Source organism: Myotis nattereri (genome assembly GCF_964212035.1).
Source record: "Myotis nattereri genome assembly, chromosome: 2".
Classification (NCBI taxonomy): Eukaryota; Metazoa; Chordata; class Mammalia; order Chiroptera; family Vespertilionidae; genus Myotis; species Myotis nattereri.
In genome coordinates, this window is record NC_138076.1 from 126,620,339 (window position 1) to 126,764,517 (window position 144,179).

The window sequence follows — 144,179 nt, forward strand, 5'->3', positions numbered from 1 at the left end:
CTGAGCATAAAAAAAGTTCACATACATGGAAAACTAGCTTTACCAGTACACTGGTAAGGGTAATGATTTATAAGACATGTCGCATTTCCAAAAACACTCAGGAGCTCTTAACATGAATGAAATGATTCAAAATCATCTTTCTTCCCAGGTCAGTAGAAAATTATTGTAGCCCTAGCCAGGTGGCTCAGTTGGTTGGAGTGTCATCCTCTAGTCTACACCAAAAGATTACGGGTTTGATCCTTGGTCATGGTCCATATGGGAAGAAACCAATCGATGTTTCTCACATTGATGTTTCTCTCTCTCTCCCCCCCCTCCCCCGCTCTCTAAAAATCAATTTAAAAAACATATCCTCAGGTGAGGATTAAAAAGAAAGCAAACAATGGCAGCCAGCCGTGTAATTCAGATCAGTCAGGACGCAGAGCTTGAGAAAAAGAGCTGATGGTAACCTGCAGGACTCTTAGATACATAAAGCTTCATGTAATCATACACAGCCTGACAGAGCAATAGAAGAGAGGAAAAGGGGGGGGGGGGCCGTTTACAGATCACTTACTCTTTGCCAGGCAACTAAGCTTTAAATGCACATTGTGCACTGTCTCACTTAGTCAGCTGCAGACATATGCAGGGTGGGGCAAAAGTGGATTTAAGTTGTGAGTATTCGAAACACAGAATTTATCCTTGTATTATTTAGTCATTATTGTATTATGTTCCATATGATCAACTGTAAACCTACTATTGCCCCACCCTGTATATAATGTTCAGATGGTAATTTGATCTAAATATTACTGAATAAAGCAGAAATATTCCTGATGTTGCTCTTACCAGCTGCACCCTGTGGGCAGCCATTCCCTAGGTCTGCCAGTTGTGCAGTAAGTTGCTAATGATCCCCGATTTCCCCTCCTCCCACCCCCACTCAGAATTCCGTTAGCCACTGCTTAAACCATGCTCCATAGCCCGCTGAGGAGGCCTTGAGATTATTTGAAGAGGTCTACCAAATGCCTCAAATTTCATAGACAGAGTAGTGAATAGGGTTTCGTTTTCATTTGTTTCTACCTCTTTCCAAAAAGCATTTGAAGTGCCTAAATTTTCCAGTAGGGTGTGTGTGCTATGAGGGAGAACCTTAGGAACTCCATACAAAGGTCAATAGACAGAAAAGCAAGGTAAGACAGTGAGGAAAGTAGAAAAAGCAAGTCTCCCTCTGTGTAAAGGAGTGGGAGAGAAAGATTTAGGACAATTGGACATGGGAGTGGAGCTCTTTAAGATACTTTAGTGATTAAAATAGGCGGCAGTGTGAAAGGTGAGCACTTGGCTTTGTGGTAGGTTTGTCTGTGAATCTTTCCCAACATCAGGAAGCCTCCTCCTGTGCAAGGACACCTTCAGACCAGGCTTCCTTCCAGAATGTGGAGCCCAGTTGAGTCTATATTCATTATCCCTGCCATGCTTAGCTACGGCGAAAATGTCCACCTTGGTTATGCTGACATCCCTTTTTGTTCTGTCCCCTTTCATTTTTCCATCCCCTTGTCATCATCAACTTTCCGGAGAGTCCCAGACAGGGGCCCACACTCCACCTTTATCTCCACGTGGCAAACACTGGCAGGAGCCACGGGTCTGCTTTCTCCGCGCCCTCATCTTGGCCAAGGTCCCTATCCCTATTGTTTCCCCAGTCCTGTCACTTTGCCTTGTTTTGGTCAGATGAGTGTGTTCAATTTGTGAAAATTCATAGAGCACTTATTATTTTGTGTTTTTCTGTCCTTATGTTATTTGTTAGATTTTTAATGTTTTAAAGTTATTTAAAAAACAGAACGTTGATTTCCCTCAGGACAAACCGTACTCACATTTTATAGATGATGATATGGGGCCATGGAAAGTTCAAGCAATTTTGTCCATGGTCAGGGAGCTGGTACAGGACATTGGGTTATGTCTAGGAGTCACACCAGCAGCCTGTGCTCTTGACATCTATGGCTTACTTCCTCTGAGGAGAGCTGGTTCAGTCATGGAATACTCTAATTCTATTCTTGGCTTCTCTTTGCTGCCACTTTAATATCCAGAACATGATTTTCAGAGACACATTTACGTTGTTTCTTTGATGTGCTGTGGCAGATTAAAGATGGCCATCAATTCTTTGCAACTCCTCCTATTGAGATGTGGATGGCATTCCCCTCCCCATGAATTTGAGTTGGTCTCAATGATTTGCTTAATTGGTGGGATGCAGTGGAAATGAAATGATGACCTGTGACATATGAGGTGAACTACAAGAAGACTTGTAGCATCTGCCTTGGCTTCTTTGAATACCAACTCTTAGAACCCAATTGCCATGCTGTGAGGAAGCCCAAGGTCCCCCATGGAAAGGCCCACCAGGAAAGGAAGTAAGGATGCTGAGCTCCCAGCCTGCAGCCAGCACCAACTTGCCATGTGAGTGAACCATCTTGCCAGTGGGCCCTCCAGCCTCAATTGAGCAGAGATGAGCTGCCCCACTAAACATTGCCAGAATTGCAGATCTCATGAGCAAAACAAAAGATGGTTATTGTTTTAAGCCATTAAAAGTTGGCAGGGTGTGTTGTGTAGCAGTAGGTAACTGGAACACCTGCCAACTTTGCCTAACAAATAAAAATTAAAATAAAATATAAAGTCAAAGTCAAAAAAATTTTATCTTTTAAAATATTAGTGCTATTACAGAAAATTTCCTCTAGAGAAAAACTCAACTCTTAATTCAAGCCATCCCTGAAAATCATCCCAGAAATCATTTTTGCATAGCTCTGTTTTTTGTTTTGTTTTTTTTCATTATTCTCACTAAAGCAAATATCAAAGACCACCTACATGAGTACAGATTTACTGACTAAATTGGAATCTTTAAAGAAAAAAAACACATTTGCTATTAGAATGTCAACAAAGTGCCATCAAGATAATTGCAGAAACTAAATTAATGTAAAATCTGATTTATATGACATAGTGAGTCACTGGAAATTAGGTGTATAAACTGCACAGTCTAAAGTTTGTTCCTCACATTAGCTAAAGGGCAGAAGACTAAAATCTAATAACATTTTTATTTGACACTGCCCACTCACTCAAGACATTTGCTTGGCAAATAGTTTCCCAACCACACAGCACAATTACATAGGGTATGTTCCACCAGACCTGACCAGCCAAGTGGGAGAGGGATTGCTTACCAGGGTTGTGTGCTACCAAAAAAGGGAAGTCACAGGGCCTTCGCTCCCATTTCTCCTGAGCCCTTCCCAATTTGTACTCCCTGAGCTCAGTATTCCTTCACTGCAAGATGAGTGAGGAGGGGAAGAAATACCCTTGAATGCATGGCTGGCCATGAAAGGGCTGGTGGTGAAATACCTATTAGAGAGTTGATGGGTTTATGAAAACGTAAGATGGCAACAAATATAATTGATTGGAAAAAAGAGGATTGTCGTTCAAAAGGAGGTTTGGTGTCAAGTAATTTGTCTGATATGTAGATGAATGCTTAAGATAATGAGTTAGAAAGAGAGGTGTTTTTCAGAAAGGGTCACAGCATCTATTCTGTTAGACCAGGGGTACCACTCAACAATGCAACTCTGGTGTGGAAGCAGCCACAAACAAATGGGTATGGCTTTGTGCCAATAAAACTTTATTTATAGACATTGAAAACAATTTCATATAACTCTCATGTGTCACAAAATATTCTTTTGATTTGTTTGTAATTATTTAAAAATGTAAAACTTATGCTTAGCTCACAGGCTGTGCTTAATCAGGCTACAGGCTGGATTGGTCCACAAGCCACAGTGACTGATTGAGGAAAGAGGAAGTGGCTTGCTTTCCACTTTCTACTTACTAAACTTACTTATTTTGGGAATTTTTTAGAATAAGTATACATGCTTTTTATAATAGAAAAGTTAAATAGGGTCAAAGGAGAAAACACACAAAAAGTCTCTATACTGGGCTGTGTTAGGTTTCAGTGGGAAAGTGATAGCCCTTGGGGCTCATGTTCAAATAATTCAAGAACTCATTCATTCACATTTGTCCACTCAGACTTTGGGTTGAAGGTCCAATTTGCTCACTCTGAAAATAAGAGATTTTTTAAATCAACCTAAATTGTAAACAGTTTAAGGCAAATGATGTTGCTAATTATAAATTATTTTCATCTGATTATTAAAGTACATCCATTAGAATATCTGCTTGTGTTATCTCTTATGTAGACTGACTCTAGACCAGTGGTTCTCAACTTTGGCTGCACACTAGAATCACCTGTGAATCTTTTTAAAATCCTGATTTCTGGGCCTCATCCTCCGGAAATTCTGTTTCTTTGTTATGGGGTACGGCTACAACATTAGTAACAAAGAAACAGAATTTTCGGAGGATGAGGCCCAGAAATCAGGATTTTAAAAAGATTCCCAGGTGATTCTAATGTGCAGCCAAGGTTGAGAACCACTGCTCAGACTGAGTCTAGATAAGATGCTTGAAAGCAATATATTTCTTTTTTTATTAAATCTTCAGATTATTACAGTTGTTCCTCTTTTTTCCCCCTATAACTCCCCTCCACCCTGTTCCCACCCCACCTTCTGCCCTTACACCCCCCCCGTCCTCATCCATAGGTGTATGATTTTTTTCCAGTCTCTTCCCGCACCCCCCACATGCCTGTCCTCCCCGGAATTGTCAGTCCATTCCCTTTCTATGCCCGTGATTCTATTCTATTCACCAGTTTACTCTGTTCATCAGATTTTTTATTCACTTGATTTTTAGATTCACTTGTCGATAGATATGTATTTGTTGTTCATAATTTTTATCTTTACCTTTTTTTTCTTCCTCCTCTTCTTAAAGGATACCTTTCAGCATTTCATATAATACTGGTTTGGTGGTGATGAACTCCTTTAGCTTTTTCTTATCTGTGAAGCTCTTCATCTGACCTTCAATTCTAAATGCTAGCTTTACTGGATAAAGTAATCTTGGTTGTAGGTTCTTGCTATTCATCACTTTGAATATTTCTTGCCACTCCCTTCTGGCCTGCATAGTTTCTGTTGAGAAATCAGCTGACAGTTGTATGGGTACTCCCTTGTAGGTAACCAACTTTTTCTCTTGCTGCTTTTAAGATTCTCTCTTTGTCTTTTGCCCTTGGCATTTTAATTATGATGTGTCTTGGTGTGGTCCTCTTTGGATTCCTTTTGTTTGGGGTTCTCAGCACTTCCTGGACTTGTAAGTCTATTTCTTTCACCAAGTAGGGGAAGTTTTCTGTCATTATTTCTTCAAATAGATTTTCAATATCTTCCTCTCTCTCTTCTTCTGGCACCCCTATAATTTGGATGTTGGTACCCTTGAATTTGTCCCAGAAGCTCCTTACACTATCTTCATATTTTTGGATTCTTTTTTCTTTTTGTTTTTCCAGTTGGGTGTTTTTTCCTTTTTCATATTTCAGATCTTTGATTTGATTCTTGCTATCCTATAGTATGCTGTTGGATCTCTGTATAATATTCTTTATTTCAGTCAGTGTATGCTTAATTTCTAGTTGGTCCTTTTTCATATCCTCCAGGGTCTCACTAAATTTATTGGTGGTTTCTAGAAAATTCTTGATAAACCTTATAACCATGGTTTTGAACTCTACATCCAATAGTTTGCTTTCATCCATTTCTGTCATTTGTGATCTGTTTCTTTGTCTCTGCATTTTTTATGCTTCCCTGTGTTGATAGAGTGGCTTTCTGTGCTAGGTGTCCTATAGGGCCCAGTGGCTCAGCCTCCCCAATTACCTGAGGTGGACACTCTTGGTGCACCCCTTTGTGGGCTTTGTGCACAGTCTTGTTGTAGTTAAGTCTTGATTGTTGTAGGTATCACTGGGAGGAATTGACCTCCAGGCCAGTTGGCTGTGAGAATCAGCTGTGTCTACAGTGGGAGAACTTCTGTGCTGGAGACACCCTTCTGGGGCAAGACTTGCTTCAGTGGGGCTTTGGTGCTCACTGAGTTCGCCCCCTGAGTGTGTCCCTTATGGATCTGAGGAGTTGTAATCTGGATGGTCCCACTCTGACAACTGGGTACACTGACTCTTGGATCTCTAAGGAGGTCCTAATTTAGCCTCTGCCTGAGGCTACCCAGCAGGAGCTATGGAGAGATCTGCAGATTCCTTTTCTTTGTTTGGGGTTTGGAGGGGCCCAGATGAGGCCCAGCTGTGAAGCAATGCAAGCTGCTGTGGGGCCTTGGGCCTTCTTTTGGAAGTTCTGGGTCTCTCTGACACAGCTGCAGTTTGTTAGGTAATTTTAGATTGCAAAGGGCCAGGCCATTCATATGCCAAAGCCTCTGTGCACAGCTTGGGTAGGGTGGGGTGGGGGTCTCAGGGAATCAACAGGGTGGAGCAAACAGCTATGGCTGATCCTCAGCCCTGCCCTAAGAGGCCCCGTGTCTCAGTGACCCGTAGTAATCACTGCAAGCACCTCTGAGAAAAAGCTGCCCTCGAGTTCTGCCCAATGCTAGACAATCCAATTTCTCCCTGTATGAGTCTGGGTCCCCAGAGACTCACCCGGAACTGGAGTTCAGAGCAGTTGGGAGCTTGTGACTCCCTCCTGATTGAAAAAGACAACCACGTCCTCAGTTGCCAGTCCTTTCTGCGTGCGCCTCTGTACCTCTGCACTTTACTTCCGCAGCTCCTCTGAGTCTCAGTGTGCTTTTCTCTTTCCTTCTAGTTGTAGAATTTCCACTCAGCCAGCCTTCCTGTGGTTCTGGATGATGTACATTTTGTCTTTTAGTTGTATTTTTTGAAGTGGTTGTGTGAGGCAGCAATTTCAGGTGTTTACCTATGCCGCCATTTTGGTTTCTCCCCATATTTCTTTTTAAATGCTGTGTTACTCAAACTAATTCAGAATACTCTCTTTTCCCATTTTACCTATAATTTGTTACACTAGTACCTATCTTAGGCTAATATACACTAAGGTTATTTATTTTCTTCTTTTTGTCCATCTTTATTCTCTGTAAATTTCCTGAAGGGGTGGTACTTAGGCTCTTATAGATCATAGATAGCTTTCATTCATTCAACAAATATTTACTTATTATGAAGTCTTGGGCTTGAGCCTTTAACAATGTTACAATAGCAACTAGACCAGTGGTTCTCAACCTTCCTAATGCCACAACCCTTTAATACAGTTCCTCATGTTGTGGTGACCCCCAATTTCATTGTTACAAATTGAACATAATTAAAGCATAGTGATTAATCACAAAAATAATATGTAATTATATGTGTGTTTTCCAATGGTCTTAGGCGACCTCTGTGAAAGGGTCGTTCAACCCCTAAAGGGGTCGCGACCCACAGGTTGAGAACCGCTGAACTAGACCCTAAATAGGAAATAAGTGATGCACACAAATCGGGTAATTTACAGAGAAGGCATAAAGAAACTCCTTACAAAGGTGGAGAAAAAACAGGAGGTAGTGCAGGGCTACTTCAGGCTGGTAATGGAAGGCCAGGTACCAGCCCTGGACCTGAAGAGGAGGGGCTTGGTCACCAGAGCCCGGGACAGGAGGCCACAAGGAGGGGCTGCCTGACCAGACCAGAGCAGGGATGCAGCCTGCTCACAGTGATCCAGAGAGGAAGAAACTGGGGGAATGAATACCCTACCCTCACTCCCTCTCTCCCTCTCCTTGCCATTGTTCCCCAGGGGAGGGTCAAGCTGGAGGCCCTGGATGCAGCCCCTGTAGGTTGGGCTCCCAGAGAAGGTAGAGGAGATTCTGAGGGGCAGGTGGCAGTTAGTCAGCCCTACTGTCCTCCCTCAGCATGGCTGGGAAATGGTGAGGCAGATTGCAGATTCAGTTTCTCACAGGTCTTTGTATTTGTGCAGATTCAAATACTCTTGGGTCCAGCTGTTTAAACAGATGGCTAGATCCACCAAGTAGACAATTACAGATTACTTTTTATAAGTGCACATAAAGTAGATAAAATCTCGGCAATGATTTAGTTGGAGGACAAAGAATGGGATTGGTACTCCCATGCATAGCCTTTGAGGCTGATTCACTCTTGTTAACCATACCTCTTTTAAAAAATCTCAGTTCAGAGAGGAAAACCAAGATGGTGGTGTAGACAAATACCTGTACTCACTGCCTCCCACAACCACATCAAAATTATAACTAAAATACAGAACAACCAGAACCGTTGGAAAGCTAGCTGAATGGAAATATTACAGCTAGAGAAGTAAAGAAGAAAGCATACTGAGACTGGCAGGAGGTGTGGAGATGTGGAACAGCACCCATGTGTGCTGCTCTTTTAATCTAGAGGAAGATTGCCTCTGCAGAGGCTGCCTGGAGGAGCAAGGGGTCCCAGCCCAACACCAGACACCCAGCCCATGGTTCCAGAGCTGGGGAAAGAATGGGCAGTAAGAACTATGGGCTGTAAAAACCAGTGTGAATTGGGGCTGAGCAACACAGGCTGCTGGAGACCCAGCTGCTCCTCTTAAAAGGCCAGCATCACAAACTGAACTTACAAGCTCCCACTTCCTCTGAACTCTAGTGCCAAGCGAGGCACTGGGGGACCCAGACAGATAACGGGGAGAAACTGGACTGTCTGGCATTGGGGCAGGAACTCAGGGGTGGCTTTCTTCCAGATGGAGGTGCTCACAGCGGTCATTGTTCCCCTGCTGGGACCTCCCAGGTGCAGGGCTGACTGGCAGCCATTTTTGTTTGCTCTGCCCTGGTGATTCCCTGAGACCCCCCCCCCCCACCCGATTTACAACCCCACCCAAGCTGTGGGCAAAGGCTTTTGCATATGAATGACCTGTCCTTTCTCAAGCTAAACACTTATCGAACAAGCTGCAGCTGGGTCAGGGAGCCCCAAACCTATCAATAAAAGTCCCAAGACCCAGGACCAGACTGCCTTGCTTCACAGCTGGGCCTTGTCTGGGCACTTTCAAACCCAATACAAAGAGGAAGAATCTGCAGATCTCTCTGTACCTCCTGCTGGGTGGCCCCAGACAGTCGCTGACTTTGCACCTCCCTGGAGACCCAAGAGTCAGTGTACCCAGTGGTCAGTGTGAGACCATACCAGATTACAACTCTTTATATCCGTAAGTGACACGCTCAAGGGGCAGACTCAGTGAGCACAAAGGCCCCACTGAAGCAAGTTCTGCTCCATAAGGGTGTCTCCTGCACAGCAGCTCTCCCACTGTAGTTGCAGCTGGTCCCTACAGCCAGTTGGCCTGGAGGTCAGTTCCTCCCAGTGACACCAACAGCAATCAAGTCTCAACTACAAGATTATGCACACAGCCCACACGGTTGCACCTAGGTGTCCAACTCAGGTGATTGGGGAGGCTGAGCCACTGGGCCCTATAGGACACCTGCTACACAAAGCCACTCTATCAACTCAGGGAGATTTAGCAGCTACCCAATACATAGAAACAAACACAGGGAAGCAGCCAAAATGTGGAGACAAAGAAATGTCACAAATGAAAGAAATGGAGGAAAGTAAACAGATATAGAGTTCAAAACCACAGTTATAAGGTTACTCAAGAATCTCCTAGAAACCTCCAAGGGACTTAGTGAGACTTTCAAGAATCTTAGTGAGAATGCCAAGATTGAAAAGGACCAGTCAAAAATTAAGCATACACTGACTTAAATAAAGAATAGTATACAGGGATTCAATAGTAGACTCTAGAGGATCCTGAGAAGCAAATCAATGATTTGAAATATGAGAAAGCAAAAAACATCCAACCAGAAGAGCAAAAAGAAAAAAGAATAAAAAAAAATATGAAGATAGTGTAAGGAGCCTCTGGGACAACTTCAAGTGTACCAACAGCTGAATTATGGGGATGCCAGAAGAAGAGAGAAAGAAAGATATTGAAAATCTATTTGAAGAATAATGATGGAAAACTTCCCTTACCTGGTGAAAGAAATAGACTTACAAGTACAGGAAGCACAGAGAACCCCAAACAAGAGGAATCCAAAGAGGACCACATGGAGACACATCATAATTAAAATGCCAAGGGCAAAAGACAAAGAGAGAATCTTAAAGTCAGCAAGATAAAAGCAGTTAGTTACCTACAAGGGAGTGCCCATACAACTGTCAGCTGATTTCTCAACAGAAACTATGCAGGCCAGAAGGGAGTGGCAAGAAATATTCAAAGTGATGAATAGCAAGAACCTACAACCAAGATTACTCTACCCAGCAAAGCTAGCATTTAGAATTGAAGGTCAGATAAAGAGCTTCACAGATAAGAAAAAGCTAAAGGAGTTCATCACCACCAAAGAAGAAAAAGGTAAAGATAAAAAATATGAAAAACAAAGTGGCAACAAATACATATCTATCAACAATTGAATCGAAAAAATCAAACGAAAGAAAATCTGATGAACAGAATAAACTGGTGAATGGAATAGAATGAGGGGCATGGAAATGGAACAGACTAAGGATTCTCAGAGGGAAGGGGATGTGGGGGGTGGGGTGGAAAGAGATTAGACAAAGATCTTATATGCATGTATGCATTACCTATGGACACAGACAATAAGGTGGTGAGGGCCTGGGGCGGGGTGAGAACCAGATGGAGGGGAGGTATGGGGGAAAAAAGAGGGACATCTGTAATCTCAACAATAAAGATTAATTTTAAAAAATCTCAGTTCACTTTTTATAAAATGAACATGATAATATGTGCTTCTCAGGACATGTAATGCTTCCACTAGTCAAAATCTATACATTCCTTGAGATTTGTCATGAGATGAGAAGTATTATGATGTGTATCATATGGATTGATAATTAGACATAAATCTCTTAAATTAGATTTGAGATAAAAGTGCCCATAAGTTTGGATTGTTCATTCTGTGGCAAATTGTGGACTATCAGGTTTTAGAGGTTCGTATTGGCGGTAAATCACTTGCATTGAAAGTCCATACGGGTTTTTCTCTGACCTTTTTGCATTTTAAAGGTCTCAGATGTGCTGACCAGGGTAATAATTGGGACAGTTCTACTAAGAATGACCACTTGAATCAACTATCTAAACATCCTTTGTTATTGTGCTCTGTGTACAACAAGTGAAACCCAGTATAAATGACAAAACATACATTGAACATGTAAAGACTCCATCATGACACACTGATCAAGTTTCTTAAGGTTTAGACAGTACATCAGTAACCATGAAGAGTAACTGCAGCTCTCACAGGCTCATGGGATGCAAATCAGTTCAACCATTTTTGAAAAACTGGCCATTTCCACAAAAGCCCTGTAGCTACCTACATCATGAATAGCATTTTACTCTTGGGTGTACACACATGTGTTAGTAAAAGAAGCTAGACACAAAATAATAGCTGTATGAAGTTCAGGGACAATAAAATTAATTGGTGATAATAAAAGTAAAAGAAAAAAATGATTACCCCTGTGCCAGAGTGGGTACTGATTTGGGAGAATAACAATGAAATCTGGGGTATCTTAAAATTCTCTACATTTTAATATGGTATACTATATAACTATATAAAAATTATTCAGTTTAAAGAAATATTTTTTGTAGTGTGTTGAGTAGTATAGCCAAGCCGAGGCAAATCCTATATAATAAAAGGGTAGTATGCAAATTGACTTAACAGCAGAACGATTGGGAATGACTGGTCACTAGACACACACTGACCACCAGGGGGCAGGCGCTCAGTGAAGGAGCTGCCCCCTGGTGGTCAGTGCGCTCCCACAGGGGGAGCTCTGCTCAGCCACAAGCCAGGCTGATGGCTGCCAGCACAGCGGTGGTGGCGGGAGCCTCTCCCACCTCCTCAGCAGCACTAAGGATGTCCGACTGCAGCTTAAGCCTGCTCCCCACTGGCAAGTGGACATCCCCCGAGGGCTCCCAGGCTGCCAGAGAGATGTCTGACTGCCAGCTTAGGCCTGTTCCCCTGGGGAGCGGGCCTAAGCCATCAGGTGGACATCTCCCAAGGGGTCCCAGACTGCGAGAGGGCACAGGCCAGGCTGAAGGATCCCCCCCACCCCCCGCCGAGTGCACAAATTTTTGTGCACTGGGCCTCTAGTCCTATATAATAAAAGCCTAATATGCAAATTATCTGTTCGACCAGAGTTCTGCTGGGAGTTCAACCACTCGATCAGTTGCTATGATGGGCACTGACCACCAGGGGGCAGATGCTCCAACTGATAAGTTAGCTTGCTGCGGGCGCTGATGGGCTGGACTGGAAAATGAGGTGTGAGATGAGTGCCATCAGGAAGCTCCCAGGGTTTGTCCTGAACCCCGGGTGGATGTGGGAGCCAGGAGGGATGGGGTGGTGTGGGAGGCTGCTGCATGTGGTCGGAGAGCTGTGGACTGCACAGCCTGTGGCATTCTCAGTGTGCAATTTATAATCTTCAGAGCTGCTTCTTTTTATTTGTTAAGTTTCACTAACTACTCGAGGAGAGTGGATTGCGCCATTACAGGGGGTCAGGCCTGGCGCGCCTGCCCGAGGCCAAGGCCTCCCGGGGACACAGCAGAGAGGGGGGCAGGGCTGAGTCGGAGAAACTGAGTCCAAAACTTAAAAGGAAGTGGGAGGCAGCAAGGGGCAGAGGGTGATAGCTGCTCAGGGGCCTAGATAAGCTGCTGGGTGGGGTCAGCTGAGGAGCCTGGTGCCTCTCCCACAGGACAGGCTCCACGTCCCTCCTTCTTCCTCCCCATAACCTGTCACCCCAGCTCTCCTCCGAGGCCCCACCTGGGCTCACCCCACACAGCTCTGCACCACCACATGGCCCACGCAGCCCCGCCCCGCCCTGCACAACCTTTGAGGAGCTCTACCCCCAGAGGAGAAAGGGAGAAACTGCAGACAGGAGGTCATAGGAGGAGGGGGCAGAGCGGGGCCCACCAAGTTAGATGGAGGGGAGGGAGGGAGAGACCCCACAGGACTGGGGACAGAGATGGGCAGGGAAGGAGGGCCATGCAGAAGTGTCACCCTTGGTTGAAGTAGAAATCCTGACCCTGTTTTACAGACCCGAGCAGAGTATATGTGTGTGTGGAGGGGGGGTGGGGGACAAAAGAGGGTGTGAGGGGACTGGATGGTTGGACAGCAGCAACGTTTGATTCATGGCTATTTATTTTTATTTTTGTTAATATATTTTTATTGATTTCAGAGAGGAAGACAGAGGGAGAGAGAGATAGAAACATCAATGATGAGAGTGAATCAACCTGCTGCCTCCCTCATGCCCCTTACTGGGGATTGAGCCCACAACCCAGGAATGCACCCTTGACCAGAATCGAACCCAAGACCCTTCAGTCCACAGGCTGTGGCTCTATCCACTGAGCCAAACCATCTAGGGCAGTGGTCGGCAAACTGCGGCTCGTGAGCCACATGTGGCTCTTTGGCCCCTTGAGTGTGGCTCTTCCACAAAATACCGACTTTTGCGCATGGGCCACGAAGTTTCAATCGCACTGTACATGCATGCCTGCATGTGGTATTTTGTGGAAGAGCCACGCTCAAGGGGCCAAAGAGCCTCATGTGGCTCACAAGCCAGTTTGCCAACCACTGATCTAGGGTGACCCATGGCCTATTTAAAACTGCTGCAGTAGGCTGAGCAGGGGTCTTACCACAATGGTGTTACCTGATAATGAGAGTGTCTCTCCTTATGTTGGGGTAATCGGAACTGCAGAGAAGTAAAGACACACCCATGGAGCCTGCAAAGGGTTTCCATGCACACAATGCAATTTATTTCATGTGGCAGCTGAAGAGGGTGAGCAGAGCTTTGGAAGGACATGAGGTCTCCAAGACCAGGGGCTGGAGGGAAAGTGCATGCCGAGCATTCCACACCGTGAGTTACAATCTATATATATAAAAGCCTAATATGCTAAGTGTCCAACTGAGTGGTTGACCAACAGGTCACTATGACGTGCACTGACCACCAGGAACAGATGCTTCATTCGGTAGGTTATCTTGCTGCTAGGGTCTGGCCAATTGGGACTGGCTGAGACGGGGGCCAGACATGCCCTGGAGCCCTCCTGCGGTCCCTCCCCGGCCACCAGCCCCGAATGGCCCTGATTGCTGGCCAGGCAGAGGGACCCCTCCCATGCATGAATTTCGTGCACTGGGCCTCTAGTGTAGCAATGAAAATACCAGGAAAACACACAATGAAACGTTTACTGCAGAGCATACAAAGATACAGTCTTTCTGGAGAGGTTATCAATGTGCAGAAAAAACCGTAGGAATAAGCACACCTTAGCCCTGTATCCTATAGAAATGATTTAAGAACACATGTACACGTTTATCCATAAAGGTGTTCATTTCAGTGCCCTTTTAATGTAGAGCATTTGGAAACAATCCAGGGTTGAGTTTTAAAAATTGGTAGTTATGTTCTGTGGTAACACGCAGCTATTTAAAAAGCAGGGCGGGAAAAGGCACTGTTTCAATTAAATGTGTGTTTCCACCGAGGAAAACTGTTAGTTGACTCAAAAAGTGGCTTTAGTGGTGATGAAAACATTTGGAATATTGTATATTAAAGCAAATTGGTAAATACTAGTAGGTACCTTATGACACATTGTTTACATACCAGGAAGAAAAATACTATACTAGGTCTTACATTCCTTCCTTGAATCTATTTATTCCCATATTCTGTAGGTTAGCCTTAGATTTAGGGGCTGTGTGTCTGATTCAGACTCAGCAAATGAAGTCTTGTCTGTGGCCTGAAACTGCGGTTTTCCTTTTTGGCAGTTGCTGGTAAAAGGAACCCTGGCCTCTGAGTCTGCTGATGTAAGTAAGGAGGCTGGGTGCTAACCCCTAAGCCACTGAGGGGAAAGCTCTTGGATAAAGTTGAAGACTGAAAACATTCCCACATCAAAATCCTACTCTGTGTTTAGTAATTTATTGTCTTTTCGGAGTTGTCTCTAAGAAATCCACTTGGAGAATTCAGACTTTCTGAATTTTACTATCTCCTATGGAAATAACACTACAAGCTAATTAATTGCCATGGGATAGCATTATTCAGATTAGTAACTGTAACTTCCAAAGATGATATAAAGTTTTGATTTTTGGGGGGGCAAGAAAGAGATCCTCCAAAATCTATTTGTCTTTTGTGGTGTTTTTATTTGGCCAAAGGAAAAATTAAATCAGTCACCTCTTGTAGTTCCCCTATTTTGAACATGCATAAAGAGATTTTGTACTCATTTATAAAAGCATTTTTACTCAAGTTAGCCAAAAATTTTTGTAAGGGGGAAATATCTTCATTGGGAAAAGGAAGAATCACTTTATTTGCTTTATATTCAGCCATTTTTTAAAACTTCTCAGAGCCTCAATTTTTCTCTATAAAATGGAAATAATAATGCCACAACATCTTAGGGGTATTAGAAGAATTAGTGCCTTGACTTGGGGCACGTGCTCAATAAGTTGTAACTCTGTGTATGTATAGGTGTATATACACATGCATAATAACTCACATAAATAAATATACCCCTACATACAGTTTCTCATCTCATCATATTTGGCAAAACTAGACACCATAGTCCAGTGATGGTGAACTTATGACAAGCGTGTCAGAGGTGACACGCGAACTCATTTTTTTGGTTGATTTTTCTTTGTTAAATGGCATTTAAATATATAAAATAAATATCAAAAATATAAGTCTTTGTTTTACTATGCTTGCAAATATGAAAAAATTTCTATATGTGACACAGCACCAGAGTTAAGTTAGGGTTTTTCAAAATGCTGACATGCCGAGCTCAAAAGGTTCACCATCACTGCCATAGTCTTTGCCTGAAGCCCCCCAAAAAGCTTTAGTGACTCATGTTTTATTCTCCAGCACACCAACCCAGGGTTTCAGCAGAATTATGAATATCCTATATAATAAAAGCCTAATATGCTAAGTGTCCAGTCATCTGGTCGTCCATTCAATCAAAGCGTAATATGCTAATGATATGCTAAGGCTGCTTAACCTCTCGTTATGATGTGCACTGACCACCAGGGGGCAGACAGTCTACCGGTCGACCAGTTGCTATGATGTGCACTGACCACCAGGAGGCAGACACTTCAACTGGTAGGTTAGCTTGCTGCTGGGGTCCAGCCAATCAGGACTGAGTGAGATGGGCCAGACATGCCCTGGAGCCCTCCCATGTCCCTCCCCGACCCTGATCGTGCACCAGTGGGGTCCCTCAGCCTGGCCTGCGCCTTCTCACAATCTGGGACCTGTCGGGGGATGTTGGAGAGCCGGTTTCAGCCTGATCCCGCAGGCCAAGGGACCCCACTGGTGCACGAATTCATGCATGGGTCCTCTAGTTTTGTAATAAAAGTAAACATGAAAACAGCAGCTTTAACTCTTTCAAAAAAACTCTCCTTTTTATTCAAGAGGATTCTTGTGTTGCCCTGCCCTTATACCTCATTCATTCATTCCACAAATATTTACTGAACACCAGTCACAACGTGTTCACACAGCTAGGTGCTGGGGACGCAGTGAACAAAACAAGAAGAGCCCCGCATTCATGGAGGTTGTTGTCTGCTGGGGGTGCCCTCACGGTGTCACTTCTGCTGCTTCCGTGTTTTCTAAGCAATCCCCAGCCCCCATTCTCCTGCTGCTTTATGAGCTAGTCCTGGGGAGCAGCCACCTGCCTCAGTGGGCACAGCTGTGCTGTGAGCAGTGGGCTTTCCTCCTCCTACACTCAGGCCCTCCACCGCCCCAGCCTGGCTGGCCTTCTGAATGGGTCAGTGGTTACACACATAGCCCACACCCGCTGGAACCCCCTCTCCAGGAACTCTATTGAAACAAATTAATTGTTACACAAATCTTGGTTAAAGACTTGAAAAATACCCCATCAACAAACAGCAGGTCATCGGAGGTTTGTCCTGGGATTCACCAGCCTCCTTCACAGCTTGGATGTGAAGGGATGAGGAGGGAAATGTGTCGCTGCTGTTGGCAGGGAGCAGAGCCGGTTTCAGGGAAGGGTGAGGGATTCCAGCCCAGAATCTCTTCAGATTCTTGAAACAGCAAGGATTATGCAAAGATAAAAAGCAGAAGTAAACACTAAAACTGTGAACAAAGAAGGAACACAAAGAGGGGAAATCCTCCTATGGAAACAAGCTTTCCTCCAGAGGAGAAAAACAAGAACCTGCTCAGAACCCTGTAGTTGGAGTAATAAATGGAGGCGGGAGTCTGCACGGTGCCTCCTTGGTCTGTTTCTCCCCGAAACTCTGTTTTTAAATGGAAATTCATGTTTGGCAGCTCAGGGATTGACGTAGCAGGCGCCGGCTCCATTGTGGAGTGGGGACACAAACAGCAAATGGGAAAACGATGCCGGCAGTGGGTTGAGCAGAAGGGGAGAGGGTGCAGGAAAGAGAAAAAAAACAGGCCAGTTCTGTGAAGCCTGGTGCAAAGGTAGAAGCAGCTCGACTTGAGAAGTTAGTGCCCCTGGGTTAGGCACGTTCGATAAAGTGATGTTTGTGAGCCTGGGCTCTGTGCTGGGCTCTGGACATGGAGGAGGTGGAGTGGAGGGAGGTCCGCATCCCCTGCCAGGCTGACCCTCAGCTCTGCAGCCTCAACCCAGGTCTTCCCACCTCCCTGGCTACTGTCCCCCTATTGTTTTGGAACCTCCTTCCTGTTGTGGTTTTGTTTTTATTTTTACTTTCAGTCATGGCTAAAATCTTGATTGCTGTTGTGGAATGCCACCTTTTTCCCCCTTTTGATCCGTGGAAGCCGCTTTGGGCCACAATGCCCTTATGATCCAGAGAACCAGTCTCAGGCGACATGACTGATTCTACCTTTCCTCTCCAGCTCCCCTTTTCCCCCATAGATTCTGATGGGTTTTATGTCTAAGCTCTGAATGATGCTTTCTGTCGCCAAATATTCTTTTTTGAAGTCCTCCCAAGATCTCTACTCCCTCCCCAAGACAGACACAAAGACCTTCTCCCTCCAAACCAGACTTGGTGTAAACCAAAATGCAAGCCAGGAAGGAGGCTCAGGGGGCTGCTGATGGCTCTCGGGAGTTTAACTCTTCTCATTCTGAAGCCACATTCTATTTGAAAGACAAAGACATGTGTCCGATAGAGCATCACAGGAAGGTCCATGCATTTGATTCAGAGAACCCTCAGTGCAGAAGCCACAGAAGGATCATAAGTAAGCATGATCGTGAAAACTTTAAAAGTATACAACATTATGTCTGTGTCTGTGATTTTCATCATTCATTTATGCAGCTGATAGTTAGTGGACACCTACTATGTGACAAGGACTCAGTGCTGGGAATACACTCAGCAGAAAGAAAGCAATTTTAAAAATTCTTGCTCTTACAGAGCTTATATTCTAGTTCCCTGAATATCGACTGGGGAGACAGTCAATAAACCTAACAAGTAAGTATGTTATGTGGCATGTTAGAAAACTGTAAGTGCTAAGAAAAATATAGCAACGGTGAGAGCAGGAGTTTGGGGCTGGGGGGAGTGGTGGCGATGCAGTTTTACTTAGGAAAGCTGCGGAAAGTCTCGCTCAAAGATGGCTTTTGATTCAGGATGTGAAGGGAGGGGTGAGCATTCAGTCTGAGAGAACAGCAAGTGCCAAGCCCTAAGAAAGCATGCCTGGTATGGGTTCTAGGAAAAGTGGAGACAGAGATGCCAGCTTGGCTAGAACACACAGGGTCAAGTCCTAGGTGAGGTCTGACTGTGGGTTTTGGCCTTTCTCTGAGTGAGATGGGCGCTGTTAAAGGGTTCTGAGCAGGAGGGACAAGACAGTTTTACAGGGTGAATGACAGATTAACTTTGGGGTTTTTAAGGGCTGGGAACCTAACAGCATGTTTGCCTGCTGTTGGAAACAACACATGGAGGAGAAAAGGCGATGCTGCAGGAAAGGGGAGCTTGCTGGTGCGATGCCCTTGAGTAGGAAAGGGATTGGGATATGGAGCAGGATGAGAGGGACCGGCCCCAGGGTCACAGAAGTGCATCCAGAGCAACCACAGGGAAAGCTCTGTGGCTGGGAGTATACATTAGGAGTAGCCATGCTGATGAGGGGAGCTCGGGGAAGTTCTCCTCAGACTGCTTGCTTTCATTTTCCAGAGAAGTAGAGAGCAAGATCATGAGCCAAGAGTGAGGGTGGAGAGGAGGAGGTGTTGGAGGTTTGAGGACAGAGGATATGAACTATAACCTGCTAAGAGGAAGGGAGAGTTAGTGGACCAGGGAGATGCTGTAGGATGCCCAGATCATGATCCTGGTGTCTTACTGAGAGTCTAAAATGAGACTACTGCATGGCTGTTTTCGCCTAGCCATGTTGAGCTGCATGGGTGCAGACATGGAGTTACGTGGAGAGTCCGATTAACTGAGGCAGAGGCTTTGCTGGGTGAATATTATGAAGGGAAGGAGAGGCAAAGGAATTGGGGAATAAGTGAGTGAATGATGATAAGCTGTTTAAGAAGAAGTTAAGTGAAGCTCTGTCACGGTGGCTCAGTGGTTGAGCGTTGACCTATGAACAGGGAGGTCAGGGTTCGATTCCCAGTCAGGGTGTATGCCTGGGTTGTGAACTTGAGGCAGCCGATCAATGATTCTCTCTCATCATTGATGTTTCTATCTATCTCTCTCTCCCTCTCCCTTCCTCTCTGAAATCAACAAAGATATATTTAAAAAAAGAAGTGAGGATGTGGAGAATATTGATAACAGTGAAAAGATGGTAGAATCAATGCATCGTAGATCCCCTTAGATTGGGAGTATACTAAAGGGAGTGAGCTGGGTAAACACGCTGTGTTTGGAAAGATTGAAATGGATGGTGGAGGCAGGGACATGCTCTGGTGTATGACTGGGGGCGGCGGGAGCTGAAGTCGGGTGGAGGACAAGATATTTGATGGGCAAGTGGTCAAGGAACACTGGGGCAGTGTTCCTATAAATCACCGAGGACTTATAGTTGAGTGATGTTGGCAAAGGTCACCAAGTCAGGGGCTAAAATCCTGGAGGAATGGGAGGAAGGTGACAGTTTAGGCGGTTTTATTGACAACTACAGCAAAGAGGGGCAGCCGGGTGATGTCTGCTAGCACCTCTGAAAGGGGGGCAAGTGTAGAGAGAAAGGAAGGCCAGTGACACGGGGAGGGGGGGGGGCCCAGGAGGCCAACTGTGGAGGCCAGCAGGGTTGGGGCACAACAGGAGTGGGAGAGCACACTGCAGGGAGCAGTGTCCTCAGGGAGACCAGGTTTCAGAAAGTGGAGAAACAGTTGAAAGTTTGGGGATAGAGAGGACACCGCCGAGACAGACCCTGGCTTGGAGGACAGAGTGGGAGGGTTTGGGCATTGGGCTGTCAGCACTGTGTTGGTAGCAGCCCAGTGACGATGCTTACCCGCCTGCATCCCTGCAGGTCCCAACTTCAGTGACTGTCCTTGGACGGGTAAAGGGCGTGACAGGCCGGGCCAGAGGCCGAGAATACACGTGCTGGGAGGGAGGGTAATTCTGTGGAAGAGGGTCTTGCCAGTTGCGACTATATATACAATGAATAGTTAGGAGAAAAGTAAATGAAAATGTGTCAGAGTCCTCATAGTAGTTGTACCAGGGTAGTGGAATCCTGGACAGTTTTTTTTTTCTCTTTTTCCCTATTTTCCCCTTGAATTCCACCCAAGGACCTCACCTTAAACGTAGTTTAAAAATTCGACCACCTCTTGCTTGTAATTTAAATAAAACAGCCTCTTTTACAGGCTTCGTCTTATTTGTCTAGAGCAGTGGTCGGCAAACCGCAGCTCGCGAGCCACATGCGGCTCTTTGGCCCCTTGAGTGTGGCTCTTCCACAAAATACCACGTGCGGCGCACACGTACAGTGCGATTGAAACTTCGTGGCCCATGCGCAGAAGTCGGTTTTCGGCCTGGGCGAGTCTATTTTGAAGAAGTGGCGTTAGAAGAAGTGGGAGGTGGACATATAGAGAGGATGAACGAAAGGAGATAGACGAAACAAGTATACAAGACGAGTGTGGATGGGAGAGTTGGAAGGGGTCGACCTCAGAGAATGTACCTTAATCAGACTGAGGACGTTTTTAGCAAGGGCCAACTTAGGAGTACCCTAATTAAGTTAATAACAATGTACCTACCTATATAGTTTAAGTTTAAAAAATTTGGCTCTCAAAAGAAATTTCAAGCGTTGTACTGTTGATATTTGGCTCTGTTGACTAATGAGTTTGCTGACCACTGGTCTAGAGTCACAAAGGAAAAAACACATTAAAAGCAGCGATGACCACAAATAATATCCCTGCTGATGAGATTTCCCTGGGTCCTCGATGTGTTTTCACAGGATGTCCCAGGTAGAGCAAATGCCTTTCTGTCCTTGAATACAGCTAAGTGCAGTACTTCCTGCCTCGGCTGCATTGCCTTTCGTTGCCCAGATCCAAACCTCTCGGGTCCTTCCAGGAAATGTGTTTCTAAACATTTCCAAAGCCTGCATAGAGGGTTCTCTTGAGCCCAGATACACAGGTTTGCAATTAGTAACTAAAGGGTTGTTCTGTATGTTTTTGCTCTGAAACCTTAAGGGCTGTTAGAAGTGAAATTACTCTCAATCTCCAGTTTGATTATCAAGTTACTTTATTGTTATTAGATGAAGAATCAGGTATTCATCCCCTTAACTGTCATCCACCCTTATCCCCAGCAGCACTTCTTTCTAATTAAACCTCCTGGTCCTGCAAACCAAGATGATTGCACAAACGTATGTAGAAACTTGCCAATCTGTTATCTGCCTGAAGCTGTCTACACCATAGAATATTTTTTAAATTCACCATTACATCCTGATTTAAGGAAAGTATATTAATCTTCTTCTAGTTTATAGGTAGAACACTTCTATTTGAAGAGAAACACTGGAATTGAACAAAAATATGGGGAATACCCATAATCACAGTGTATTTCTGGAATGAATGAGCGAATGAATGAGTGAGTGAATGAGTATTTGATTAGTATCACAAAGACTCTTTTAACCTCCAGGCATGTTAATGGGTTGACTTGGATCTTGAGGGTGACATGCTGCAGGACAAGTAAGAACTCCTTGAAACTAACAACAGAAAACTGAGCTATGATCTTAAGTGTCTCTTACAGTGAATGCCTCCGTCAACTTGGGCAGTTGGCTTGGCCTCTCTGCTCCTCAGTTTTATCATGACAAATCAGAGGATTTGACTAAAATTATAGAATTATGTACAGTATCAAGGTAACAAAGGGATTTTCTAATTTCCCTCAAAAGAAACCCAGAGCTCTGACTCCCAGTTCATTTCCTTTTCCAGCTAACTGTTGAGCCTTTAAGCCACTTGCAAATTAAAATGTCAATGATTCCAACTTCATAGGTAGTCTCAGAATGGGGGTGACTCTGGAAGCAGATTTGCTCATGCCGTCCCCACTGCCGCCCACACCCAGGCCTACAGAGCCATCTCTGAGGAGTTCTGGATCAAAACTCCTACATCATAGTGATGGTTTCACAACTCCGTGAATGTACTAAAAATCATTGAATTGTACACTTAAAATGGGTGAATTGTATGGTATGTGAATTAGATCTCAATAAAGCTAGATCCGAATTCTTTTGTTTGCAAGAGGTAGAAACCAAGTCAAACTGACTCGAGCAAAAAGGGAGATTTAATAGTCCATGTGGCTGAAAAGCCCCACACGGATGTGGAGGTGTGGTTAGATCCCAGCCTCCAACAATAGCATTAAACCCTGGATGTCCTCTCCATCCCTCAGCTCTCTCTCCTCAGCAGGAACCTCACTCTCAGGAGGACGTTCTCCACAGGTGGCCCCTGGCCGTTCTCAGCTTACATTCTTACCAGTTTCGTAACTCTGGCAGAAGCACATCCAACAAACCTCCCAAGCCACTTCCCTGTGACTTGGTTTGGGTCACATGATCATCCAATAATGAAAACATTTATATGAACCAACGTTACTCTTACAACATCCCATTTTGTAGATGAAGAAATTAAGGCACAGAGAAGTTAAGTACCTTGCCCAGGATCACACAGTACTGAGTACAGGAGCTGGATTTGAAACTTGAGCAGTCTTCCCTAGGGTTTGTGATCTTAAATGCTATGTTGCCTCCTGTCACTGGAGCCAAGGGAAAGAAATACTGTGACTGTCCAGTCCTGGAGCAGATCCAGTATTTGCAGCTGCATTCTCTCCTGACACCCTGTATTGCAGACTTTTGAGGACTGATTACATATGTATGTGTATGTGGCTGGGTTAAATTGGCTAGGATCTTGGACTTGGGCCTTAAGTTGAACCAAAGGCAACGTCCATAAGAGGTAATTTCAGTTGGATAGGGAAAGGGGGGAGACATAATTTAAGAGGCCACCATATTTTGAGCAGTTTTAATTGTCAGATGATACCTCTACAGCGTATGTCTCTTCATCCTTTAGCTTTGGAGCTGCAGGTGTCTAGCTTCAATGTGAGCTCTGTTGAGCAGAAAAGAATAGCACTTATCAGTACACTTCAGAAGACACTCTCACATGAAAAACCTGTTCCCCTATGAGCTATGAACCATGACTGCCAAGAGTACCATTTAATAGTGATAATAGTATATATATATATATAACCATTCGACTGTCCAACCAGTAGCTATGACACACAATGACTACCAGGGGGCAGATACTCAATGCAGGAGCTGCCAAGCTGTGGTGACTTGGCAGCTGCGGTTCTCAGGTGATGCACCCGGAACCAGAGAGAAGGGAGCACAATTCCAGGGTGCATCACCTGAGAACCGCCCTCTTGCAATCTGGGACCCCTCAGAGGATGTCAGAGAGCCTGTTTTGGCCCAATCCCCACAGGCCAGGCTGAGGGACCCAACCGGTGCACGAATTTGTGCCCCAGGCCTCTAGTTGTTGAATAAGAAGAGCTAATGTTTATTAAGTGCACTGTACTAAGACTTCATATGTGTTACTCCATTCTGTCCTCCCAATCACATTATGAATGAGTAGGTGCTGATATTATCTCCAATATCAGACCAGGAGACTGAGGTACTGACCTAAGTGACTTATCCCAATCACAGAGATGGGACTGGTGGTGTTCAGGACATGCCATCCCAAAATATGGGACCTTGGCATATTGAATATTTTAAGCAGAAAGGGTTTGAGAAAACAGCAGAGGCAGAAAGGTCACTCCTACCTTCCCTCCCTTCTCTCCTGATCCCATAAGCCTCTTTCACCCAGAGGACAGGAGCATCCTAACCTCCAAAGACCAAGGGACACTGAGAAGAATCCAAATATATAGGCCTTGGTGTCCTCCAGTTTGCTCCCCTGAGCTCTCACCTTTTTATCTTACCACATTTTTCTGTCCACTCTTCATCAAACTTAGTATAAAGTGCTCAGTGCTTCACGGCTTTTGGGGTCTTCCCTTCCTTATGAAGGCTCTGTGTCATGTAAAACTTTGACTAAATAAGTGTGTGTCCTTTTCTCCCATTAATGTCTTTGTCAGGTAAACTTTATTCTCCCTTATAAGCCTCATTCAGACCAAGTCCATTTAACATTAAAGCCCATCTGCTTTTAACCTTTGAACCATACTGCCTATGCTCACAAGTAGAATTTATTATTCTCTAAGAGACTAAAAACGGAGAATCCGAAGAAACATTGACGGCAGCACAATATAAGTTTATTATATACCTGCGAAGAAAGGACCCCAGACGTGCCATTCGGATACCTCACTCATGCACACAGAGGTGGTTCTTTCGTGTCTCAGGTACCTCATCACTGACACTAGGAACAATGCTGCCGACATCCCATGGCCCCTTCGGTGCCTCAAGAAAGTTTCAGGGGCCAGATTTCTCTTACTTCCCTGGGTCTTGGATTCTTAACTTTGGAAGGCCAGTTATAATTGCTACTGTTGACCTGTCCTGAAGTATATATATATATATGCAAAATGAAAGATAGAATAGACAGGGATAACATGCCTGGAAAAATCAGCCACAGTGGTCTGTCTAGAAATATGTAAAACCACACCAGATTACTTTTGCTCTCATTCAGGCACACACTTTGAGCCAGGCTCTGAATTAATAGAATGGGATACCCAATACATAGAGCAGATGCAACAAGTGCAGAAATCATCTATATATATAAAAGCCAAGCGACCAGACAGCAAAACGACTGGAAGGACCAATTGCTATGATGCACACTGTGGCAGCCAACTGGCCTGATCCAGGTCCCGAATGGCCCCCCACAAACCTCCTGTGGCCCCTACCCCCCACCAGCCCAGCCCCCGATCGGCCCCCCACCACCCTGATTGGGGGTGGGGCTGGCCAGCCAACCTCCTGCGCCCCCCCCCACCAACCCCACCCCTGATCAGCCCCACTCAGGCAGGCCTGCCAGACCCCACCTGTGCACGAATTCGTGTACCAGGCCTCTAGTTACAATATAAGGCAACATGGAGAGTGTGTGAGCTCCAGAATCAAACGGCCTGGCCCAGGTCCAGTGCACCCACTTCCCTTTTCAAGTGCTTAACCATTCTGGGCTTCTGTTTGCTCATCTATAGGAGGTAATAATAGCGTGTCCACATGAAAGTCATTGTGAGAATTAATAAATAAAATAATATTTATAAAGTCCTTACACAATCCCTGTCCCATACGATGTGCTCAATAAGTAATCTTATTACCAGCTCTTCTAACTTACTATTGTTGTAAACAAAACGTTATTGGTGGCAAGAGGAAGGAGCGATTGCATCTAGTAATTGACCAAGACTTCTCTGAGGGGGAGCATTTGAGAGAGGAGGAGTCATTCCTTTATGTTTTTGTTCCTGCAAATATAAAGGTTATATTTTTGCAGGAGCATAACCTGCCAAAGCACAGAGATGAGGCAGGCGGTGGGGGGGGGGGGGGGGGGCAGGTGTTGGGAATGGTGAGCAACACAGAGTGGCTGAGGTCCAGAGGGTGAGAGAGCTGTGCAGGGAGGAGGGAGAGGCTGGCCACAGGCAGTGGGTGGACGGCCTCACCGTATTAATCTCCTGGTCCATACCTCAGTAAAGGAGAATCGCCCTATCCTTTGCTTTCTGCAATTATCATACTCATGATCCTAACCAATACCGCCTTGGAGGCAAGAATTCCCTTGCAGACTTAGGAGGCAGCAGGATTACTCTTGACGTCACCGGACTCACCCCTTTTATAAGCTTCGAATGCAGCACCCAAACCCTACTCTCCCCGCAGCCCCGCCGTGCTCATGCCTAGCCCCAGCCGCAGGGGCCTGAGCAGTTCAGGAGACAGTGCGATTGGGCTGTTTCTGTCACTGAGCAGCCTGGGCCCCAGGCCTGGGGGTCAAGGAGAGGAAGGAGAGCCAACCTTATTTTGCAGAGACACAAGAGGATGCCCGGAGAAACTGTGCTGAGAGGGTGACTTCAGCTGTTATCTGCTTGGATGTGGGATTGATTCACGCCCACGCAGAGGTTCTTGGAGCCCAGAATGCTACATAAGTGAAATGCCAGATGCATTTGGTCTCTGTAACACTTAATCCCACCTCCACCCCCGTCCAGCATCTTCAATACTTATAATGTACAGGACTAACTAAAGGGCAGGCCTTGAATGGTTTAAGAATTAAAAGTAAATGATTTTCTTCTGTTTTTGTGCCTCTAAATTGGGTGGGGAGCCTCCAGCCCATGGGCCGTATAAGGCCCGTGCAATCATTTGGTCTGGCCCTGCCAAGGCATTAGCGGGGAGTTAGTAAATGTTTAACCAAATATAGCAGGCTAATTATTTTTTAAAGCAAGGCTAATTTTTAAGTTGAAAATTTTGTATGGCCCTCGAATGATGTTAGAAATACCCAAATGGCCCTTGGCTGAAGAAAGGTTCCCCACCCCTATTCTAAATGGAGGTGGCCATATCCATGTCTCCATGAGAAATGGGCATAGCAGGGGAATTGGTACATGGCTGGAGTCATGTGTGATCTTGCCCTAAGTGAGGCCTCATTTCGGAAGTGTTTTAGGGAGAGTCTGGAAGGGTGGCTGGTTTGTCATCACACTGGCTATACTGGTTTTTCTTTGGTTAGCAAATGCCTGGCATTGCTAGGTAGCAGGACGTGGGTACAGATTGTTACATTGTCAGATCCAGAGCAAACAGAAAAGTATGTCACAGCATTCTCAGAGAGCAGACAGTGCCTCAAGCTTAGGCCTGGCTCAACCTGAATCCCAGTAAAATCAGCTTCAGCAGCACCAGTTGTAGGAATGACAGATAAATGTGCAGGTGTTTCTAAACATATACCATGTGGAATTGTTAAGCAATTACGGCATTTTCCCCCTCTTGATTCAGTTAGTGAATGTCTGTGCACATATCCAAACAGGTTGCTTCCAGGCTATGCACATTAGAATGGGAATTGGTCAGGCTTATCTTTATTTCTCAAGAAATACTGGGAATACCTTGCATGTGTATAAAGCACTCTTACTGGCTCCACCTCCTCTGACTGTGCTCAGAACCAAGAGAGGTACAATAAACATCATCCTGACACTGAAGTTGCGTGACTTGCACAGGTGACAAACTGGCTAAATCAGAAGGAGCAGCCAGCAGCAGTGTGTGGCCTCTCCTCCACGTCCTCACAGAATGTAGCCTGTGGATTGATTTTTCTAAAGCCCTGATTTTTCATCTTCCCAAGAGAACCGCAGTAGGTCATCTTTTTGTTTCTTTGTTATGTTGATCCAAGTACACACCTTCTTCTCTATAGATTTCTTTGTCCTGTAGGATGTGGGAAGCAAATTTTATGCAAAGCCGAGGACTTTTTAAACTTAATTTATGAGCAAAATATGAATTTCTGTGGAGCAGGAAATGGGGAAAACAAATACCTCATCTATGCTGATTCATCATATACACAAGCTAACCAAAATTCTGAAGAGGGCCGGGTTTTAGAAATTCAAATTATTTCTTTTTCACCTAAAATAAAACCCTCTTTCTCTTTAACCACAGGTCCAGTCCTTTCTCCAGACTCTTCTTCACAGGCCAGCTCTGGCTCCCCATCCTCGGTTCTTTGCCTCTCTCCCTCCCTCTCTCCCTCCTTCCCTCCCTCCCTCTCTCCCTCTCTCCCTCCCTCTCTCTCCCTCCTTCCCTCCCTCCCTCCCTCCCTCCCTCCCTCCCTCCCTCTCTCTTCTCCATCTGGACACTGCCCAGGTTTTTGTTAAGGTCACTAATGGGCTCCCTGCGAATCGATTCAGGGGCCATTTGTAGGACTCATTCCTCTCTTAGCAGAATTTACTGCACATCCTCACGACCTAAAGACAGTTACTTATCTAAGTTTTGTATTAGGTGAGGGTAGTGCTTTCCTCATAGGACTATAGGAGGTCTAACTGAATAGCCTGTGGGAGTGGTGCGCACAGCGTCTGCCCCGGGCTGAGCAGCAGTAAATGTCATCCGTCGCTTGAATGGCACACTCCTCCTTGGTTTCTGTGACCCTGTGTTTTCTTGTTTTCCTCCCACGCCCTTGGTCCCTTCTACTCTTCTATGGTATCATGAAATGTTGGAGTTTTTCATTCAACAAATATTTTGGCAAGTGCCTATTTCATGCCAGGAATTTTTCATGGCTCTACAGATAGAGCAGTGAACAAAATTAAGTTGCTGGCTTCTTGGAGTTACACTGGGGGTGGTAAACTATAAACTTGAATGTATAATATGCCAGATGATAATTGGTATGTAGTAAATACAAATATGGTATATAACATGTGGGTATAACACATACACATTATATACGATGAACCATATGTCAAGTGGACATATACCATACAGATGTTAACAAGCTTTAGAAGGCCGGGGAAGGGGGGTGGATGAAGGCTGCAGTTTAACGTAGGATGCCGAGGGAAGTCCTCACTGATTGGCTGGTGTTTATCAGAGCCCTGAGGAAGTGAGAGTGCAGCGCATTCCTGTAGAGTATCTATAAGAAACCATTCAGGCAAAGGGAACAGCAAGTCCTGAGACTCTGGGGGGACGGGGGCGGGGGGGGGGGGTACTTGGTGCATCTGGAGAACAGCAAGGTCAGAGCGCTGGAACAGAGTGTGCCCAGCGGGAGGGCAGAGTGGGAAGTGGGGGGCAGGGGGTAGCCTGGGGTCAAGAGAGGGGCAGAGCACATAGTGTGGCATTGTCCAAGCACCCTGAGGGCTTTGCTTTACTGTGAGTAAAATTAGAGGCCAGTGCAGGGTTTTAAGGAAAAGACCATGAGGGGACAAGTGCAGAAGCCAGCGTCCACATAGGAGGCTGTCTAAATGGTCCAGCACTTCTCTGGGTCTCTCCCAGGCCCTTCCTCTCACATCCTGCGTCTCCTGGACCACGAGGATTCAAATAGTATCTGTGTGCCTACAGCTCCCACACTGAGCTCTCCTGCTCCTATCTCTCTTCCGGCCTCCAGCCTTATGTATCCATTTATTTACTTCCATCTACACGTGCTGACCACTCAGTACATCCAAATGTGCCCAGACTCCTCCATGCCCCCGACCTCTCTTTAGTCCAGCCGTGGGCAAACTACGGCCTGCGGTCTGGATCCGGCCCGTTTGAAATGAATAAAACTATTGAAAAAAAAAGACCGTACCCTTTTATGTAATGATGTTTACTTTGAATTTATATTAGTTCACACAAACACTCCATCCCTGCTTTTGTTCCGGCCCTCCAGTCCAGTTTAAGAACCCATTGTGGCCCTCGAGTCAGAAAGTTTGCCCACCCCCGCTTTAGTCCCACACTCAGTAAATGGCACCTGACCAGCTGCTCAAGCGTCCTCCTCAAAGCCTCTCCCTTTGGGGCATCGCCTTCAGGGAACCGCCAGTCCTGTTGCTCTGTCCCACCCTCTCTCCCCGAGGGGCTCCTCACCCTGCGCCAGCGGCCACCACTTCTCCTAACTGGGACTTGGCGGCGCCTACTCTGCCCCTTTAGCTAACACTGGGCTGTCAAATGAATTTTCACAGAAGTGCAGGACTCCATGAGCAACAGTGAAAAATTTTTTCTGTAAGGATGGGCCTTTCTCACAGTGGAGCGGCCTTTTAAGTTCGTGAAGCGTTTGCATTCCTGAGAGCCCAGACCACACTGCACTTACTTGCTCAGGGACTCTCCTCTGGGATCCATGCTTTGCTCTGCGTGGCCAGGTTCTGTTGGTGGTCTCCTTCAGCCAGTCTCCCCGCAGCCTGGCCAACGCCTGACACACAGTAGGCCTCCAAAAATGTCGACTGGCTGCTTTGCTTGGATTCTGCCATAAATGTCAAGCTGTTTCACAAAACAAAATGTTTTCCAAGTGGAGATTGGAATCGACACTCATTAATTTGGTGATCCTTTTCGTTAAACAGCAGGAAGGTTCGGTAGCGATGTGAACAGTACCTCTTAAAAAACAAAAATAGGTTTTCAAGGGAGGTGGTGAACTACAGAGAGCAGGGAAGCTGAGGTGGTCCTTTGGCTGTTCCATCAGCCTTTTCATGGGCTTCATTTCTCTTGGTCCTGCCTCATAAACTGTGAGGACTTGACTTCATTTGCCTAATCCAGTAGCACAGGCTTCCTCTCAATCTAGCCCTAAGGCACCCTCCCTGAGGTCAAGGGGAGTCTGGGACAATGACAGTACAGAGTGTCTTTACAAACCTCAAATAAGTCTAGTTATGTTTGCCCCTCCCCTCAGCAAGGTTGCTTTCTGAGCCTGCAGACACTTCCTGTGGAGTTGGTTCATGTGGTACCAATGTTACCTGAAGGGGAACCTGGCCCTTGTGTGGGTAGCCTGTGGGTTCTTGTCTTCGTGCAGGAAAATTTCACAGCGCGAGTCCAGATGACTGTGAGGGAGTGCTTATTAAAGCTGGGGCTATGAAACAAGAAAGGGCTTAGCGCAGAGGAAGCAGCAGGAGAGCCGAGGCTGGGCTGCTCGAGCTCTCTGGGAAGTCAGAGAAAAGGGTCCTTGGGAACAGGTTCAGGGGACGAGCTGCCGCTGCCCATTGCTGCCTGGTTGCAAGTCACACGGGGTCCCTTAGGGTTTAGGAGGTGCATGTCTGTGGGGAAAAGTGGGGGAAGAAGAGGGGAAATGGAATGATGGGGGCTCCCCGGAGGGAGAGCACACACTAGGTCCTTTGTCTTGAAGCTTTATCTCTTTCTCAAAGGTAGGAATCTTAGGAGAGGTCGCAGGGCAGGGTTTCAGTAGAGTATTAACCAGTTTTCTAGGTGTGCTCCTCCCAGACCGTGGTCTTCACTGATTGGTCAGTGTCACGGCAAGGGGTCATCAGTCACTGCAGCTGCTTTTTCTGTTTTTCTGGGTCTGAAATACATGTTATTTCTAGGGAGGTGTCTTTCTGTATCTGCTGTAAGTTGCTTTGTCAGTTTGTTCAGCTATCTGCCTCAGTTTCCCTATTCCACTTGCCCTGGCTCATTGGACTGACTCACCAGTATGTTTTATAATTTCCATAGCAGTAGCCATGAAATAAAGAACAGGTTTCTAATTTCCATTGCTGTAGGCTGCACTCAAGTCTGGCCAAAGGTGGATTTTGTTTTTGCTTTTTGTTTTGAAAAGACTTATCTGAAGCTTAAAGACTTCAACTTCCTTTGTAAAGACACGGCTCCTTGTCTTCAGGAAATGTGTGTTTATACCGGGATACAAATGGGGTTTAAAATACTGAAGGAAGTAGATGTGATTTACTGAATACACCCTTGGCAATAAGAGAAGGCTATCTGAGATTAAAAAAAGAATAATTACCAGGTTTGTCAGCGTGCCGCTTTAGATTGCAGAACTGCACAAGGTTACAAGGTTATTGTGCCTGACTTTTTGGTGGTTCTCTTTTGAAAAACACTGCCTAATTGCGGACATGATGACATAAAAACAAAAGCAGCTCATTCCCTTCCCAGTTTCCATTCTACTGAGGGTGACCCCAGGGCAGGCTTGGATTTTCAAAGCCATCTGAAAGAAAATTGAGTATTTATTAAGGAAAAACAGCTTTGACTTTAGACTCTAACCTTGCGCATTAAATATAAGCAGAAGGACACACAAAGTCTGCCAATGAATGTTACTTGCTGTCTGTTGAAAACTAACATTATGCCACTGGGCTCCTGCAAAGGGTCAGAGTATATGCCCTTTGAGCTGTCTTCAGGGCAGTAACAATTGGTCACACTCTTACCTCATCACTCATGGAGCTCACTGTACCATATGGGACTTAAGGATGACCTTGTGTTCACTTTGAATCAATAGGTGTGGAGCATCAGGTCTCATTCGCCCTGAAGCCCAGCAGTGTTTAGCAGTGAGTTTATTTGTGGGTGAATAGTTAACAGACTATATCACATAAATATGAATGATTTCTTCTTTCAGTCAAATAAAACTGTTTATTAATGGGATCATGGAAATTGAGCACCAGTGCTCGGTTTGATAAACCATTTCCAGTTGGACTATAAGTTCTGTGAAACAAATGCAGGGTTTTAAGAAGCTTTCAGTTGTAACTTTTTTGTTTTTTAAAAAATATATTTTATTGATTTTTTACAGAGAGGAAGGGAGAGAGATAGAGAGCAAGAAACATCGATGAGAGAGAAACATTGATCAGCTGCCTCCTGCACACCCACTACTGGGGATGTGCCCGCAACCAAGGTACATACCCTTCACCGGAATCGAACCTGGGACCCTTCAGTCCGCAGGCCAACGCTCCATCCACCGAGCCAAACTGGTTAGGGCTCAGTTGTAAGTTTTAAGAACATTTAAAATAGCTTGATCTGTTTTAAACACACATTCCATACTTCCTTGGCTTGGTTCCTGACGTCAAGTAGTCTTGAGTTGAATCCGTAACAAGCTGATTCTTGTACCTTTTGGTGTCTCTCAGCATGAACATTTGGTGATGGGTATGTGGTCAGTAGATTTCCTATTCGGGTTAAGACATGCTAAAGCATACTGCATTGCATTTCCCTTTTTTGTTTTTGTTTTTTTGTGTTTGTTTGCTTTTCTGTAATCCTCACCAAAGGATATTTTTTCCACTGATTTTTAGAGTGGAAGGGAGGGAAGGAGAAAGAGAGAGGAGAGAGAGGGGGGAGAGAGAGAAAGAGAGAGAGAGAGAGAGAGAGAGAGAGAGAGAGAGAGAGAGAGAGATTGATATGAGAGAGACACATCGGTTGGTTGACTCCAGCACATACCCTGGCAGGGCTAGGGAAGAACCTGCAACCCAAGTATGTGCCCTTGACGGGAATTGAACGCTCAACCCTTTGGGTCCTAGCCAACACGCTACCATTGAGCCTCACCAGCCAGGGCCTGCATTGCATTTTCATTCAAATAATTGCTTTCAAAATAAAACCCAATAGATTATGGAATTTTTTTAATCACTGATAAATTAAGGTCAGACAGCCAGTATTTCACTTGATTTATAACCAAATCATGTCTTAATTCATGCTTTCTTAACAAAATGTCAATTATGTTGCCAAAATAGAAGCAGTAACAATCCAGATCTTGAATAGTAGGAAATAAACTCAGATACTAAGATTTTTATAAGCTATTGAATCTAATTTTGTATAATGCCATTATAAATACCAGTTTTGAACTTGATATAACTTGGTTCTGTTTATTTTCTTTGAAAGTGTAGGGAAATGGGAAGGGGCCGGTGTAGGGTATTACGCTCAGAATCAAAAGGGCAAGTTTCCTGAGCTGTCTCAGCCCCACTGTCCTAAGACCATGACAAGGACTCTGTGAGGTGTGTGTGTGTGTGTGTGTGTGTGTGTGTGTGTGAGAGAGAGAGAGAGAGAGAGAGAGAGAGAGAGAGAGAGAGCACACAGACTTGGATCTGGCCACCCAGCCAGTTTCCACAGTAACAGCAAAGTCTTTTCTCTCCTTTTCCTACCTCTTCCTCTGCCTCTGCCACTGCCTAGCAAGCCATTTTACACAATCCAGGTCTCAGTTTCTCATCTAAAAAAAGAAAGCTGGGCCACACACTCTTGAAGATTCTGCAAGTAGTACAGTTCTAGGCTTTATGTAAATACTTTTTAAAAGACGGTTCCTACTTGAAAAGAAAATATTGGTACCATACTTAGAAGTATGATTGAAATATAAATGAAAATATCTACAGACCATGAACTGTGCCTATTTTGTATGCTTAAAGTGAATTATTCTGAGAGCAAGCTAATTGAAAAATCTGGAAATCATCAACTGTTTTTTGCATCCACTGTAAAAGAGCAGTGAAATTCCATATACTGCAGCCTTGAAATGAGTGCAGGGAAGGGTGTAAATATTTATTGGAATGAGAGTGGAGCAGAGAGATCTGCTTTGTCTACTGGTGGGTGGTAACACATCTATGGATCATTGTTTTCACTAAGCATTTAATAGTCCCATCTGTTGAAAATGTACATTCAGAAGTACTTGGAAATTACGATAAGCTACCTAGAAGTTGGCAGGGAAGTAATGCTGGAAAGATCCCAAACTCTGCAGCCGAATGGGAAATCCAATATAAATCGATATGTAATTATAAAATCTCATCTTCGGCTACAGCTCTTTAAATATATTTATTTAGGCATGGTATAGACTTTTAACACCAGAATATGGGACTGTAGAGCCTTTGCTAATCTCAGGTTCAATTCTTTGGGGGTATTATGTATTTGATCTGAAAAATCCACTCCTCATTTGACCCAGCAACTGCAGAACATAGTCCTGCCCCCAGTGGCTATGGTGCTGTCCCCACCAACAACTCCATGCTCTCCCTAGCTCCCAAGTGGACTACATCTCATTTAAAAAATGAATCACTGAGTTTTGTAGATACTCTATACTGCTTTTTACTTCCTGTTACCTCTTCTCCACACCAGAAGTCCACTTGGTTAGTCCTACCCCAGGGTTTCATTCAGAGAAGCACCGTTGCCATGTGTTCTTATCTCTCCATAGGGTGTTTATTTTTCTTAACTGCACTTCCTTCTTTAAAACCTCAATTCACTGGTTTCCCTTTTCTCCCACGTCTTCCGTTCCTCTCCCTACACTCTCACTTTTGGCCCATTTATCACTGGGCCCTGCACACGTGTTTGCACATAGGACTGGCATCTTGAGAATTGCAGCTGCTCGGCAGGAGAAAAGACGGTCTTCTGCAGGAGCTGTTCAAGACAGTTAACCCCTCATTACCTCTCTAGTGGCCTCTTTTGATAAAATTATTTACATAACTCCATCTCTCTCTCTCTCTCTCTCTGATGAAAGTAGGAGTTTAAGAAATTGCCTAACCGAAATGAGCAGTTTTCAACAAAAGAAATCAGGGTTTTATTTTCCCAGGGATGGAGAGTTCTCCGTCAGCTTAGAGACCCCCTCTCTTTCACAGACAGCTGTTCCTCATGGCCTCACAGCACAGCTGCTTACATGTATTTGCCAAATTAATCATCACATAAATGTTGTTCTGGGCTGTCTTGTGCCCCCTCCTCCGACCTAACATGTGTTGAAGCCCTAGCCCCCAGTGCCTCAGAATATGACTGTTTTTGGAGATAGTGTCCCTCACAGGGTGATTAAGTTAAAATGAGGCCCTACGGTGGGCCCTACTCCAGTCTGACTGGTGTCCTCATAAGAAGAGGGAATTTGAACACTGAGATCCCAGGATTATGTGCGCAGAGGGGTGACCAGGCAGCAAGGCGGCTGCCGTCTGCACCCCGAGGAGAGGCCTCCGAGGAAGCAGCTCTGCTCTCACCTTGACCTTGAACTTCCAGCCTCCAGAATGGTGAGAAAATAAATTTATGTGATTTAAGCCAGCCAGTCTCTGGCATTTTGTTATGGTAGTCTTATAAACTCATATAAATGTTCATAGCAACAGACTGAGGGTTGCCAGAGGGGAGGAAGATTGGGGGGCTGGGTCAGAAAGGTGAAGGGATGAAGAAGCACAAACTGGTAGTCACAGATAGTTGTGGGGATGTAAAGTAAGCATAGAGAATAGAGTCAATGATATTGTAATAACTAAGGTGCCAGGTGGGTGCTGGAAATATCAGGGGGACCACTTTGTAAAGTATGTGATTGTCAAACCACTATGCTGTACACCTGAAACTAGTATAAAGTAATACTGAATGTAAACTGTAATAGAAAAAAAATACTTTTTAAATGTTCATAGCAGTGCCACATCTGTGTTATGCGATCACCGCAGGATCAAACAGGAAAGTCAAGATATAAGAGCTGGAAAACAGGAAAAACAACTTCAAGCAGGAGTTGCACGTACGTGAAAGTTGATCTGGGACATATGTGATCTGCAACGTGTTTAAAACCATCTTTTTCTCTCAAAGCCCAAGTTTGGGGGTTTGGCCTCCCTCTCCCTCAAAGTCAGGGAAGAAATGTCACCACAGGCTCCGAGCTACAGGTGGAAGCAACCCTGCAGCACCCAGAGGAGTTCTCTCCCTGCTGAGGCGCGGAGTGTCTGTGTGGTGACCCTGAGAGTAGCTAAGTTCCAGGCAGGCGAGGGTGAGATGAGCTTTGCCTCGGTTAACAACCACGTTTAGGTGGGTCAGAGGTGCTGTTTAGCACAGGAGCACGGTCGCTGTTCAGATAGACTGTGGTTTCAGCTTTATGGCGTTAACTTCAAAGAAGTCTTCAGAAGCACGTGCTTGCACCGTGACCGAGTCCCTCCATTTACTTGTTGGCCTCCACCTCAGTTCTAAGATGTTGACCTCCTTAAGCCACACTGACTTCTGACCTGATTCAGTACATTAAAGAAGAAAAAAATGTTTCAGGTACCCTGTTGCATGGCACCTTTAAAGTAAGTCCTTAGAAACCATCATTTCTGTTCCTTTTTATTTCCATTGGGTACGAACAATGTATAAACAATGTATACTTCATGCATTGCACAGTCCACTTGGAATTCTCAGTGACTCACCAGCAATAGGAAATATGACATAATTGTCAGTGATTAATTGCACCTGAATTTTTTTTTATTTTGGCATGAAATAGTTTTCTACTTTTTTCCAGGTGAACTCCCAATGTTTTCCTTCTCCCTTGATGTGTAGTGCTGCCTCTGTCACAGACTGTGCCTCCAAATACACATGGTCTGTTTCTGAGCTCTCTCTTCATTGGTCTACAACAGCGGTTCTCAACCTGTGGGTCGCGACCCCTTTGGGGATCGAACGAACCTTTCACAGGGGTCGCCTAAGATCATCGGAAAACACATATATAATTACATATTGTTTTTGTGATTAATCACTATGCTTTAATTATGTTCAATTTGTAACAATGAAAATACATCCTGCATATCAGATATTTACATTACGATTCATAACAGTAGCCAAATTACAGTTATGAAATAGCAACGAAAATAATTTTATGGTTGGGGGTCACCACAACATGAGGAACTGTATTAAAGGGTTGGGGCATGAGGAAGGTTGAGAACCACTGGTCTACAGACTTATTCTTAGTCGTGGTAACTGAATTACTGTTGCTTATAAAATGTGTTGATATCTGGTAAGGAGAATTCACCTTGCCTGCCCCAGCTTACCATATTGTTTTTCTTCAAAGTTAGGTTTTCTTCCACTGAACTTTAAAATAAGCTTGTCAAGTTTAGAAAAAGCCCTTTTAGATTGGGTTCTGTTTCATCTATCAACTGATTTGGGGCAAATTGACAACTGGTGGACACTGCATCTTTCACTCCCAGAGCATGGAATACTTCAATATTAGGTTTAGGCTTTCTTTCATAGAGCAATGAATTTTTTAAAATACCTCTAGTATACCTATATTCAAATGCCCACACATTTATGGAAGGATTTCCATTGCAAGAACTGTGCTGGGCAGTGATGAATTTTTAAAATGAGCAAATTAGTCCTCTGTTTCAAAAAGATCATACTCTAATAAGGATGTGGTAGATATATACATAATTTATATAATATAAGTTAGACTTATAAGTACTATGCTAAAATTATACATAATATGCTACTAGCGAAGGAAGATTAATTTTTACCTGAGAGGTCACTTGGGGGAAAGAGCTACATGCATAATATGAGTGTAATGTATTTATATAATATTCATCTCACATTCCTATAAAAAGATGTAGAAAAAGCTTGTTAGCCTTTGTGTTTTCATATTTTGGCAACTACATAAAAGTGGCCTTTGTTGTTTATGTTGACATCTAGTCAAAATAAGAAATATTGAGATATTTTGAATTTTTTATACAGTCTTTAAAATAATATTTAATAAAATCAAATTTAAACTTCCCTTCCTCCGCCCAGTATGCACAGTTTAGCATGTACTCGCACCGTGACCAAGTCCCTCCATTTACTTGTCGGCCTCCACCTCAGTTCTAAGATGTTGACCTCCTTAAAGCCACAGTGACTTTCTGACCTGATTCAGCACATTAAAGAAGAAAAAAATGTTTCAGGTACCCTGTTGCATGGGCACCTTTAAAGTAAGTCCTTAGAAACCATCATTTCTGTTCCTTTTTATTTCCATTGGGTGCAAACTGTCAGCTAGGAAAGTGAGTACTTCTAAATACTTGCAGGAAATTTGCTCATTGGCCACATGTGGCTAAGGCCTACTCTATTGGACAGTATAGCTTTAGACAATCAATTTGATATCAAAGTAAGGGAAATGTTTGCAGTATAGTAATATAAATAGGTATCTCTAGGCTGGGGTTTTATGAGTGATATATATTCTAATTGATCATCTATATTCTAATTGATTATATCGAAAACATTCTGATATTTTTTGATTAAGACAAATGCAATTCCATTTGTAAAAGATGGAAATAAGCCAGAATGGGAAAACCTCCCATTTCTAGAGTGTTGTCTAGAAAAAAGGTTTTGCAGTTATGGGTGTCAGGAGGTTATAGTGAAATATATGGACTTTCTGCTTCTTTGGGTAGAGCAGAAATTATAACTCGAGCTTTACAAGCTGTTCGGTCTCTTCTTAGATCTTTTATTTGTTTGTTTTTTCCTCTTATCACCTTCAAGAGTCCCTTTTCATAGTTGAAAGGAATGTTTGTTTTTTAACTCCAAATAACAACACCCTGCTAATATTCTGAAAAACCTACATGTTGCATGCATGGTGGCTTCTGGTTACCACTCACATGAGAGAAGATCTGGGACACGTGATCTGCAACATGTTTAAAACCTTCTTTTTCTCTCACATACTGTCTTTTTGTGAAAGACATCCCTTCAGTGGAATGGCAGAAATACTAACTAGGAGTGCATCAGGCACAGCTGATCTGGGAAGAAGCAATGAGAAATCATAGAACTGTAGAATACCTTTCAAAACTGTCAGCTAGGAAAGTGAGTACTTCTAAATACTTGTAGGAAATTTGACCTTCACTTCTAAAGTGAGATGAAAATTGATATCTCATTTTGTGAAACTTAAAGGGCAAAACTGAAAATCTAGGAAGTGATTTAAAAACGAAAGATTTACAAGGAGCCTTCAGCTAAAGGATAAAGTCATAATGGTATGACTTTTAATTTCGAAAGCTCTGTTTGTTTTCTTTCTTCAGGGAAAGAACAGGAAACAAGACCTTTATTGTGGGGTTATTGGGAATCCTGTACATTAAACTGTTTGGGAGAAGCAGAGAAAGGTCAAGCAGGAGTGGGGGCAAGTCAAGTTCCTGTGAGTTAAGTATTATGTGAGGAGACATGCAACAGTGGAGTTTCCAGATGCATTGAGTTTCTTTCCCATTAATATTCTCAGTAGTGCCAGCATAGGCCTTTGATTAAGAGACAGTTACTATTTAATGGGTGCAATTATGCCCATTCTGAATGGGCATAGAAAGGTTGCAGAAATTGTCCAAGGATATACACTTGGTAAATGAGCTTTTGCGTAAGATAAGCCTGGAATCAGACGCAAACTCCCCTGTTGTCATTTATTTGTTGGTCAAACCACTTATTCTATTCAGAGACCCTATTGCTACTCGGTAAAATGGGAAAATAATAGCACCTACTATCATAGAGACGGTGGCAGGAAGAGGTTCGGCATAACTCAGAGTTGATGTATTTAAGTTCTGGTGCAGATGCAGTAGGCTTAAATAAATAATAACTATTGTCATTTGCTGACTCTGTACAGAGTACTATAGAGGTGCTATAGGAAGACACAAAAGAAATGGAGAAAGATTTTTTTCTTACCCTTCTGTAGCAAAATATTTCAGAGCTTCTTTGATCTTTTTGCCCTGAACTTTCAAGGGATGGAGTGAGCAGGAAGTGTCAACATTTGTGATACTTCATACCAGGCATTTTGTTAGGGTCTGTGTTAATCAGCATTAGGTTTGGCTACATATACCAGAGAAATCTAACTTTGTAAAATGAATTAAAGTCATGGGAAATGAGCTCTGGTTAGCATTTTCATAGAGAACACTTGTTTTATTTGTTTTCCTCTTATAACCTCCAAGAGTCCCTTTTCATAGTTGAAAGGAATATTTGTTGTTTTTAACTCCAAATGACCAAACTCTGCGAATATTTTGTAAAACCTACATGTTGCATGCCTGGTGACTTCTGATCATTTCTGCAGATGTGTGTTAAATGCGTGCTCATACATGTGAGCGGGTGTGCCTGCCTGCTGGGTTTTCAGCAACAGATGACTGATGTTAATTGGAAAATAACTGTGCCGTGATTTATTTAGCCATTCTGTTGTTGACAATTGGTTTGTTTCCAGATGAGACTATTACCACCATGAACATCCTTGAATGGGGGTCCTGACTGACATGTGTCCTCCAGGTGTGTCCTGAGGAGTGGAGAGGCTGGGGCGTAGGGTATGCATAGCTTCGTGTTTATGAGATGATGCCAACTTGTGCTTCAAAGGGACTGTAACTGTTGATGTTCCCTCCTCCACGTGGGAGAGTTCCTGCTGCTGCAGATCGTTGCCAGCACTAAGTATTATAAAACTTTTTCATTTTTGTCAGGCTGGTAGGGTTATCCTGATTTCTTTTTTGTATAATATTAGTGCACAAACATTTCCCCATATGATTACAAATTCTTTCCAAATATAATTTGCGGCAATTATACTTTATTTTTTGTATGACTGTTTTCCACTTGGTATAATCCGCCCTTTAGTTTTCATAAACAATCCTTTAGATGCTTTCAGGCTTTTCAGGATGGGAAAACACCATAAGGGGCAATCTTTGTCTGTAAAACCTTTCCTGTATTTTATTATTTCTTTAGGATAGATTTCTAAAAGTGGAATCTTTTGGTCAAAGTGTACAAGCAGAAAGAAACTCTGTTACATGTGGGAGCAGGTGCCCTGAGGACTGAGGGAATTGAAGGTTCGTGTAAGAGGCGGAAGTTTGCCTTTCTCAGTAGTCAGGGCCCAGAGCTTCGCCAGAGGTTCCCACTTTCTCCGAGTTCTAGCACCAGAGTGCCTGATGATGCGGTGGAATATTGGTGTGCACCCTCTTCCTTAATTGGACACGTTCCAGGATAACAGCAGCCATTGACGTCTTACTGGAAAGAAGTTATCGCATGAAGACAAACTTTAGGTCTTACCTTGTTTTCTTGGCAGATATTTGAGTCCAGGCAGCTTCCCCCTCCCCCACCTGTAACAGTACAAGATCATTTATATTTATGGGAGTGATGTAAGCAGCAGATACTGTCAGAATTCAGAGAAGGGAGAGATGAGTGCCGACTGCAGTGGGCAAGGAAGGCTTCAACAAGCAGCACCCTCTCTTTCAATAGGACTGTGACGTGGACTGTTTTGGGACATCACAGCACATTTCTCTGGTAGTTTCATATTCCAACAGCCATTCTTATCTTGCAAGTAAATTGGGGATAAAATGCAAAGTGAATTCTCGGACAGTGTGTTTCTGAAGTGTAGCTAGCTCATCCTTCAGATTTAATATGTGCTGAATGAACAGGAATTTTCCTGGGCTGGCCATGCGTAGAACGGAGACAGCTAGAGTTCTCCAGAGAACCGCCTCAAGTGAAGTAGGAACCCTTAGCATCACAGCTCCAGTTAAAGACTTAACAGCAAGAACACTCCGTGCCTAGCGCACAGCCAGGCGTTTTCATCTCCCTTTGTTTTCCGTCATTGTTGTGGGCTTCTGGGAAACGGCAGCCAAGAGTCACGCACAGCCATCAGACAGGGAAACCCTTTCCTCGCAAATGGGAGGGTCAGGGGTCAGAAATAACAAAGCTCATGTTGTAATGTGTGTGTAACTAACATAAAACAAAGACTCGAACCAATATGGGAACCCACAACAGGAGGAAGCGCACAAATCCGTAGAGTTTTACAATTTACTGACAATGTAAATTTTTACTAAACAGCTCAGTATATCATGAGTCATTTTGAACCTGAACCAAATTTGTGAACTTTAACATACTCTTCCAACCAGATCCAACTTAATTGTCAGTCCTTTATTCAACAAAAACCTTAAAGGATCGCTGCTTTTCGTCAGGCGCTGTGCTCCACACTGGCGGACCAAGGCTGAGGGACTCTGCCCTTGACCCTCATTTCCTTCATAGTGTCCACTGTGGTCAGGTCCTGATGGAGGGCATCACATTAATGAGCACCACCTGCCGTCTCTCCTTTGCCCCTCAGTTTCCGCAGGTGGTCCCCTTCTCTGGGGCAACAAGGGGCCGGAACCTGGAAGAACTCTGTTCTGTGAACAACTTCAGAGAAAAAAATTCGTACACCACCCATTCCTACTTGCTGTGTTGTCCCCTCCCAAACAAAGTTTTTCCTGTGAAAATTACCACAATTGCACCTAAAATGTAAAATACATTTTATTTTTTAATGAGATTTATTCTCTTTTTTATTTATTTTTTTAAATCCCCACCCAAGGATTTTTTTTCTATTGATTTTTTAGAGAGAATGGAAGAGAGAGGGAGAGAGAGAGAAAAAAACATCGATGTGAGAAAGACACATTGATTGGTTGCCTCCTGCACATGCCCCAACCTGGGCCGGGGAGGAGCCTGCAATGGAGGTACATGCTCTTGACCAGAATCGAACCCAGGACCCTTCAGCCCGTAGGCTGATGCTCTATCCACTGAGCCAAAGTACCGAGGGCATAAAATACATTTTAAATTAAATTTTAATGTTGAGATTATTGTTGATTCACATGCAGTTGTAAGGAATAATACAGAGAGATCCTGTGTACCCTTTACCTAGTTTCCAGGGGTAACATCTTGCCAAACTATGGTAGGAATACCATATTAACATTGATACAATCCACAGTCATAATCAGGCTTCTCCCGTTTTGTTTGTAGTTGTGTGTGGTGAGGGGAGGGTAAGGCGGTTATGTTTAGTTCTCTGAAGTTTCACCACATGAGCAGGTCCTGTCCACCACCTGCCGCTGAGACAAAGAAGAGTTCCGTGGTGTTGCCCTTTGATAATAACTACATCCACCTCCCTCCTGCAGCCCCCTCGCCTCCCCACCTAGTTTCTAACCCCTGACAGCCACTAGTCTCTGCCATTGCTATAACTTTGTCACATAAAGGGAATCATACCTTGGGAGTATATAACCTTGGGAGATTGGCTTCTTCACACAGCGTAATTCCCTTTACACTTACCCAAGTTGTTGTATGTCAGTTTATTCCTTCTTACTGGTCAGTAGTATTCTACAGTGTGGATGTCCCACAGTTTAACTATTCACTCATTGAAAGACATCTGGGATATTTCCAGTTTGGGACTTTTTATAAGCAAAGCTGTATGAATATTTGTGTACAGGTTTTTGCATGAACATGTATCTCTTCTCTGGGATAAATGCCTGAGAGTGCAATTTCTGGGTCACATGGTATTTGCCAAATTGGTTCCCAGAAAGGCTGTACCATTTTACATCTTTGTCAGCAATGTATAAATTATCTACTTTCTCCGTATCCTTGCCAGCATTTAGTGCTATCACATTTTGTTTTACCATTCTGATAGGTATATAGTAATAGCTCTTTGTGGTTTTAATGTGCATTTCCCTAATGGCTAATGAGCATCTTTTCATGTGTTTATTTGCCATCTATGTTTGTCTTCAATGAAATGTCTGTTCAAGTTTTTTTGCCCATTTTTTAAGGTGGATTGTTTATTTTTTAATATTGAGTTGTGAGAGTTCTGTATGTTTTCTAGATGCTAACGCAACTAATTTGTTGGACATGTGTTTTTGCAAATATTTTCTCCCCAACTGTATTTTGTCTTTTCATACTTTTAACAGGTCTTTCATAAAGCAAAGGCTTTGCATTTTGATGAGTAAAACACATGTTTGTACTTTTTAATGTAGCCTCAAGTCTGCAGGGAAGGTAAATGTTAGAGACCAGTCTCCAGAGTATTGAAGGCTCCCTGTAGGATTCTCTTTAAGACTCATTGTTCTTGGGAAATCAGTTGCACAGAATTGTTGCATCTTGCTAAAAAGGAATTTTAGAAGGCACATTGACCCGCCTGCAGAGTATGAGTCTTTCCACTTTCCCGTTTTTTATCAAAATCTTACCAAGTGGAAGTTTTTGGCTTCTATGCCAGATGATTGCTGATGCTAAGTAAATAGTAGTCATTGTTTTCTTGTATAGAACATGGTATGTTAAAAATTAAATATAAATGTGAAGAGTAGTTACTTTAAAAAAAAGAAAAAAAAAGAGTAGTTACTTTGAGTTGGCTGTAAACCAGGGAGTTAAAATTAGAGATTCTGTTTGCATCAGGCCTGGAAACTTCTGATCCTCAACATACATACATACATACTAATACATACATACATACATACATACATACATCTGATCAGCATGCATTCACCGCAGGCTAGTTAACACATTTTTAAACTATGATTTATTTTTCTCTACGCTCTCTGTCCTTACATTCTCAAGGGGGGAAAACTTACTGTACTTTTTGTCTTATAGGTCTTTCCCCCAGGGGAAAACACTTTCCTGTACTATTAAACCAAAATGGAATATGAAAGGAAAAACATTTTTCTTTACTTTGTAAAAGGCTTACTTTTTCTCTATAACATGAGGCTTTCCTCCACGTCTATTTCCTTCTCCCTACTGTATTGGAATGGTAAATGTGAAACAGTTCAGGAGGTGAGCCCCTAAGGAGACACCTCCCTTTGCCCTACCACTGAGCCAGGGACAGAACTGTCTTTACCTAGGTAGCAACTTATTACAGTATTTTATTTTTTTTTTACTGTCTCCCTGTCTAGATGGCATGTCTCTGCAGACTGGACCATGTGTTAGTTGTCTACGCCCAGAACCAGGAACAGAGTCTATCACACCTACGGTGCTGAATAAATAATTGGGGACTGCACAAATTTCAGTAACTAGGCAGTATCTGAAAATTGGTAACACTCATCATTCATCAGATTTTTATCCTTATATATTATTCATTCCAACCCCTTGAAGGCAAAAGCTACCTTCTGCTTATATCTTACTCATTTTTTAAAACCCCAGTGCTTGGACAATAAGTAGACGTTTAATAACTGTTGGATTTACCCATTCATACAGCAAGTATGTATTGAATACAAACTATGCCAGGAACTGTCAGGAATATACACATTTGCCTAGCCCTAGAAGCATGGAACAGACTGATGAATCTCAGAGGGAAGGGGGGTGGGGGAAGGAGGTTATTAACTAAAGAACTTATTTGCATATATGCATAGCCTGGGAACACAGACAATAGTGTGGTGAAGGCCTGGGGGGGGGGGCGGTGCGTGGAGGGGGCCAATGGGGAAAAAAGGGGGATATCTGTAATACTTTCAACAACAAAGATACATTTTTAAAAAGTATATACTGTGAAAAATAAATCTCTCATTCCTTCCTTGTAGTTACCTAGTTCTCCTCTCCTGCTATCAGTTTCTTGTCTATCTCCCTAGTTTCTTGTTTATCCTTCTGGAAATATTCTATGCATATATAAGCACATACATATATGGTTTGTACATAAATGATGGCATACCATACAAATTATTCTGCATATTGCTTTTTTCACTTAACCATATATGCCAGAGATATTTCTATAGCTACACATAAAAAGCTGCCTCATTCCATTACAGTTACCTAATACTCCACTGGATGGGTGTGTCATAATTTACACCCAGTCTCCTTCTGAAAGACCTTAGGTTGTTCTCAGTCTTGACAATGGTCTTCTAACAAGTGACCCTTACCCATCTTCAGTCAGTGCTTCTCATGGCTATCACATAGATCTTACATTCCCGTCCTGACGTCATCTTTTCCCTGTTCAGAAAGCTATAGCTGCTTCCCAATACTGGCAGTCTTCGGGTTAAGTCGGACTCCATTTATTTATAAAAAGAAAAGTTCCGTCATTTCGACATATGTACATATGGTGCTTTATGTTTTTTATTATTTATTTACCATGAGTAAAGGTCAGGAATTGTTATCTTTCTTTTAATTTTTTTTTTCTGTTTCACTTCATTACTGCTGTGTATGTGCTTCATGTGAGTGACTAGGTGCTTATGTGGGTGGGTTCCGACTACAGCGAAAATTATTCTGCCGTAGGAACAGATCTCCGACGTAACCGTAACCCGAGGACCTACTGTGCCCACATACTAAGGCGGAACTTCATAGTTTTCAAAGTGGAGCCCTGCACCACACAGTCTCCACCTACTTTTCCCAGCGCATCCTTCTGTTCTTAAAGACACCCCCCTAAGCTGATAACGTGAGGTTTTCCAAATGTGCCTTTGTTTTTATGCTTCCGCCTGCACTCCCCTAGCCCCTCAGCCCTTTGAAGGGGGAGCTTATCTTTCCTTTCTCCTTGTCTGGTCCCTTTGCAATGTCTCCTCTCTGAGGCGGCTGCACTTCGAGTATTTCAACTCAGTCTCCCCCTAGTTCACCCTAGGTCAGTGGTCGGCAAACTGCGGCTCGCGAGCCACATGCGGCTCTTTGGCCCCTTGAGTGTGGCTCTTCCTAAGCCTTAGGAGTACCCTAATTAAGTTAATAACAGTGTACCTAGCTATATAGTTTAAGTTTAAAAAATTTGGCTCTCAAAAGAAATTTCAATCGTTGTACTGTTGATATTTGGCTCTGTTGACTCATGAGTTTGCCGACCACTGCCCTAGGTAACCAGACCCTGTGTTCTGAATGTTGGTTTAGGTAACATTTAATTGTTCACCGATCAGTCCTTTCTCTTCTAGACTCCAAATTTCTTTTTTTTAATATATTTTATTGAGAGGAAGGGAGAGGGACAGAGAGCCAGAAACATAAATTAGCTGCCTCCTGTACAACCCCAATGGGGATGTGCCCCCAACCACTGTACATGCCCTTGATCCAAATCGAACCTGGGACCCTTCAGTCCGCAGGCCGATGCTCTAACCACGGAGCCAAATCGGTTAGGGCTAGACTCCAAATTTCTTGAGGAGGGGGACTATTTATTCGAAATAGGGAATACTAAAATGAAAAGATATGTCTTGACTTTCAGGTGGCTAACATAAAGGTGAGCTAGACTTGCAAAATTAAAATACACAGCACCACAGATATTTCTTCAAGTGGAAGTGTGTTTTGTGCTCAGTGAGTTATAAGAAAAACAGGGGCTTTGAACACCTCTGGTCCCTGTCCCAGGGCCTGGCACATGGCAGATGCCCAATATGTGCACGTTGGATAATTAAACACCTGAAAGCAAGTATTTAAGGCAAGCGTCAACATCTTGTCAAAAATCCACCTTTTGTCATAATTATACGAATAAGTCAACAAATAGATGTCTCTCATCTTTTGAAGGAAAAGAGGGCAGTGTGGGAGGGGGCAGAGTCAAGTTTCAGCGAGGGCGGGAGCAGGGGAGTCACACCTGGGGAAGGCTCCGGGCGGCGGGCGGCCGCGCACGGGGGCGGGGAGGGGAGGGGGCGGAGCCTTCGCGCCCCGCCCCGCCCCCTCCCCCGCGGCGGCGGCGCAGGGCGGCTCGGCGGTGTCGCCTGTCGGCGGTCGGCCCAGCCCAGCAGCCTCCTCCTCCCGCTCGGCCGCCGCCCCCGGCGCCCGGAGCAGGGCCGGCAGCTCGCGGCGCGGCGGCCCCGGGAGACGGCAAAGTTCCCCGCGCCAGCGCCGAGATGCCGGGCAGCGACACGGCACTCACCGTGGACCGGACCTACTCCGACCCGGGCCGGCACCAGCGCTGCAAGAGTCGGGTGAGTGGCGCGCACTGAGTGTGTGGGGGCGCCGGGCCGATGGGCTCCGGCTGCCTCGTGGACGGACTCTCGTCCCCCACCCCCGCCCCCCGTTTCTCGGCCGCCCCTCTCCCTCCCCTGCTGCCCCGCGCCCGGGCTTCCCCGCCCCTGTCCGCGCTGAAGGGGCTGGGAAGGGGGCCGTCGGAGCCCGGCCTGCGGCTCGGAGACCCCATGTCCCCACCGCCCCGGTGGGACGCGGAGCCGAGCCCGGCCCGTCGACTCCCCGCCAGCCGCCGTCCTCGGTCCCCGCGCGCCTGTCCGGGACGCCGGGTCTCCCCGACGGCCGCGCTCCGCCCCGCCGCGCTCTCCACCAGGGAGCGCCCGCCGCGCGGGGCGGTGTGGAAGGGACTCTCGCTCCCGGCGGCCCCGCGTCCGCGCTGGGACGGGCTCCCCTCCCGCCTGACCCCCTCGGGGTTTCGGGCGCGGGGCAGGTGGCGGGAGCGCCAGGGGCTCTGCCCAGAGACAAGTCAGTCTTCCAGCCGCCTCTCGGAGTTTCTCGCTGAGCCGAGCAGCGCGCTCTCCATTGATTGCAGTGTAATTGGCTGTTGCTGAATTTGGCTGTGGGTGAAAATAGCTCTTCAGAGCGGGCAGCAGGGACGATTCTTGTAGCGCTTCAAATAAAGACGGAAGAGGAAGCCTTCTCCATACCCCTCCTCGGGGGTACCTTCGCCCCCCTGGGCTGCTGAACCGTCCAGGCTCTCCCTGCGCCCCGTTGCCCCCGACCTTGGCTCATTGAAATGCCATTTGCAACAGCACCTCCTCCCCCTTGGCATTCGTTCTGGCAGGAGCTACCTGGATTTGTTTTTTGCTCAGCTAATTGTACTCGCTCGTCCGAGACCTCAGCATTGGAGTGTCAGCTTCCCTGTGTAAAGTTCAGGGAGGAAGAGCCCTGCTCAGATTCTGGCCTGCCACCTCCCAGATAGAGACCAGCCGGCCAGTGGGATGGGAAAAGTAGCAACAGGGACAGAAGTGCGGCGCCGCCCCACGTGCAGGAGGATGTGGGTGTGCAATGGTAATTCAGAGAAGTAATCATTCGCCCCAGAAGTGAAGTGACAACTCCCTGGTCTACTCACTTGTTTTCCCTTTTTCCTGTGTCATCTGTTAATCAATTTAACCGAATGATTTATTTTTACAGATTAAATATATTTGGTGGAATAATAATACCTCCTGCATCAACTCCACTCTCCTCCCCCAAAAGAATTCTCTTACTTTTTGCACTTTCTTTAAATGTTTCATAACGATTTGTTACGAAGATAACCAGAAACTTCGTTTAGGAAGAAGCATTGACAAAGGCTATTTGTTTACCTTCACAAAAGGTTGTGGCACTTTAACAGAAAGTCCTATTGTATACACTTCGGAAGGCTGACAGCTGGCTAACACAGTCACACTATGAAGAAAGTTGACAGTCCTTATTTCTAATGCATTTGTAATTGGGGGAGTCTATATTAATGTCTCAGGTGACAAGAAATTTCAGACTTGAAGAAATTTGGAAGCTTGGTTTCAGTTGTCACAACTGTGATAATCTTTGTGTAAACAAGATTAGTAATCTTTTTTTTAATATATTTTTATTGATTTTTTACAGAGAGGAAGGGAGAGAGATAGAGAGTTAGAAACATCCATGAGAGAGAAACATCGATCAGCTGCCTCCTGCACATCTCCCACTGGGGATATGCCCGCAACCCAGGTACATGCCCTTGACCAGAATCGAACCTAGGACCCTTCAGTCCGCAGGCTGACGCTCTATCCACTGAGCCAAACCGGTTTCGGCGAGATTAGTAATCTTTGAGGGATGGCTGGCTGACTGTGAAATCATTTAAATGTTTTGGCAAAACTCACCGAACCTACTAAAAATTCACTCTTCATAATCAGTAATATGGTGGTGATAAAGTTTGTACCTCAACTACTATGATGAGAAGTGGTGAAGCAAATGAGTACTTTAACTGCAGACTTAATTTTTCTGCTGTATTGTTCCTTTCGTCACCCTTCTTTTGTGTTAAAGTGCCACACCCTGTGTGAAGGTTTCTTATTTTTTTTAAATTCTTCCCAGGATGTTTACCTACCGCATTGTTTGGTGAGCTGTAGAGACGGAGTCATATGCCGCTTAACACGGGTTAGCAACAGTTTTTAGAACTGGGTCACTAAGTGGTATCATTGCTGTGGGAACATATGGGTGGGCAAAAGTAGGTTTACAGTCGTTGGTATCCTTCCTTCCTATATAATAAAAGCCTAATATGCTAAGTAACTAGTCAACCGCTCAACCAATCGAAGTGTAATATGCTAATGATATGCTAAGGCCGCTCAACCGCTCACTATGACATGCATTGACCACCAGGGAGCAGACGCTCCAACTGGTAGGTTAGCTTGCTGCTGGGGTCTGGCCGATCAGGACTGGACTGAGCGAGACAGGCCAGACATGCCCTGGAGCCCTCCCGTGGTCCCTCCCCAGCTGGCCAACCTCCATGTCCCTCCCTGGCCCCAAATATGCACCGGTGGGGTCTCTTGGCCTGCGCCCTCTCGCAATCCGGGACCCCGGGAGGGATGTCAGAGAGCTGGTTTCAGCCCAATCCTGCAGGCCATGCCGAGGGACCCCACTGGTGCATGTTCGTGCAACAGGCCTCTAGTAGAAAATAATAATACAAGAATAAACTGGGTTTCCCGTACTTGCAACTGTAAACCTACTTTTGCCCACCCCTGGATAGAGTGCACTTCCACAGACCCAGATGGTATAGCCTTCTACACACCTAGGCTGTATGGTATATAGCCTATTGCTCCCAGGCCACAGCATGTTACTGTACAAAACAGCATGAGATTAAATCAAGAACAAGAGAACACAATGCGGTCAAGAATGGTAAACACAAGATGGATGTCTGCCAGCCTAACAAAGCTACTGTTTTACAGCACACTTCTTTTTTTAATAAGTAGAAAGACTACACTCCAAAAGAATGATTAAAAGTATAGTATAGTAAGTACATAAACCAGTAGCAGTTACTTATTATCATTATCAAGTATTATGGACTGTACATAATTGTATGTGCTCTACTTTTATATGCGTGGCAGTGCAGTAGGTTTGTTTACACCCGCATCTCCACAAACACATGAGTAATGTGTTGCACTGCTAAGATGTCACTGGGCGATGGAAAATTTTCAGCTCCATTATAATTTTATGGGACCATGGTGATGTATGTGGTCTGTCATTAACCGAAATGTTGTTACATGGTGCATGACTATACCTGATTTTTAAATAGACCGTATATTAAAATGGAGTTAGACATTATAGTATATACTGATTATTCTAAATTATCTTACTGAGCAAACGAAATCTAGTGAGGACTAAAAGAAATCAAACCAATGAGGGTTGGAACTTTAGTGGATAAAATCACAAGTTCCATAGCAGTGATGCTGATATCACTGTTTAAACTTCTTGATTGTCTGCTTCTAGTTGAGTCAGGAGGAGTAGAGAGAACTAGTGGAAATTTTGTTACTGTATAAGAACTTTTCTCAAGTGGAGCTGATGTAATTTTGAGTCTGTCCTCAGAGCTGCCATAAGCCTGCTGTAATGAAGGGAAAGCAGCAATAATTTTCTTGCGAGAATCTCATTAGGTGATTCTAGCTCCTGTTTTGTGGGATTCACTTCATTGTAGTTATAAAGACATACCCATATTTTCTTTATACTCAGAAAGTATGCAAAAGGAAAACGTCAAGTGGTATTAGGGTTTAATTTTTTATATGTATTTTTATTGATTTTTAAAAAGAGAGGAAGGGAGAGGGATAGAAACATCAGTGACGAGAATCATCCATTGGCTTTCCTGCACACCTCCTTCTGGGGGTCAAGCCTGCAACCCTGGGGGTCAATTCCTGGTCAGGGTATGTGCCCTGACCAGGAATTGAACCATGATCTCTTTATTCCTGGGTCGATGCTCAACCACTGAGCGACACCAGCCGGTTTAATTTATTGATGTCATCCTTGCTTTGGTAATAAACCATCTATCTAATAGAGTATTTCAAAAGAACCATTTTGTGAACTCATTTAGTAAATTAGCTCCCCTAAAAACACTGTAACTAAGGAGAACTGGAGATGCATGGGAAGAGTTTATTAACTTTCCAGAGATGTGCGGTTTCCTCCTAGGAAGGACCCAAGACTCCATGAGATCAAATTCTTGGTTACCAAATGGTCTTTTTTTTTCAGTTCAAAATTGATACTTTGTGGAGAGAACAGGGAAAATACACATGTCTCTTGCTGAGCTTGGTTAAGCCTTTGAGACTAGAATAATAATGAGGCAGTTTACTATTTTCACATTGGAGAAGTCTATTTTTACAGCCAGGTGGATTAACCTAGATTTTTTTTTTTGTCCCCTTCAGTGAAAATGTAATATAATTGATGAATTCTGTGATTGTCTCTAAGCTGACAAGTCAGATCATTCACATTTTTAAATTTCATCTGGGTAAAATTCAGAAATGTGCATGTTAACTTGATGCACCTAATATACCCCTACTTTAAAAGAAAGAACATACATAATTAGACTCCCACTTTTTTTTTTTTTCATGCCCTACATAGTTAAAGCCTATCATTTCTTTAAGAATACAGGCAGTCTGGTTTTTTTTTAATCAATTATGTGTGAATTAAATTTTATGTTCTAATTTTAAATGTTCTAAAAGGCCACTTTCAGCAGCCTTTTGATCCTTATGTAAGGTGAATAATTTTTTTCTTGTTCTGTTGGTACCACCACTAATCAGAACTCTAGTCATCCTGAGTGCTTATTCTTCCCCCATCTCTAATCTACCAGCCATTTCCACTGGACCTTTTTTTGAGTTGGTTCATTCCTCCAGTCATCTCCCATCTAGGTTAGCCACTTACGAACCTCAAGAAGAGATAATTGGTGCACTAGCTTCCTCATTGCTCTGTGATTTTGTCAACTTCCATTCCGTCTTGCCTGCAAGGACTAGAGTATTCTGCCTACAGAACCACTCTCATCAGGCTGGCCCCCAGAAGACAGATCTTGCATTAGTGCTGCTGACCAGTGGTGGGATTTGGGACCCTGTAATCTTTCTAAGTATTAGTTTCGTCTTCCATATCCTAGGGATGTTACCGGGAATAAATGCAGTAATTTCTATGAAATGTCCAGTACACAGTAAGAACTCAATAGATGGTAGCCATTTTTGTTATCCTCCTATATAATAAAAGCCTAATATGCAAATTGTTTGGGAGTTCAACTGGGAGTTCGACTGCTCGCTATGACGTGTGCTGACCACCAGGGGGCGGCGGCAGTGGAGGCGCTGCTGGCCCTGATGGGCCCCGATTAGAGCAAGACCACGGTGGGATGATGGAGCAGGTGAGCAGGCAGCACCAGGCCAAGGCGGGTGCGAGTGGGGCCCGATCACCCTGCAGACAGCCAGCGCCGCCGCCCAGCTCCCAGGCACTGAGGGAGCCAGGTGGGTGGCCCCCCCAACCTATTGCCCCACAGACAGCAACCAGCAGACAGCAGGTCCTGATCACGTGATCAGGGTCAGGCCCCAGGCTGGGACAGGGAACTGGGGGTGGGTGGCAGCGACCAACCTCCTGTGGCGCCTGGGCAGGGGGCTGCGCCCTCACCAGCTATCTGGGGGCAGGGGTGATGGGGACAGAGGTGTAGTGAGAATGCGGGGTGTCCGCCGAGCTCGTTCTCACTCCCCCCTGTTACCCTCACCCAGGGCGTCAGGGCTTGTGCTGGGGAAGCCCACGCATTCAAGTGCAGGGTGCCCGCAAGGGGCCTGCCCTGCAGCCACTGGAACTGCAGGGGCTGGTCGGACTCCCCATGGATTTGCGCAGGAACCGGTCTACGAGGCCGGCCCGAAGAGAGCGCACTGCCCACTGGCTTCTGTGCAGCGCTGCTGGGCGGCCCAGAGGCCCACACTTCGCGCCAGCCTGCAGTGTCCGGCTACACTCACCTCATCTCTGCGTGGGGACTCGGACGCCATGACCCACGTGGAGGGGGGTGCACAGGGGCCCAGGTGCTGCCCAGGGCCCAGAGGTCAGCTGGGACCTGCCCTTCCATGCCGATGCCTGCACTTCGATTGCTGGCCAGGCCTAGGGACCGCACCCGTGCACGAATTTCGTGCACCGGGACTCTAGTGACTGTATAAGAAGTGATCATAAGCTTGAAAATGGCAAGACTGCTAATTTTGTGAATAGTATAGCCTTTCTGGTATTTTGTTCCTCATCACATGGATTTCTCACATGCCTGTCATTTACATGTTTATAAACTACAGACACTCGCAACTCTGAGCACAAGAGGCTTCATTCATTCACTAAGTAACTTGCTTGAGCACCTTCTGTGTGCTAGCTGCCACTCTAGGTGTCAGTAATATAAAGGCGATTGAAACAGACAGCCTGGCCTCTCCAGAAGAGTAATGTCAGGCACTTGCGTTTTATTTCTACTTGTGGCTCTGGAAATACCCTTCCTTTTTACAGTAAGAGATGATGATCATAAGTACAGTCTCTAACATCTGAAGGAAAAAACTGCCAGCCATGGTGCCCCCCTGTAGTACATCTTGTGTTCTCTGGTTTGGAAATCGATCCAGAACAGTATGATGAGTAATGGCCAAAAGCAGTCAAGGAAAAGAGGATGCCGTAACCCTTCTCACAGTGGAAATGGCTGGGCAGAGATGCAGTAAGGCGATAATCACATGCTTACTTCCTGGGCAGGAAGGAACTGGAGAGAGTGGAAACACACTTCTGTGGTAGGTTAACCTGATCTAGTGAAGTGGTGAACTGAGCATTTTGTGAATACGCTTTGAATCAGTGATTTGCTTTATTCTGATGAGTTAATTAAAGGAATGGTGAATAATGATGAGTCTTCCAGGTCGGGTTTTTCTTAAATTTAGGATGGATAGATTGATGTGGTATGTGTATTTTGAGCTATGCTTTGCTGCAAGCGCACCAGTCCTTCCTTTAGAGAACAAATTGCCAGCCGCCACCAGCACTCCCGATTGTCGCATCCCTGTTGCACACCATAGTAGCTGCTACCAAGTGGGGTCACAGGAGGAGTTTTGCTTCAGACCCACTGCCCCAGTCTCCAGGGCTGCTGTGAAAATCAAATCGACTTAGTCCTTCTGGATGGAGATTGCCTGTGTCTTGACTTCACCGAGGCTGCAGCTTTCAGCCCTGCTGTTTCTTTCTTTTTTTTTTTTTTTAAGATTTTAAGAATTTTTTTTAAAAAATATATTTTATTGATTTTTTACAGAGAGGAAGGGAAGAGGGATAGAGAGTTAGAAACTTCGATGAGAGAGAAACATCGATCAGCTGCCTCCTGCACACTCCCTACTGGGGATGTGCCCACAACCAAGGTACATGCCCTTGACTGGAATCGAACCTGGGACCCTTGAGTCCGCAGGCCGACGCTCTAAACACTGAGCCAAACCAGTTAGGGCAGCCCTGCTGTTTCTTTGATTGTGTTTTTATGTTTCATTGTGTGTGTAGGAGGAGGACAGAGGAGAGGGAAGGGAGGAGGAAGAGAACCATGAATCACTGTCCTGTGAATCAGAATGAGGACTTTACACTCCTTAGAAAGGGAACATCAGGATACATGATCAGTGCATAATCCAACCCGTCCATTGAGTTGGGGGGAGGGGAATGCTACTTGAAGGAGAACCTAGCGTGTGTGTTGATTATTCTTCTGTAAGGATGCAAAAGAACATTAAAAGAAGAATGCAGTAGAAATTATAATAGCCAACATGTACTACCTAAATCCTTACTATACACCAGGCACAATTTTGGATGCACCATCTCCTTAATCCTCATGATATCCTGTTTATAGTTCCATTTTATAGGTGAGGGAGTTGAGACCCAGGCATTCTAGTAATTTGGCCAAGGACCTGTGGCTATTAGGAAATGGTAGAGCTAGCATTTTATAAACCCAGGTCTCATTCCAGAGCCTGCATGTTAACCACTCTCCTATCTTCCGCCTCTGAAGCGAATGCTGGAGAGCAGTCCAGTCTTCATCAACCTGTGGAGTGCTTGGATGTGTTCCACTTCTGCAGGGCACCTAGCCAAATGGTGTGCTCGAGATGCTTATGACACAGCACTCTGCCAGTCCGCTGCATATAGTCCTATATCTCCAGTAAACATTTGGTGAATGAATGATTTCGAATGATAATCTAGGAGCTTTTTATAATGCCTCGGATATAAGAATTTGCTGATAATTTGGGGAAGTCCTAAAGGCTGTTAAATAAGCTCATGTTTAATAACAGGGTTAAAAAACCATCTTCTAGCCTAATATTTGATCTCTGGAGGATGAGCAGTTGAAGGACATAACAAGGGTGGTTCTTCTCGCAGTCTGGCCTCACCAGCTCTCCCTGTATGGCTCAGCCTCACTGGACTTAAAGTGTGTGCTTGTCGTACTTAAGGCAGAGGATTATAAAGTTAGACTTAAAGTTTTTATTATGATAGGATTGGAAGGGAATTTAGACATTAACCCCAGACCATTCCATGTGCAGATACAGAATAGTGACGTCCAGCCAGACTGTAAGCAGTAAAATTGTGTAGCTAAGACAGACGGATTAGGACTGACCAGTGTACTAGTTCTGTCTTAGAAAATTCCTGAAAAGAAAACTGCTGTAAATACACACACACACACACACACACACACACACACACACACACACACTCTCTCTCTCTCTCTCTCTCTCTCTCTCTCTCTCACCCTCACCCTAGGATATTTTTCCATTGATTTTTAGAGAGAGTGGAAGGGAGAGAGGGGGGAGACGGGGAGAGAGAGAGAGAGAGAGAGAGAGAGAGAGAGAGAGAGAGAGAGAGAGACCAACATCAATATGAGAGAAACACCAATCGGTTGCCTCCTGCATGAGCCTCAACTAGGGCCAGAGATCAAACCTGCAACCCAGATATGCTCCTTTGACCAGGGATCAAACCCCTGACTCTTCATTGTATGGGCCAATGCTGTAGTCACTGAGCCACACCAGCCAGGGCATGCTTTAAATATTTTTAAATACCAAGTTAATTGCTAAGTTGTGTGGCATAAACATCTCAAAATTAAACAAGGTAGAAGGAGAGTTCAAAATTTTTTTCAGTAGAGAATTAATTGAACAGATTTGAATTTTTGTAAGTTTTCTGGGTGGGGAAAAAAGTGAATTTAAATGATTTAGTGTTAAGCCAGTGGTTCTCAACCTTCTGGCCCTTTAAATACAGTTCCTTATGTTGTGACCCAACCATAAAATTATTTTCGTTGCTACGTCATTACTGTAATGTTGCTCTTGTTATGAATCATAATGTAAATATCTAATATGCAGGATGGTCTTAGGCGACCCCTGTGGAAAGGGTCATTCAACCGCCAAAGGGGTCGTGACCCACAGGTTGAGAACCGCTGTGTTAAGCCCTCATCCTTCTGAATTTATTCCAGATTTTGGGGAGGCTAGGATGAAGAGAGGTGACAATTCACACATCAAACTACTTAGCTGCACTGGATTTGCTGCCATTTTGTACAAATTATCTTTTCTGAGTGAGGTCTCTTTTAGTCTTTTTTTTCTTCTTCAAAATAAAATTTTGAGAAATGAGTTCATCTTTGTGTTGACATTCCATCTGTTGGGATAGGATGTTGGGTAAAAACATATGCCAGATGCACACGTCATGGAGTGTATCTTCAATGTGTAACTTAGAATTCAGCCCGAGCCTACTCTCGCCTCTAAAGCTCTGTTCCTCTGAGTCTCTCATTGAGAGCATCTTCCAGCACCCTGTTGTTTTTTAAATTTATTTTGTATTGTTGACAGTATTACAGATGTCCCCCATTTTACCCCGCCCCTATGTCCATGGGCTATGCATATATGCACATACGGTCTTTGGTTAATCTCCTCCTGTCCCCCTAACCCCCTCCCCTCTGCCAAGTGTCTTTAGTGTATATAATTTTCATAAACACAAAAACATCATCTGGTTCTGTTCCAACACCGGGGATGGGGGTTAGGGGTGAAGACAGGGAGAGGGTTTGTTGGCCTGTTGAGAGAAGGTGCATACAGTGCCAATCCACAGTGAAGTGTCTCTGTTGGAGAAAATCTGTGATTTCTGCCGTATGCTCTGACTTGAGAGCCCAACCCTGGAGTAAGATGTGGCTTTAGTGTATAAACAAGACACTTCTACATAGATGCCCCACAGGCACCTCAAAATCTATCTGTCACACTTAATACATTCTCTCAAATGACCAGCCCAATTCCTGGTTACTACTATCCCCATGTAGCTGATCCTCAGACTAGATGCTGGGAAACTCCTCAGTCACCCCACTTACACACCACATCCAGTGTGTATTTTCTCAGTCACCTTTCTCTCATTAGCCCCAACAGCACTCCCTTAGTTTACTTCTGGTTTTGTGGTTAGAGTGAAGGGTTAGGAGTGTGGATTTAGGAGTCAAACTTGAATGTCAACTCCTCCACTCTCCAGTGTGTGAGCAACCTTGACCAGTGGCATTAGGAAACCCATGACAGCATTTGTTGCTCTGCCGCTGAGTCATTCATTGTCTTCCAGAGAGTTTCCCAAACTTCAGTCATTCCCACACCTACACATAGCTTGGTGCCACCTGTACGATTGTTTACTTAGTGTTTCTAAATCAGTTCACTCCTTGAAACTTAAATTTATGTTTAAAGTATCAGTGTTACTATTCTAGCCAAATATTGTCTGGCCCTCTGAGGCCTGCAGTGCCAGATTAAAAGGATCAGTGGATGTGGAAGCTTTGTTAGAGAGTTCTTAGCACTCGACAAACTTCCTCCTCGACTGAATCAACTGGACAGGTTGAGGATTGTTTTCAGGGCAGTTACTCGCTCCCTGTGATTCTGTTATTTGATGCTTTTCAATTTATACCACCGAAAATAATTCACAATCATTTGAGGACACACGGGTCTTAATGTATCATCTCTCCAAGTTCTTTTAGGGAATATTTCTTTTAGACCCCTGGCCTAGAAGTTGCTTCAAAATATTTTTTTATGGCCCTACCTGGTTTGGCTCAGTGGATAGAGCGTCAGCTTGCAGACTGAAGGATCCCAGGTTCGATGCCAGTCAAGGGCACATGCCTGGGTTTTGGGCTCAATCCCCAATAGGGGGCATGCAGGAGGCAGCTGATTAATGATTCTCATCATTGATGTTTCTCTCTCTCTCTCCCTCCCTCTCCCTTCTTCTCTGAAATTGTTAAAAATAAAAATATTGAAAAAAAGAATATTGAAAAAAAGAAAGTGGGTATTACCTTTACATTTTTTTTTTTTTTTTATGGATTGTGAAAATTTGGGTAATTGAGTGCTGGGCTAAACAAAAGCCCATCCTGGTGAGTTGAAGGCAATCTTGTCTGGGTATGAATACTTGGGTAGATGAGGTTGGAAAAATGAAAGTTATGCCTGTTCCAGGCTGTGTCTCTGATGCTTTGAGATAAACTGAGGCAATGGAAGGTCTTAGGCTAAACAGTGGACCATTCTGGAAGACATGGAGTCTTGGGGAATTTCAGGGAAGGACAAAATGTGGTGGGTGGAGAAATTTAAGCTCTGTGGTTTTCTAAAGTAAAGTTGAATCTAATTGAGATGGGTATATAGGCTTGTTGTAATAAGAGGGAATTAAATGGTGCTGCCGCCTTTCGGTGACATTTTTATATAAGCACTTGTCTAAAAATAAAGTATGTCCTTAGTGAAAACTGTGCCCTTAGTAAATACATTCAGCACCTCAATATGTTTACTTCAGGGTGCGCGTAGCTGTGTACTGAGGTCAAACGTTCGTTTTTTCTCTTTGTGAAGATGGTGTGATAATCCAGAAGGCCTGGAATCCATTTCAGATAGTCAGTGTTGCACTATTTTAATCTCACTAATTGGAACAGGTGGCCTCTATTTGAGACTTGAATCACTAGTTGTCATAGATTTTAATTTATCTGAAAACATGAGGCCCATTCAGTAAAAGCTATTCAGCTGTGTTGGCATCAAAGTATTTGAAAGCTTTGACCCTTAAAAGCACAGAAGGCTGAAGAAGATAGAACAAGTGTAGTTTCATGGTTTGCGGCTTTGATTCAATGTTGCATATAGAGTTGGTGGAAGAACTTGATGGAGTGCAGCATGTCCAGGTGCTTGAGAGGGCTTCTTGTAAATGTTTCTCCAGATGAGGAAAATGTCTTGAGTATCTCCTTTGAATCCACCCTGTAAGATGGTTGAAGAGGACTCCATGCTGTCCTCATGTTTTTATACGCATGAAGTGAAGGGGTGTCTTGGGGTGACTCAGCTTACCACAACTGTGCAAGTTGAGGTACCTAAAACACCTCAAATGAAATTGGAGCTGTCTCCAGATTCTGAACTTCTCCAGCTGGATCACTCCTTTTTATAGCAGGTGTATGCTTGGCATAGTGTCTTGACAGTATCTTACTTTAAATCCTTCAACCAGTTTCTTAGCCTGACACCCAGAGTCTCCGATCTGACCTGTGATCCACTCCCTGCTCTGAGCTCTGGTATCCTTGGTGGACTCCCAGGCCTGGCCTGTGTGCACCTGCTCCCTCCTTCCACATGCAGATAGATGGCCGTATTCTTTTTATCTACATATGGAGCCTGGTAGATGGGGCTTTGTAAATAATGAATGAGGGTATGTCGTAAAATTGCACTATGGAACTTGGGAAGCTGGAAAACATTCTACTCTTGATTTATATCAATGCAGATTAATCTACCTTGTTTTAATTGCTGAACAGGGTCGCAGTGTATGGGTATTTCATAATTTATTTAACCATTTCCTTACTGAAGGACAAGAATACTGCGTCCAATCAGGTGCTTCAGTGACTGCCCTTGGACATACTTCTTTTTTGCATATGTGAAGAATATGTTAGCCCTGGCTAGTGTTTCCCAGTGGTTAGAGTGTAGGCCCATGAACCAAAGGGTTGCAGGTTCGATCCTGGCCCTGTTGGGCGAGTGTGGGAGGAAACCAGTGGAAGTGTCTCTCTCACATTGATGTCTCTCTCCCTGCTACCTTCCACTCTCTCTAAAAATCAATGGAAAACATATTCTTTGGTGAGAATTAACATCAATAACAACAACAACAACAAAATATATACATATGTATATGTTAATGGGTTATATAGTATTAAAAGAGAATTTTCTCAGCAAAGGGTATAGGCATTTTAAATTATGATATTGCCAAACTTAACACTCTATCTACTCTGTGTCAAACACGAGATGCTGAGGATACAGCAGTGAACGAAAATGATACAGTTTATATAACCATCCGTATCCATGTATGAGCATACCTCAGCTCAAGTCTTTCTGACACCATGTATTATAAAGTTTTTTGATCCTTGCCAACCTGATAGGTGAAAACTGGTAGCTCATTCTAACTTATATTTTTCCTAATACAAATAAACTTGACCATATTTTTTAATTTTTATTTTGAAATAAATACAGACCCACAGGAAGTTGCAAAAAAAATAGTATAGAGCTACCCATACATATATCCCTCATCCAGAATCTCCCAATGGTTACATCTACAATACAATAGGTTTATTACATTTTTACATAATTTAAAAAAAATTTGTATTGTAAACTATCTTTTTTATATTCTGGCTATTTGTGTATTGAGTTATTAGTCTTTTCAATTGATTTGTAGAAGTTTTTTTACTTATTAAATACATTGTTTTGCACATAACGTATTTCCAGGTTGTTATTTATGACTGTATTAATTTTCTACTGTTGTGTAACAAATCACCACAAATTCAGCAGCATAAAACAATGCCCACTTACCATCTCACAGTTTCCATGGGCCAGGATTCCAGACACATCTTACCCGCATCCTCTTCTCAGAGTTTCATCAGCCTAAAATCAAGATGTCAGCCAGGACTACAGTATCTTCTGAGGCTTAGAATTCTTTTCCAAGTTCCACGGTTCTTTACTGAATTAAATTCCTTGCAGATGTAGGACTAAAGCCCTCAGCCCTCAGAGGCCACCCACTGCTCCCTGCCAGGTGACCCTCTTCATCACATGGTAGTTTGTTTCTTCCAGGTCAACAGGAAAGTAACTCTGTTGTATTTTGTCTGTTCCCTATAGACTCTCTTTGAAGGGGCTCTCCTGATTAGGCCCTGCCACTCAGGTAGTCCACCTTTTGATTAATTAAAGTCAACTGATAGAGAACCTTGATTACATCTGCTAAATTCTTTCACCTTCATCATATAATGTGGCCTGATCTTGAGAGTGAAATCCCATCATATCCACAAGTCTTGCTCACATGAAAGGGGAAGGATTAGTACTGGGAGTGTACATCAGCAGGTAGGAATCCTGTGGGCTGTCTTAGAATTCTCCCTTCTACACTGCCTTACTGATGTGTTGTGTGTGTGCTGAGTGAGGATAGAGATAGCATGCAGCAAACATTGAATAAATATTAATCAGACTTTGCCCTAAATAAATTTAAAAGTGTTGGGTTTGTGTCATTCTTAGAATGGCCTTTCATACTTTGAGGTTCTTTTTAAATAAAACAAAAAAACACTATGTTCTAATATATTTTATGATTTTCACTTTTATATGTGTTAACTTTGATCCAGTTAGAATTTATTTATTTTCCTTTAAGATATCTACATATAAATGACATAGTTGTCCTGGCACCATTTTCTGAATAGTTATTTTATAAATTTTTATACAGGTTATTTTTATACATTTGTTTTTGTTTCATATTTTTATACATATAAATAAATATATTAAATGCACTGAACATATATTTATGTGTTTATTTTACATATTTATTTTTATAAATTTCTACTTTTTCTTTGGGTTTTAAAACAATTCAAAAGTTATACTTTTGGTGTATTTATTCTGGATTGATATTCTCTCCCTTCCCCAAAACCAGGACTTAAAATGGGCAATTTGAGAACTCTAGCTCATGCACTTAGAAACTTTCAAACAGCTCAGATTCCAGTTTCATTTACAGTAAGGGAAGTTCAAAAGGTAGAGGGGGAAGAGATGGTCAAGTTTGTTTGTTGTTTTTTTTTTGGTTTGCTTTCAGTTCTTTTTGTTACTTCTCAGTTTTTATTTAATGTAGAACCCTGCCCTTCTACATGTTTGCAAAAGCTGTTATGGGGTAAAGACTGTGTATTGTTGCTTCCTAAACAAACCATCATTGCTGCCTTAGTCACTTGTGGTCACCCCCAGCTAGGGAGATGGACAGCAGGAGCCCAGCCGAACCTTGTGTTCTGTAGAGAACAGACCACTTTCAGGCTTGTCTTCCTCTCATGCAATAAATATGTTTAGCACACTTGTGCTGTCCTCGGTACTAGGAAATTTAAGTTGATTTGTCTCTCATGTTAGGATAATAAATACAAGATTTCATGTTTGTAGGTGATAAGCTGTTTCTTTATTTGGCTGAATTATCCTTATTTGTAAGTTACCCCCTATGGTTTACTACATATCACTGGATATTTAGGGGTTGTTATATTCCCTTTATGTTGATTATTGAGATTTTCACCTGCCTTGTAATCTGTGCATCTGACACAGAGAGGGGTTAAAACTGTTGGCTGTTACCAGAAACTAACACTTAACGTTTCATAACCTGACCTAAGAGCTCATTAATGTTGGAATGGCTTCATGCTTGTAAAAACATTTTGACTTAAGCATTGTCAAGTATATTGACATTTTAAATATTTGTTGCATAAAGCCAGACAAAGTTTACCTCATATGCTGAGCAATTTAGAGGTACTCACTGAATTGGCGTTTATTGGTTATGCCTTCTTCCATTAAAGTGGCTCATGTCCTGGTATCACCTGAGGAGTCATGAGGGCTTGTATTTATACCAAAATCCTCACCTGTTTCTAGCAACCAGGAATGCACTGCTATTGGGCGCGGGGGGGGGGGGGGGGGGTGGTAATATTAAATTTTACTATTGAGAAATTCGACTAGCACTCTGGTCATTTTGAAGTGTTGTAAATACTCGGAACTCAAAGTGGGCTCTTACTTTAAAGAAGGACTTACAATGAGGCCTTTCAGCCTTGTTGCTGTTTGAGGACAGTTTTGCAAAACAGCCCCCCAATCCAACCCACATACCTGGAGCTTCTGTTTCTTTAGGAAAATAGAAAGTGAATGAAATAATCTTGTATTTTTGTGTCTTTCTTTCAAATTAAATGTTGATGCCTTCTCAGTCTTTATTTTTGAAATAATTTGTTGCACATTTGGGGTAATTTTAATGATAACAAATTCACTGCATCAGAATAATACATAACTTGTGAAAGACGGAGACACTGAATTTGCATACAGATTATTTTATGTTCTCTGATACTTTGCACATTTCAGAAGTCACAGTAACTTTGTTAGTAAATAATTCCTGCAAATAATTATTCCTTAGTTTATTTACGCAATGGCCTAAAAGCAGCTAGTGTTTTTGTAGGGCAGCTAGCTTATTAAATTCTCAGTGGATTTTCATTTTCTTAAGGTTATGCTTGCTTTGGTTGTTGAATTAAATTTAAGGTTGAAGTTAATGTCCTGTGGACGTAAATGCAGTGACATCAGATTCTGAAATTATAAGGTAATGAAATGGCCTGTCAGAAACAGCAACTTCCTTCATATTTAAAAGTAAACCAATTCACAGAGGGGAGAATGTTCTGAGCAGGAGGAAATCCCAGATCAAATCCCTAACCAAGTTGTTCTGGTTAAGTCATTAGTAGACAGATTTTTTTTTAATTACTAAATGCTTCAAACATGGAAAAAACATTTTTGAAAATATGATACCCATATACCTATCTCCTCGATTTAACAGGTGTTACCATTCTGCCATGTTTGCATCTAATTTCTGTCACTTGTTTTTAAGAAATGAATGGTCCCAGGTACACCTACTGGATGCCTTCTCTTTCCTACTTCCTCAGAGGTCTACATAACCTAAAGCTGTGTTTCATTCCTTTGCATGTTTTTATACCTTGGATGAATCCATAAAATGATTTAAAGCAGGCTAGGCCCAAACTTGAGCTCTCAGTTGAAGATATAAAGAGAGGCTCCCTTCCTAAGTGCTTCATTGTGAGCCCAGTGCAGTGCTAGGCCCCAAAATCAGTCCTGTGTGGATGCTGCACTTGAGGAGCTTAGACCGAGGAGGACAGACCTGCAGACACATAATGGCAGTGCTCCAGGGAGCCCGGGCCTCAGTTGGACCCTTCTGGAAAGAACTGACCCAGAGCCCACCCTGAGAGGCTCTAGACCAGAAGGAACAGGTGCCGACTTACCCACCTCGCTTCCTACTCACACCTCCTGCATGGTGTCTCCTGATAGTTGTTAATGGGACATTATTGGCAGTGGAGGAGAGCTGGCAATGCTCGAGGTTTTAGTTCTCTAATTAGTACTTTGATATGTACTATTTTGTGTGTGCGCACACACACACACACACACACACACACACATAAATACATATATACTAGAGGCCCGTTGCATGAAATTCATGCGCTGGAGTGAGTGTCCCTCAGCCCAGCCTTCACCCTCTCCAATCTGGGACCCCTCGAAGGATGTCCGACTGCCGGTTTAGGCCTGATCCCTGTGATCAGGCAGTCGGACATCCCTCTCACAATCCAGGACTGCTGGCTCCCAACCCCTCGCCTACCTGCCTACCTGATTGCCCCTAACCACTTCTGCCTGCCAGCCTGATCACCCCCTAACCACTCCCCTGCCACCCTGATCAACGCCTAACTATTCCACTGCTGGCCCGATCGCTTCCAACTGCCCTCCCCTGCCGGCCTGGTCACCCCCAATGGCCCTCTGCTGGCCTGGTATCCCACAACGGCCCTCCCCTGCTGGCTTGGTCCCCCCCAATGGCCCTCCCCTGCTGGCCCGGTCGCTCCTAACTGCCCTCCCCTGCAGGCCCGGTCCCCACCCCAACTGTCCTTCCTTGCAGGCCTGGTCCCCCACAATGGCCCTCCCCTGCAGGCCTGGTTGCCCCCAACTGCCCTCCCCTACAGGCCTGGCCCCCCACAATGGCCCTCTCCTGCAGGCCTGGTCGCCCCCAACTGCCCTCCCCTGCAGGCCTGGCCCCCCACAATGGCCCTCCCCTGCAGGCCTGGTCACCCCCAACTGCCCTCCCCTACAGGCCTGGTCCCCCACAATGGCCCTTCCCTGCAGGCCTGGTCCCCCGCAACTGCCCTCCCCTGCAGGCCTCGTCTCCATAGGGATCAGGCCTAAATGGGCAGTCGGACATCCCTCTCACAATCCAGGACTGTTGGCTCCCAAACACTCGCCTGCCTGCCTACTGATTGCCCCTAACCACTTCTGCCTGCCAGCCTGATCACCCCCTAACCACTCCCCTGCCAACCTGATGGATGCGTAACTGCTCCCCTGCCGGCCTGATCGCCCCCAACTGCCCTCCCCTGCCAGCCTGCTTGCCCCCAACTGCCCTCCCCTGCAGGCCCGGTCCCCTCCAATGGCCCTCCCCTGCCAGCCCAGTCACCCCTAACTGCCCTCCTCTGCAGGCCTGGTCCCCCGCCAATGGCCCTCCCCTGCAGGCCCGGTCGCCTCAAACTGCCCTCCCCTGCAGGCCTGGTCCCCCCAAACATCCTTCCCCTACCAGCCTGGTCGCCCCAAACTGCCCTCTCCTGCAGGCCTGGTCCCCCCCAACAGCCCTCCCTTGCCAGTCTGGTTGCCCCAAACTGCCCTCCCCAGCAGACCTGGTCCCCCTCAACGGCCCTCTCCTGCCAGCCTGATCTCGCCCCCAGTGGCCCTCTTCTGCCGGCCTGATCTCACCCCCAACTGCCCTCTCCTGCCGGCCTGATCTCGCCCCCAACGGCCCTCCCCTGCCATCCTGATCTCCCCTAATGGTCTCTGCCTTGGCCCCCACCAAGATGGCTTTGTCTGAAAGTCAGACGTCTGGAAGATGGCCAGTCGACCTGGTCTAATTAGCATATTACCCTTTTATTAGTATAGATAGATTATATAGGATAGGATTGCTTAAATGGTGGAGGAGGAGCCTTTTTCAGCAGGAGGAGATGCTCTTGGCAGACAAAAACACATAATCCCTATATCTGGACTGATAGCCATATGCACTAACCTGCCAAAGCAGTCCCATATTAGGTTCTGATTGTCGGTTTCTATGCCAGTCAGCGTCAAAAGTTCCGCCTCCTAGGCAGTCATTGGCTCCTGGCACTTTACCCAGATTAGGTTCTGATTGGCCAGTTTTGATGCCAGTCAGAGTCTCTGGGCCTGATCAAAGAGGCAAAGCTGATCAGCAGCTCCCACGGAGGCCGGAGAGAAACAGAGGTGGGGCTGCTGGCAAAGCCAGGAGAGAAAGAGAGAGGCAATGGCTGATCAACAGCTGTGATGGAGGCTGGGGGTCAGACCCTGCTTCTCTCTCTGTAGGGCTCTCTCTGGGCCTGATCCGCAGCCCGCTCCGCAGTCAGTGCTGGGTCTCTGCACCAGCACCAGCTGCAGTCAGTATTGGGTCACCTCGGCAACCCAGCACTGACTTCCAGTGTTTGGTCGAGCCTGTGGTCATTACAGACCCTGCTTCTTTATATAGATAGATTTCTGATGAAAAGGAAACACTAAATCATGGGTATCACAGATGGGTTCTTTGATTTGACTCAGATGGAGGAAGGATGCTACAGAAAAGGGAGGAACAGAGATGTTAATTGTCATGGTAACCAGCAGGTTTTTATAGTGGAACACTGCCTTTGTAACCCAAACCAGTCACCTTTTTATCTGACTGCAGAAAATAGACTGATGCAAACTCCAGAAATTATAGTACCATCTCTCAGTGGGGTTTTATTTGCTTTTTAGAAAGAGTATTTTAGTTCCTTCATAGAATTTCAGAGCTGAAAGCACCCTTTATGTGCCTTGGAACTTTACAAATCAGGTGCTAGAGCTTTCCCATTGTCATTGTATGTCCCCCTCATTTCCACATCCCCTCCCAATCAGTCTAATCCACAGGCCAGGATTTTTTCAAGAGCATAGAATGGGGATGATGGATGCAGCCACTGTGGAAAGCAGTATGGAGTTACCTCAAAAACTTAAAAATGGAACTGCCTTATTGACCCAGTGCTTCCTCATCTGGGAATTTATCCGAAGAAACCCAAAACACTAATTCGAAAGAATATACATACCCCAATGTTCATTGCAGCATTATTTATGATAGCCAAGATTTGGAAGCAGCTCAAGTGTCCATCGGTAGATGAGTGGATAGAAAAGCTGTGGTGCCCTAGATGATTTTGCTTAGTGGTTAGAGCTTCAGCCCGAGGACTGAAGGGTGGTGAGTTTGATTCTGGTCAGTGGCACATACCTCTGTTGCAGGCTCCATTCCTGGCCTGGTTCAGGGCGTGTGTCTGTCTCACATTGATGTTTTTCTCCGTGTCTCCCCCTCCCTATCACTCTCTCTCTCTCTCTGGAGGATCAATGAGAAAAATATCATTGGGTGAGGATTAACAACAACAAAAATTGTGGTATATTTACACAATGGAATACTAAGCAGCTGTAAAAAAGAAGTGTCGTGCCAGGACTTCGGGGACAAGGGACTGGTTTTTAGATCCTTAAAACTCTGTGAGGGCATCTTAGGCAGTTTGTTCAACCAATTTGAACCAGTTTCCTCATGTAAAAAATCAGTATAATTCTTAACTTAGAAGAATGTTGAGGGCTTATGTAAGAGAGTGCAGTGTAAGTTCTTTAACTCCTTTTTCTCATCACACACTGGGCTTGGATGCTACCTAAGTCTGTTGGGAAAGAAGAATTGTCCCTTGTGGTTCACTTGTCTCTCTCCTCACCAGAGAGTGGGCAGGGACTGTTTATCCAGTGCTGGGCACAGAATGCAACATAAATGTTTGGAAGGATGGAGCAATGAAGGGAAGCAAGGAAGAATGAGCTAAGAATTTCACGCATAGCTATTAGTGTAGTGTTTGAGTTCACACATTCCAACAGACAGCAGGGCTTTCTCTTTTCAGAATTCAGTGTTTAAAGATATCAAATGATTCATGAAGGTCTTGGCTACATTTTTTTCCCCAAAAATGTATTTGCAGATAGAGAAAGTGGGTGTGGAGAAAGGACATCCCCAACCCCAGGGACCACACCCCCCTTCTACAATACCCACTCTCCCCGAGTCCTTATTTTATCTTTTTTTTAAAAAACAAAACACAAAAAACATAAGTAAAAACAAAACAAGCACCCTGTACAAGGACTAGACCTGGACACTATTGCTGTTCCCTCTTCCTGGGGGCAGCGCTCGGACTGAGACACAGTCTCTGAATGGATTGTTCTTGCCCTCAACACTTCTTTTGGGCCTCTTCCCCTCCTAGGCCCAGCTCCCCTAAGTCCCTCAGTGCCAGGATGTGGAAGGAGAGAGCCAGCTGGGCTGCTCCCTCAGGTGAGGAGACTGTGGCTGTGGCATCCATTGGACCCTAGAGTCTTCTGGGACAGGACTCCAAATTAATGGAGACACCTTTCCGGATGCTGCCTCCTCTTCCAACCAGGCTGAGCTCCTCTGAGCCACTTGGCTACATTTTTATCTAAATAAGTCTAATTAGGAAGACGTGTACTCTTATTTCCATATTTTAAAATTTATCTCCTCCCTGCTGTTGCCTTGTGGAGAAATGTTTGTTCACAGATGATAATTGGTGTTTTTACTTTGGTGTTCTTTAAGAAGAAAGATTTTTGTTAGCAGATTTCATCAACAGTCTGAGGGAAACTTTGCCCAACATTTTCTTATGAAATTTTTCTAACAAATACGTGTGAAATATAAACATCATAACAATTTAAATTAACATCAACTTATTATACAGATAACCTAAATCACTCCTCAGTGTCAGTGCAGTGTGGTCGTGGCTACCACTGGGCAGGGTTTTGTTTTGTTTTGTTTTGTTTTGTTTTGTTTTGAGTTTGGAATGCTTCCCTTACCTTCTATATTATTATTGAGAAAAGCTCAGTTCATTAACTTTTCTTAGAAAGATTGTGTGTGACACCTTTGGTCACTGAGCAATCATTTAACCTTCACCTGGAATGGCTGCATCACCTGTAGTTAAAGTCAGTGTTATGGGTTGAATTGTGTGTTTCCTCCTCCCTCCGAAAAGCTATGTTGAAGTCTGTGATATTGTGATTTATAATAAGAAAGATATATTTGATCTTAGGACCCATTTATGACACAGAGCTCCTAAAACCCTTGGACTCTCCTAAGCGACGAGAGTGGTAAAACTGAATGGGTGTCTTGTTATTCATATAAATAAGCCGTTTTCAACCAAACCGGAGTTTTTGTAAATGAGGTGACTTTTGGAAAGCCCCTAAGGAGGGAGCTTCTTGCCAGGGGACCAGCTTTCTGTCCACCCTCCACCTCAGTGAGGGGAGAAGAGCTGGAGGTTGATTACTCCCCAGCAGCCCAGGGCTTCATCTGCCACGTAAAAACCCAGAAGGATGGGGAGAGCCTGTGAGTTGGTGAGTACGTGGAGATTTGAGGAGAATGGTGCCCAGAGGTGGAAACTCGGCACCCCTTCCCACATACCTTGTCCTGTGCCTCCCTGCCAACTGGCTGTTCCTGAGTTACTGTTATATCCTTTTATAATAAAAGGATAATTAGTAAACGTTTACCTGAGTTCTGTGAGCTGGTCTAGCAAATTAATCAACACAAAGAGAGGGTCGTAAGAACCTCCAGTTTATAGCCAGTTGGTCAGAAGCACGGGTAACAACCTGGACTTGCAATTGGTGTCTGAAGGGTGGAGGCAGTTTTCCAGATGAGCCCATAACCTGTGGGATCCGATAGTCACAACCGAGTTACACTGCAGGACCCCCAGCTGGTGGTGTGGAATTGTTTGGTGTGGGAACCCTTCCCAAACCCCCCACACACGTCTGGTGACCAGAAGTGTGGTATTAGCGTGAGAGGAGACACAGGAATGAGTTTTTCCTTTACAAAGATCTGACCCCGAGGCCTGGCTTGGAAATAAGGTCTTTACAGAGATAATTAGGTTAACATGAGGCCATTAGGGTGTGCCCTAATCCAGTATGACTCACTGGTGTCCTCATAAAAAGAGGGAATTGGGTGACCTGAAGACGGAGGGAGGATGCCTGCAATGTGAAGACAGAGAACTGGAGTGATGCTTCTGCAAGCCAAGGAGTGACTGAGGCTGCCAGCAGCTAGGACAGAGGGACGGAGTGGTTCCTCCGGGCACCTCAGAGGGAGCACAGCCCCGCCCACACCTTGATTTCAGGCCTCCAGAACTGTGAGACAACAGAATTCTGTTATTTTAAACACCCGTTTCTGGTACTTTGTTATGGCCGTCTTGGGACAGTAATACTGTCAGACAGTGTGTTTCTGTCGACCCAACACAACTAAAGAAATACTAACATGAGAGAAAATACAAACAACCTTGAAACCCAGGAGGGTACTTGGTTAGCAGATGGTTATCACTGTGACCCCCAAATGCAGTTCTATTACAATTCTTTGCTATCTAAGTAAACATATCATTTAAAATTGTAGCAAACTCATGGAACCCCAGGAATATATTTATGGACCCCATTTGAAAACCCTAGGTGTAGGAGTAAGAGAAGCAACTCATATTTTGGTTCTGAGTTCAAATTCTGCTGCCACTTTGCAGCTGTTGGACCCTGGTCTCCTGCATGATCTCCCTGAGTCTCTTCTGCACTGCAGAGTGGAAAGGACACCCTCTCCCCTGGGGCTTGGGGTTTGAGAACTATAAGTAATGAAGCTGTCTGGCATCAAGCCTTGCACATAGCAGGTGTTTAGGAATCCACTGTGGCACAGATGCGGGCGTGAAGGGCAGAACTGCACAAAGAAAGCGTGAAAAGATTCAGCTAGAGTGGGGTGGACCCTGGCGGGGCAGACAGACTGGGTCTGACTCCCAGTTTGAACATTACATGAGAGGTTTAATCCAAGTGGGTTTTCTCCTCAGATAAAACGCTGCAGATTCCTTTGCTCAGGGAGAGCCAGGAGAGCATTTGGTTCAGGAATGAGCCTCGTTTCTTAAACGTTGCAGAGACACCAGAGACAAAGTAACTTGTCCAAGGTCAGGTGGTGGTGTCACTTGGACTTTTTTATTTAATAGGACAACCAAAAACACAACAAAACAAAAAAGGTTGTGTTGGTTTTTCTTTATTCTATTTTAAAATAACAGCTTATTGATTAATTCATTTACCATACCCATTTTAAAGTGTACAATGGAGTGGTTTTTGGCATATTCACAGAGTTGTGCAGTCACCCCCACAATCAATTTTAGAACCGTTCCATCACCCCACAAAGAAACTCCATTCCCATTAGTAGTCACTCTCCATTTCCTCCCTCCCCAAACCCCAAGGCCAAGGCAACCACTAATTTACTCTCTGTCTCTGTGGATTTGCCTGTTCAGGACATTTTCTGTAAATGGAATCAGACATGATGTGGTCTTTTGTCTGGCTTCTTTAAGTCAGCATAATGTTTTCAAGGTTCATCCATGTTGTAGCGTATATGAGTACTTCATTTCTTTTTATTGCCAAATACTATTCCACTGTATGGATATGCCACAATCTATCTAGTCAGCTGCTCATCAGTTGATGGACATTTGAGTTGTTTCCACTTTTTGGCTGTTGTGATTAACAATGCTAGAAACATTTGTGTGCAAGTTTTTGTGTAGACATATACTTCCACTTCTCTTGGGTATATACCTGGGTGTAGAATTGCTGGGTCATAAGGTAATTCTATGTTTAACCTTTTGTGGAACCACCAGAGTGTTTTCCACAGCAGCAGCAGCATTTCCTATTCCCACCAGCAGTTTTTGAGAGTCTTTATTTCTGCGTATCTCCAGCAACATTTACTATCTGCCTTTTGATTATAGTTGTCCCTAGTGGGTGTGAGGTTGTATCTCATTGTGGTTTTGTGTTAGTTTTTGAAATTTCTTTTATTGAAAGTAGTTGTATTCATTATACAAGGAAATAGGTAAGATATTTTTAGCCAGAAGTCTGGTTTGATTAATAATATAACTTCAAAGTTCCATGCTTTACCACATTCTTTCTGTCAATAATTGGTTGAAGCTGGTTATCCAAACTTGGGTTGCCTAGAATAATTGTGGTGAGTTGTGTGGCTTAGCTTTGACTTCATTGCTAAAATCGCACGATCACACAAGAGCAGGCACCGCGAGCTTCCTGGTCCTGCCCATTGCAGAGCCTGGGGTGGGAAGGCCTTGTCGGCAGCCAGCCTGTGAGGATGCAGTAGGTGTCTGGCTCAATGTCATCTTAGGTAAGTGCCAGGGCACTTACTCATGATTCTCCCAAGGGTTAGCTGCTGCTGTGCAGATGTGGTAGTTATTATAGCTGGGTATAGCCACAACTGGCACCTTGTGCCAGTAAAGATAGATTCCATGTCATCTTTACAGACAAGCTTTACAGAAGGGGCGGGAACCTTTTTCTGCCAAGGACCATTTGGATATTTATAACATCATTCTCGGGCCATACAAAATTATCAACTTAAAAATTAGCCTGCTATATTTGGTCAACATTTAATTAACTCACCCTTAATGCCTTGGCAGGGACATATGCCAATCCAACATGGCAGCTTGAGCAAGCTACTTAAGCTCTGTGAGCCTTGGTACCTGATCTACAAAACAGAGAGATGGAAATGCCTCTGTGGCAGGATTCTCGTGATGAAGGCTCATGGCACTCAGCAAATGTTCATTCTCTCTCCTTAAGTAGCTCTGCTATTTGTCTCAGATATTTGTCCCCACAGGTTTAGTCCAGCTCCAGGGAAGACAGAACACAGGGCCGATTGTACTGTTTCACTTATCTTTACAGAGAAATAATGAGCTCTTGGCAAATATTAAGTATTAGTGGAAATTTGGTAGCTGCTGATTGACACGTTTACTAAACAGGCACTCAAATTTTAGGAGGTTTACCTAGAAGAAGAGAAAAATAAAGGGAAGAAATACTAAGCACATTTTTACCCTCTTTGCCAGGTACCTAATTTATAAAATCATATCCTTTGGAACGTCCCACCTGAAAAATTTTTACAAAACATTGGCTAGTTTTGGCTGAAAAGAGTTCAGGTTAGCCTGCATGAAAGTTTAAACGTCAATGGATATAGAAGGGTTGGATTCTTTTTGGAGCCTCTGTGCCTTAGAAAACAAATGTTTTAAGAAAGAGCCATTCTCTTGGTCACTAGATCTTTTTTTAGACCTGCAGGGAAGTCATAGTAACAGGCTCCATGTCTGATTGGGTTCCATGGCAACAAAAGGTTGTGACTTTATTAGAGGAGAGTGTGCCAAGAGAGATAAAAATCAGAGTATGGAAAATGTCCAACCAGATGAATGTGTTTTTCGGATCATGTGCCCTGGAACGGAAAGGTTTCCGAATTGGCATTAGTCTCTATTACAAATTTGAGTCCCACTGGGTTATCATTGGGTCATAGGGGTCAGTGGTTATTCCCTAAAAGATCTGTCTGCCTCTTTGCTTTTATTCATTCATTCAGCCTTTTTTATATTTGGGTAAAACACACACACACACACACACACACACACACACACAATTTAATTCAAAATAATAATGGTGCCCTAGCCGATTTGGCTCAGTGGATAGAATGTCAGCCTGCAGACTGAAGGGTCCTGCGTTCGGTTGTAGTCAAGGGCACATGTTTTGGTTGCAGGCTCAATCCCCAGTAGGGGGCATGCAGGAGGCAGCCAATCAGTGATTCTCTCCCATCATTGATGTTTCCATCTCTCCTCCCTCTCTCTGAAATCAATAAAAGTATATATATTTTAAAAATAGTAATGGCAAGAACCTAACGAGATGAATCTGATCTCAGAGCTAGAAAAAAAATGTAGCACATTCTTTGTGAAGCTGATCACAGCTGTGGATTGTGAGACAGTGTGGGAGGGCTAAGGAGAGGCAATCCTAACTGATTGGACGCTCCCTGGGTTACAGCTTGCTGTGTGCTGTCCAGCCTGGGTGTTTCATTTCCCATCCACATTTCGCATTCATGGGTTCAGAGATGCTGGTTCCAGGGCAAGGTTGTGGGGTCTCTTCATATCCTCTTCTCTCTACCAGCAGCAAGATGCAGGCTGATGCTATCACCCAAGCGGGCAACTTATTAGAGTTCTTTCACTAAAAGTCCTAATACTTGACCCAGACATCGTGAGATTTGAGGACTTCAGATCACCCTCATGTGGTTATTTACTTTTCTGTGAGATCTGCTGTTTCATACTTCTCATCCTGATATTCAGAGTGCAAGACTCCAGGGGCAGGCAGATGTCGGACAGCTTACAGCACCCGTCGCCCTTTAAACCAGCAGCGCATTCTGACATGCCCTCTGGGTTCAGACTTAGTCACTTACAGCCTCATCATGGTGAATCAGAAACCTCACAGTTACACATGATAAACATAATAGTTGGTATTGGTTTAAGAGGCAAGAATTAGCTTGCCAGTTTCCTGTGTCCCAGCTATCATTCGTCAGCTGTTAAGTCTTTGGGAAAATTGTTTAATTTCTTGGGCCACGATTCCTTATCTTATAATGAAGAGTTTGACCTAGATTGGTGTTTCTCAAACTTCCCTGTTCTAAGAATAACCTCGGGTACTGGTTTAACAGATTCTGATTTGCTAGGTCACAGATCCTGATTTGCTAGGCCAGGGCTAGGATGGCAGTAGCCCCAGGTGATGTTCAGGAATTACCAAACTAGCTCAGCAGTTACCAAACTTTATTTGGTCATAAGAATGAGGATGGGTGGGAGGGAGAAAGGAGCTGCCTAATGCAGATCCCCAGGTTCTGCCCCAGAACCCTGAGTCTAGGCAGGGTTGAGGACACAGGTGATTGAAGCCACAACTTGGCAACACCGGTCTACACAAGTCGAGCTGCCTTCCAGCCCCAAAGGTGGCTCTTTCACACATTGCCGCTCACCCCCTCAAATGAGCCGGGGAGTTGCACTGGTGGAAGGACCTGAAGGGGTCTGCTAGCTCCCAGTGCTAGCTCCAAGCTCCCTGTCGGTGTTTTTTAAAAGTTACTTCTTTTAGAATCTTGGCGTTGAGCAGGAGTGAACACTTTTGTTCATAGCATTTTCTACTCTGTGCTGTCTTGTTTCCTTTGGATAAGACATGGTGTTCGCTAAGCATGTTTACTTCTGGTGTGCATGAGGCAGTACCAGCAGCGTAGGGATCACCGGGGAAGGTTGTAAAAACATGCAGAGATTGGACTCCCCAAATCCGAAGATTCAGCGAGTCCTATGCAGGGCGTGGGCTTCAGTCTTTGTGTGTGTTTTTATTGTTCTTGATGAGTTCTTTTAAAAAATTGGAAGGTTTTGTGGTGGGGTTTTTTTTTAATGTTTTGACAAATATTGTGACTTCCCTTTCCTCACAACCTCACTCCAGCTGACAGTTAAAAACGACTTTAAGTGTAAACACACATGTTCAGCACCAGGAGATGGTTCAGTCCAGCTGCTCATATTGCAGAGGCGTCTGTAACACATACCTCGGGGGCCTTAGCGGAAAAAGCTGATCTGCTGAGACTAAGGCAAGGTTTCCTAAATGGTGAACACATTTTAATATAAACCTGCCCTATAGAGTTTCCATTTGTGCCTCTTCTGTCCTATTTTCTGTTTAACAAAGATTAAATAACATTGTTAAATGAAGAGTTTAGTAGATCATCCATATAAGCCTAAATTACAAAGGTTCACATTTTTCCTAATAACTAGCTTAACGTAAAAAAGTGCAATCCCCAGAGTTAAGCACTGTTGTGTTCTTATGCATCTTTACAGAAATGTTTTCTGCACAAAACGTTTATATCCATGAGTCTTCTATCCATAGACAACTTAAGTTCCTTCTAAGGTGATTTTTTTTTCCTTGTTTGTTTGGCTTTGTTAATACTGGGCTGAATATTTTTGTACCTCTTTTTCGGTAACCATATATGGATAAATTTCTAAAAGCAAAATTGTCGGGTCAAGGTTTATGTGTCTTTAAATAAGGATAGATGGGAACAAAATATCCTTCCAAAGGCTGTACCAGTTTACTTGGGAAATCTTTGTTCTCAAAAGACCTTCCTGCGGCAGTTGATTCTGATGCAGCAGGTAAAGAGCTAATTACCTTGTCGACTTAAAACCTGAGACTCACTTCAGAGTCTCAGATGGAAGAATTAAATGGAACATTTCATAAGGAAAAGAAGAATTTAAAAGGTACCCAAAGTGTTCAGAGGGAAAGAGGATAGAGAAAGGCTAGGTAAAGCAAGTAGCTAACCCCAGATTTTCAAGGAAAGAGCTTTGAGTCACCGAAGGTCACGGAACCTGAGCTGGGTTCTGCAGAAAGTAAGACAGCTTGGAGCAGAATGTGCCAGTGAGAAAACCCTGCTCTAGATTTGGGTAAACTGTTTCCTGGGCATGACCTCCTTTGGTAGAGGCTGTAGGGCATTTTTGGGTGAAGCACTGCGGTGGTGAGGTGCTCTCCGTTTTGAACAATACCTCTGATGGGAGTCATGGGTATCTGTGTGTCTGTTTCACAGTAATGTTTGAGTCAGAAGAATTACATCTCAGTAGTCACTCACTCGGACTGTGTGCAGCTCCTTAGTGTTTGAGGGATTACTGTGAGGATCAGGAGCCAGGTGGCATGGGGATACTGGTTTAGTGTGGCAGATACCATCTAATCCATCTGCCTGCCTTCATTTGCCCCCCACTGGCAACACGATAGGAGAGGATCTGACAGGCACAGAAAATAAGTTGAGTCTATTCAAGAATGGGAAGTTCAAGTCTAGTCAAGGCAGGGAAGAATTGAGAGGTATCTTGGGTCTACATGTCAGTGGATACCAAATCTTAAAGGTTGGCTAAGAGGGATGGCCAGGTGTACTGTGAGTTTAAGGGAACTATCCAGAGTCCTAAAAGTCTGAGAGCAGCAAGAACCCCAAGTAAGTGCTAGACATATTGGCCGAGAGGGTGCATGTTCTTCCTCAGCACTTAGGGACCAAGTGCCCTCTCAAACTGGTCATGCTTGAGCCACGTCACACATGGCCAGGTTGAAGACAGCCAGGAATAAAACAAGTTCCAGAGACTATAGTTCCCAACCAAATCTTTCTCTATGTTTAATCAATATAATTAAACGAGCCAAATGACTAGAGAGCTTTGAGGCAATTATCAAGGAATTTTATATTAGAAACGTTGTGAATTTTTTTTGTTTTTAGTGTGAGATATTTATGAGTGAAATAGGTATGCTGAACTGTGCTGCGATGAAAGAATGAAAATACATGGAGCTACCAGGGAAGGCTCAGGTAGTAGTAGGAAGGAAGACGTGATTGTGAATACACAGGTAAGTTGGAGATGAAATGAAATGTCCAGTGACCAAGATATTTTCAGACTGGGAAGGTAGCCATAGAAATAAGTGAGACAAATTGGAGCTCAAATTTGAAGGCAAAAACAGAAGGAAATGCACAAGCTTGTCTGTGTGGAATTGGATTCTTGTGCCTTAGCCACAGGAGCGGTCAGTCTGATTTCTAAATCTTTATTGTAGTTTAAATGTTCATTTTAAATTATAAATAGAATAAGCAAAATGAACCTAACAAAAAATTATGTATTTTTTATATTAAAAGTATGCTATTGATTTAATATTTGGTTAAAGCAAGATCCATTTGCTGGAATTTGTTATTTGACATTTATTTAAACCTTTACTTGAATGGAGCTAGAGGATAGAGGCTGTGCAATAGATTAACCTTGGAACATTCTTTCTCTTAAATGTTACAGTATACTTTTACACAGAGAGTAAAGTTCTATTACTTTGTCAAGACTTTTATTAGACTGATAACACTCCCTTTTCCAAACCCCACTGCCCTTTTCTCCCCCATCGTATCCCCAACACAAAATTAAATCAATATCACTTCAACCACATAACAATTTTGAGATCTTTGCATTTGCTATCTAATGTCAAGGGCAAGGAATCCCTGGTCCCCTGGACTATTCTGGTCTGAGTTTTTTATATGATTTATGGCAATTCAGATATTGGAGAATCTGTTCAGACAAGAAAGATCAAAAGGGATTTAAAGACCAGTGACTGACAACAGGAAAGCTTGTATTCTTGCAGGGGTTAGTACTGAAATTATAATACAAATCAGTATATGACCACAAAAGGGCAAGAGGAAACCTTTAAATATCTCTGTGTCTGGCATGACATGGGGTCCTTTTCTGATCTCATTAATTTTTAGGAGGAATGTTCTCATATGAAACTAGAGTCTTAAAAACATTAATTTAGCCCGGTCGGTGTGGCTCAGTGGTTAAGCATCAACCCGTGAACCAGGAAGTCACGGTTCGATTCCTGGTCAGGGCACATGGCCTGGGTTGTGGGCTTAATCCCCAGTAGAGAGCATGCAGGAGGCAGCTAATCAATGATGTTGCTATCTCTCCCTCTCCCTTCCTCTCTGAAATCAATGAAATATATTTTTTAAAAACTCTAATTTACTTGCCCTAGGTCGTACAGCTACTCAGTGGCAGAACTGGCAGTTGATCTGGTCTGCCTGACTTTAAAGTCCATGCATATCCTTCTAGTGAATTGCCCCAAGGCACTGTCACTGAAGGCTCCAATTCTGTTTCTCCAGCCCCATATCTCTGAGCATTCTTCTGGACGTCTGTGCTTAAACATCCAATAGAACCTCAAATTCATTGTGTCTGAATCTGACTCCTCCTCCTCTACTCCAACCTCCGCCTCCTCTTGGCCTCTCCTCAGTTATCTGTCTTGTGAATGGCCATGACAAGGAATGCAGAGCCAGAGTGGGGTTTTCCTTCGTTCCCCCTGTTAATCCCCGCAGCCAGCTGATTGCTGCGGAGTCCTTTGACGCTATTTAGACGTTATTCTCTCCTTCCCCTGCTACCACCCTACACCCAGCCTCCACCAGCTCTTGCCTCAGAGTACTACCGCAGGCTCCAGTCTGCCCCAGCTTTCTCTGAAGGACTGGTCTAAAACAGGGATCTCATCTTTCTAATCCCTTCGGCAGCTGCCACATGGCCTCTCAGCTGAAATCCAAATAGCTTAACATGATATAACTGGAACCCTCAAGGTTTGGTCTCTGCCTGCCAACTCAGTTCTTCTCCTGCCTCCATCGCCGTGCACTGCATCCTCCAAATCCTTACCTGCTGTCTGTGAAACTGATTCAGAACTCACTTTACCTGAAGCACCTTCTGACTGACAAGTCTCTTTATACTAACCTTGTCCCCCCGCCCCCCATGCTACCCACCCCCCTCCAAGTGCTGCCTTATAGCACCCGTGTACCTCTCATGGCACTCACCAGTGGCGGTCATTGTTTCCCTCGCCACTAGACTTGGTGGGAGGGTGCTGTGCCCCTTTGCAACTCCAGGACGCCTCGCCGTGCCTGACACGGAAAGGCACCAGTGAGCATCTGTCTCATGAATGAAGCAACAGAGAAAGGATTCTCCTGACTTCACTCACTGCCTTTGAGTCACTGCCCTTCCCTAGGCACTTGTACTACTTCTCATTCTGCCTTCATTCATGTTGGGGATTCCTGTGCTCCGTTCACTGAATTGTATTGACTGCCCAACCAGAGTCTGTTGAATCAAGCCTATTTCCTCTTTGGTAAGCCGGGGTGCTGACTGACCGTCTCTAGGGTTCTCTCGCCATCCCAGTGTTGTGTGATAACAGGACTCTGTCCTAGGCTGCGTCCGTGCAAAGATACAGAATGTGTATCTTTTCTTCTGGCCACACAAAGAGCCCATTTGTCCAGCAATGGGTTGAATACAGTGTATTATTGCTAGCAGTTATATTGATTTACGGTGCAGGGCGTGGAGTTTCTCTAAGACCAACACAGGACTACCCAGAGATATATGAGCAGTATCTCTGTAAGTCCAGGGTGAGTCATAGGAAGGTGCTGACTCTAGCCTGCCGGCCTTGCAGAAGCGGCTGCCTGCCGGGCAGGAGGGAGCTGGTTGCTGATCCTGGTCTACTTCCTGATTGGTTGTGTGGCGTTTGGTAAGTCTCTTCACCACTCTCGCATTTCAACCAGACTGTGTAAACATGTATTGCAGCGCTTTGTGGTCATTACTGTTCTATGAGATATTTGAGAGAATTACAAATTATTTTTGTGCTCTTAATATTTGTCCTCGTGCTTGCCCAAATCCCTCGCTATTTCTCATCAGGTTTCTAGGTATTTAGCCCGCCTGGACTCCTAATGAACCGCCTTTGGTCCTTTAAAACTGTAAATCCAACATGTGTGATTTCAGGTGAACAATGTCTGGGTTTGAGTGTGCCGGCGACTGGCTGGAAAGGAGCCAGTTGTCCTCCCCCTTCGCTGTCAGTTTGGAAGTAATCATGGGTCTAACAGACTGAGTTGGAATCTAACTTTGTACTGTAACATCTGATCTTTTGGCAATTGGATATCTGAGTCCTCTCTTCCCTAGAAACTTCGGACTCCCTAATACTGACTGTGGGTGACAGTGACAGCCACTGTGAGAAAGCAAGGTATGGAGGCTGCCCCTGAGCCTTGGGTTGGGAGCAGGAGGGGACGCGTAATGTGGGTCTGAACAGTCAGGGCTCACCGACCGTCCTCAGACACCCCAGGGTGCTGGACACAAAGCCCCTATGAGGCAGAGAAGGTTCCATTTCCCCTGAATCCTGCCCATGTGTGCTGCTTGATGTCATAAGAAATCCATATTTAATTTGTGGTTTTGTGTGTGTGTGTCAATATATTGCTCAAAAATAAATACAATCTTTCATTGCCTGAATATTAAAATATTTGAACACATTTATTCATTGCAGTAATTTTTTTTCAATTAGCTCTGCATCAGAGGTTTGTCTGGAATGTCACAGAAGGCTGCTTTCCTGTGGGTAACGATTCTTAGCCTTTAGAAAATAAAACAAGTAGGGGTAGGAGGAGGGGTCTGGAAAGTTGTAAGGATTTGCTGCTTACATTTGATCCTTTGCATCTCAGAGATTAAATTTCTGTTATTAAAAAAAAAAACACAAGTTGTTCTAACAGCAAAGCATCTTAATAGCTGCATGGCATCTGAGTGCAACATTTGACAGAGATTGACATGCACAGTTTCAGTTGGAATGAAAGGGGGAAATTCCCACCCAAATTGCTAGAGCCCTGCTTGTTGAATAAACAAGTGTAGTTGCCTTCTTTGTGAGGCTGTTCCCACGGCTGCAGGAAAGGTCTCCTCCTGCCAGCTGCTGGCTGACAGCTCCTCTGGAGAAGGCCTCTCAGCGCTTCCCACTCCTCCTCCAGGCTCCTCCCACTGACCCAGGAGTGTGTGACCTAGGAGTGTGTGACCCAGGAGTGTGTGTGCAAACGTGGGTGGTTTGCAGGCTGCAAATCTGTAGCTTTGGGGAAATTTGGGGCTCTCTCCTGACTAGATCCTTCACATTCCCAGGTGTGACCAGTGAGGATAATGTCCCAAAAAGATAGTCAGGACATATTGCAGTTGATAGTCTCAGGGCCTTCGAGTCCAGGTCACAATTTAAATAGGGCCTCAAATTTACATTTTAACCTGCTACTCAGAGTTAAGTTTAGAGCTAGAGAGAGCATTAGGATTAAATATGATGTTAATATAACTTACACAGACACACACATTTAATTTATGTTACCATGTAATTTAGTCAATAGTTTTTAAAATTAAATGTCCATAAATTGTAAAATGCTACATATAGAAAATACGTGTTTAAAAAATAACTGTGAACTGCCACAATACCTAAAACCCGGGGTAAGAAATCAAGCTTGACCCTGATTGCATATCTCTCCATCACAAGCCTCCCTACCCCTAGGACATGCTGTCCTAAGGTTTGTGTTAGCCATTCCTTGCTTTTTCTGTCATTTCACAACGTAGGTGTTCAGACCTAAACAAGGGTTTGCCTGCATTTGACCTTTATAAAATGGAATTCATACTGCCTGTTGTCTTCTTCTTTCCCTTGCTTCTTTTAAGATATACCCATTTTAATTCTTGTAGCTATGTTTCATTTTACTACACTGTACAAATGCCTGTAGCCTTTTGGGTTATTTCTGGGTGGCTGTTACTGTGGGTGTTTTCTGTTGTGTACATTGCTGCTATGAGTATTTTCAGCGCCCTCTGAGCCGTGGGCATTTGTTCTTAGGAATGGAGTTTCTGGGCCTCTGGAGCACGTGCGTGCTCAAATGCCAAACCATTTTTAATGTTTGAAGAATTCATTAAGTGTAAGTATTTCAGATAGATCTTGTAATCCCATTTTAGCATTGCTTTCATGTAAAAATAAATTCTAGAACCATCAAAACAAGTTTTTTTTTTTTAATGGAAGTAGTCCAGTCCTGTTTTGGCTTCTGAGAAACTTCAACCTTTAGGAGATGGCTTTATTGCTTTTTTATAGTTGTTGTTACAAAACCATTTTGAAGGGCAAAACAAAACTTTAAAATCTGACAATCACAAATAAAACAATCTAGCCCCCAGGAGTCACGTGAGCTGTGTGTAGACAGTCACAAGGTGAATGAACTCTGTGACTCTCTTTGTTTGCATGGGTAGGGACATGCCTGTCACACGCTGCCGGTGTGCTTTTATAATGCTCTCTTAAAGGTCCCTGCTTGGGAAATACCATCACCCACACAATACAGATTCAAAGTTGTGAGCATTTGGACACTGAGTTCTCCATAGAAATGTTTCCGTAGCATTGGTCCCTAGAGGAGATGGCATTTTGTGAAGTTAGACAAGAATGATGTAATTAGTATACATAATTTTTTATGGGATTTTACTTGAAAACTTACGTATTTATGAATGGACAACACCAGCGCCATTCTATAAAAATTATTTTAGAACTAACTTTTGAAGCATGTTTTTACTTCTTTGGGAAATTGGATTTAAAAACCTTTTCAGTAGGAAGCTTTTCAGAAAGTAATCTCATCTCGTATATTAAGTTAGTTTGCATTACAAAAATGCTCACTGTCCTGAATACTGAGGCCAGTTATTTTGTTATTAGTAGTAAAATCATAGGTCCTAAGAGGAAACAAGAAAGTATCTTGAGTGTGCTAATGAAATCTTGCAATTATTTGCATAATAGTCTCACTTTGACAATGTGGATACTGGAGACTTTTGTTTTAATATGAAAATAAGATGAATAAAAACAAACTAAACCAGAAAGAGAATATAAAATAAATGTTATTTCTGGTCCCAACTTCCTAGTCCTGTTCTCTCACAATTCCTAAGATACCCTCTAGAGCAGCGGCTCTCAACCTGTGGGTCATGAACAATGAAAATACATCCTGCATATCAGATACTTACATTACGATTCATAACAGTAGCAGAATTACAGTTATGAAGTAGCAACGAAAATAATTTTATGGTTGGGGGTCACCATGACATGAGGAACTATATTAAAGGGTCGCGGCATTAGGAAGGTTGAGAACCACTGCTCTAGAGATTTTCATACAGAGCACATGTATATACATTTATATAAACCCCACCACTGCCCCCTTTTCAAAGCACAACTAAGTATGTATGCAGACAGAGCTCTGCATCTTTTCTCTAGTTGTTTAGCTTGGACAGCTTCCCATGGTAGCCATTCAAGTCCACCTCCATTTAAATGGCTGCATTGTTTTTTATTGTACTAGAATTTTTTTAAAATATATTTTTATTGATGTCAAAGAGAAAGAAAGAGGGAAGAGAGAGATAGAAACATCAATGATGAAAGAGAATCATTGACTGACTGCCTCCTGCACGCCCCCCACTGGGGGTCAAGCCCACAACCTGGCATGTGCCCTTGACCAGAACCAAACCTGTGAACCTTCAGTCCGCAGGCTGACATTATCCACTGAGCCGAACCAGTTAGGGCTGTACTGGAATTTTTTAAAGTGGTTCCCGGTTGTTGGATATCTATGCTGATTCTCGAACTAAAAACAGGTGGTGGTGAATTGAGGCAGAGTATCCTGTTGGAAGCAGCAAAAAAGAGGAGAAAAGGCAAAGGCTTGTAAATACTTTGTTCTCCATTTTTGTTCTTTAAATCTCTTTGGTATTTTTGTCTGTTTTAATGTGTTTGGAGAACTACATGAAATCTCAAGAGGGCTAGTTTTCCACCCACACTTGCCTTTCCTTCTTTGTGATGATCATGGTGGTTGAAGAAATCGTGATATTTAACTGATGACCTGAGGATAAGGAATGTATTTACAATTTATCAGCTAAAGAGCTGGGAGATTCCATTTCTCTTCTTTCTTACCTGTATTGTAATGGATTATTTGTTATAACATGATTAGCAAACCTTTCTTACGACAATTCATCTATTTAGACATGGAGGAGTTTTATTATACAGAGCTTATTACCTCATTAATATTTCTCTAACAGTGTTTGCAAACACTGTCAGTTGCCTATCCAAGCACCATGTTCCTTCCCTTTCTATGTAGCTGGCAGAGCCAGCTCCTGCAGTAGAGGCTGAAATGTTACTGCTTCCACATCCTCCCTTGTAACTAATTCATGGACATAGGACTCAGTCCTGGCCAAAGGAGCCTAAGGGGAGCTTCTGGAAAACATTTTCCTCTCTTAGAAAATATTAAAAGACAGCAATACTTGTCTATAGCCAGACAATACTTGTCCATAGTGACTCTTAGAACTGCAGTAGTTGTCTTGCCTCCATGAAGGAATGAGCAAATGTCCTAAGGATATTGGAATGTATAAATGGAAAGAGTTTGGATCTTTGATAACATTTTTTAAGCCACCAAATTAGCCCCGTCCTCTGATCTTAGTTTGTGAGCTCAAAAAGGCCCCTATAATTGAACTTACTTTGTTCAGTTACTGAAATTATCCTACCCGATATGGAATTTCACCCAAAGACAATAATATCAAAGTACAGAAGGGCTTGGTTATGACAGTCAAGTACCTACTGTGTTCAAGAGACAATGTGAGGCTCTGGGACTGCAAAAAAGGGGAAGACACAAAAGGTAACTAATAATACAAGGCAGTGGAGGATTTAGTGCAACAGGAAGGACTCTAAGAGCAGCAGGAGTTGTGAGTAAGCACTGATTACTAGATGGGAGGAGATAAGAAATGACTGTGTGTGGAAAAGGTTAAACTGAGCCAAACTCCTAAGGAACCCCAAGGTGTAGGTAAGTAGAAGGTTGGGGATGGTATTTCAGGAAGTGTGTATGAGATTTTAAAAAACACAGACTATGAAATCAGACATGAGTTCAGACTCTGGCTCATCACTTGCTAGTTTGTGACCTTGTCAAAGTCCTGGATTTAATTGGGGTAAGGATTAAAGACAAAATGTGTCAAACATCTGTCATGCTGATGGGGCATAGCAGGCACCGAGTAGTAGATGATGGAAGTGGAAAGGGTGGTAAGACTGCATGCGTGGGCGGAGCACATGAGCAAAGGTGAGATGAGCTAGTAGAACTGATCTGGGCATGTTCTTGATCTTGTCACAGTTCACCTGGATCAGACCATTTGGGCCAGGTAAGAGGTGTGAATGGAGAGGTTCAGCTTTGGGTCAAGACAGGGAGGACTTTGACTTTCAACTAACAAAATTTAGACTTCATCCTGTATATAGCCTCTGTGGTGACCGTTGAGAGGGGCAGTCTGGAGACAGTGAGTTGAGTTAGAAAGTGTGGTCCAGATGTGCAGTATGAAGGACTTAGTCCAGGCAGGTATCAAGTGTTGGAGAGAATATCAAGAAAGAAAGAGAACTTGATATATGAGGCAAAGGGGAAGAACGATTTAGCAATGAGTCCTGAAGACTTAATCTCTGTCAGTTGTTTATTATGAAATTCAGAACAGATTTGTAACACTTTCAGATAATCATATCCTGGGTTGGGACAAAAACATTTATCAAGATTTATTGAAATTTTTAATGAAAGATGCTAAGTGGAAAATAAATGATGTGCCTAGATCTGCTTGCCATTTAATTTTTGCCTAATTATTTGTCACTTTCTCACTGTTCGCATAAGAAGTTTGTTTCCTTTGAAGAATGTGCCCCCTAATAAAATAAACATATCCTGGCCTCTGATTAGATAGAATTAAACACTTTGAGTCAGTCCTGTAATATGAAGTATATATTCACCGGCTGTGGTCTACATGTTTATCCAGGATGAAAAGCAATTAGACAAACTTTATCTCTGCCACAGGGATTGTGGCACTTACAGATGTTTACAATGGCCTTATTAATAAAACGTCAGTCATAACAACATCTGAGGTAATGCATGACATCAGAGGCATTATCCTGTATAGAAATCAAAGGAATTTTCGTTCATCACATTCAGAGTAACATGTTGGGCTGAATGAGGTTTCATAATGTTCTCAGTGGTGAATCTTGAACAGATGGTCCTCTAACATTTTGAAATGCTGAATAATGTAGGTGGATTGAGTCAATTTAATAAAAATAAAGTACACTACATTGGAATACTATTACACAGCAGCCATTGGGACCTTATTAAGCTCATCAGCTTTCCCCATAAAAGACAACAAAACCCCATCGTTCACGTATTTTAGGGAACTATGCATGAGTAAAAGCCTCTTAAGAAGAAAGACATTCTTCTGATTGGACATTAAATTAATGTTTTCCCATGGCAGTTCTGTGCACAGGCAGTTCTGTAATAAGCTCAGAGCAGGTGTTCTATCTGAGTTCATTGGGAAGTTAGGGCTCTAAGCCAGGTAGAGACCCATGATTTGGTTCATTACAGTGCCCAGTAAAGATTTTTTAAAAGTCTGGTGTTGAAATTTTCCCAGACTGCTTTCTGTTCTTCATACACTTTCCCCCCTTTTAGTATTCTAACTTGTGTGTGTGTGTGTGTGTGGGGGGGGGGGGGTGTTTCAGACAGAATCTGAGTAATAAAAGTGGATAGGTGTGCCTCAGTATACAGTCAGAAGGATCTGGGATATTTTCTGTAATTATGGCTTAGTTACAGTGTGCAGGGAAGGATTTCTCTTTGTAATCTATAATGATAAAAGTGTAATATGCTAATTAGACTGGACAGCCGAACGACCTTCTGGACAAAGCTGGGGCTGGGAGGGCCGAGCCCCTTGCACGAATTTCATGCATCGGGCCTCCAGTCCATAAATAAAAAACAAAAGGGAAGTCATCTTTAGCTCCTACCTTTTCTTTCATCCTGGGTGAAAATTTTATCCCTTTTCATCTGTAGAGCTCTCTGATAAAAAGCACCAGGGCTGTGATAATCAGTTTGTTCAGCATTTCGGGTCCCCAGAAGAGAGATAGGTGGAGATAGAAGAAATCATCTACACTAATACTAATAAAAGAGAAAAATGGTAATTGGCGTACGATGATACCTTTTTCATTGGCTAATCAGGGCTATATGCAAATTAACTGCCAACTATGATTGGCAGTTAACTGCCAACAAGATGGCGGCTAATTTGCATATGTAGGCACAATGCAGGGAGGCGAAAGGGAAAGCAGGAAGAAGCCCCCTGCCACTGACAGTGATCTGAAACCCAGGGGGGAGCTAAGAGCTGGGGGGCAGGGCAAAGGCGGCCCCAGCCATGATCGGAGAATCAGGCGCCTTTGCCGCCCTGGCCAGTGATAGCAGGAAGTAGGGGTGGAGCCAGCGATGGGAGCTGGGCACGGTCGAAGCTGGCAGTCTCAGGAGCTAGGGGTCCCTTGCCTGGGCCTAAAGTGGAGCCCACGATCGCGGGGCCGCTGCAGCTGCGGGTCCCCGCTGCCTGGGCCGGACGCCTAGGCCAGAGGCGTCAGGCCTGGGCAAGGGGCCGATCCTGCGATTGGAGGGTGATGGGGGTCAACGCCTGAGGGCTCCCAGTATGTGAGAGGGGGCAGGCTGGGCTGAGGGACACCCCCACACACACACCCAGTGCACGAATTTCGTCCACCGGGCCCCTAGTGTTTCTATAAGGCAAAATGCCTGACTTCCCATCATGTGATGGATAATACCAGTTTAAGTGAGAACACAACTCTCCTTAGCTTCAAATGTGTGTGTTTTTTAAGTAGGTCTGCTTATGTGATCCCTGCATCCCAGGCAGAGGCCCCTTGGTGTTGCTGTGCAGGGCAGCAGGCAGGTACAGCCACAGATTGACCAAATCCTACAGATTCGGTGAATCCTGTGTGACTGAGCAGCACATGATCTGAAATTCCTGTGTGCAGTATAGGCACAGTTACATGTTTTAAAGACTTAATAAGATTCTCAACAGTGTCTGTAATTAAGGGAGGCTTTAAGGGTGATTTTTTCCTTATACTTTTTTGAATATTTCAACTTCTCTATTCCTCAATATTTTATTTTTATACTTTAAAAAATTTCCACCTATGTTTAAAACCCTGGCTTCACTTTGCCTACATGATGAAGGTTCAAGCATAGCATGGTTTACAGAGCATGCCCCAGGCTGTCTATCTTCTTGAGGCACTCATGCCTTCTCTCTTTTTCACCCCAGCCCCCAATCATACTCTGATTTAGAATGACCCATTTAGTCCTTCTAAATTCTAGATGCCCCAAGAAAACTTATAGTTTCCTAAATATTTTACTTTTTGTCTGTGTTCTTGCTAGCTCTCTTGGCTGATTTTTGAGCTCCTCTTCTACGTCTGAGCCAAATATCACCTTGGAAGCTGTATCACTGAAGCTTCTGGTTGCTCACTTCCAGCCCTTGTGCCCTCAGAGTACTTACTACATTGTTCTTCTACAGCCCTGCGTCCTGTACATCTTCCTGCCTAAGTGTCTCTCCACCCGAGTGGGAACTCCTAGGGCAGAGTTCACCATACTCATCTTTCCGTGAGTGCTTTTAGCATCCTGTCTGGCTCACAAAAGATGCCCAGAAAAACATTTTTGAAGTGGAAATTTTGTATTGTGGGGGGCCTGGCTTGGAACCTAAATTAATCAATTCCATTAACAGTCATAAAACAGTTTCGTCTGAGTGAGTAAGCCCTACTTGTACTTTGTGTGCTTTAGTTAATTCAGCCTCTTTGAGAAACATTGGCTTTCTTAAGAACTATTATGAGTGAACCATTTGCAACCTGCATCAACATGGCATTTAGGATGTTGCTGTATTGTGCAGAATTTAAAATTAAATATTTTTGTTTGTAGACCTGAGGTACTTAATTATACCACAGATATTAATGCCTTGCTACTAATATGCCATACACATGGCTACTCTCTGTGTTTTGTACATTTGCTCTTTTATATTCTGACTAGTGGCCTGGTGCATGAATTCATTCACATTGAAAGGAAATTATTAGAAGAAATATTTTAATATCGCTATTCAACCTTTCTCTATAATAGAAATATCAACCAAATTCACAATCGATAATGACAGATGGAAACACACACATGCGATTGGCATCAGTGAGAGCTTTATATGTATCGCGCATGCATGAGTCAACTTATTAGCCTTTTATAGATATAGAATAAACTTGCTTAATTAGACCTGCTTTCATATTTAGCTAAAACTTTTTCCAGCCCAGTGAAGTATCTCAACTTCTCTTTCAGGTAATTGTCAGCAACACAGCAGTAAATCTCAACACGAAGCAGATTGTTATTGTCAATTACTCAGGGAGAACAAAGGGTAAAATATTTAACTGCAGCAGTGTTTGACTATATTCTGTGCAGTGAGAAAACGTAAAGTCGTTTTCAAGGTCCACCATTTCTTACTTCTTTTCAGTCGGGTCAAGTTTCTAAGCTTTTTAAATCTCTGTTTTCCGGCTAATGAAAAGAAAATAGGATTCCACCAAGTCTCCTATCTACCTACTCCAGGACTTCTGTGAGGTCAAATGAGATGAGGTATGGGAAAATGCTTCATTGACATTTAGTTACAGTGTAAAATATTTCCACCTGGCTATAAAGCAAGTCCTGTTCCTGGGCTGAAGAAACTCCAAGGAGGCTAGTCACTAGGGAGAGGAAGCCAGGCATTGCTATGTGACCTCATTACCCAGACGGACACTTAGCATCTTAGCCATTTATATATATAGATATAGATACTAAAACCAAATATTTATTAGGTAGTGTCATGAAAGTTTTGGGAACATTAAAAATATTAAAGAGCTGGCAGAATGCAATATGTATTGACACACTAATGAAATTACAGTTCTTTTTTTCTGCTGGAATTGAACAACACTGTATGTTAACCAACATTTATTGAGTATCTGCAATGTTATAGGTACAGTAAAGATAAAGTTGTAATTTTAAAAGCTCCTGTATTCTCATTGATTTTTGTGGTATGTTTTATTCTTTACTTTTTTGAGGAATAACTTGGAAAGTGCATACACCTTAAATGTACAGTTATACAGTTGCATGATTTTTGCCTGTGGGTGCCCCTAGTGACTATCCCTGGTACCAACATTGTCAGCACCCAGCACCCCTTTGTGCCACCTTCCCGCAGATCATTCTCCCTACCCTCCCCACAAGGGTGACCGGCTGTTCTGACCTCCGGATCCCTGAAATCAAACAGCAAGTATGCTTTGTGTGTTGTGTTAAGAATTATTCATTTCTTTCATTTGCTGCATATGGTTTTTAATTACTGTTTGCTTAATTTTCATTTTGGTAAGATAGATTCATTATAAGGAAGGGTAAATACAGGGTGGGGCAACAGTAGGTTTACAATTTTGAGTTCACAAAACGGTTTATTCTTGTATTATTATTATTTATTAATTATTATATTATTTTCTATAAAAACAGCTATAAACCTTTTTTGCCCCACCCCATATTCAATTTATGTTCTTTGGTATGTGCGTAGGGCTACCAGCCTCACAGAATTGCTGGGTATCAGAGCTGCAGAGGCCTTGGAAGTTGAAAGTCCAACTACCTTGTTTTCTCAAATGAGGGCCCTACACCTGGAGCCCTGGTCCCCTGCTGATCTAGTCTTGGTTTCTTTCTGCAGTCATGGTGCTACATCACAATGCAACTTCATCATATGAGTGACCCAGCCATCAGGAAAATAGTCCTAGGAATTTAGAAATTCAGAAATACATAATCAGCAAGACTTAAAAATGTTAGCCTTTAAATGGAAAGAATTTTATTTCTCTGGAAATTTCTTTCATTCATAACACTTCCTTCTTACTGTCAGTTCAATGAGGTGAACTGGAACTTATTTTTTTAACCAAGATGCATGTTTATTGGTTAAAAACCTTATTTTTTAACCTGCTCTTGGAACTTATTTTTTTAACCAAGATGCATGTTTATTATGACATTTTCAATTTCAATACATTGTCTTGAACTTTTGCCATTCCCATATGTAGTCCTTTTACTGCAAAGATTCTTCATAGGATGAAAGGTCCCATGGGGTAAATTATGATTCTGTGATCTCTGCAAGTAAAAAACTAGTCCTTAATCTTATACTCTCCTGCTAAGGTACTAATAATTCATAGAAAGTTTCATAGAAAGGGTTTTCAAGGAGAGATTAGTGGACTCAGAGCAATGGAAAATTAAATCCTTTATTGACCCACTCCAGGAAGTAACCTCAGAACATTCTTCAGTATGTTAGCGCCTCCTTAATTATAATTAGCAAATAGGAAGGAGTGGCTTGTCTTTTTCCTATTTATAAAGCACTATTTTTCAAACAGTATTGAAGCTCATTGGTTGGCCATGAAATAAATTGAATGAGTAACAAGTATCATTTTATATTTTTATAAGGAAAAGCAGAAGAAAAAGTACAGCAGATACTCACATACTTATCCAGATTCAACAATTAAACTTTTTATATTTGTTTTGTGTGGGTGTGTATGTAATCTGTTTTAAAGTAAGTTACACACAGATATCAAGGAACTTAGTTTCTGATCTGTATCTAAAAACAAGCACTTTTTTACATAATAAAATTAATATACCTAACAATATTCATTATAATATCCAGGTATGCAGCTGTCCAAAATATAGGCTGTTTCTTAAAAAGACAGTTGCATTGCATGTAGTAAAGATAAGTATTACTTCATAAAACGTGTTTCAATTGCATATGTGTATACATGTATACATATATATTTATGTATTGGTAAAATAGGTATTTATTACTGTGGGTCTCTTCCAAATTTTGTAATATACTGCTTTATAGCAAAGAAGCCAATTACAAAAACAGGTATTTGCCATTCAGTGATACTGCTAGTTCTGAGTGTGCTGAGTTTTGTTTGGTTTCATAAAAATGGATACTTTCAGTAATCAAAAAATTCAGCAATGAAGACAAAACAAGTAGGGTCCCACTCAGCAGTATAAATAAGAGCCAAAATGGATGGACAGAGAGGAAGTAACACGGGCAGGAGTCCTATGGAAAGGCCTCATGGAGGAGGTCTTGAAGGGATGGTAGGATCTGGATAAGACAGAGGCCTCGGAAATGGTGTGTCCAGAAGGACATGATGTAGTTATTGGGGTTAAAAAAAAAAAAAAAAGTACAGCAATGCGTTCAGTAGACTATAGTGCTGAGATCTGTCCAAGGAAGAAGACACTGGATAGTTGGAATGGGAAAAATTATTCAATAATCAAGTCCTAGCAGCAGGAGGAACTCAGTTCCTTTATTAAAGGAAGAACCATTGTACATCCTGAGCAGTGATGTACCATGATGGAAGTTTAGAAGATTCGTGTAATGACTCTCTAAGGCTGGATTGAAGAAGTCAAACATTGAAAGAATTGAAAACCTGATTAAACTATTGCCTTTGTAAGTAAGGTAGGAAGTGAGGGTGTGGATGCAGGTAGATGGATCCACGAATGGCAAGGAAAGGGCGGAGAGAAATTATTGGACAAAGAAATAACAGAATTTGGTGACCATTTGAATAAGGTTGAAGGAGAGGGAACCTGGATAAAATTACAGAATGATGCCATTGATGGATAAGGTCATGGAATTAACTCTAGCCCGGCCCATAATAACCCTGCGCATTACCTAGAGAAACAAGATTCCATGACATAATACTCTCAAGAATTAGGTTTCAGGACTTTTTAGAGGACCTAGCAAGTTATAATCATTAAATACATTTTTCCAATGCAATTTTCCCTTGTTTTGCTTAAAGACTTGGAGATGGAAAATGTTAGACATCTGTCTTTAGGGTCTTAATATAGAGTCCTAGTTTTACTGTAAATAGCAACAGAGAAGACTAATGACACTTATTAGAAGGTTTTAAATTTTAGTCATTTGAGGTTCTATGCCTTTTTAAGTTAGGTTAAATCACTCAAATACTAGGTATTCTTCTTTTGGATATCTTTACTGTTCAGTTCAGGTACTTTGAAACTTGATCCTTAAGGGCCCTCTGGGTATGCCTTTGAGGCCCTGTGTGTCTTTTCTCCTCCCTGAGATGATACACAGGAGGATTCATGAGTGGGCGGGGTAGTCATCAGCTTCCACCAGAAGGGCTTAATCATGGTGACAGCAGCATCATTGTTCTTGTCTCTGGAATTCCTGAAGTTCCCACCTATTGGTGTGAGGGGGGGGCGGGGGGGGGGGAGGTTGTTGTGTTTAATAAACAATAGCCTACACTGAAGCACTTACTCTGTATGAGGCGCTGTTCCAAGCACTTCACAATTATTACTTCATTTAATCCTCACTATCACCCTTGTAGATACTGCTGTCCTCACTCATTTTGCAGATGAGGAAACCAAGGCATAGAGAGAGTAAGTTACCCAAGGTGATACAGTTGACGTGGCAGAGCTGGACTTTGAACCTATACAGTCTGGCTCAGAGTCGGTGCTTCTAACCACAGTCTTATGCTACCACTGTGTGTAGTTAACCTCTGTTGTAAGACACATGGCTCTGGATCAGGGCTTTCCTACGAATCTGAGCTGTCTGGTTGCTGCAGGTGTGAGGGGGCCCTGGCAGGCAGTTCACTCTGTTCGAAAAGACAGTCAACCCAAATATAGACTCGGGTTCTAAGAAGGGTCATGGTATAATGTTTATCTTAAAAAATCACAACCCACTTTCAATTTATTTCTTTGTAGTTTCCTTTCTCCCAGATTACAAAACGCTGTGTCCCTAGAGGACTATTCTCTGAGATATAAATCTTTGGTGCTTGTCAATTGTTGTAGCTGTAGAAGGAAAAAAAGGAAACCTTCTCTCGCCTGTGTCTGGTTGCAGAGCATCTAATGATTACAGTATCACTAGGGCTTTAGCCAGAGAGGGAGGCATGTACAAGCTGGCATGCATCACTGGAGACGAGAATCACTGTTTGTGGTTAAAACAGAAGCTACCTACATTTTTTATTACTTAAGATATCCTGGGATTTAAGCTAGTCTCTTCTCTTATTAATGGCAAATGGGGAACATCTCCAAAGAACTGTCCAAAGCTGTCTGCTTAGTGTTTGCTGTCCTGGTTTCTCCATTATACATATTTTTCACAGTGTAATGTTTAATGGTAACACAGTGACTTAACTACCTTTCAGAGGTTGTAGGGGTTATGGGTCAGGTATATGCAGTGGGCTCTCGATAAAAGGCAGGGCTGTTACTAGCATCCAGACCTTGAAGCCAGCTGGAACCACCGCTCTGCCACTTGCTTGCCTTATGGCTTCAGACAAGTAACTTACTTTCTCCATATAAAATAGAAGTGATTATTTTAACCTTAGGTGATTGAAAGCAAAAATAAAATATGTGACGCATTTAGAAAATTACATGATGCTTAACAAGTCCTTAGCAACTGATAACTTCTCTTTTTAAAATAAATTTTAAATACCCTGCCAATTTATTTAAAATGAATTTTAAATATCCTGATATAAATAATTATATCTGACCATTCTTCTTGAGGCCTGCTTTTCCCCTTTACATAAGTCACTGACTTCTTAGACCCTGGTGGATAAAAGGACTCCTTTGTTTTGTGTCCATGTTCTATTGAATGTGGTTTCCTGAGGGACAAGGAACTATATTTACTTGATAATCTTGCTAGTGCATTAAATAAATTATTTTTTAAGTTTTTTTAATTTAATGCAATGCAAGACTGCCTTTTTGTCATCACAATTATTGGATTGAATATGTGTGTTACAAGGAGCAGCCTCCTGGGTTCCCTGCCATAATTATGATGGTCACCCCAGGGAAAAGGTCACTTAGGGAGAAAGGGAGTACAACTGCATATTCTGTACGATGGGGACCTTCATATTTACCACTTGGCAATCGGTCACCTATATTTTTTTAAATATGTTTTTAAATTGATTTTTAGAAAGAGGAAGGGAGAGAGAGAGAGAGAAACATCAATTGGCTGCATCCTGCACCCCCCTACTGGGGATTGAACCTGAAACCCAGGCATGTGCCCAGACCAGGAATCGAACCAGTGACCTCTTGGTTCATGGGTCGACGCTTAACCACTGAACCACACTGGCCGGGTGGTCATCTATATTCTGCTTGGAGCCGTATAAGACATATCAGTTTCCTGAATATTTGATCTGGCGTGAATCAACATTAACAGCCTAGTCTGCCTGGAAAGTAATCCGGCACAACCTCAGCTGCAGGTTCTTTCAGTGCAAACAGCCGGGAGAATGTAAACATGAGGCTGCCCCAGTTGGCTGTTTGTCAATTACTGAATCAGGCAACAGATACTGAGATCCTATTGAGGAAGGAATGTGGGGCAGGACACAGCTAGTTTATTAGACATTCCCACCCCTGGAGGCTTCATGGTAGTAGAGGGACAAATATTACACAAGTACTCAGTGCTGACTGTAGAAGGGGTAAAGGCAGATGTGGGGGTGAGCACAAAGGAAGCAATTAGTTTCAGCTGAGATTGGAGGTGGCTGTTTGAATCAGTAGTTAAAAGGTAAATTGGGATGGAGACAGGGAGGCCCCTCTAGGGCAGTGGTTCTCAACCTTGGCTGCACATTAGAATCACCTGGGAATCTTTTTAAAATCCTGATTTCTGGGCCTCAGGTGATTCTAATGTGCAGCCAAGGTTGAGAACCATGAGGCCCAGAAATCAGGATTTTAAAAAGATTCCCAGGTGATTCTAATGTGCAGCCAAGGTTGAGAACCACTGCTCTAGTGCCTTGTGCTCAAAATATCATTATGGATGGGTCTATAGCAGTGGTTCTCAACCTTCTGGCCCTTTAAATACAGTTCCTCATGTTGTGACCCAGCCATAAAATTATTTTCGTTGCTACTTCATAACTGTAATGTTGCCACTGTTATGAATTGTAATGTAATTATCTGATATGCAGGATGGCCTTAGGCGACCCCTGTGAAAGGGTCGTTCGACCGCCAAAGGGGTCTCGACCCACAGATTGAGAACCTCTGGAGGAATATAGCTAAAATAGGGAACCTGATCTGGAATTTTAAATGCTTTGCTAAGGAGTTCACACTTTAATCTAGGAACTTTAAAGGTTTTCAAAAGAATAGGACATGACCTCATTTACCTTTCTAAAAGATCACTTTATTTGACCCACAGAGGTCAGAGTTTTTTATATTGACTATCCTCTTTTAAAAATCCAACACAACTTCAAAGTAAGGTTGCTTTTCCTTACTAGAAATAAATACTAAAGTGTTGGTTGAATGCATTTTTCATGGACATTAACATTATTTTCTTTAAATGTAAAGCTATTTATTATTTTAACTAAAAACAGCTTTTTATTTCTAATTGCTATTTGGCAACAATACTGCTGGCTTGTCTTAGAAAAAATAAAATTGCTCGAAACAACTTCATTATTGCAAAAGGAAAAGAAATTAATATAGATCCGTTTTCCTTCCACTCCCTCAAATGTAAGTGTGTTATCTCTAAGCCCTGTCTGATGGCTAGTAGTATTCTGATCCATTTACAACAAAATTCTATACTACAAATCATCTGGTATATATGTTTCCCTCACCCCCACCCCAGTATTTTTTATGGTACCAGAAACAAACTCAACCCTTACCTGCAGAGAGGGACTTAATTTTGAGGCTAGGTTTGCTTTGGGAATGTGCTTTGGGGCCTGAGTACCAACTGCTATTTCCTGGCTCAATCTTATCTATCAACTTCTAAGAAAACACGAGCCCAGTTGTAACCGTTGGTGTAGCTTCCTCTGGATGCCCTGGAGTAGGGGATAGAAGTAGCTATGCCAGTTTATGAGCTGGGTATGTTTTATCACGTTACCCCCATTCCATTTGGGAGTGACTACAGCATTCATCTCCAGACAGCATGACATGCTTAGCATCTATAAAGTTCACCCACCTCTTTCCATTGAGAGTCAGGTTATGATAAGGCACATGGAAAATAGAGTAGCAATAATGTCCAGAAATGAAAAAGAAAAAAGGAGGGGGAAGCAAAAGGGCTAAGCCTCAGGTCTAACAGTTACTCTAAGTTTGGTTCTACACTTCTAGCATCCAAGGCAAAGAGGGAACGTGCTTGTTATCTGATAGACACACTAACATATTCACCACTGAATTCATTCTGTATTTACCCAAGAAGCTGTACTTCAGCAGACAAGTTCCTTTCCCTTTTGTGCAAGGCAGCTATAATGTATAGAGCGTGGATCAAAAGGAAATGTTACCTGGGTTCATATTCAAGCGGCCTTTAAAAGCAGGCAGTAGGCCAAGTGAGACCTCTGAGGATTCTTCCAGCTCTGAAAGTCTAATTCCTGTTGCAGGTCGGTGCCCCTCACATGAAGTTAGTTGTTGTGTGTGCCTAAGAGGCCCTAAGAATGCCTCGAAGGCCTTCCGATTGGAGGTGCTGAGGACTGGGTAGGACAGTGTTGGATTTGTAGCTATCTTTCAGAAACTTAGTTAAGCACACAAGAACGCCCACCCTCCGTATTTTGAGGGTAAGGGAAGCCATAAATAAATGCTGTAGGTACAAACATGTCAAACTCATGGCCAGCTGATCGTACGCCTGGTTTATTTAAACGAAGCATGCGGCCCGCTGGCTGCGAGTTTGACATGCTTGCAGAAGGCTGGGGTCACAGTCCTGGGATGGAGGCAGATCTGTTGTTCCCAGCTACCTCCCAGGCCCAGGCTGGCGTTCTTTGCTCACTGGCTGAGGGTGGTGACAGTTACTATTCTTCTTTAGAGCTGCCGCCAAATCCTCCCTTCCTGAGTTCCTGCGGTGGCAGTCTTGGAGTGGAATGTGGTATGCCTTCCTCTCCCTCAGCCCTCAAGCCACATGCTCTGGTCCTTTTCCTGGGGAGTTTTTACTGACAGATACTTCCCGGAGCCAATGGGGAATAACAAGCATGGGTGGGAAAGATTCCCGAAGTTAGTTTAGTGCTCAGGGGTTTCCATTCACCCCTTCCCTCAACTTCTTCTGAGCATAGGAACTAAAAGCCTCAATGACGTTTATTCTGCAATTGTCCTAATATCAGGGCCTCCTGCTTCCCTTACATGAGAATTCACCATCTCACCATGAGAAGGCCGAGTTCTTAGGGTCCAGGCCTGTAAAGGTGAGGGTCAGGTGGTAGGTGCTCACTTCCCTTTCCCAAACTTGCCTATCTTCCAGGAATGTGGGGTCCCCAGAAACCACTTCCTCTCCTTAGAAATAGCCCTCTATGGATGTTTGGGTGATGCCTTGAACCCCTCTACAGTTTCCTCCACAGAGGACCCTTGGCTGTTTTTTACCTTCACTTGCTACTCTATAAGTTGCTTAATTTTCATTACCATAGCCTTCCCCTTTTGCCCTTCAAGGCAGTCTGTTAAAATCTGGCCTTTTTCCCCCTTTAATTTAACTTTTATGTAAATTACACAGTATACAGTAAATCTACCAGGTCAGACTAATTTTGTAAGGGGTTAGTTTGTATTAATTGAAGGTATGAGTTATAAATTATTTTGAAGAAATATGTATTCTCTAGTGCATGTAACTCAAAGTAGGTTATCACTGTTGCCTGGTAGAGGCTTAATGAGAAGGTAATTAATTTTAATTACAGTATCAAGTGTTTGTAAGTGCTTGAAGATGTTTGAAGAATTTGTTGTGGAGAGCCTTGAACACTTTACACTGTTAATTAGCAGTGTCGGTGGGTAAAGGATTGGCTATCACAGGGCCGTATCCCAGCCTCCCTTCCGAATGATCCTTGATTGAGTTATGAGGTCTACTTCACCTGCAGGCAAGACATAAAACGATGACACTACAGATTCTTGTCACGGATGCTAGGAGAGGAAGGAGGGGGGGGGGGGGGGGATGAACCTTTATGGCCAAACTAGTGACTCAATTCCTATTCTGTACACCATGAACTTATTTCAGGTTCAAAGTGTGCTGTTGTCAGACTTGAACTACAAAAGGAAATGTTCTTTGTATAAACAAATTAGAACAAACATGTCACTAAGACACTTTAGTAATTTCCTTTTGGATATTATGAGAAGATCATAAGATTTTTTCATTTCTAGCATGTAGTGGGGGAAGTGGCTTTCTTCTGAAATAGAGGTATTGTGGTATTGTGTATAGGTGTCCACATGAATGTGTTAATTATCCTATCTAATAAAGACAGAATATGCAAATTGACCATCACTTTGTGACAAAGATGGCAGCGCCCACAGCCAATGAGGAGGGAATATGCAAATTAACACGACAAAAATGGTGGCAGCTGGCTCAGAGTGAAGGCAAGGCGGCTCCCGGCCCCAGAGCAAAGACAGGAGGTGGCCCCCGGCCCCGGAGGGAAGGCAGGAGATGGTGGCCAGAGCGAAGGCCTGGGTCCTGGGTTCCGGAGGGAAACTGGTGCCGGCAGCCAGGGGAAGGAAGGCCTATTCTTGCACGAATCTTCGTGCATCGTGCCTCTAGTGTCACGATAAGGAGGATGCTTATCAAGCCTTCAGAGTGATTTTTCCAGGACAGGTTAGCTCAATTAGCAAGAAAACCAAGTGTTTGATGCTGGGATCTATGACTGGCTAGCCTCCCTAGGTCCCATGTTCACTGGCTGGTGCGACATTTCCCGAGGTCATGCCTAGTGACCTCAGCTAGCAGGAGGGAAGATGGCTTAGTAGTATCATATATATTACAGGTAGGATGGTGATAAAACTCGTGTTCTTCCGGGAGAAGATACAGAGGTACCCCTGCAGGGCCCTGCCTCATCCTCTCAGCTGTGTCACGTAGCACAGCACAAGGAAGGGTCATTCCCTTCTCTCCAGGCAGGTCCGTGGTTGTCTGCTGAGTGCCTTTTCCCACGCGTGTCCAGGTATCACCCCTCCCTTGTTAGGCCCTTGCTTCTTCTCCAGAGGCCTTACATTTCTTAGTTTTACCTTATGTTTCTCTTATTTTCTTTCTTCTCTTAGTGATTATAAATGCCTGACTGTGATTTTTGAAAGGTTCGGGGTTGGGTCGCACAGAACCGACTCAAGGCTCAGTGTAATCAAAAAGATATTTATTCAAGTCACCTGGGTACAGGTGGACTGAGTTCGAAAAAGAAATCAGTGGTGAATGGGGAGGGAGCAGGCTTTTTATGTGCTCAGGGAGAGCTGCAGATAGGGCTTCGGCTTGACACGTATCACCTCCCCCGCCCCAGTTTTACAGCCTTGCCCTTTGTCCTTCTGCTGGCGTCAGACGTCCTTCTTCCTGGGGGCTGTGCAAGAGTTATGGTCTTCAGGAATTTCTGTAAAATAACCACTCGTGGCATGTTTGTGCAGGGCTTAGGTTTGCAGAAGGAGCTCCTTCTGTTAGCCCCAGCTAAGTCAGAGTCCTGTTTCGTGATTAACCCTTTCAATTTCAATAAAAGCATAATCTTTTTTACCCTCATAAAATTATTTTGCAGAGTTCACTATTTATATTTTGGAACATGGATGAAGAAAAGTGGATTTTATAAGTTGGATCCAAGATTAAATTGGTGCGGCTCCAGGCCCCAACCCAGGGCCAGGGGTAGGAAGTTACATGGTGATGGTTTCGAGGCTAGCCTGAGGGAGAATTTCTGACAGAGTAGTCTAAACCAAGCCTGAAGCTTCCACACAAGTCTGGAGAACCACATTGGGACACTGCAGAATGGATTCTCATGACCAGTGGCTGAGCTTGTACAGGTCTTTCAAAGTCTTGCCTTGTTTATATATCTGAGTTGAGCCCCAGCTAAGCTATTTAGTATTTATTCATGGACTTTGAGAAACATGTATTCTTTATAAGCCTTGCTTTTCTCGTAAGATAGGATTGGTGTAAAGAATATATGATCTATTTTTGTTCATCAGTTTATGTTGTTCATAAGATATATGATATTTATATTTCTCCGACTGGCTTATTTCGCTTAGCATAATGCTCTCCATGCTGTTGCAAATGGTAAGAGAATAGATCCAGAGACATAGAAGCATCGAACAGAGACTGTCAAACCTCAGAGGGAAGGCAGGTGGCGGGGGGGGGGGGGGTAGGGGGGGGCAGGGGGGGCGTGTCACTATAAGAGATCAACCAAAGGACTTGTATGCATGCATATAAGCATAGCCAATGGACACAGTAGGGGTGTGAGGGCATGTGCTGGGGGGGTGGGAGCAGCCGGGGAGAGGTCCATGGGGGAAAAAGGAGACACATGTAATACTTTAAACAATTAAGAATTTTTTAAAAAGAATATATGAAAAAATGTTTTAGCATGATGTCTGACTCAGAGTAAAGGTTCTCCGTCATTTTTGCTAGGGAGACAGAGTGAGTGGATTTCAGTCCTGGCTTCTGCCGTTGGCTAGCTGTGTGCCCCTGGACAGTAAGTATACTGACCTCTGTGCCTAGTTTTCTCATTTGTAAAATAGTAATAAAAGTAAAACCTGCCTCTGAGGTTTTAACAAAGATACTGCGCATGTCACTGACATGAAATTTTCCTCCTGGGTATGTGGCAGGATTGTACCTCTCTGTCCTGTACTTCCCTGGAGTGAGGTGGGGCCGGTGCAGTGAGTGGAGGTCACAGGCGTCTCTCCTGGCAGAAGCCTCTAGGAGCCAGTGGATGGTTCGCCAGGCTCCCTGCCCCTGCCATGACCACCGGCAGTCTAGAAGGCACAGGCTCCATCAGCCTGGGTCCCTCACCTGACTTGGCAGGTGTGTCAGCCTGAGCAAGAAATAAACTTTATTTTTTAAGGCATTGATACTGTGACATTGTTTGTAACCAGAGCAAAGCCTGGTACATTCTGACAGGCACACCATATAGCCGGCCTTAACTCTAGCCCTGAAGTTAGATTTCAGCTAAAATGACTCCAGAATGTCAGCTGTGTTGACTCAGACACCTCGACCTCACCTGTGGGAGACTGGCTACTGAACCTGCAGCTCATCATGGGCCTGTCTGTAACCCCACCTCACGTGGGCCGTGACATGCCTGCTGCCTGGGAATGACGGCCAGTTGAAATTCCTGACCCTTTCCTCATGTGACTGAGCTCAAGCAGCTTTTCTTTAAGCAAAGGTTCGTTGTGTCCGGCCTGGGGACTAAGCAGGCGGTTGCTTCTGTCCCCTCGTTCTGACCTGTCTATGCCCTGCACATTCTGACCACTCAGTGATCCCCCGGAACCTTGGGGGACTCTTACCTCGGTACACACCCTCCAGGAGTCCCCAGGAAGGGTGGGGGTTTGGGTGGTGTGCCTCTGCGCTAGCGCTCCTTCCCTTTTTGTTCATTTCCTCCTGGAGCTTTAGGGGTTAAATAAGGATATGGCAGGGGACAGCTCTCTTTGGACCCCTGACAATGTGTTCGAGCAGCACTGGTAGTGACAATTGGGTGGTGACTGGCACCCAGCTGAGGAGCCGAGCTTCCTCCTATGCTGGAGGCTTGGATTGTTGCAGAGATGACTGTCAGTTTTTGACGTCTGTCCAGGGCTTTAGCTTTCCCGTAGCCTTTGTTCCAGAACATCGAGGTGACAGTGGAAATGTTTCTACTGCCGGAAGGAAAACATTAGAAATGGCTTCACTGCAGAGCTGGTGTTCCGCCTTTCATGTAAGGTAATAATAGCCAAGTAATTCTGAGAACTGAAAGAGGCTAGCAGTCATTTTAAAAACAGCAGCTCTTCTGCCAAAACAATAATGCATGTTTATTATTTTTTAGAAATTGGAACATACGAAAGCATTAGAAGAATGACTCTTTATAACCCCCTAGTACAAAAATAATAACCATTGTGCCTTTCAGTTTTTACTTATAGGGTACATTTTTAAATAACAATAGCAAACGTTTATTGAAACCACTCTCTGTGCCAGGAAGTATTTAAGCACTTTCTGTGCATTATCTTAGTTTCCTCACAACTGCTCTTTGAAGAATCATTATCTCCATTTTACAGAAGAGGAAACCGAGGCACAGAGAGGTTAAAGTCACTTCTCCAAGATCACACAGCTCAGAAGAGTGGTGCCAAAAAGGAAACCAAAGCAGTCTGCCTCCAGAGCCCAGCCCTTGACTATTGCGTGATACTATCTCACAGTGTAACCAGACAAACAATGGGTCCGTGCTGCCTGTCACTACTCGAGCCAATTAAGCACAGACAGGGTTGAATCATATATGAGCCTTTATTCCAGTATTGCCGACAATATGGGAGAGCAGCAGGTTCCACAAAAATCTGCTCTGCAGCCCACCATAAGCCAGCGCTTATATAGGTAGAATTACAAAGGAAAAGTAGGCAAAGGGCAGTTTACAGATATGCAAAAGGACTGGGGATCTTCAAAGGGCTGGCGATTCTGGTTTCTGTAACAAATCTTTGTTAATCTTTCCATGATTATAGGCAGCCCCAAATGGGGAGGAAGGGCTGCTTCTCCAGGTCAGCTCCAGCCAGGGTAGAATGTGCCTTCTTTAATCAGAATAAAATAATCAGGGTTAACAGAGCATGATTAATATTTCTTACATTACTAGCTGGTTCCCCAACATTCTGTTTCTACCCGCTTTCAACAGTAAAGATGCACTTCAGGGAATGGGATTACATTTCATGGAATTTTACAGTGTTAGCTCTCAGTTGTCTGGTTCTATCTCCTTTGTCTGTAATTAGGAAATCTAAAACCACAGATGTGATTTGATTTACCAAAGAACAACATAGCTGATACATGTCAGTGCCAAAACTGGGACACGTTCTCCTGGCCCACACAGCCCACATGCATGCGGCTCCAGGACTGGTGACCCTTCGTCCTCTTCCGCAGGTCTCAGCCCTAAAACAGCTGCGCTGTGCAGCTGCCCTCAGTGCTGAGGCCCCTCATGCTTGCTTCCCAGCATGTGATGAAGTTTCAGTTTCTGTTCAGGGAGTGTGTGGGCATCTAGCTGACTTTCAGTTACTCTGCAGAAGTCGAGACTACAAGGCTTGCAAGGAGTGGCCCAGCAATAGGTCCAACTTTTTACCCTTATCAAACATTTCTAACTGAGATTTGCGGACAAGCATTAGGAGTGATTGATTTGAGCTTTAACTCTAGTAGTTTTCCCTGACCTGGATTCTCGTGAACATGCCAAGCATTATTATAGAGTCAGCCAGCCCTCTGGGCATAAACACTCCTGTGTCTACGAGGCTGTCCTGGCCCAGCAGCCTGTACGAGAGCGAGGCCATTGTGTTGAGATGCCGGAGTTGTGGGGTGGCCAGCTGCAGTGTGGTTGAGAATTAAAGGAGGAAGAACAGGTGAGGACTTAACCGCTGCCATTGGTAAGGTGTAGAAACTCTGTATCTTCAGACGTGGTGGTGGACTTCTCAATGGAGAATACAAGCAGGTTGTTCGGTGGTTTTTTTGTTTTTGTTTTTGTTTTTTAAATAACTTTATCCTAGTGAGCACAAGGAGGGCAGGAGCAGGTTCTTGCGAATCTCACAGTGTAGAGCAAAAAAGGCGAGAATGCTGAGGTCGTGTGCGTGGTTACCTCTGGAGGTGAGGATGATGCAGCTGTGATTGAAGGGGGCACAAGGAAGTTGCCCTTCTGTTTTTCCAACTGGGTCCTGGTTACATAATATGTTCAGTTTGTGGAAATTCATTAAGTTTTAAACTTACTAAATGTGCTCTTTTCTGACTAAGCTATACTTAAAAGTCCTGATTTGTGCTTGTGTATGTTGTTGCACCTGATCTCCATTTAGTTGGATCATTGTGAAATGATGTAGAGTTTATTACATGGGTATGAGAAAAACATCTCTACCTGGAATTGTCAGGTCTATGTGGGCCAAACTTCTAAGGTTATTTTTTTATTCTATTAAAATGTATCTTAAATGACTCCAGTGTAGACTCTCCTGAATGATGTCATCATGCAAGCATTCATAGACAGCCTCCTGTGGATAGGGGCCATGCCAGCACAGGCTGGCCACAGGTATGACCCATCTCCCCCTGCATGAGTGAGAAAGGAGGAGTAGAGGGGGATCACAGAAAGGCAAGGCAGCTTTCCAGTGGGACTGGGACAAACTTCATGGAAGAAGTGGCATTTGAAATGCATATTGCAGCACATGTAGCATTTGGATTAGCAGAAGTGAATGGGTAGCAGGCATTGCAAATACTAGATGCAGGAGGAAATCCATAGAAAATTCACATACATTCTGGGAACTTTGAGTTGCTTGGGTCACTTAAGATAACCAGCATCCATCAGGTGCAGGGTGAGTCCTGAAAGGTAAGCTAAGACCTTACAGTGGCCAGGTTGTATTAGTTAATTGGGAGGCATTAGCGAGCCAAAGGAAGTTTTTGAGAAGTAGAGAAGCACGATTAAATTAGATATCTTCAGTGACATCATTTTCCCAGCCTCATGGTTGTACAGTTACCCTGTCTGCCCAAAATAAACATTTGCTAGGTTTAGTGCATGCCTTATTGCTGTTACTTAAGCCCATTCCTTTTTGGGTCCACTAGTGCGCCATCGATACATACTCCTTGAGTTTCCTGTACTCATCTCTCTAGGACTTGATGATTATTATATACTTTCTTTAGTCCCTGCACCCATTCTTCCCTCTTGACCAGGTGAAGTTACTATTCCTTTATCCTTTTTTCATACATCCTGTTTTCTAGTCTGATAGTGATTTGGCCTTGAGTTCTTTCCAGCCTGATGCTTTTCTGCCAGATAAAACAACCAGTGTCGCTTTCCCATGGCAAAATGGTTTGTGGGAAGACAGGGGCCAAGGACTAATGGTAACAGATTTTGTAAGTTATGAAGGAGGCTTGCCCCACCCGTCTGGGTGTGTCCCCCTGTGCTGCTGGGAAAAAGCACTGGGTAGCATTTTTCATATGGCAACCTGTTAATATTCATTGTTGGAAACAGTCCACATTCAAGTCTGGGCCACTTGGGCAGTGTGCAGTCTGTTATTATCTTACTAATTTTTTGCTATGTCAGTGTACTATCCCCTTTAAAAAAAAAAAAAAGTAACTTGGGCTGAATATTGTCTCCCACATGAGAATCTATATCAAGGCATTATTCTAATCAAAGGGTTGTTAACTTGACAGCTAAGATGCTTCAGTTTAGATCTTGCAAATCTTTGTTTAGAGAATGTATTCAGAGTCTACCAAGACCTGGTTTTGGTCCTCTGGGGACACAAGTGTGAGAGTGTCCTGACATGGCAAGAGGACCTGGTTAGGGTGATTTGATTCAAATCCTGACGCCTTTAAGTCTCCGTTTCTACTTATTACACAGATCTAACACATTATTTGCCTGGTGTGGTAGAGAGGATCTAGTAGGACAGCCCTGTGAGCATCCGCAGGGCCTGGCTCACATTCTGCATTTGCTTCCCTTTTATAGCCAGGCTAACGCCCCACCTGCCCGCCCACCTTCCCTGCCAAGATTCTCACTTCATAGTTCTTTCCCCAGGCGGCCCTGGAGTAAGAAAGCTATTTCACATGATCTTACTAGTAATATTAGTACTACTGTTTTTTTATCACTTTTGTTGTGGTTTGCGGTTGTTTCCACATCTAAATATTGTTGTATTACTCAATTATTAAAATTAATCTTGCACCATATTATTTCATCACATCTGTTAATTATTTCATTAAGAAAATAATTTCTTGCCTGGCTGGTTGAGTGTTGACCCATAAATCAGGTGATCACGTTTGATTACTGGTCGGGGCACATGCCCAGGTTGCGGGGGGAGGGGAGCATGCAGGAGGCAGCTGATCAATGATTCTCTCTTACTGATGTTTCTAGCTCTCTCTCTCCCTGCACCTTTCTCCCTGAAATCAATAAAAACATTTAAAAAATAAAAGAAAATAATTTATTGTGTAAATGAGTGTACCTGCTAGAACTTCTTTTTCTTTTATTTATTTCTTTCATTCTCCTTCTATTAAATGATTGAGTTCTGACTTGGATGACTTCCCTCAATGGTGAATGGGGCATGGCAGGCATCCCCATTACCTGGGCACTTTGGGAAACCTGGACTGATTGGTAACCTCATTCTATGCATTTCTCCCCTACCAACCAAAAGTTGCCATCGGATCAGACAGAAAACGAATTCCCTGGGACTCTGAATCTCACAGGTAGTGTACATGGATATGAGAAGGAGTTGGACTGTTGTCCTGTGTTCACCGATAATAGGGAGTTTTTTAAAAATCTAGGACTGAAGTATGTCTGTTGTGAGCACAGATTCTATCACAGTAACTGTCTCTTAGACTTCAAATCTTACAGTTACTTCTGCTCTTTTTCAGGTAGAGCGCCATGACATGAATACCCTAAGCCTGCCCCTGAACATACGCCGAGGCGGGTCAGACACCAACCTCAACTTTGATGTACCAGATGGCATCCTGGACTTCCACAAGGTCAAGCTCAATGCGGACAGCCTGAAACAAAAAATTCTAAAGGTAACAGAGCAGATCAAAATCGAGCAGACGTCCCGGGATGGGAATGTTGCGGAATATCTGAAACTAGTCAACAGCGCCGACAAGCAGCAGGCTGGCCGCATCAAACAAGTCTTTGAGAAGAAGAATCAGAAATCAGCTCACTCCATTGCCCAGCTGCAGAAGAAATTAGAGCAGTATCACAGAAAGCTCAAGGAGATCGAACAGAACGGAGCCTCCAGAATCTCCAAGGACAACCTGAAGGATATCCAGCACTCCCTGAAAGATGCCCAGGCCAAGTCTCGAACTGCTCCGCACAGCCTGGAGAGCAGTAAATCAGGCATGCCAGGGGTCTCCCTCACTCCACCTGTATTTGTCTTCAATAAGTCCAAAGAGTTTGCCAACTTGATCCGGAATAAGTTTGGCAGCGCAGACAACATTGCTCACTTAAAAAATTCCTTAGATGAGTTTAGGCCCGAGGCGAGTGCCAGGGTCTATGGGGGCAGCTCGACCATCGTAAACAAACCCAAGTATGGCAGCGACGACGAATGCTCAAGCGGCACATCGGGCTCTGCCGACAGTAATGGAAACCAGTCATTTGGAGCCAGCGGAGCGGGCACACTGGACAGTCAGGGAAAGCTCACCATGATCCTGGAGGAATTGAGGGAGATCAAGGATACCCAGGCACAGCTGGCCGAGGACATCGAGGCCCTGAAGGTGCAGTTTAAGAGAGAATACGGTTTTATTTCTCAGACCCTGCAAGAGGAGAGATACAGGTATTATTTCAGACAATTCTCTTAGAATTTATTTGGAAGCATGAGTTACTAATTGCAGAGAGCTTGCTTGACAGTGATACGCTAATGGCTATACTTTTCATAAAGAGGAATATGGGTCAAAAGGCATTTGGGCTCTGGCCAGTGTGGCTCAGTTGGTTGAGCATCATCCTGTAGAAAACAAAAAGTAAATACCTATCACATATTATAAGATTTAAGTTTTAGCTTACATGTCTTATATCTGATACATGGTTTTATATATGTATTAATTTAGGAATGTGGCTTTTTTCAGCTGTATTTTATGAAACAATTTTTAAACTTTCCTAATATGTCTTTGACTTTGGTTTCTTTGTCACACAAGAAGTATTTTTGAATCACAAATTTTCCAGAGAATATTAAGCTTAATTCCATTCAACTAGCTTGGGATGCAGTACTCTTTGGGTCCAAATTTTATCCTAAGTCACAAATACCCACTTACATAAATTTAGGAAAGTTTTTGTTCTCATTTGTTATCTGTATATATAAAAGGCTAAATGACCATCCGTACGTCCGACCGACTAAATGGCCGGTACATATGACACGTACTGGCAATCCTATATAATAAAAGCCTAATATGCTAAGTGTTCCATCGTCCGGTGACCGGTCAACTGTTCAACCTAAGTATAATATGCTAATGATATGCTAAGGCCACTCAACCACTCGCTATGACGTGCACTGACTACCAGGGGGCAGATGCTCTGGTAGGTTAGCTGATCAGGACTGGGCAGGACGGGGCTGGACACGCCCTGTAGCCCTCCCATGGTCTCTCCCCGGCCCGATAGTGCACTGGTGGGGTTCCTCGGCCTGGCCTGCGCCCTCTTGCAATCCGGGATCCCTGAGGGAATGTCAGAGAGCCAGTTTCAGCCCAATCCCACAGGCCACTCCCCTCAAGAGGGCGCCAGATGCAGGGGCTCATGGCTGGCGAGCACTGCTATGGCAATGCGAGCCTCCCTGTCAGGACTGATTGAACTCGGGCCCACAGCAGGCACAGGGAGCCAGGATAAGTGGGAGTGGCAAGTAGGAGCTACAGGTGACGTAAGACTGAGGGTTTTGGCCTGATCCCCAAAGGCCACCCAGAGGGATCCCACCCATGCACAAATTCATGCACCGGGCCTCTAGTTTAAAAATAAACATTGACTCGCACATGCACGATACATATAAAGCTCCCATCGAATTTCTTAATAGTATTACTCCTTCAGGAATGCCGTGTCATAAGTTAAAATTGAAAGTAGGTACAATCATCATGCTACTGAGAAATCTGAATAGTAAATGGGGTCTTTGTAATGGTATTAGACTTATTATCAAAAGATTGCAACCTAACATAATTGAAGTTGAAGTATTAACAGGATCTGCGGAAGGAGAGGTTCTAATTCCAAGAATTGATTTGTCCCCGTCTGACACTGGCCTCCCATTTAAATTAATTCAGAGACACTTTCCCGTGATGCCAGCATTTGCAATGACTATTAATAAATCACAAGGACAAACTCTAGACAGAGTAGGAATATTCGTACCTGAACCCATTTTCGGACATGGTCAGTTATATGTTGCTTTCTCTCAAGTTCAAAGAGCGTATGACATTAAAGTTAAAGTTGTAAATACTTCATCACAAGGGAAATTAGTCAAGCACTCTGAAAGTGTTTTTACTCTTAATGTGGTGTACAGGGAGATATTAGAATAAGTTTAATCAACTTATCAGTCATTGTTTTATCAATGTTTTTATATCATGTTTTGTTTTTATATCATGTCTTTGTTGCTATATCATGTTGTTATTATTAATCAATTTATATTTTATTTTCATATATATTTTACTAATTTTCTTTCATCTCTGACACTTCTATTATAGAGAAAAGGCGAATAGTGATATTAAAATATTTCTTCTAATTAATTTCCTTTCAATGTGCACAAATCCGAGCACTGGGACACTAGTATACTTAATGTTTGTGATCTCCATGATTTAGCAACTGACTATATTGCTTACTTTAAGAGATCTTTAAAGGGCTTGTTTATAACACCAGCATTGGGCACCTATGAAGTCCTACCTGAGATTAAGCATTAAATATGTATTTTTTTGGTCTCATTTTTAAAAAATGTATAAGGATCTTAAAACTGGCATTGATCAAATTCATTTCAGGCTAATGCATCTTCTCCAAATAGTGCTTCTTGCTTCAAAATAAACATTATAAGTTTATGTAAATATGTATGAGGTAAATCTCTCCTCTCTGAGGGGGATGAGGGCTAAGAATGGGAATCTTTATGCCTCTGTTACCTTAGATTTGTACTTTTGGAAATGCCACCTGACCTGATAAGCCATCTATAATTTATAGTGAGCTTAATTTGTTGTTGGCACTGCAGTTCCAAGAACTGGGACATGTATTCAGAATCAGTGTGTACACTAGGAAATCGTGGAGTTGGCTCCAGTGTAGTAGTTGGTTCTTTCCTTCTAGGCACTCTGGCACCTGGCCATGAACTGCTGGGCACTGTGGGGACGGAGAGGGGAGGAGCATTGGGATGCCAGTGGGTCCTTGCCTTGAGCAGGATCCCCCACAACCCTGCCTCCTGACCAGCCACAGTGAACATGTCATTGTTGAGGTCCTTCCTGTTGTCATCACAGTCAGCCAACACGCGGTTCTGACCTGGGTGGAAAAGCAGATTTGCTTTGCATGAAACCCAGTGGTGAGGACAGTTAGGACTAGAGAGACCAGAGCTGGAAGTCAGTGCATTTCCCACAGCCAGACTTTTCTTTTGGAAACAGTCTGCCAGGAGATGACAACAAGCCAAAGGGCACTGGCAGCAGTGAGATAAAGGACGTCATTCCGGAATGTGCTGTTAGAACACCTTTGAAATGTTGTGCTCAGAATCGGCTCCTCTCTCTCAAAGGTACGAGCGACTAGAAGACCAGCTCCATGACCTAACAGACCTGCATCAGCACGAGACGGCCGACCTAAAGCAGGAGCTGGCCAGCATCGAGGAGAAGGTGGCCTACCAGGCCTACGAGCGCTCGCGGGACATCCAGGTGCCTTTCCTCCCCTCCTTGGGCACGCACGGGGCTTTTCCCAGCCATTAATTCACTTAACACACTAAGTGCATACCCCTCGGCAAGCATTAGTTCTCTCCCTTATTAACCCCATCAGCTCATGTTATAGACCAGCAATTTTCAACCTTTTTCATCTCATGACACACATAAACTACTTACTAAAATTCTGTGGCACACCAAAATATAAAATACTATATATTTTTGCCAGTCTGACCAAAAAAAGGCACCATTTTGATTCATTCACAGCAGAGGGCTATTGTGTTGGCTGTTGTCATTTTTTTATTTGACAATTTAAAGGAAAAGAGGTCAGTGCCTCTGACTAAATAGGTAAAAATTCTTGCAGCACATCGGTTTAAAGTCGCTGTTTATAGACATTACTGGGTAAAGAAGCTATATTCTGTTTACTTTCTGCCTAAATTAATTAACAAATTCTTAATATCTAACCCCACCCCCCAAGCTCATCATCTGTACCCTACTCTCCCCACCACAACCAAAATTTTTAAAAACTTTAAAATGTAAAACAAATCTTGCTTTTATAATTGGAAGTTTGTAGCTTTTGAGCACCTTCACCCATTTTGTCCCTGCACCTCCGGCAGCCACCAGTCTATCCCCTCTTCTATGAGTTCAGTTTTTAGATTCAACATATAATTGAGAACATAGAGTATTTGTCTTTCTCTGCCTGGTTTATTTCACTTAGCATAATGCCCTCAAGGTCCATCCATGTCAAATGGCATTGCAAGTGGCAGTTATTTCCTTCTTTCTCATGGCTGCATAGTATTCCATTGTAGATATAATGCCACATTTTATTCATTCATCAATGAACACTTAGGTTGTTTCCATGTCTTGGCTATTGTAAATAATGCTGCAGGGAACATGGGGGTGCAGATAGCTCTTCTAAATACTGATTTCATTTCCTGTAGTTATACACCCAGAAGTGGGATTGCTGGGTCCTCTGATAGTTTTATCTTTAATTTTTTTTTTAGGAACTGCATACTGTTTTCCACAGTGGCTGCACCAGATTGCCTTTTTTTAAAAAAAAAAATTATACTCTTTGAGTAATGTTCAGCTTCATTTTTGCAAATTTTCTTTGTAGCCAGTGATTATTTTCTCCAGACCCACTTCATAAGGGAGAAAACTGAAGCATAAAGAGAGATTTCTCCCACGGTGTGTGAGCTAGTGTGTCAGCGCCCATGTTTTGTTCCACTCTGTGTGGAGGGCGGAGCTTGGGTTAATCCCACATGTGTGTTTGGACAGTTCTGGCATCAGGCAGAGCTTGTAGGAAATGCTTGCCTGGGGGCATGGGGCAGAAGACGCTGAGGATGTCTGCCCCTGCTCCGGGCTAGGAGACAGCTTCACCACTGACTGGCTTCAAAAAATGTGAACCCATTTAAGTGTTCAGTGTTGCCAAGTGAACAATGCGGGTTTATCAGATCATTCTGTTTTAGAACATCTCTGGGTCCTGGCTCTACTACTTAGAGTGTGGCCCTGGACAAGTCAGCGTCCTGTACCTCAGTTTCCTCATCTATAAAATGGAAATATTAATGAGCTCTATCTCCTAAGGTTGTCGAGAGAATTAAATGGGATACTAGCAATAACGTAAAGTACTTAAATCTTTGCCGGACACATAAGCAGTCAAAAAATAAATGTTTTTAGTATGTGGGTGGGTAGCCATATATCCCAGGGCTTTTAGCAGTTGGGCCTGCTCAGCTTTGTCCTATTTGTTGTTTCTTTTGATCACAGGGTTATTCCGGAGGATGCGCCAGTATAGATGAGGGTGGCTGTGGCCTACAGGGTTGCAAGAAATTTGTTGTTATTTTAAGCAATTGAGTATTGGGGTTTTTAACCCTGAATTCCCCATGAAAAGAGTTTAGAAGATAATCCTGTCCTTCGTGTTTATCCTCAATAAATTAAATACTGGACCCAAGGAAGTCTGACGGTTGTGGGGCTGACTATCTCCTAGTGTATGCTGTGACCAAAGTTCCTTACAATACGTTGCTTAAATTTTTTGGATTTTTCTTTTGGTTAAAAACAATTGATAGCAGTTCTAAGACAATTCTAGGATCATTCTATTTATATATGTAATTCATCTACCCAATCAAAGATGGATGAATTTGCCTACAATGTTGGTCTTTTGTCTTGTTCTATCACTTTCCCATGCCCTGTCCTAAATGAAGGAAACCTTGAGCCAAAATGTATGTGTGTGTGTATATATATATATATATATATATATATATATATATATTCATATATATATGAATGATATGGGGTACTTGTGTGTTGTTGTAGAGAGCAGTATTTTTTAGAATATGAAGGTCTGAAAATGTTTTACCTTTTTTGTTGGTAGCCTATGTAACGAAAGTTACTATAGTAACAGCCAACCCTGTTCTTTGGCCCATAGAGTATATTCAGCAGAAGAAAAGCAAATCATGTTAAATCATTGTGCTGTTTAAAAACCCGAGAAGATGGCTGTATTTTAATTGAATAAACACATATTTGTAAATGAGTTAGACAGTAGGCTAGTGAACTAAAAGGGGCTCACTGTACCCCCTTCTACTTAGGTCCTTTTCTCTCAAGAGACTAAAGGTTTTCTCTTTCAAGCCTCATACCCCATAACCCAGTCTCCTGAGTATTCAGCTAGTATGTAGCACCTGCTGCATGCCTGCCACTGGCCTCCTGCTGGGGATCGCAGCTCAGTGGGCCTCATCCTCATCCTCATGCAGCTATGGCCTCTTGGTCGGGGAGGAGGGCTAAAGGGAGGCTTGGCGTAGTCTGATGGGTCAGGAAGGCTTCCCTCAGGATGCGACAGGTAACTTGAGGCCTGAAAGAGAATGGGAGATCCACAGATGAAGAGAGGAGGGAGTGGGGGAGGCAGACATGCCAGACACATGCACTGCATATGCAGAGCCCCAAGTGTGCTCCTTCTCAGAACCTGGAAAGCCGGTACGGCCAGAACGCAGCAGGAGAGCATAGCTGGGTCTGAGCCATGTTAAAGATGCAAGAAGTTTACAAGGAGTGACAGCAGATATGCATCTTTCAAAGATCACTTGGGCTGCTGTGTGGAAAGTGGATTCATGAGGTTGAGATCAAGAGGGTGTGTGGAAAAATTTCTGTATTTGTTGCAGGCAAGAGATCCTGGTGGCTTAGATTGGGGTGGTGACTGGGAGGGGAGAGAAATAGACCAGTTGAGATAGATCCTGGATGTTGTATCGAGGGGGCTGGGTGATGACGGCATTGATGAATGCCTCTCAGGCTCTGGCCTGAGGAACTGGGCATATTAGATGCCACGTTCTGAGAAAAGGAACTGGAAGGGAGTCAGGACTGATGGTAGGTGCGGGAGAAGATGCAATGCATGAATCCACATTTGGACATATTGCATTTGAGGTGCTTTTAGGAAGCTCAAGAAGGTGTGTAGATATATGACTCGATCTCAGAAGAGACAGCTGGGCCAGAGGTATACCTGGCATCATCTTATCTTAGTCATTGAAGTCTTGGAAAGAACAGGATCTAGAGAGAATGCACGGCCTCAGATAGTGTCTTGAGACACAGGTGAAACAGAGCTGTTCCGCAGTCAGTCCTGTCCCTGCCTTTCTCGCTCCATCCTCTGCCAATCGGTAATGGGTGCACACAGACTGAGCAGTGAAATAAGGACTAGAATTAGAGATACTACCTATTCCATGGCTAGAAGTAGACAACTGTCCCAAAAATGGAACCCTAACACCACCACCACCACCACCCCCCCCCCCCCGGTTTGTCCCTTGTGGCACCAGCAGATGCCAATATGCACTTCATTTCATATGTAGGTGGAGTCAGAATACCCAACCCTAATTTCTCATTTATGGGCTTCATGGTTGTGTACACATGTTCATTCTGCCCATAAATGACGATAAAATGAGCCTTGTTTTCTTTCTTTGCCGTCGTCATCGTCGTCGTCAGTTTGGCGGTGGGCTGCCTCGGCAGCAGCATTCTGAGCTGGGGGCTCTGGTGCACTTCCAGGCAGGCGCTCACAGGTTGCCCGTGGTCGCACAGCATTTGATCTTTGCTCTGCCTTTTGCCCACAGGAAGCCTTGGAATCCTGCCAGACTCGCATTTCTAAGCTGGAGCTCCACCAGCAGGAGCAGCAGGCCCAGCAGACAGACACGGCGAACGCCAGGGTTCTCCTGGGGAAGTGCATCAACGTGGTGCTGGCCTTCATGACCGTCATCCTGGTGTGTGTGTCCACCATCGCCAAGTTCGTCTCGCCCATGATGAAGAGCCGCTTCCACATCATTGGCACCTTCTTTGCTGTGACTCTTCTTGCAATATTCTGTAAAAACTGGGACCATATTCTGTGTGCCATAGAAAGGATAATAATACCCAGATGAAGCCACTGGTTCCTGTCCTCAAGTGTCTCCTGGTTTTTAGTTTAAAGAGAACTCTGTGCATACTACCAAATTTTAACATGAGCAGTTGTGCCAATGAAGATGACCAGGACTGGGACTGTGCTGTAAATAACTACAACTCTCTTATCTCGGCAGCAGTTGCCAGCTCGGTCCCCATACCTGGTCATGTGAAACTGTTCAGAGCTCCCATGTTACTCACTGCCTTAATCAGACCAGATTTCCTGCCCAGCTGACTCGCCCAGCACGGTAGACCTCTGGTTATTGAGCACTCGGCATAATTGGTGACTCAGAAGAAAAGGGACTTTCAATGTCTCTCTCTCAGATCTCTATCATAAATGAGCTCACCATTGTTAGTGGTCACGTTTTCCCTGAGTCACGTAGCAGCAAAGATGTGGCAGGACTCGGGGAAGAGAAGGGCAGGCGTTGGCCGTGGAAGTCCAGTAAACCCCGTGTAATCCATCCCACAGTTGACCATAGGTCCCAGGTGTGCCCAGTGTCCACAGTGCTCAATTGTGTGTGGCTCTCTGTAACATGGAAATCTTTTGACACACCTGTTTATCCATCCGAAGTCTAATTAGTTGTTCTGTTGCACTTTACATGGTGAGACAGCAGGATGTGTGAATGGGGCTTGTGCCTTATCATTCCCATGGAACCGTCCACTTGATTCCACCTGAACTGGCTATCGAATGCCCAGCCTCCAAAGCGTATAGAAATGCATCCAAACCCCTCATCAGGCTGCGGCTTTAACATCCATTTGGGGTCCTGTCAGGACTACTGCAGAGGCTTGTGATTCAACAAACCGTAATTGTGATAAACCCCCGTGAGGTGTGATTCACTTTATTCGCAGGTCTGTGAGGGGTTTGAAGCTTACTCCGTAAACAAAAATACATGATGCACGTGTTGCAGGGGGGTGGGTTCTTTCAGAAGGAAAGCTGAATCATAATTTATAAAGCTGAAGTGCGCTCGGGTAGAACACTGGAAGCAGGAGGAAATATGACACGGCAGCTAGATCGGTGGGCGCAGTTCTCCTGGATGAAGAGTGAGAGGCTCCTGAAAGACCAGCAGGAATATGATAAATTAGATGCAGTGTCTGAGCCAAGGGTGCCATCTGTCTCCTGGCATCTCACTGAAGATAAGTCCTAGGATAACCGAGTGGCCACATGCCCCTGAGGTAGCAGCATCCAAAAGTTAGCATCCCAGGCCTATCTGGGGGATGCCACTCACTATCTTCAGCCCAGTGAGACACTCCTTTAAATGGGTTCCTCTCTGTACGTGAAAGGAAGAGGTGGGAGAATTTTATGGGAACTGCTGTCTAGCCCCTCCTCCCACCACCCACTGTTATCTGAAGACATAAGATGCCTGTTAGTGTACATTTTCTTCCAGAAAGCTTCAAATTGCCTGGGTATAAATTAAGTGCAATATTTTGCAAAGAGCTGCTTTTAGGGAAATCTCGTGAAAGAAATGTGACAGTGCCATGGTTTGAGAGAATGGAATAGTCGAGCATGTGGCACAAGTCCAGTGTGCGTGAGACTCATACAACTCAAGCTTTTGTTTTAAGTTTACAATTCAGTGGTTCTAATCAGTTCACAAACTCATACAACTGTCACCATTATCTAATTCCAGACTCAAACTTTTTAAAACAATAAACATGATTTCATGAAATCGTTGGCTATAGAGTATTTTGGATTCAGGGAAGAGGGAGTTACTGGGTCCACCCCATCCCATGGCCGTCTCCTTGCGCTGTCAGACTCACCCTGGGTCTCCCAAGTTGGCTGCTAACACACTGTGAGCCATCATATCCAGGGGACAGAAACAGGTTCCAGGTCTAGGGGAGGGAGGGAGAAGGAATGGTGTGCTTCCTTTTGCTCTTATGTTTTCATGGCCAGCATGCCCCTTTGCCTATGGGCATCATGTAAGGCTCTAGGAGGGTCAAGGAAGACATCAGCCTCCTCCTGCCACCACATTCCACTCCGTGGCTCAGCCCAGCAAGTTTGTAGGGACTTCCCAGGCCTGCAATCGTGCGCCCCCCACAGTAAGAAGTGAAGGAAGGGGGAGGCAGCACACTCTGGCCCCTCCATTCTGGAGCAGTTAACAAATTGCTAGAAACACTCTGTTCTGAAATAGTGTGGCATCTAATTCATTGCACTTCATCATGAATTCTTTTTCCAGAATTCATATTTTTGGTGACTCTCATTAGACATCGGATAAGCTTGTTTCCCTTGGATATGCTCAACCTACCCGGCATATTTGTTTTAGAGTCTTGTTGAAAGTTCACAAAGCTTTCTAATAAGATGACATACCCCAAAGAGACTCTTCTTCTCTTCTTATGGAATAAACCTTCCGATTGCATGAGGAAATTAAATAAAGTTTTATAAGTATACAATGAAAAATAGTAATCAAGCTATGACGTATGCTGGAATTGGATATTTAATTGACATTTAAGTTACCTAATCCCTTTTCTCCACCTTGCATTGATAGTAAACATCTTGTACATACCTACTGAGGAGGAAAGCCAGCTGGGTGGGTGAGCACCTGCCCACTCCGTGAACGGATTGAGTGATTTTGGGTGCTGACATTTTTGGTGAGATTATTTTCATGACAAAACAAAAACCTAAAAATACTCCCTTGTGGGTTTTGAATTGGCTATTCCAGCTTATATTTTGAATATGATTGAGCCAGAACAAAAGACCCCCAAAAAGTAAATAAATTCTACAGTGAAGAGGTAAATAGAAGTACCCCATTGCAGATTTGGGGCAGTGAAAGTCTAGCGTGTACCGTTAGCGGTTTTACTCATGCTCGCTACTGTCTCTTGGTAGATGAAATCTTCTGAAACCCCTCCTCTGTCCATTTCAGCCCATGGTGCTGTTATCCCTCTCTGTCACTTAGCATCTGTGTGATTTTAGCCCCTCTCCTGCTTTGTCACTCTTGTTTTCATTGAAATATTGCCCCACTGTGTGTGTTCATTGCCCAGCCATTCCTCTTGAATCAGGTTTAATTATGGGTTCAGTAATAGGGATGGAAACTAGCTTCCCTTGGGCAACTAATTACTTTTGTCCTCTTCGTTTGGATTTTAAATACCAAATTATTTTGCATTGAATGGGAACATTTTTTTGTATTGAATCCAAATATAGTTGTATTGGTTTGAAAAAAACATTTAATTATACTTATTAATGTGGACATGTGTGATTAACCTATTTTGCATATTTCTATAATTCTGGGGAGCTGGTGGTAGGATAAAGTGGCATTATTTAAAATTCAGGGCTTTATCTGGAGAGAAGTATTTCAAGAAGTTTAGCTTTGTACTACAGAAAGAGTTCTAAAAAAAAAAATGAGATTGGCCTGTTTACATCAGAAGTAGTTAAGAAGCTAAAAGAAAAAGGTAGTTTATAAGAGTTTGATCACCCATAAGACATAAAGCAGAATTAACCTATAACTTTCTAAAGTGAGTACAATTTCTCTGTTTATAAGAAGCTGGAAAGTCGTGTACCTGAATTGTTGTAGGAATGATTTATGTGTTGCAGTTTTAATTTATGTATTATTTAAAGCATGTCTCCCTCTGTGCTTGTCCTAAGAGAAACGTTTCAACAAAACATGCTCCATGTTTAAGACGTGTTTGGGCGCTAGTCAGTGGCTCTGAAAGTACAAACTGGAAATGCTTACTGTGAGATCCACTGCATAATTACACTTTGTGGAATACTACACAGTCTCATGTCGGCCTAAAATTGTAAGTCCTCTGTAGATCTTCACCCCATTCAAAGCAGGTGCCATTATTTTTTTAAATAAATACTGATGTTAGCTTGGAAGTTAAATAAAGAGCTAGATTTCTTAAATTTTCACATTTGTCAGAGCCAATATCAATAGTACATTTGTGTGTGTATCACCAGTTTTTAATAACTTTTATTATTTCTCTGAATAGACTTTATTTCAAGCAAACTTGATCAGAAAGTACAGAGATGTTCCCATATACCCCTGTCCCCACATGCACAGCTTCTGCTACTGTCAACATCCCCCACCAGGGGGTACACTTGTTACAATTAATGAACCTGCATTCACACTTCATTATCTCCCAAAGGCCACAGTTTACATTACAGTTCACTCTTGTGCCTTCTATGACTTTGGACAAATGTACAATGACATGTGTCCACCATTACAGTATCATACAGAATAGTTTCACAGCTAAAAACCCTGTTCTGCCAGTTACCCTCCTCCCCTACCTCCCTTAATCAGTTTGTAAACTATTCCAAGTCCATTTCCTAAAACATTGTTGGTGTGTGATATGCAGCCCATTCCTCAAGCCCTTGTGGGGAGGGAGTTACTTTCTAACAGGTATGACCATGAGATGTAGAAGTTCATAGGACACAGAGGACCATGGTGATACCCAAACACCATGGGCTGTGGTAGATGTGGGATGACAGCTAACATTCTTTGAGCTTTTACTATACACAGTGCTCTGTGCCAGGTGGTTTGCATGCGACGTCAAATGTAATTGTTGCAACACTCAGTAAGATAGGCACTATTATCCCTGCTTAACAGATGAGGACGCTGAGCTTAAAGGACCCCCAGCATGGTGCAGCAGGTATTGGTGGAGCTGTTTATTCAGCCCCAAGCTGGTGCGAGGAGCCTGCACTGGGAACCACTACCCCGCGCTGTAATAGGAGGGATTGAGTGACTGGCTTCTAGTCACTCCCAGCTCTCAGCTCCTTCGAGGTTGATGACTCTTGGAGTCCTAGAAAGGTCACTTTTAACCCTAGGACTGGAGCAGTCAATACCATTGTTGCAAATTGTGCATTTATACCTCCACCCCACTGGTATACTGTGGTAAGGATCGTTACCTGAAGCCAGCATCCTCGGTCTTTGAAGATACAGGCTGACAGAGTTGCAGACGAAGAGAATGGAAAGCTGTTAATTAAAGCAACTTTTACACCCTCCCTGGCTTCCTGAGCCTCTGGGTGTATAATTGGCAGTTGGCGTGGCTGATTACTTATCAGCTTTTTTGCTTAGCTCTGAGATGGCGAAGTCCCTGGTGGTTTCTGCTCTGAGCTGCATGACATCTGCTACCATCTGTGGTGGCTACCTCTGAAATTTCTCTCCTTGCTAAGCCAGCCAGAATTTCTCCCTCACCAGGCCCTTCACTTGAGTAAAGCAGTTAACAGAAATGAGTGTCAGCCGCGTTAACAGCTGTTTTGCTGGTGGTTACTCTACTCTGGCCCAGGCATTGGGAATTGGATTTTTTTTTCCTGTTCTGCTTAAAAACAAACTACTGAGTACAGGCATACCTCACAGACACTGTGGGTTCAATTCCAGACCACAGCAATAAAGCGAGTCATAATCTTTTTGCTGGTGGAGGGTCTTGCCTTCGATTTGTAAAAAACCCCACATCTGTGAAACGCAATGAAGTGAAGAGCAATAAGACAGGTGTGCCTGTTGCAGAAAGAAAGTGAAGTCATGCCTTGGTCTGTGGCACAGACCTTGTGCTAATAGCTGAGACTCCATTTGCCAAGGAACGTCTCAGAGACCTGGATTCTTCTCTGATTCTTGGACTGTTCACATCACGAGCAGCGATGCTGACCAAGCCTTCCCCTGGGTGTCTCCTCCCGAAAGTGGTTTCGTTGACTCTGATCATCACACTTCCCTGGGGTTTGAGGCCGTCGCCCTCCATCTGCAGAGACAGAGATCTATAAGACAGAACCCCAAATTTAGGCCACGTCCAGACCATGCACGCCCCCTCACACAGTGGCTGAAGCCAACAGGGACCCAGACAGAGAGGCGGTCTTCCCTAGGCTCCAGGTCAGACTGTGGCAGGGTGACTTCCTGCTTCACGTGGGGTTTCCCTTTTCAGCGAGCAACAGTCACCTACGCGGGTCAGTGAAAATCCCATATGGAGTTGGATTGGAAACAGGATAACAACAAAATGCAATATTTGCAGCAGTAAGGGCCATGCTCTGAGCATTTAGGCTAAAATTAAAACTCCCCTCAATGTTCTTAGAGGGGAGATGAGCTTCCTGAGTATTGTTTTCTCAGCTCAGTTTCACAGCCAGCCACGTGGGCATGACTGAGTAGAGTCATCTTTAAAGTGGATATATTTCCAGGTCAGAGAGACTCAGCACAGTAGCAGGAGCTCTCTGAAGATCTGGGGGTTCCTTAGAGAGGGGATGGGATGCTCCTGGTATTCACATGGATAACATGTAAATGAGAACCTGGTTCTGAGGCAGCAGTGAGTAAACCCCGCCAGATGCCCAGCCCTGAGCACTGGCCTCCCTGCCGGCTCCTCCCAGTCCCTGCAGGTCTCACAGGCAGCCTCTGCACTCCCCCCGCTGGCCCTTGCCTGTGCCGCCTGCCACAACCCTGAGACAGGTCAGGTGCTCCAGGCACCTGCGCCCAGGCTCCTGAGCCCAGCTGATGAGACAGCATTCCCCGAAAGCCTGGGCTCTGGCAGGCCTTCCGGCTGTAAAGGCCAAGGGAACACTCCCTTCTCCTGGAGCTCCCTTCCCGTACTCATTGGGACTGAACTCTCTCACTTGCTCCCTCCTCCTCCCCTTCTCACCATCCCCTTGTCCAAGATGGACCCTCCCACCTATGCCCACTTTCTCCCTGCACCACCTCTTCCAGGGCTGGCTTCTCCATCCTCAAGTCCTGTGCCATCCATGCCTGTTTTCCCGTGGATTCATTTCAGCCTGCATGACTGTCCACACTGCTGCTACCCTAAACCCGCTTATTTGGATCCTACCTTTCCTCAACTCTCCACTCCTCTTCCCCTTTACCACTGCATTTCTCAAGGGAAGTCTCCACTCCCTTCTCTAGGGACTCCTTAATCCACTACCCAGTGGTTCTCAACCTTCTGGCCCTTTAAATACAGTTCCTCATGTTGTGACCCAACCATAAAATTACTTTCATTGCTACTTCATAACTGTAATGTTGCTACTGTTATGAATCGTAATGTAAATATCTGATACGCAGGATGGTCTTAGGCGACCCCTGTGAAAGGGTCGTTCGACCGCCAAAGGGGTCAAGACCCACAGGTTGAGAACCGATGCACTACACTGTAGTGGATTAAGGAGTCCCTGGAGAAGGGAGTGACTACAGCCTGGTATCAGCCCCCAAGACTCACCTGAAACTTCTCTCATTGGGGTCACCAATGACATGTTTGCTTATCAGGTGTACAGCTGTGTCTTTAACTCCCATGTGATAAGCCATTGCGATGCTCCCTGCAGTCTGGGTGTTCCTGGCCACCACTCTTCTGGTCTCCTGCCACCGCTAGTCCACTCTTTGCCGCACTATCTTCATTCCATTCCCTTTCTGTAGACTTCCCCTGATTCCATCATCAGCTGTATGACTAATAATCACCATCTCTATGTAGTGAGCATCTGCCTCTTTTTTCAACCACAGACGCATATCCCATGTCTACATAGATACCCTTAGGGCACGTCAAAATAAAAAACCAAGCTCATTGTTAGCTTTTGCATCAAATCTGCTCTTTCTATGCTACTTAATTCCACGCAAAGACTCCACCACCATCCACTCATCCATCCAAACCAGAAACCCCAGCGCCATCCTCCTCTCCCTCACCAGCATCAACACATCATGTCAGTTCTACCTTGAAAATGAACGTCAAATTGTCCACCTCACTCTATCTCACCAGCCACTACCATGATTCGGGCACCATTATTTCTTCTAGTTCAGTTGTAACACCTCCACGGTGGTCTCTATTCTCTGGTTTTGCCTCCCCCTGATCCATTCCCCATGTGACTGCCATTGTGGTATCTCTATATTGCAAATCAGATCACCCTGTTCCACTGTTCACCCTTCAGTGGTTCCCACCGTCCACAGGGTCAAATCTGAATTTCTGGATGAAGCCAGCAAGGTCCTTGATGTACTAGTCACCCACCCTCCTGCTGTGCTCTGTTTGCACGCCCTCGGGTGATGCACAAGGGCGTCTTTCTGCCTGTAATCACATCTCTCCTCATCATTTGTCAAGCCCCTCTCATGTGTCAGTTCTGTGATGCCTTGTAGAGGGGTACCCTGGGCCTCCTTTTCCGCATCAAACTTTCCATTCATTTGCTTTTACCAGTACGGAGTCATAGCTTCCTGTTTTATTCAAAAGGTCATAGTGTTCTTCTCCTCCTCCCTCTGTATTCTGTAGAGGAGTGCTCTGTTATAACACCTGTACGCTCTGGGACAGTGAGTTCCTTGTGGCCAGAGCCACATCCTACTCATCCGGTTCTCCCTGGGGCCTCCCAAGTGCTGGGCACATGGGTAATGTCCAATAGATGCCGTGAACAAAGAAGCCAGAGTGTGCAAGGATGAAACCTCCAAGGGGGCTGCCTTCCTTCCCCACTAGATAGTGGCCACCTGTGGGCTGGGTCGTGTCTTCTTTTTCTGCCATTCCTAGACAGTTGGTTTCAAGAAATATTATTGAGCATGGATTGGGTTTACTCAACTTTCTACCAGACACTCCTCCGAATGCAAAGGGGTAAAGACACTTGACTGGAACAGGACACTTCTGAAAGGCTTCCCTTAACATCCCTTTCCCTGATACCAACCTTTATCCACCCGCCATTGTCCCCTCACCCTGCACCAGAAGGCAGCTGGGGCCATAAAAAGGCCTCATAAATCCTTGACTATAACCATGGACTATAAACCTTTGAATAAAATAGGAAGCTGTGATTCCATACTGATATAAATATATCAAAACTCAAAGTCCACCCTGGCTAAAAATAGAGCAGAGCTCAGAGCCCAGCGCCAGGCTGGCTCTCCGCACTTTTCACTTTTATCAAAATGATGACCACATTTATGGAACCAAAACAGGGAAACACGAACATTTAACTGATAAAGAAGAACAGTTCCTGTTCATGGACGCTTTCGTTTTCCAGGCCCAGGGTTGGTTTATGTCACTCGGTCCCCACCACGGCCCTGGTGGGGCAGCAACTCAAACCCCTCCTCCATCAGACTCGGAACCAGCAGGGTGCCACAATCAGGCACAGGGGTGTCAGTGACACGCTGGTGGGAAGGGGGGGGGGGATAGCTGAAATAGGAAAATTCTTGGATTTCTGGGATTTCAAAGATTTCTGAGGACAGTGGGACTAGAATACTGGAAATTTTGAATTTCTGATTTCTGAATTTCTTAGGGTGTTTGGAAGCCATCATCTCAGAATAGGGTGGTGAGATGTTATAGGGAGGGGCTCCGCCTTCGGAGGTGGCCTGTCTCTCGGGATCCTCTGTGCACTGCAGGGCCCTGCAGCTCCCATTGGGCACCACGTCCAAGGCTGCCTCCAGGTCCAGAACTGCATGATTACATACAGTATATTGTGTACTTATCCACTATAGTGCACAAATAAAGTAAATACCCTATATAATAAAAGTCTAATATGCAAATTGTCCCTACAAGCAGGAGTTCAACAGACAGGGAGATAGACATGCACTGACCACCAGGGGGCAGCGTGGAACATGACGGGCATCAGCAAAGCAACGCTGGTAGCAGGTGACAGTGGAAGCACTGCCAACCCTGATAATAGCAGGAGAGTGGCTAGGGACCCTACCCATGCACTGGGCCTCTAGTGTAGTATATAACCACATAGACTATAGATTCGGTTCATATGTGTAAATAGGATTTATTGGTTTTTATTGTATTTAATTTTGAAATGATTACAAACTTAGAGAAAGGTGAGATTTCAGTACAAAAAATTCTATTTTTCCTGAACCAGCTGAGAGTAAGTTGCCAATCTGATGTCCCATCACCAACAAATACTTTAGTGAGTGATTCCTAAAAATAAAGGCATTCTCCTACAAAACCACAATATAACCATCAATCAGAAAATTAACTAGATCTGTTGCTGACATCTAATCCTCACACCTTACTCAAGTTTCACCAGTTGTCCCAATCATGTTCTTTGCAGCCAAAGGAGCCCATTCAGAATTACAAGTTGCATGCAGTTTCGTTTGTTTCCTTCCATCTGGAACAGCTCCTCAGTCTTTCCTTGACTTTCATCATTGTGATGCTTTTGAAGATTGCAGGCCAGTCATTTTCAGTGTCACTCAGGCTGGTGTTTCCTTATGACTGGATTCAGGTTAACCATCTCTCACAGGAATGCTGCAGAAGCAGCACTGTGTTCTCATCGCATCCTGTCCGGTGGCCTCAGTTCCTGTGTATCCCATTACCGATGCTTTCACTTCGATCACTCGGTTAAGGTGGAGTCTGCCAGGCTCCTTCTCTGTAAAGACATTTCCCCTTTGAAAATTAGTAAGTATTTTGTGGGGAGGTACCTTGGGCCTCCTTTTACTCATTAAATTTTTAATTTGTTTATATCACTGTGGAATCATAGCTTCCTATTATTCAAAGGGTGCTAATCCATGATTGTTAGTATGTGTTTTAATGACATGTTGCCACCTATTTGGACAGTGGGACTCATTCAAGATGTCTTTTTGTCCTTTTGACATATTTTCATCATTCTTTGAGTGCCCTTGCTTTCTGGCACAAAATGTTCTAGGCTCATCTTGGACATTCTCCACCCTGGACCTGGAAACTACCACTTTTGCAAGGAGTCTGGGTTCCTTTTAGAAGAAAATAGTATTTAAAAGCCAAGATCTGGGTGCTAGCTTTGCTCTTTGCTATTGAGGCATCGGCACTCCCAGGCCCTCTGAGTGGACAGGGGTAGGGAATACATGTAGTATTGTGTGTGGATATATGTATATGTGTATAATATCTAATATGAGATGTGTGCATACATATACATGTTATGGACAAAATGCTTATGTTCCCCAAAATACAAAAGATTATATAAAAGATAACATTTCAAAGCCAGTCATTATATGTAGAACGCCCAAAGGGAGTGACTGAGAAACGCTCCATAAGCTTGTGAGCCCGTCTTCGATTTGAGAACATGAAAGGGTTGGGAGAGGGGAGAGGAAGAGAGGATTCCAAGTGGGTGTTCCTTCAGCTTTCTTCTGAGGTGGCTGGGTGGGCTTCTGCCGCCCTTCACTGAGAGCAGGTTTGAAGAAACCTGTTGCTGACAAGGGGGGAACTAAAGAGGCCTGTGGCTCCAGCGAGAGGGGGGCCGCGTCAGGGTCAGGCACCAGGATGCCCAGTGTTTCCCATCAGCCGGACACGGCCCACACAGGAGACATCTGCATAGTATGAGCGGCATTCAGCCAATGGGAGGTAGAGGGAGGAAATCACACCAAAGGAAGCTAGAGGTGGGCACAGCATCCCCATGGGGCTGAGGATGGAGACCCCAGGACAGATGTATCCCTCAGGTCAAAGGAGCTGCAGGAAAGAACCCCCAGAGGTGGGAAGTGACCACAAGAAAGTCAGCTTTCACACCTGCCGGGACTAGAAAGCACAGCCAGCTGATAGCAGCACCTGTTCAGGAAAGAACCGGTGCTCCCCATGGTTTAGCATTCATCCCACACCTAACCCTAAGGGATGAAACACAGCCTAGCGGGCTGGTAGAGGTAAGAGCTGGATGGACGGAGCAGAGGCACGAGGTGGAAAAGAGAGAAGCCAGCCATGTGCTCCTTTCCACCTCGGGCTTTGAGCCTGGCACAGGCCTGCTGGTGGAGGGGAGATCTGCTGTACAGTCGGGTTCAGGGTTTGTACTCATCCTGGCCCAACTTTATTCCAGAACTGTGACTGTGTGTGGAAGCGACTTCAGACTGTCCGTTACCTGTGGGGCCTGCCAGAGCCTTCGCCCAGGAGTAGGGAGCTATTAGCCCCAATGAGAGGTTCCCATGGATGGTGGGAAATAGCACTAGAGTTTATTTTTATCCTGTCTCATGAACATGTGCTCAGCATACCTGCTGCAAGCAGAACGGGGCTTAAGCAACGGGGATTTGAAAAGCAGTTTGAGGTGGGTGGCTGCAGGATTAGTTCATCAGCTCAGTGAAGGCCAAGGACCAAGCTCATCCCATCTGCTCTGCAGCCTTAGTGCGTCAATGATTCTCCCCTCCTAGCCACAGGATAGCTGCCCCAGACCCGGCCATCACATCAAGGACACAACAGCGGTGAGGCTCCCCACACTCACTTCCTGCTCTTTAGAGAGAGGCAAGTCTTTTGTACAAGGCCCTCAGCAAGACCAGCTTTGTCACTCCTGGGCCTAAATGGCTCATGTGACTATACCTCATAATATGTTTCCTGAAGGAATAGCCTTCTCTTTACTTCCCAAGACTCCTCAAACCACTCTAAGTAGAACCAGTGCCTCCCTCCCAGGACTGCTTTCAAAGAGGTCATCATAACCTAATTGCCAAAGCCAGTGTATGTGTTTCCCAGCTCCGGTCTTACTCTTTTTCTAGATTAATCGGTACTGCAGAGCTCTCCCCGCCCTTTAAGCTCTGTCCTCCCTTAGGGTTGTTCCCTTAACACCATGCCTCTGGGTCTCCTTTTACCTGTCCATCACTCACCAGCATTCTGTGGCTTCCTTATCTCCATTCCACCTCCTTTATACATACTCCCCATCGTTTCTGCTTTCACCTGTGTGACAAATGCTACCACAATTACATAGCTAGTACCTCCCTCTTTTCTGAGCTCCGAGTCCACTTTCAAGTTTCCTATAAAATATCTATATATGGATGTCCCTAGAGAACCTCAAACTAAAACATGAGGGTCATTGTTCTGCCCTTCCACCAGAGTTATTCTTTCTGGGCTCATCACTTCATTAGTGTCACGTCATCCCCTGCCTAGCCATCCACACTAGAAACCTCAGAGCTCCCTTCCTCGCTGTGGCCACCGAGTCACCTCAATGCTGCCTGCGAAATATATCTCACAGCGGCTATTTTTCATCCCAACTGCCACTACGTTGGTTCTGGTTGTTCTTCCCAGGACAGTGTGACAGCTCCTAAGCACTGCGCCCTTCCCTTTTGCTGCCTTGTGTGAGGAGATGATGCCTGGAACTGTGGCAGCCGTCCTGTAACCATGAGGTGACACGAGTGAGAACAGCCAACATGCTGAGGATGGAAGTGGAGAATGAAAAGAGGCCGGTCCTTGTCAGCGCTGCGCAGCTGAATCAATGCCAGGCGTCATCTGCCTGTGGACTTCTTGGGATGTGATGTAATGTCTGTCTTGCATACGCTCCTGCTAGTGGCCAATAATTCCATCGTGGAGCATTCCTGACTGACAGGGAGTGGGGAGATGGGGGGACAGTGTGAGCACACTGTGACAGGCTGGCATGGCGATCTTGAACCAGCTATTTCAGTGTGAAGGATGTGTTTAGGTAGCCGGGGGGGGGGGGGGGGGGAAACAAATTATTAAACATTTAGTTTTTACTAAGTAACAGATATCACACACATTGTTCTAGAATCTAGATGAACCCTCACCTGATCTCTCATTTATTTCCTTTCACTTAAAACTGCTTCCAATTTTCAAGATAAAGCAGTGTTATGAGCAATTTTGTGGAGAATGTTCTAAAATGCTTCTATCAGACATTTCCTAACAGGCCTCTAGCAAACGTACAATTTGGGTGAAGACATGGAGAGGCAGAAATGTAGGGTTAGGTTGAGGCTGCAGAGAGGCCCGTTTGGCTGAGTGTGCAGTGAGTGCCTGGGGAATGGGTGGGGTCCGGTGGAACTGGGAGACTGGGTGACTTGAGAGTAGGTAGGAGCAAAATACAAGGGACGCAGGGCTTGGGAAAGATGGGAACCTTTCTTTCCCAGATGGTGAAGACTCACTTACCTGGGAAGCTCTTAGCCTCCATCTCGTCCAGCCTCTTTGCTCTCAGTGCCCCTCTAGGTGGCCTCTCAGGCCTGCCTGGTGCCTATGTGCAGCCTGCAACACAGCCGCCCGGTCCCGCAGGGCATGGCCATCTCCTGTGCAAGTCGAAGCCCATCCTGGGTTGTAGGACTGGCATCTGGTTGGAAGCCCAGCTAAGGACTTGTCTTGAAGCTACAGGTGCTTCCAGGGGCTCTTAATGGTTGTTGGGGGCAGCAACAAGCGAGTCTCTGCATCCTACTGGCAGGGGAAGTGTAAAGGTGAGGTCCAGAGCGAGGACCCAGAGGCTAATGGGATCAACAAAGAGCTCTTCCCCTTGGGAAGCATTCCCATTCACCTTCAGAAGTGCACATCGGTTTGAGTAGGAGCTGATGATAATGATCAGTGATGGTGGGCACGTGGCCTCTTCACCAATGGTCCAGGTTGGGAATGAATTAAGCCTCCACCAGCAAATGCAAATTCCCTGGGGCCAGCTGTCCAGCAGTCACCCAGTTCTCAGTAACTAGACCTCCAAAGACAATGGTCCCCGTCCACACAGTCCACCCCTCCCCAAACTGCCCCTTCAGCGTTGCTCTTCTGACCACAGTATTTTCCAGGCTTCACGGGCATCACGAATTGTGGCTGGTTAGTTATTTCTGAGACATTCAAGTCCCAGGGTTGAAGAACTGCCCTTGAGCCGAGAAATACACTTAATAAATGTTTGAGCACTGGCCACTGGAAAAGTATCGTCTTCTCCTCATATAATTTCTTCTAATATCTTTTGTCCTCAGAGGGGCTGGGGCCGGGGAGGGGGCGTTTCCCCCTTCAGACCTTGTCTGCAGGAGAACTCCATGCATGCATAGAGTGTGGTCACATCCCATGACCACCAACTCAGCCATTTCTGTATCACAGGACCAGCAGGTTCCCAGGCACAGTGCTCCCATAGCTGAGGTTGTAGCAGCCTCTAGGGGTTGCCACGGGTTACTGAGTGTTTGGGACAGCAATAGGATCAGTGTAACGCTGGAGTTCGCCATGTTTCCTCCAGGTGTCCTCAAGGAGGCAATGATGACCTGGTGGCTGGACCTCAGCTCCCTCCATCGGATGACCAGCCTGGAACGGGTAGTGAAGGTGCAGGGGAAGGAAACAACTTGAACCTGCACACAGTCAGCTTGCCCAGAGCCACCTGAGAATTACTCCAACTGTAAGTGCACACGGAAGGGCATGTGCACACGCGCGCACACACGCACGCACACACACACAGCAGACTGCTCTGAATGGATGTACTTTCAAGTCATCATCCCTCTTGTTACAGCCCCAACTCCAGCAGTTCTTCCCCACCTCCCAGCCTCCTCATTTCCACATGCGTGTGAGGCCTGGAGAGCGGCTGCTGAGAGGCATTTTGCGTTCCCCCCCCCCCCCCCCCGAGTCTGTCAGCAGGGTGTCCCGGCTCCAGTTTTTATGATTTATCTCAAAATCAGATGCAGTCTCCTCACTCCAGTTTCAGAGCCTTCAGCCCTCATGGCTTCCCCGGCCCACAGGGACGAAGGTGAAGCTCCCAAATGCTGACTCGCCTACCCTCTCAGCCTCCTCCCGCCTGGCACACCCTCTCCACACTCTCATGGGGAAGGTCGCTTAGGGCTTCAAATGCTGTGCTGTTTCTCCCTCCTGAGGAAGGCGGGAGAGGACAGGCGGCTTCTGCAAGAACAGGCGGCCACTCTGGTCACCGCTCCATGTATTGTGCCACATTCTAATGATTTCTAATAATTAGTCTTAAGTGTGTGTGTGATCAAATATTTGGCAGGGCACTTGTGGCTTACCCCCTGCGGAGTCCTGAGCTACTGCTCTGCCGGCTACCAAAGGCGTTAAGACACAGTTCCCATGTGCACAGAATTTTATCTTCTATTTGGGTACATAAGACCTGAGCACCTGAAACAGCTAGAAACCAGTGTTAAACCAGAGCTTGCAAACTGGTGGCCTGTGCTCACAATCTAGCCCTTACATGTGTCTTGTTGGGCAGTAACAGTTTTAACCAACACAGTTGTTTTTTATTTTGTTTTATTCTTGTCAAATATACGTAACATAAAATTGACTATCCTAACCATTTTAAGTGGCATTAGTTGCATGCATATGCTGTGCAATGATCACAGAACTCTTTTCATCTTACAAAATTGAAGCTCAGATCCATGAAACATTAAATCCCCCTCCCTCCCTCCGCCTTGCCCCTGGCCACCACCCTGCTCTCTGTCTCTATGATTCTGAGTGCTCTGGTACCTCCTGTAAATTGAATGATATAAATATTTGTCTTTTTGGGACTGGCTTATTTCACTTAGCATAATGTCCTCACGATTCATCCATATTAGGGCATGTGTCAGAATTCCCTTTCTGTTTAAGGCTGAATTGTTCTCCACTGTTTGTACACTAGTACACCACATTTTGCTATCCAATTATGTCTCAATAGACACTTGGGTTGCTTTCATATTTTGGCTATAAACATGGGTGTCCAAATATCTCTTTGAGACCCTGTTCTCAATTCTTCTGAGCACATACCCAGAAATGGAACTGCTGGATCATGTGGTAATTATATTTTTAATTTTTTGAGGAACCTTCATACTGTTTTCCACAGTGGTTGTACCATTTTACATCCCCACCAGAAGTGTACAAGGGTTCCAATTTCTTCACATCCTCACCAATACTTATCTTTTATTTTTGATAATAGCCATCCTCATAGGTGTGAGGTAGCCAGCATAGCTTTTAAATTGTTTTTAATTAGTTGCCAATATTTAAAAATCAGATTACTTGTGGGTGTTTTTTGTTTTTTTGTTTTTGAAGTCTAGATTTCTAACTTCTTTTGAAAAACTGTAAAGTTCTGGCAGCACCAGGCCTGTACTGACCCCTGGTAACAGCTGGCTGGAGCCGAGTAGCAGCTGGCCCTGTGCGCAGGACAGGGCCTGCCCGCACCAGCGCCCCTCTGCCCCTCTCCCCATGGCCTCTGGACACGGAACAGGAGGGCAGGTGCCTGCCTTCCCTATCACTGTCGCTTTAACCCATAGCACCGCCAGGAGGAGAGAAGAATGCTTCTAGTATCATTCCTCCCTAAAGCTGAGGAAAGTCATGGTAGATAGGAAGGCTGGGAGCGAGCCTATTTGGGTGATAGAGTTTGTCACTTCCGTGTCATTTGCAAGCACCTGTTTCTTATACTTAGAGACGCCAGTCCTGTAAGTTCTCTTCCTGGCCCCTGTAGGCATTTGGGTTTATGATGCTTGTGTTGAACTGTGGCGACTCCCAGCCACCAGGTTTTCTGGGACAGTGGTTGCACTGTGAGCTGGGATACTCAAAGGCAGTCTGAGAAAACAGGTGGAATTTCATCCTCTGCCTGGAAGGATGGCCTATTATTTGGCCAGGGCTGCCATAACAAATGCCACAGGCTGGGTGGCACAAACAATAGGAGTTGAGTTTCTCACAGTTCTGGAGGCTGGAAGTTAGAGATCAAGGTGTCTCCTGGGCTGGTTTCTTCTGAAGCCTCTCTCCTTGGCTTGTAGATGGACTTCACATCATCTTCCCTTTCTACGTGTCTGGGTTCTAATCTCCTTTTCTGACAAGGACACCAGTCATGATGCATTAGGGCCCACCCATATGACCTCATTTTAACTTATCTCTTTAAAGACCTGTCTCCAAATACGGCCACATTCTGAGAGGCCGGGGCTTAGGACTTCAGCATATGAACTGGGGGAGGACACACACCCCATTACAGACTGGCAGGATGAGGAAGGAAGGGAGAAGTTACAGTGTGCATGCATTTTCCTTCTCAGCACCTGTGCTGGTTTTCTACGGCTGCTGTCATAAATTGCCACACACATAGTAGCTTAAACGACACACATTCGTTTTCTTGCAGTTCTGGAACTCCAAAATCCAGTGTTGGCAGGACGACAGTTCTTTCCTAGGCTTTTCCCAGTTTGTGGAGCTGCCAGCAGCATTCCTTGGCCCATGGCCCCTGTTACTCATCTTTCTGCTTTCCTCACCACATCTCCTTCTCTGCTTTCTTCACCTCGTCTCCTTCTCTCCTTTCCTCACCTCATCTCTTTCTCTGTCTCTGACTCTCCTGCCTCCTTTGCAGAAGGACCTTGTGATTACATTGGGTCCACCCAGTGTAATCCAGGAGAATCTCCCCATTCCAAGATCCTTAATCCCATTTGCAAAGTCCTTTTGCCATGTGAGATAATATATCTTACAATGCCAGGAATTAGGTAGCGAACATCTTTAAGAAACCATGTTCTACTCCAGCACCCTTCCTCCCCTCCCTTCTTCCATAAAGATCTAGTGGGGAGTTATCTATCATTGCACCCCACTAGTGTGGCCACGTGACTCAAGCTGGTCCAATCCAAGTCCTTTGAGGGATTTCCCCTTGAGTGGCAAAGCAATGCAATTGGAGCCTGGAGCTGGCAGAGATCAAAACTCCTGTAAGGTCAAAGCTGTAGCCGGCACTTGTAGAGATGGACACCGGGGTGTGGAGAGGACAGATGGAGAGTCCTGGCAGCATTTCCACCCCTGTTCCAGTTGTTCCTGGGCCAGCAGTTTGGGAATCAATATATGCTCCACTTAGTTTGTTACAGTTGGTTTTCTGTCCCTGGGAATCAAAACAGTCTTGACATATAGTGAAGGCTAAGTGGAGCGGGGAGGGGGGTCAACAGGAGCAGAAGTGAGTCTATTTTGAGCTAATGAAGCTGAAGCTTCAAAGGCACTCACTTAGAGTCCGTCCATGGTCCTGATATGAGTCATGCTCATATGTTTTTGCAAAACATTTAGGAGATGCATTAACTGCAGTTGTTAAGACCACATCAGCCTCTTTCCATTTCCATTTCCCCTCTATTAAATCCCCCCTCTCCCCAGCTTTGACATGATCATAGGGGAAAACTGAGTGGAGGATACATGTGTTGTGTGTTGAATGGGCTATTTTTATATGGCTTCCGGGGATTCCATTAAGTCTGTGGCTGGCGGGTAGAGAAAGGGTTTTTAGGAATTCTCCCACTGCCCTGACTCACCCAGCCTGGCAACAGGAAGGTGCCGCGCTGGCAGTGGTACAACTACATGACTGTGTCCCACAGCGCTCGTCACCAGGAATATGTGGGAGTGGAGGAGAAACAAGTTGGAAAATGCAAGGAGCCAAAGGTTGCTCTGTTGAAAAATTCTCGTGATCATCAGACGTGTGTAAAATTGTAAAATGGGGGATTGGATTCTTGACTTCTGGTGAAAATTAGAATTCTCCTTTTCTAAGAATATACCAGATAAAGCTACATCAACATATACATTTTCATGGAAATTGTACAAAATGGAATGTGTCCGGATTCCTGGGGGATCTAATCATGTAAGATTAAAACAATAGTGTGCTAGTGTATGAAGTTACATGATTCATGCATCCTAATATATCGGACTATGTCTTAGCAAGACTTTACCAGTAACAGGCTGTGAAGCTAAAATACACTTTTCTAAATGATAGACCACAGTATTCCCTCCATGGATAATGGTACTTCAAACTGTCATATGAAGACACAATAAAGGAGTATGCAGCCAAACAGGAAGAAAAGTAGTATTATAGAAGCATGTCAGACAACAACCTACGTAAAATTTTTTTTAAATAAATCTTTATTGTTCAGATTATTACAGATGTTCCTCTTTTTCCCCCCTATAGCTCCCGTCCACATGGTTCCCACCCCACCCCACCCCATGCCCTTACCCCCGCCACTGTCCTCATCCATAGGTGTAAGATTTTTGTTCAATCTCTTCCCTCACCCCTCACACCCCCTTCCCCCCGAGAATTGTCAGTCCACTCCCTTTCTATGCCCCTGCTTCTATTATATTCATCAGTTTATTCTGTCTTAATTTTTAGATTCACTTGTTGATAGATATTTATTTGTTGTCACTTTGTTGTTCATAATTTTTATCTTTACCTTTTTCTTTTTCTTCCTCTTCTTAAAGAATATCCTTCAGGATTTCATATAATCCTGGTTTGGTGATGATGAACTCTTTTAGCTTTTTCTTGTCTGTGAAGCTCTTTATCTGACCTTCAATTCTACATGACAGCTTTGCTGGGTAGAGTAATCTTGGTTGTAGGTTCTTGCTATTCATCACTTTGAACATCTCTTGCCACTCCCTTCTGGCCTGCATGGTTTCTGTTGCGAAATCAGCTGACAGTCGTATGGGTACTCCCTTGTAGGTAACTGACTTTTTTCTCTTGCTGCTTTTAAGATTCTCTCTTTGTCTTTAGCCCTTGGCATTTTAATTATGATGTGTCTTGGTGTGGTCCTCTTTGGATTCCTCTTATTTGGAGTTCTCTTCACTTCCTGGACTTGTAAGTCTATTTCTTTCATCAGGTAGGGGAAGTTTTCTGTCATTATTTCTTCAAATAGGTTTTCAATATCTTGCTCTCTCTCTTCTTCTGGCACCCCCATAATTTGGATGTTGGTACGTTTGAAATTGTCCCAGAGGCTCCTTACACTGTCTTCATATTTTTGGATTCTTTTTTCTTTTTGCTTTTCAGGATGGGTGTTTTTTGCTTTCTCGTGTTTCAAATCTTTGACTTGATTCTTGGGATCCTCAAGTCTGCTGTTGGATCTCTGTATATTATTCTTAATTTCAGTCAATGTATGCTTAATTTCTGACTGGTTCTTTTCCATTATTTTGGCATTCTCATTAAGATCCTTGAAGGTCTCACTAAGATCCTCGGAGGTTTGTAGAAGATTCTTGAGTAACCTTATAACTGTGGTTTTGAACTCTATGTCCAGTAGTTTGCTTTCCTCCATTTCTTTCATTTGTGACATGTTTCTTTGTCTCTGCATTTTGACTGACTGCGAGGACCCACTGTGTCTATAGGGGAAGAACTGCTGTGCTGGAGACACCCTTATGGGGTAGGACTTGATTCAGTGGGGCTTTGGTGCTCACTGAATCTGCCTCTTGAGTGTGTCCCTTATGGATGTGAGGAGTTGAAATCTGGTATCTGACCACTGGGTACCCTGGCTCCTGGATCTCCAAGTCAACCACTGTGTGAGCCCACCAAGGAGGAGCTACAGCAATATCAGCAGATTTCTCCTCTTTGTTTGGGGTTTGGAAGTTTTGGAGCTCTCTGAACCAGCTGCAGTTTGTTGGGTTAGGCTGCAAAAGGGCAGGTGGTTCCTTTGCCCTGCAGCGCACAGCTTGGGTGGGGATGTAACTTGAGTAGGGCAGGGGTCTCAGAGAATCACCAGGGTGGAGCAAACAGCAATGGCTGTCGTCAGCCATCTCTGTGACTCCTCGCTTCTCGGCGTCTCTGCGTCCCCAAGTCCCTGAGTCCTGTGCCCCCACAGCAACAATGATCCCTGTGAGCAGCTCTGCGAGAAAGTCACCCTCACTTTCTGACCCACTGCCAGACAGTTCAGTTTCTCCCCGTAGGATTCTGGGTCCCCAGAGTCTCGCCATAAACAAGTTCAGTGCATTCGGGAGCTTGTATTCCCTTCCGATTGAAAAAAGCTGCGTACCCACTTGCAGCCCACCTCGCACGCACCTTCATACCTCTGTTCTTGGCGCCTCTGCACCTCCTACCCAGTTTCAATGTGCTTTTTTCTTTCCTTCTAGTTGTAGAACTTCCACTCGGCCAGCTTTCCCGTGGTTCTGGATGATAGCCGTTTTGTCTTTTAGTTGTAGTTTTAATGTGATTGTGGGAGGCAGCACGTACAGGTTTATACCTTATGCCGCCATCTTGGTTCCCTCCAACCTACATAAATTTTATATCTCTTGTGCTTTGTGGTATTTTCCAACTTTAAAAAAATCTGTAATTTGTTATAGTTTATTTTTTCTTTCTATTCATTTTTTATTTAATTTTGTACTTGCCACTTTACCTTCATTTTCTTTAAAAGAGTGATCATCATTCAGGCCCCAGTAAACATGAATCAGCCCCCATGGTGTAGAGGCGAGAATGGCCAATCTGCCTAAAATGGGGGCTGAGAACTGAGGAATCTCCCAAGCAGGTAGAGCGGAGAGAGGTGGGGGTGCTGACGATGGTGGACATGGAAAGCACGTGGGGCGAGGCAGCACCAGTGAGGTTGCCAGTGGGTGGGTTCCCGTCAAGGAGAGTGACATGAGAGAGGGCTCCCTTTTCTCCGGGAACAGAGGCTTTCCAGCTGTGTCCACCTTCTGCCCCTGTAATGAGTGGAGAGATGATTAAAGACTGAAACAGGTGGTACATTCTGGAATCCTGAAAGATAGTCCAAAAAAATGCCACTGTCTGAAACAGAGATTTATAAGAACCAACATCAAACAGATGAGAGTGATCAAGTTTGAGTGCTTCCCAAATCTCTCAAAATCCCTCCAGGAATAGGGTAGCCTTCCAATTCATCGAGAGTTGAGAGTGTATCCTCAAACTCCATCGGGGAAGCAATTTAAGTGGAACTAATAAAAGATGCCACCTCCAAGAACACTGCTAGACACATATTGGCATATGATAAAGTATTTAAAAAGCAAATTAAAAGGTGGCAGTCACACACATACACAGATGAATAAATTAGATAAAAAATAATCTATAAGGCAGAAACCATAGAATGGTTTTTATCCAAAGACAAGTGACAAATAAGGAAAAGTATTCGCAACCCATATCACAGCCAAAGATTAATTTTTCTTATATATCAGAGTTCCTATAAATAGATTTCTTTAAAAGATCAACAATCTAATAAAAAAAATAGGCAGTTCATGAGAAGGGAAATACAAATGCCTCTTAGACATATGGAGAAATATTAAACCTTATTCAGAGTCAGAAAGTGCAAAATCAGATTACACTGCAATATCACTATTTGATTGTCATACTGGCAAAGATAAAAGAAAATTTGGTATGGGGCGGGAAACAAGCTCTCTCATAAATTGCTGGTAGGAGTATAGATACAATTTCTGTGGAGAGCAGTTTTGCAATATCTATCCATATCGTAAGTGCATATGCACTTTGACTTCTAAGAACTTGTCCTGTATAAATGGTCACACATGAGGACGCAACATATGTAAGAGCATTTGCAGCACTCTTTACAATAATAAAAGGCGACAGACAGCCAACATGTCCATCGAGGGACCAAATAAATAAATTACCATACATCCACACATTAGAATATTACTCAGCTATAGAAAGAAAATGAAGAAGCTTTATTTGAACTGACACGAAATAACCTTCAAGATAAATAAAGTAAAACAAAGCAAGGTGTAGAAGAGAATACAAAGTTCCCTCCTATTACGATTTTAAAAGAAAGGATAAACATGAACTGTCTGTAGGGAGACACCAGAAACTCAGATGTCACCTGCCTCAGAGAGAAGCGCTGGTGCCGGGGAGCTGATGTAGGTAAAGAGCCTCACCCTCCCCGGAAAGGAGAAAGGCAGTACTGATGATGGTTCAGCAAATGTTCCCTGAGGCTGGCTCTCCGGCAGGCACTGCACCAGGGACCAGCAGCCAGTAAGACAGTGTCCTGCCCTCGTGGAGCTTACGTCCCAGGGAATGAAGCAGGCAATAAACCAATCAGATATCTGGATAGACAGGTGATGGACAGAGATGGAGAGAGAAGCAGGAGGAGAGGGAGAAGGAGTGGGGAGCGCGGGAAAGAGAGAGGGGAGTCAGGTACTTTGGAGAAAATAAAAACTGGCGAGTGTAGAAAGAGTAAATGGGGTGACATCTACTGTTTTGGGCAGGGGGTGGTCATAGAAGGTCTCGTGTCATGCAGGGTAGGAGCATCCGGGGGTCATGTGCCAAGGCCTCACGTGGGTAGTTCTGAGTGGCTATTAAGGAAGCCAGTGTGGCTCAAGCAGAGAGTGGGAAAGTGACCGTGACAGCTGGCTGATATGTGTCCGCACACTTCACAGCCCTTCCCCAGGAGCGAGGCAGCTGCTGTGCCTGCGGGGGTGGCGCCAACGCCTCAGAGATTCCCACGGAAGCCCAATCCTCCTGAAGGTCAGGCACCTGACCAGAACAGGACAGCTCCAGCTTTAGAACCTCCCGTGGGTTGCTACATCCCACACTCTGGGGTAATGTCTATCATGTTAGCCAAAGCGTGTAATGACCTCTATGAATTAACCCTCCAGGACCAAAGCAGCCCTTTGGAAACTCAATTACCACATTCTAAACGTGGTATCTGCCCTGGCAGCACAAAGGCAGTCCTGTGTTCCCCTGGAGAGCCTGTGTGTGCTGGAAGGAAACACCGTAAGCCCATATCCTATTGTCTGTTCCTGAGCCGTGCGTTCCAGAAGTAGTCACAGACAAAGGAGCCTCTGCTCTTCTCTTCCCAACCATGGCTGGGCCCCCATGGGACCACAGCTCCCCCTCACCCCCGGGTGTGTTTTCTCTATATGACACGTGCTATGTAAACTCTCTGGTCACACTGGGTCCTTGCTCTTTAAGAGAACAAATCCCCGGGGAAGAGGGTTGCATCTTGCATAATTGGACACTTGGCTGCATCCAGAGAGAAGTGTTTGCAGAACACATTGAGAGCCAGCCCCGGGACCCACATGTTTGCTCAGCATCCACTTGGCAAACAGCAAGAGCCTCCCTTGAATGTGGGGGGCAGAAAGGGATTTTCCTCAAATCTAAGAAAGCCTCTGGGGTGATGGCTCATTCAAAAGGCCGCAGTGCAGGAAAGGGTGTTCTGGCATATCCGTGCCAGGCTTTGCCTCATCGGAGATGGACACAGTCTTTTCCCTCTCATTTGGCCTCCTAGCAGCAGGACTGACCCTGGAATACTGAGGGGGCCCTGGGCCTGGTTCAGGGTCCAAATGTCTGGAACGGAGCCCCAAGGCCAGCTGTAGGAGCAGGGGGTAGGAGAGGGAGGGATGCCCACTAGCTGTGCTGAAAAGGAAGACTCGGGCTTTATGCACATGATTAGTAATGAGGAGCTAGTTGCCTGGCAACAGCAGCCCCTTCCCCCTTCTATCCATACCCCTCAGGCTGCTGGTAATGTTTGGTGACATTTTTCTTCTCAGAGCAGAGACAGGAAGTAGCCCCCTTAATTAGCTGAAGATGGTGCCCACCCCACCCCCTTTACTGGCTTATTGCTGATTAGAAATCACCCTCAAAGCATATAACTATTAATTGCTTATTAATAATTGCTGTACCAAGGTAACCCCACAGATCACTGTTCATACAAGTGAAGACTTAGACCAAAGCCTAGCACAAAGGAAGTCAAGATCAGCTTTTCAAACAACCAACACTTTTTCTTGTAGGGGACTGGAGTGGCAGGCCCTACGCTCTCAGGCTTTGCTCTTTTCTCTCAGCAGAAAGCTGCAGCCAGGTGAGAACACCCCACTCAAACCGCCTCCTTTCACCGTGGGGAAACTGAGGCCCAATGAGGTAGAGTGACTTGGCCGAAGTCACTCAGCTGACAACGCCACAGCCAGACTGAACCCAGACCTTCTGGTTTCCAGGCTCTTCCCGCTTCACCTCCGGCCTTCTCAATTTAGCGTTTCACAAGATTCTCACCTGGAGTTCATAAAAAATGCCCTGTATTAGTGTCCTAATGCTGCTGGAACAAATTACCAAAAACTTTGTGGCTTAAAACAGCACAAGGTTGTTATTTATAGCTCTGGAGGTCACAAGTCTTAACGTGGGTTTTCCAGGACTAAGCAAGGTGCGGGCGGAGCCGCGTTGCTCCTGACATCTCTAGGGCGGACCGTGCTGGGCTCAGGGCCCCTCACCCATCTCGGCTTCTGTCATCACAGGTGGGCCTGGGCCGCCGCCTCCTTCCCTTCTAGGGACCCTGGTGAGTGCACGGGCCCCTCCAAACAATCCTGGACAATCTCCCCATCTCAAGATCTTACATTTAGCCACATCTGCAAAGTCCCTTTTGCCATGTTAGGTAACATACTCAGATCCTGGGATTAGGACTTGGACATCTTTGGGGTTCCTTATTGTGCCCCCCAGGGTCTGAATAAATCTTCTGGGGTAGAGCCAGGAGTCTGCACCTGAGCAGTCCCCTCCGACTGTGCAGCAGGGGCTGGAGTTCGCGGGAAACACCGAGTTGCCCTTCCTGCCCGCTCTCACTTCCTCTTCTCAAGAAAATGATGCGCTTGGCAAGGCAAGGTCAGTGTCTCCATTTCATAAGACGAGAAGCTCAGGGCTGAGAAGGGTGAGTTTCTAGTCCAAAGTCCTACAGCTAGAGCCGAACGGAAAGCCTTCTCCCCTCTCCTACCCCCCGTTCTTTTTACTGCAGTGCAGTCACCCCCTGCTTCCAGCCCCTCGTCCGACCCCGTGAAGCTTGTGGAGCCCGCTCCCTCCCCCTTATACTCCAGAAAGCCAGGTCCAGAGCAGGCAAGGGGAGTGCCAACCCAGCGCTCTCCCTCCTGACTACAGGCACAGCCACCACTCCCTCCAGAGTCCAGAGAGATCAGACATCTTCACTTTCTTACCCATCTGCTGAGAAACGCTTTTAAACACAGAATAAGACTTACGTGTTAAACTCATTTCAAATAAACCCATCTGAGCCTTTCGGTGGATTATCTGCACAGAGCAGGCTGATGGGAATTGGAGCTGGAAAAGACCAGGTGTGGCCATGACAGGCCTTGTCTGTGCAAGTCCCAGGAGGAAACAACAAAGGAGACTCTCAATTGCTGGCAGGCAGGTGCATGGATGAGCACTAGGGGGCAGAGCTTGTCCAGGAATGGGAGGCCAATGCTACTTTCCTTTGGTTTTAAGGGTGATTTTAAAAGGCTGAGTTTGTAGTACGAAGCGTCATTGCCTTTAGCACAGCCTTAGTCAATAGGTTTCTAATTGGCCTATTAATCTGGAAATAAGTGTAAAATAAGAAACCCAAAGGATGGGTTGAGATCGAATGGAGTGGGAATAATGACCATCCCCTGAATGACTGTTTACCAGATCAATTGTCTTGTAACCTTTGTTCTTTAATGTGAATTGACTCATGACCACAATTTGGCATAAAGCAGTGGGTCTAAATATTGAGAAAAAATTATATTTTAAGAGTTTTCTAGTATATAGTAGCTGGAAATACACACACACACACACATACACACACACACACTAGTGGCCTGGTGCATGGATTCATGCACATTGAAAGAAATTTAATTAGAATAAACATTTTAATATCACTATTCACCCTTTCTCTATAATAGAAGTGTCAGAAATGAAATAAAATTAGTAAAATGTATATGAATATAATATATAAATTTATTAATAAATAAACAATAACAACATGATATAACAACAAAGACATGATATAAAAGCTACAAAAAATGATATAAAAACGATGACTGATAAATTGATTAAACTTATTGTAATATCTCCCTGTATACCACATTAAGAGTAAAAACACTTTCAGAGTTCTTGACTAATTCCCCTGTGATGAAGTATTTACAACTTTAACTTTAACATCACACACTCTTTCTTTGAACTTGAGAGAAAGCAACATATAACTGACCATGTCCGAAAACGGGTTCAGGTGGGAATATTTCTACTCTGTCTAGATTGGTGCCAGCAAGAGCTTCATATGTATTGCGCATGCGCGAGTCAACATTTATTTTTAAACTAGTGGCCCAGTGGATGGATTCGTGCACACTGAAAGGAAATTAATTAGAAGAAATATTTTAATATCACTGTTTGCCCTTTCTCTATAATAGAAGTGTAAACCAAATTCACAATCGACAATGACAGATCAAAACACACATGTGCCATTGGTGCCAGTGAGAGCTTTATATGAATCACGCATGCGTGAGTCAACGTTTATTTTTAAATTGCCAGTGTGCATCATATGTACCGGCCGGTTGGTCAGTCAGCCACTCAGCCAGATGTAGATACACAAAACACACACACACACATACACACACACACACACAGTTGGACATACTTGAATTTAGTGGTTGCCTGAGGATATCCTCTTATTTAAAACAACAATAACTACCATTTGACTATAATGAATAACTCTGTATTATAGATTTGAAAATTGCTCATAGACACAGACAATAGTATGGTGATTACCAGAGAGAAAAGGGGGTGGGGGAAGGTTGAAAAGGGTACAGGGGGAAGAAATGGTGATGAAAGGAGACTTGACTTGGGGTGGTGAACACACAATACAATATACAGATGATGTATTATAGTATTGTACACATGAAACCTATATCATTTTATTAACCAATGCCACCCCAATAAATACAATAAAAAAGAAAGAAACAAAGGGTGAGGGTGAGGGCAGGATTAGGAGGGTGGGGGACAATGGAGGGATAACCACACATGTATAATACCTTAATTAATTAAATAAATAAATAAATGAATGAATGAATAAATAAATAAATTGTGGTAAGGAAAAAAAGTAAATTGCTAAGAGTAAA

At 44.2% G+C, this 144,179-nt stretch overlaps 1 protein-coding gene across 1 annotated transcript; it reads left to right on the forward strand.

Annotated features, from left to right (window-relative positions):
- The first annotated feature begins 47,455 nt into the window (after positions 1–47,455).
- On the forward strand, positions 47,456–117,832 carry TMCC3 (transmembrane and coiled-coil domain family 3). The gene is made up of 4 exons (XM_081083728.1): positions 47,456–47,664; positions 107,820–108,724; positions 111,638–111,773; positions 115,853–117,832. Exons 1-4 carry the CDS (start codon positions 47,587–47,589, stop codon positions 116,153–116,155), a joined length of 1,422 nt encoding a protein of 473 aa, XP_080939854.1. The 5' UTR covers positions 47,456–47,586; the 3' UTR covers positions 116,156–117,832.
- Positions 117,833–144,179: the final 26,347 nt, after the last annotated feature.

Coding starts and splice junctions, on each gene's coding strand:
- TMCC3 (XM_081083728.1), top strand. CDS start 47,587: ATGCCGGGCAGCGACACGGCACTCACCGTGGACCGGACCTACTCCGAC. Junction 47,665..107,819: donor ACCAGCGCTGCAAGAGTCGG/GTGAGTGGCGCG, acceptor GCTCTTTTTCAG/GTAGAGCGCCATGACATGAA. Junction 111,774..115,852: donor AGCGCTCGCGGGACATCCAG/GTGCCTTTCCTC, acceptor TTTTGCCCACAG/GAAGCCTTGGAATCCTGCCA.